General features: G+C 39.9%; 2 long non-coding RNA genes across 5 annotated transcripts; one reads left to right on the top strand and one right to left on the bottom strand.

Annotated features, from left to right (window-relative positions):
• Positions 1–23577: 23577 nt before the first annotated feature.
• On the bottom strand, positions 23578–109975 carry LOC124139483. 4 transcript variants are annotated; one of them, XR_006861790.2, is made up of 4 exons: positions 109350–109975; positions 62731–62810; positions 55911–55966; positions 23578–23773 (listed from the first exon to the last, which is right to left on the bottom strand). It is a non-coding gene; the product is annotated as an uncharacterized LOC124139483 (long non-coding RNA). The 4 variants fall into 4 exon arrangements; XR_007220661.1 differs by lacking the exon at positions 109350–109975 and adding an exon at positions 65648–65742; XR_007220662.1 differs by lacking the exon at positions 109350–109975 and adding an exon at positions 63686–64022.
• A 16494-nt stretch (positions 109976–126469) lies between these two features.
• On the top strand, positions 126470–127824 carry LOC125372357. The gene is made up of 3 exons (XR_007218091.1): positions 126470–126659; positions 127179–127359; positions 127753–127824. It is a non-coding gene; the product is annotated as an uncharacterized LOC125372357 (long non-coding RNA).
• The last annotated feature ends 16355 nt before the right edge of the window (positions 127825–144179 follow it).

A 144179-nucleotide genomic window follows, 5' to 3' on the forward strand; every position in this document is an offset into this window, starting at 1 on the left:
CTACATATCAATTAATTGAAATTTACCATCACATTTGTAATTCACTTGATCATAAATATTTTTGTATGATATTCTGTGATATTTCTAAGGCATTCGACAGGGTATGGCACAAAGGTATATTGCATAAACTTCAACAATATGGTATAACTGGTAAATTATTAGCTTGGTGTCGTAGTTATCTGTCAGCCTGTTGCCAAAGAGTATTTATTAATGGTAGTTTATCAAGTAAAACATTCACTAAAGCAGGTGTCCTACATGGCTCTGTACTGGGGCCGTTCCTATTTCTAGTTTACACAAATGATATTACTGATCAGCTTCAAAATATTACTAGGTTATTCGCCGACGATACTTCATCTACTGATATGGTAATTGAAGACAGACTAAATCAAGACCTTCTCTCTCTCTCTCTCCACCAGTGGGCAAGCACATGGCTTGTAAACTTTAATCCAAACAAGACAAAATACATGCTTTTTAGTCACAAACAGGTACAGGATTATCAAACTATTTGCTATGCTAACAGTGCCATTGAACATGTTGAAACCCACAAACATGGGGGGGGGGGGGGGGGCACGTTATCTCAAGATACGAAATGGACTGCACATGTTTCAATTATTGCTAGGTCAACAGCGAAAATGGTTTCATCTATGCGTAAACTTAAATATAAATAAAACAGATATAATCTGTAAAAAAATCTATCTGACATTTATAAGGTCTATTCTGGAATACTCGTCGGAAGTATTGAACAACTGTTCTGCTTATAACGAAAATGAACTTGAATTAATACACATTGGCGCTGCCAGAATTGTGACTGGCTTGACCAAATTTGCCTCGAGAGAAAGTTTATATTTCGAAACCGACTGGCTACCACTAAAAGAGAGACGAAAAATTAAAAAACTTACGACAGTGCACAAAATAATAATAAATGAATGTCCCTCATATCTAAAGGATTTGTTACCCCACAATAGATCAGCTGCTTCAAATTATAACCTACGTAACAAACAGAACATGACTGTACCTTTTGCCAGAACAAGTACATTTCAGAAATCATTTATAATAGACTCTTTAAAACAATGGAATTCACAAAATGAAAATATTAAAAATAGTATCTCTGTAGCTGAATTAAAAACTAAAATTTATTCAATTGTTATTAAATCTCCAAATTATTTCAATTATGGAAAGCGTCAAATTAATATTATCCACACAAGACTTAGACATAGATGTAGCAATCTAAATGATGATTTATTTAGGGTTAAATATTCTTAAATAAGACAATTTTTGTTTATCAACTTTAGGAATATAGGGACTCAGACAAATTTAGAAACAATTCTTTGTGGTAACAAAATTCTATCTGAAGAACAAAATAAGATAATTTTTAAATATGTCCATAAATTTATTGTAGAAACAAACAGATTTTAAATTGTATCCTAATACAACAAGAACTATAACAAGAATTATATTTCACGAGCTACTTTCAAACTATCTGGATTTTACAAGTGATTGGTACATATAATACATGGTTGTTTCAACACTCTGATTTTGATGTAAAACAATAGCATTTCCTGTAACTATCACAGCTTAGTTACATTCTAGATTTCCCGCCCTTCACATAAATTTAAAATGTCTATTACATGTAGTTTATTAACTGTGTAAATATATCATGTACCATTGTATACCAAAAATGTAAATTCATCATGTGTATATATGTAGATTTATGTGTGAGTGTATGTAGGTATATGTTCTGCACCACAGAATTCACATACCACAATGTAATGAAATGTATATAGGAGAAGGCCTCGTAAGTGTGTCACTTGTGCCTAATCCATTTGTTTTTTCGAAATAACATATGTTTAAATCAATACCACCGCTGGTAGTTGAATTTGTGAAAAATAGCAGGGCATTCAGCTGTGGGGGTATGGGTCAGTGGGTGATTGACGGTTTGTGCCAGCTGGGGTAGGAGACGACACACTTTCCAACTATGCTAAATATGAGTAGCCTAATATGACAGCAAGCAACAATGTTTCAGTTACAATGTTCGGGGTTCTATAAATGTGTATATGTCAACTTTCATACTTACCTGTGATCAAATTTGATCAAATTTGACGGATTTTGTAAGCCTGGAGGACAGCTCAGCTGATCAGTACTAACTGTTTATGTATTCTAACGCCAAAAAATAATCGCTGTTTGAAAATGATTTCTGTTTTCATTTTAAACAGGAATGTTTAATTATGACAAACACAAATGTCCACGGAACCTTATACTCGATATGAAATAATATATTTCGCATAACATATATTAAGAGGGCTAGTTTTATTCACGAACTATATTCTTTTCGCAAACCCCCTTTATACGGCGGTAGTAAAGGGGCGACAGGGAGAACTTAGCAATTTATCAGACACTGTTTTCGAAAAAATATATAAATTGCAAGTAATAAAAATAAAACATGTATATAATAAATAGAAAATTCAATGTGTTTTCCCAAATACCACTTTTAACTAATCGAGTGAAGTGGGGAGAGTCTAGTATTTTCACTCACGAGTGAAAATATTAGACTCTCCCCACTTCACTCGATGAGATAAAAGTGGTATTTGAGAAAACACATTAAATATCCTCTATATTTTTTATTCATTCCATGTATTATGTTATTAGTCATAACAAGTAGATGTAATAGTGCGAAGTGTCTCAATATCCTTATCAAATGTTGAGTTGTATAAATACCGCCAGGTTGCGCAATTTATTTTGAGAAACACTTCACACAACAGGACATATAGTTTTAAACCTTAAAACATTAAAACAGATTATATATTTTTTTTGTTACTTACACAGACCCCGGAGTACTTACTAGGCAGTTATGTATATTATAATATTTGGGATGGGATGGGTGCATTTTGTTCATTTAAGTGTGAAACACATACAAAAATTATCTTGAAAATATCAAGAAATTTGAAGGGTGCTGAAGGTATCTGGAAGGTTTCCGGAAGGTTTCCGGAAGGTATCCGGATGCAAATTTTCTTCATGTCTTGTTTCTGGTAAATAATGTTAGCCTGTGCATAACAGATAGCTGTTGTAATATTCTGTGTTACTTTAATGGTAAATATCCACCTAAAACATTTTTGGAGAAGACAATTGTTCAATTCCATATATTGTTCTTTTCAGATGTTTAGGGTATTTAATGAGCAAACATCAGTTCTCGTATAATGATATCCTTAAATTTCATGTCCAGACTTCCAGTTTGTACTGAGAAAAAGAAAAAATCATTGACAATGTGCTCACTTTGGGCCTTTGGTCCTAGTGAGATGATAATAAGACTATTTGTAACGGTACATGTACTTGTTATATCCAAAATGCTAACTTCATTGAAGTTTGCCTCACGCTAGTTTTATGGTACTACAGTGAGCTCTTCCTCAGTTACTGTGAATTCTTTTATTGAAAGAGATTGAGAGTTAATTTGACACTGGAGTTGTAACCACTGCTCATATATGTGTATTCAAATAATGTAACAACTACGTGCTTAATACTTCACAAATATCTCCAGAAATAGGCATTTTAGTTATAATTGCAGAAATACTTTTTGAATGACCCCTTCATTATTGCCTTGATCTTACACTTCCACCCTTCATGTGGTATCACTTTGCAGTGTGAAATTGACCTTCAATATCAGTGATAAATATTTCAAAAAAAATTCAAAGAGCTATCGTGAACATGTACCTGATCATGCCCTTCGTAATATCAAATACTAATATGTTATTGTGTGATGAATTTAACTGGATTATTGGTGACATGTGATATTATTATTCCATCAATTTCTTTCCTGGTTGGTCTATCCATGTCTACAAAATAAAATTAAAAAATTAAACAGGAGGACAGAACAATTCTTAATTTCAGGCTAGAGCTGTGGAAATCTAGACTTTCCTAATCATTGTAGCCTTGCGTTGGTCTCATGTTTTACTTTATTCTCTTGGGTCCACGTCACAGCTCATACCACACAATAACGAGACCAGTTTGCGCCTCACTACCACCATTTGTTAAACTATGTGAACATGAATTGGATTATACCGTTATTGAAAGTCAAGAATAACAGATCTCATAAAGTCCCTACCGGTAAATAAAGCAAGCGGTCCCGACAACCTGAATCACAGATCACTTAAATATATATCACTATCCATAGCCAATCATTTACGCTTGTTATTTTATTTGTCTCTTGAACATAGCACATTCCCATCACAGTGGAAACTTGCTACTGTAATGCCTTTGTACAAAAAAGGAGATAAATCCAACCCTTCCAACTACAGGTATATTTTCACTTGTTATCTTGTCTTGGGAAATTATTTGAAAGACTCATTTTTAAAAGAATGTATAATTACTTTCTGGAGAATAAGCTACTTTCCAAATATCAATCGGGATTCATGCCAAACAATTGTACTACATATCAATTAATTGAAATTTACCATCACATTTGTAATTCACTTGATCATAAATATTTTTGTATGATATTCTGTGATATTTCTAAGGCATTCGACAGGGTATGGCACAAAGGTATATTGCATAAACTTCAACAATATGGTATAACTGGTAAATTATTAGCTTGGTGTCGTAGTTATCTGTCAGCCTGTTGCCAAAGAGTATTTATTAATGGTAGTTTATCAAGTAAAACATTCACTAAAGCAGGTGTCCTACATGGCTCTGTACTGGGGCCGTTCCTATTTCTAGTTTACACAAATGATATTACTGATCAGCTTCAAAATATTACTAGGTTATTCGCCGACGATACTTCATCTACTGATATGGTAATTGAAGACAGACTAAATCAAGACCTTCTCTCTCTCTCTCCACCAGTGGGCAAGCACATGGCTTGTAAACTTTAATCCAAACAAGACAAAATACATGCTTTTTAGTCACAAACAGGTACAGGATTATCAAACTATTTGCTATGCTAACAGTGCCATTGAACATGTTACAAAATACATGCTTTTTAGTCACAAACAGGTACAGGATTATCAAACTATTTGCTATGCTAACAGTGCCATTGAACATGTTGAAACCCACAAACATGGGGGGGGGGGGGGGGGGGCACGTTATCTCAAGATACGAAATGGACTGCACATGTTTCAATTATTGCTAGGTCAACAGCGAAAATGGTTTCATCTATGCGTAAACTTAAATATAAATAAAACAGATATAATCTGTAAAAAAATCTATCTGACATTTATAAGGTCTATTCTGGAATACTCGTCGGAAGTATTGAACAACTGTTCTGCTTATAACGAAAATGAACTTGAATTAATACACATTGGCGCTGCCAGAATTGTGACTGGCTTGACCAAATTTGCCTCGAGAGAAAGTTTATATTTCGAAACCGACTGGCTACCACTAAAAGAGAGACGAAAAATTAAAAAACTTACGACAGTGCACAAAATAATAATAAATGAATGTCCCTCATATCTAAAGGATTTGTTACCCCACAATAGATCAGCTGCTTCAAATTATAACCTACGTAACAAACAGAACATGACTGTACCTTTTGCCAGAACAAGTACATTTCAGAAATCATTTATAATAGACTCTTTAAAACAATGGAATTCACAAAATGAAAATATTAAAAATAGTATCTCTGTAGCTGAATTAAAAACTAAAATTTATTCAATTGTTATTAAATCTCCAAATTATTTCAATTATGGAAAGCGTCAAATTAATATTATCCACACAAGACTTAGACATAGATGTAGCAATCTAAATGATGATTTATTTAGGGTTAAATATTCTTAAATAAGACAATTTTTGTTTATCAACTTTAGGTATATAGGGACTCAGACAAATTTAGAAACAATTCTTTGTGGTAACAAAATTCTATCTGAAGAACAAAATAAGATAATTTTTAAATATGTCCATAAATTTATTGTAGAAACAAACAGATTTTAAATTGTATCCTAATACAACAAGAACTATAACAAGAATTATATTTCACGAGCTACTTTCAAACTATCTGGATTTTACAAGTGATTGGTACATATAATACATGGTTGTTTCAACACTCTGATTTTGATGTAAAACAATAGCATTCCCTGTAACTATCACAGCTTAGTTACATTCTAGATTTCCCGCCCTTCACATAAATTTAAAATGTCTATTACATGTAGTTTATTAACTGTGTAAATATATCATGTACCATTGTATACCAAAAATGTAAATTCATCATGTGTATATATGTAGATTTATGTGTGAGTGTATGTAGGTATATGTTCTGCACCACAGAATTCACATACCACAATGTAATGAAATGTATATAGGAGAAGGCCTCGTAAGTGTGTCACTTGTGCCTAATCCATTTGTTTTTTCGAAATAACATATGTTTAAATCAATACCACCGCTGGTAGTTGAATTTGTGAAAAATAGCAGGGCATTCAGCTGTGGGGGTATGGGTCAGTGGGTGATTGACGGTTTGTGCCAGCTGGGGTAGGAGACGACACACTTTCCAACTATGCTAAATATGAGTAGCCTGGTTATCCTCGAACTCTAGCCAGTCCCAGATGTATTGAAAAAAACACAATTAATTCTCAACCTTATCTAATGCTAATTCAACAAGAGACACAGAGACACATAGTTGTTGATAGAGGCTACTTGTTATAATATGTTGCTGCTGAATATTCGAAACAGAGTGATTGAATTGGTACAACATATGTATACGGTTCCAATTTGATTGACTGCAGGGCTCCATTATGAAAACAAATTGTTTTAACGCCGCTCTCAGCAGCATTCCAGTGATATATGACGGCGGTCTGTTGTATATGAAATAAATGCAAATTGAATCTTGAATCTTGAAAGTTGCAGCTTTTCCGCAAATCAGTATAACATGCAGTATACAGTGTATTAACTGCAATATACTGTATACAACATGCAGTATACAGTGTGTCGCGAGCTCCGCGCTGGGCTGGAGCACACATTTCCTGACCCTCTCCCTTCTGCAAACACCTCATGGGGGGGGGGGGGGGGGGGGGGGGTGTAACGAGGTCACAGGTCAGGCGTGAACTCGTCAGTTGTCTAATACGGTCAAGAGTAAGATCTTCCGGACGATCACTGCACTAGAGGAATGTGGATTGTTGATGAGGTACAACGTGTTTGGAACTGGGAGTTGAACACTAAGCACTTAAAGAGAAGAGCTCACCATAAAACGTTATGGACTCGCGGACGGACATGTGTTTTCAATTCAAGACGTACATGTATCAAGTTGAACTTCTACAACAGATATAACTTGGTTACCGCTTCCTAACTGTAACATTAACTGAACTTTACGCCTTTTATACATATTTGTGATGGGGCGACAACGAGACATATTTTGACATTGAAAAATGTCGCGTTACGGCATTGTCGCCCTTTTGTAAAAATATAGAAAAAGATTATTCAAAGAGCGACAATGCGACAACGCGACAATGCGACAAATGGCCAAAATATCGCGTTGTCGAATTGTCGGGCTTTGGTTAATTTCGACCCGTTTTGCTTGTTTTTGTAAGGGCGTCAATGCGGCAATACGACAACGCGACAATGTCCCTTCCAAGATTCCATAGTGATCCGTGCAAATAAAACTGAGTTATGAAATAGAAGTTTAACATGCCAGTTAAAAGATAAAGTGTAAAAATGCGCTGATGAGTTCATCTGCATGCCGAGTCTATACGCTGTGATCAACAATAATGCTCTGAGCCAACACATTTAGTCAAATGTATGACATGTATTACCTGTAGGAACATATTGCTTATACTCGTCCATGTTTTTGACGGACAATATAATTTACATGCTCGGTAATAGTGAGGACGGGCATCATTGTGTGTTTCCGTGCTTTGTTCAGGTGAACAATTGACTTGTTCTTGCATGTGTTTGTGACGGGGGCCACCTGTATGGCAGAATACGCTCACCTTTCGCGAACACCCGTTGGATGGCCTGAACCACTTCGGATTTTTATCCCACATCAGTCTGATACACCGTGGTATAACTAAAATACTGTTCAAAGTGGTGTTTATGCGATCACCGTAGTGTGTTACTGCAACTGTCCAAATTTTGTGTGGTGATGTTATGTAATATGTAAAATAAAGCATATTCAATTATCCAATTGATTTGATTAGAATATACTTGCGTCAGTGTATTTTATTAACGCCCAAAACCGTATTTGTTAAACACATATAATAACAGATCATATACACGCATGGTGCCTTGACTTACTATTAGCTTTAATAGGCCATTCCGGAATAAAATAGTTCCCCCCAAAGCGAGGAACATCTGTTTTAGTTTGTTTACAAGAAATGTATTCAAAAAAATATCCTCATTAGATGAGAAGGTCTGTTAAGAACTACCTCAGTAAGTCAATCACAATGACAGAGCGTCGTAATACATTTACATCAAGTACAAAATGGCCGACACGATAAACGTGACGGGAGATATTTCCGAAGTTGTTAATTAACCTGTGGCGATTTCAAGCCTTTGTCATCACTGATCAATTGGCCGATCATTGAAAGGTGAGTGTAAAGATGTGTCAAATAGATACTAAGGTAAATTCATAGATTGCTGTAGATTGTCACTACGATAGTTTGGATTTTTGGTTTGTTTTTTTTCTCTAGGATGGGTATCCTTGAACGGGCATGCAACCAAACTCTATGACTTATCCCAGAGTATGCTAAGACGCTACGTTCAGGGTTTTCCCCAGGAATGTGGAAGTAGTCAGTGTTTACGTAATTTCAAGAATACAGTCACGTGATCAACGTCATGTGACCCACCTCTCGTCCTATGGAAAAGCCGTATATCGTGTAAACTTCACATTACAAAAATAGTTACTGTTATAACCATATGAAACACAACCCATTATCCGATAGAGGTAACTGTGCATAGCGGGGGGATATGTTATCTCAATAAACTTGGTAACATGGTTTGGTTTGACTTCTTGGCGCGTGTCTGAATTCCAGTCAATCTCGCTGCACTGCGCGCGACAGATACTAGAGCAAGGCATGCCAGAAATACGAAACCTAATGCTTCCGAAAGGAACCCTTGGGCATCACGTGCGTCGGGGGACCAGCGCCATCTGATTGACCGTTAACAGTTGTACAAGGCGGAGCAAAAAGCATCGTTTTTCCGTCCATTTTACGCTTGAAAAACTCGACGCTTTTCCGGACACTTTCTAGACGCTAACCAATTAATCAATTTTAATTAATTTTTAGTCGTTTTTCCGTCCAATGACCATATACGGGAAAAAACGACGTTTTCGTGTTTGCAGTGACCCAAGTTTGCTTCAATGTCACCGTGAGGCAAGCCTAGCTTGTTGTAGACAGTATCTGAGGTTCAGAAGACAAGACTATGGCAGTATACAGACGGGTCCAGTTTTCATCTTGACAACTCTGATGGTCGCGTAAAGGGTGCACAAGAGTCCAGGAGAACGTTTTAGCGACGCTTGCAGTACTCAACGTTGTCAATTTGGAGCTTGAAGCATAATAGTATGCAACTCATTGGAGAACACAACTCATCGTTGTTAATGGCAAACTGAATGGCGTACGCTACCGCAATGACAGCGTTCAATGTCGTAACGTCACCTTGCAGCAGGATTATGCCCGCCCACACGTTGCATGTGTTGTAACAGACTTTTTGAGGCAGCATAACATTTGCTGCATTGCCATATTCGGCTGTACATAGAACATGATATGAGAACGAGCGACGCCTACGACATGACCAGAACCAGCCGGTAACCCTAGCAAAGTTGGAACATTTGGAACAACATCCCCCAGCCTGTTTTCAATCATCTGGCGTCTTCAATGAATTTGTTATGATAAAACATTGATCACACGAATGACCAAATGTTACGTTCTTAGTTTCAATAACATAACATTTACACCACTTAAAATGAAGCAGTTACTTTTTCCCGTTAGTATACATCTGAGCAAAAACCAGTTAATCCAGCATTTCAATTAGGAGATAAGACCGTGTCTTGAAATTCGAGGTAGTCTAACTGAAGATTACACCGCAAATTATGTTCCCTCTTTCCCAGAAAAATTACTGCAGTATTAAATCGACGGCCCATAACGACGATCATTCTGTCCTCCTTTCACAGAACAAAATACTGCAGTATTAAATCGACGGTCCATAACGACGATCATTTTGCCCTCCTTTCACAGAAAAAAAACTGCCTTATTAAATCGACGTTCCATTACGACGATCATTCTGTCCTCCTTTCACAGAAAAAACTGCCGTATTAAATCGACGGTCCATCACGACGATCATTTTGCACTCCTTTCACAGAAAAAAACTGGCTTATTAAATCGACGGTCCATTACGACGATCATTCTGCCCTCCTTTCACAGAAAAAAAACTGCCGTATTAAATCGACGGTGCATAACGTCGATCATTCTGCCCTCCTTTCACAGAAAAAAACTGCCGTATTAAATCGACGGTCCATTACGACGATCAATTTGCACTCCTTTCACAGAAAAAAACTGCCGTATTAAATCGACGGTCCATTACGACGATCATTTTGCCCTCCTTTCACAGAAAAAAAACTGCCGTATTAAATCGACGGTCCATAACGACGATCATATGTTGCACAAACTCGAGACCGGGATGACCATAGAACGCTAAAGTGTAGCATTGATCAGTCCCCTAGGACTGCCACAGAAGTATTTGGCTTGTGCTTTTCTGGATTTAGGTACTGTTTCAGAGGCAACATTAAGCTGAGTTATTTTTGTGAAATATTTTTATCTTAATATTACGTTTGAAAAATATTTAAGATACAATTACAAGAAGAAGAGTTTGAGGCTATATTTTCATGACATCATTTTGATCACTTGACAACAATGAAATGAAAGAAGAGCTCGAGATTCTTTATATCCCTTTCCATACAGATCTATTTTGGTTTTTGTGGTGTTACCTAAATTGCGAAAAATGGTTATTGTAAGTAATAAACAAAGAACTAACCAAAAATAACATAATTAACAATATTGTGTGGTTATGAAACATATTTGTTTTGTGTAAGTGTATGAGGTGATGTCCGGTTTGAAATCGCTACAAATGTGACATCAGTAAATGACGACTAAGTAATGCATGCCATCGATCCCAATTGCATGGATCGTTGCTCATGATGCTAATCACTGGTTTTTCTGGTCCAGACTCGATTATTTACAGACCGCCGCCATACAGCGGGAATATTGCTGAGTGCGGCGTTAAATAAACCCAAAAACATGTATTGAAGATAATGTTTAATGGACAAATACAGTTATATTCACTTTGTCAGAATGTCACCCAATACTTTATTTCGATTGTTCGTGAAATAGGGTGAAAACCAAATACTGCCACGACACCGTACCTCAACTGGCCATGCAGTCAACAGGTTGAAATGTCAACTATTGATATTCAAATACTTTCTGCATAAATAAGGACAATCAAAAAGCTTTCACTAAAATCTAATGATTTGAGCAAGATACGATATCATACTGAGTGTCATGGCGCTGTTTAACATGACACAGTAATATTATTGTGATAATTAGGATGCGACAATGTACACCCAAAAGCATGCTCAAAATAACATTATTGTCATACTCAGTTGCCAGAGTATACAACCAAGCTGACTGTGCAGGAAGGTTAACAGTCACATTACCATCACATCCTACCGGGTACCCATTCACTGCTTGGTGAACAGAGACATATTTCGAACAAAGTCACTTGCCTGAGGAGAGACACCACATGTCCTTCAGTGTGGGGCAGGACCAAAGACCTGGAAACTATCAGTCAAGCTGCCGAACGCGGTCCTCCATGTAAATGCACATATGCACTTAAATACCCATTTCCCGGTATAACTTTTTCGATAATTTTGAAAATATAAGTTGGTTGGTTGTTGGTTGTTTAACGCCGCACTCAGCAATATTCCAGCTATATGACGGCGGTCTGTAAATAATCGAGTCTGGACCAGAAAATCCAGTGATTGATATCATGAACATCGATCCATGCAATTGGGATACGATGACATGCATCAACCAAGGCAGCGAGCCTGACCACCCGATACCGTTAGTCGCTTCTTACGACAAGCACAGTCGCCTTTACGACAAGCATGGGTTGATGAAGACCTGTAATACCTCGGATCTCCACGGGTCTGAAAATAGTCTTGTTTTGTTTTTGTTAATAACACAACCCGGTTGTGTTTGTTTGTGGAATTGCATATAAATTGTTATGGCTCGAGACGCAATATTTTGCCAAGAATATTCTTAATTATTTTACTTTTGAGTTTGTATCATTTTACTGAAATGGAATTTAGGTGCCATTTCGATATGCCAACGTTACAGCTCTCGCTCGTAAACATGAGATGGGTGGTCTCTTGACCATGCGGTTCAATAATCTCTGGACCCGTGAAGATCCGGGGTAGAATATGTCTTCAGCAACCCATGCTTGTCGTAATAGGCGACTATGCTTGTCGTAAAAGGATCGGGTGGCCAGGCTCGTTGACTTGGTTGATGCAGGTCATCGATCCCAATTGCGTGGATCGATGCTCATGATATTAATCGATTATTTACAGACCGCCGTCATATAGCTTGCATATTGCTGATTGCGGCGTAAAACAACCAACCAACCAACCATATTGTGAAAGGACAGTACTATCAGGACAACATACTGACACCCTTTGTTGTCCTATTTGCGAGGCGTGTTGGTCGACGTTTTGTCTTTCAGGACGACAACGCCCGTGCTCAACGTGCACGAATCATCTGTGCTCACATCCAGCAGCACAACATCCATAGAATGAGCCCATACCTTTCCCCAATTGAGCACGTCCGGGACATGACAGGACAGGGAAACGTGTGTGTTAACATCATAGGCCGCCGACTACGTTGGTTGAACTTGGCCAGGCGCTGCAAGAGGAGTGGCACAGGCTCCCCAAATCGCCATTGGAAAACTCATACGCAGTGTACCTCGTCGAGTTGATGAATGTTTGACAAATCGTGGCGGTATTCCGCAATACTGATCCAAAAACGTCAAGTTTGGAATTTCCCATCTTAACTCTGGCGTCCTTCAAGATCGTTGGCGGTCATAACATCTTCTGTCATATTTCACTACCGGTTGTAATGTGTTCCCAATTTGTTAATTATTTTAACTACCACTAGAAACTAAAATCTGTGACAACATTGGAAGTGATTTGCGTGTATCCCCTACTTAGGTTAAGAGTTTACTATGAACTTATTGTCACCAACATGGTCTATTACCACTTCTCTTTGTTACTTATTCAGCATTCCTTGCATGTACCTTGTTTATTGTTTGTTCCAAGTCCTCAGTACCATCTTGTCTAGTGTGTGTTGATAAAGGCGACTACATTTGCCAGCAGCATAGAAAAACATTTACTCATATCGCACCATATTGTCTTCTATACTTCGACGTAATAAGCAGTCAAGAACAGCAAACGGGATTTTCAATTATTAATACGAAAGTAATTATGTGATAAGCATTAGATATGATAAGTTCTCAAATAGTATAGTTTTCCTAAGATCAGTTTTGTGGCGCCATTCAACCTATTTTGGTCGTAAGAGGAGACTAAATGGATCGAGTGGTCAGGTTCGTTGACTTGGTTGATAACATGTCATCGTATCACGGCGGCGTGGATCGTTGTTCATAATATCAACCACAGGCTTGTCTGGTCCAGACTCGACTATAACCAGGCCGTCGTCATGTCGATGGAATATTGAGTGCTGCGTCAATCAACAAACAGAAGAGCGCGCGCAGGCACGCAGGCACGCACGCACGCACACACACACACGCACACACGCACACACGGACTGAAAACAATCTATGCCACTGAGAGGGCGTTAGCCTAGTGGTTAAAGCGTTGGGTTCGATTCCCCACATGGGTACAATGTGTCAAGCCTATTTTCCGGTTCCTCCTGACGTGATATTGATGGAATATTGCTAAAAGCGGCGTAAAACCATACTCACTCACTCACTCACTATGCCACTGGTCACGGTTTATCGATACGGAGGAACCAATTAAAGTTTCGTAGATGTGTAAAGCTAACACTTTCTACTCTGGTATTCGAAGGAGCGATAAGAAAACCCAACGTCGCATTGCATCGAACATATATCGACTTAACTATAGTTAGAGATGAACGACATGAAGAAACGCACCTACATGCGTGCGTATTATTCTGTATTTAGATATTTAAAAACGGGCGAAAGAAGGAAATCTGAATATTGCCTTGGGATCAATACATGTTGTATAAATGTTCGATATTTCATTCACTCATTGATGTTATTGCTTTTAACTGAGGGCATAAGACCAGATCTAGACGTAACCGACGAGATGAACGCCAGCAGATAACCCATTGAAATGTTGCGTTTCCTGGTTCCATGTTTGTTGGCGTATGACTTTCAGACGCTAATGAGATATGATATATTCGATATATGTGATATGTTGATTTGTTTAAGGTTATTTTCACTACGGCTGTGTGGTGACCTGGACGAGTGCTACCGGTATCGTATAGTAGCAATTGTCCTAGTGTTTCAATGTCCGAGGTGGTGGGTTAGCCCAGTGACTAAAGCGTTCGCTCGTCACATCAAAGGCTCGGGCTCGAATTCCCACATGAGTACAGTGCGTGAAGCCAATTTATTATGTTCCCTGTCGTGCTATTGCTGGAATATTTTAAAATTAAACTTCCTCACTGGGTGTCCTGGGGACAATGGATACTCGTTATCATTGTTCCTAATACACAATATCTCTGGTCAGTGTCCACGGAATATTATTCCTGACCAACCGCTGTCCGGGGTTAGTTTTCAACGTCCTATTTGTGTCACCGCTCCTTTATAAGATACTCACCGCCAAGAGAAACGCCTATACCACACATGTTGGTTAATACATGAAGACTTACTCATATACAAGAGATATTCAATTGGTTCGATGCACAAACGAACATACTGGTATGTTGTGTGAACCGATGCTTATGAACGCATCACATGTGACGTCATAGATACATGACTCGAGATGCACAATTTGTCTGGTGCAGGATTAGCGTGTAAAGTTTGCAAATCACACGCAGCATATCGTGATAAGAATAAAGACACTCTGTGGTGACACGTGACTGACTGTCAGTTTTGTCATTAAGTGGTCTACATTTAAAGAATTGTTTTTTTGTGTGTGTTTTTTTGTTTTGTTTTGTTTTTGTTGGGGGAGGGGGTGTAAGTTTATATTTTATTATATAAGCCCACGAACATTCACACGTTAAGACACAATATGAGGAAAATCTAGACGTTAGCAGTCACTACTATGTAACTATCGCCCTCATTACTTTGAAAGTGTGTGTTTTCGTGACCTGTGGACATTGACAGTTGCTCGTGCTTTAAACACCTGGTTTGCCTGGCCCGGCGTCGGTTTTTGACTATAATTGTTTATTGATTACATGTATTGAGTAAACTATAGTGTGATGTCACAGATGTTATAAGATGATATTGCTGACTGCTGAACCAAAAATCATCAACGGAACACGAATTATCTAAACATTTTACCCCCGCTTCGTTAAATATTGAATCTACTGGAATGCAGTATGTTTTATGCGCCACTGCCTCCTACTCTATCCACCGCGTGGACAGATGAAATATGGTCCAGACTCGGTTATTTAAAGGTTGCCGTATGGAAGCTTGAATACTGCTGACTGTGGCGTTAAACGAAACACCTCTTCAATCGGTAAAACTACAAAACAACCATGACATAATTAACGGTGGCGAAGTTTGCTGGGTAAATTGCTTTGTGTCTGTGCCAGTTAAGTTTAAGAATTGCCCAAGAAAACTTTGCAAAGTAACGAATTCATTTTTTTAATAAATCAACACCTCAGGCGTTTCACTTTCAAGTACCTGGTTTACGGATGCGCCAACCCAAATTTTAAAAAGAGTGTGGAATAAAATTAGCATTTTCAGAGATCTTTCTTCTCATCGAGTCTGTTATCTAGTTTAGGTAATGCAGACATACAAAGTAGAACGCAAATGTAGGACCCTAAGTAATTATATCCTCGACACTTTTACAAAACAAACTACTCCCTAATCTTTCTCTTTCGTCACCTGGCGGGCAATTGTGTCAGAAACCATTTAAAAAATGCGACTTTAAATTGTGTTTGTATATGTGGATCACCACCCTACGAGTGTAAAATAAGTTACTGAGGCGTACAGCATGACCTGCGTGCTATGTACATGTACATACATGCATGCGCGTATGTGTGAGATCATTTCATTTGATAAGAGAACAACATATGTGTTCTTTGTATACACTATTGTATGAATATATTTAAGAGATGTAACATTACTTTGGAATTATATTTTGCTTCCATAGAATGATACGTATCCAGTAGCCACTTTCAAAATGCGGTGTGTGTGCGTTTGTGTGCGTTTGTGCGCGTGTTCGTGATTTTTGCAGAAGTTAGGATAAAATGTTTTGTCCTTTTTTTACCATCCTAGATTGCAGGACCCTTGCCTGTCTTTAAAAATAGTTTCTAGTGTGCACAGTTTGAAACAAATACGTAATCTGTAAATCAAAATAGTCCTCACAATTATCATAATTAATGTTATTCAACCCAAACATCATGCTAGTCGTCATATTACAACCACCTGGTAGAGACCCGGATAACAATAGGTCAATTCTCAGCATTCCAGTGCTTGTTTTAAATGGCGATTAAATTGACCCGGACTAATTGTTTGTTTGTTGTTTAACGTCGCACTCAACAATATTCCAGCCATATGACGACGGTCTGTAAATAATCGAGTCTGCACTATCTGGATTGACATCATGAACATCGATCCACGCAATTGGGATACGATGACATGCATCAACCAAGTTAGGGTGCCTGACCACCCGATCCCGCCGGACTAACCTGGTACTGTGGGATTGTACAGCGCACCCAAACGGCGTTAAACGTTGCTCAGACCGCTAATGTCCACCTGATCAGTCAAACTCGGTAATGTAGAAATGCATTCTCGCTCTAAGTCAAATCGTACATTTGATCATGCTGTCAGTCAGACACTGTTGCCCTGGCCTCGACGCAACTGGTTAAAACAGTCGCCATACATCTGGAACATTACAACAGCATAACATTCACACAACATGTATTCATATCGCACTGTCTTCTATGCTTCGAGTGAGTGAGTTTGATTTTACGCCGCTCTAAGCAATATTCCAGCAATATCACGGCGGGGGACACCAGAAATGGGCTTCACACATTGTACCTATCTCGGGAATCGAACCCGTGTCCTCGGCGTGACGAGCGAAACGCTTTAACCACTAGGCTACCCGACCACCCATCTATGCTTGGAGGGGCGGTTGGGTAGCCTTGTGGTTAATACGTTCGCTCGTCACGGCCAAGGCCCCTGTTCGATTCCCACATGGGTACACTATGTGTAGCCCATTTCTGGCGTCCCCAGCCTTGATAGTGCTGGAATGTTGCTACAAGTGGCGTAATATATACTCTCTATACTTCAAGATAACAAAACGTCACGAACTGCAAATTTGATTTCCAATAATAAGGATTTATTCCTCAGCATCAATACAAAAATAATTCTATGAAAATCATCATATATAATAAGTTCACAAACAGAGAGTGTGTATATAATAATTATTTTCTTAAGATCAGTTTCCCGAAGCCATTGTATTGATACAAGAACACGCAATGTTACGCTTGTCAAACAATCACTTGAAAACCAAATTTGAAGACAAAGAAGTATGATAAGTACATATGTATACTTATATATGAAACACTCATAACACTAACAAACTAGTTCAAAATGTCAATAATGCCAAAATGATGAATACAATCACAGTTGATCATCAATTAACATATACAAAGGAAACAAGTTGAGATTCTTAGATTTCTTATTCGAACGCATTGTACTCTTGTAAACAACGGAGCGATTATAGGGACACACAACTTCCCAACGCATTGCATTGATTTCATAGTTGTTTTGAAAAAAGTGACTTTTGCAAGAAAAAATCAGCCCGTCTTTATACTCTTGGACAGTTGGATATTTAAGACATTCCACGTAATTTCAAAGTTTTGAAAGAAAACTTGTTATCCAGTGCCGTATTTCACAATTTATGGAAATGTTTGTAGATTTGTAAGTCTATATGATTGATAATATACATGTCACTCCCACCAGAGTAGAGGTTGGGATTGTTTACAAGTATCCTGAAAAGGCGTTACAGTGCCTGAAAAAATTAATGGACACGGTGTATTTTGTTTTGTTTTTTCATACCGTAAACTCGTATAACTCGGTCGCAAAAACACTTTTAAAAACCTTGACCCGCATTGTATTGAAAACAAAGATATCAGTCACATCTTGACCCACATTGTAATGGAAACAGAGAAATGAGTCAGTTTTTGACCCACATAAAAGATTCAGTTATTGCTTGACCCATGGTGTATTGAAAACGACAACTTGAGTCACAGTGATCAATTATGGGTAAGGTCAATTATGGGTAAGGTCAAACCTTGGATACAACGATCGGACACAGCTAAACATCGGCCGTTCGCAACCGTAAAGCAGGAGTGATTTTCACAAACGTTCAAGGGAATGTCAGATTTCTTCATGTAACAAAATGATTTATAATGTCATTCGTTATATCCAATGTTGAACATGGGTATACCATAAGACAAACTTAACAGATATACACACGTATATATATAATTAAATAATATATTTGATATACATCTTTCTGTTTACATTTCATACTAACAGTCATTCTCCCATGTGTAACTATGCAATAAATTCCAATTTGATGAAAAGAAATATTGTACATTATGTTGAATCTTACTTAATTATTAATTATTACTTGTTGTAGTTCTGCTTTTATCTATGTACTATCACATCAACATAATGTTATTAAACATAATCAGTTTGACAGGATCAGTTTCAATAAAAGCTCTATCATTATCTCTGCATTTCAAACATATTAGGCATAAGCTTTTAATTATGAAGTTTGTATAACGGTATAGCAAATACCGTTCATTGGGTCCTTTGTAATCGCATATTACAGTTGAACCTCGTTGTCTCGGAACTCCTTTGGACCAAACACAAAAGTTCGACTTATCCGATGCTCGGCACATCCGAATTTGCCATCATACACCAGAAAGTACCACGTCGAGTATGTTAGGTAAATAAAATTCATATAATAATAAATCTTAAAAAAACAAGCCTTTGTCATATCAACATTTATGCATCTATATGCATAATATTTTTACAAATTCTTACTTGTTCTAAGTTGTGCTTTGAGGTCAACTTATCATAGTAAATTTTAACTTATTTTTAAATCTTGGGACTATTGGTATGAATTTGACACATAAACTTCGAGTGACGATATGTCGGTGATACCCAGTTTTTTTTATGGTATCAGTCAATGTTTAGTTAATATAACCTATTCATTTTTGTCCGTGAAAACACCAATATGAACTTGGGAAAGAAAGTTTTATTTTAGAACATATTACCCGATATTTTTACTCAAACAAATATTAATGTTTTGATGGTTGGTTTTACATTATCTAATTCCTAAAGAGTTTTCATTAACTAAAGTGTTGTGCCTAAATATGTGCTTGTGATACTATGGTCCAAAACGAATAAACGAAATTAGATTATCTGATTAAACAAATATAGCATACACGTTTTTGGCCTACAATTCAACTCATTTGGCAGAGAGTGTGTGAGTACAAATGATCCAGCAATATTACGGCGGGAAACCCCAGAAATAGGCTTCACACACTGTATTCATGTGGGGAATCGAACTCGATTCTTTGGTGTGACGAGCGAACGCTTTAACCAATTGGCTACCCTACAACCCCTATTAGCAGACAATTGAATTTGATTGCAATGGTGTACAATTAATTATATAAATCGTATACAATATACCATAATCACACTGATGATAAAAGTTTGCTAAATTCTCGTCTTGTGTGTAACCCGCTATTGGCTTATGAAGCTTTCCCTCATTAAATGAGTCTGTGGGACGAAGCACAGACACGTTAGGATGAAAAGGCGTTACATCGGGTACCGTTTCTGCTTCAAACGTTGCCGTTATTGAAACAATGCATGAATGTATAGACAGATGAAGTGAAATGATTGAATTCACTTTTGATACAATAAATATTTCAAAACGTAACAAACATAATACTAGAATAAAAATAAGATTGGTATTACTAAAAACTTATTACTAATAATGTGCTGGTCGCTGGCCGCTAGCAGAAGGAACTGCACAGCAAAATTAGTACTTCACCCCAAAAAACACCAAATGAAAAATTAAATAAAGAAAAGTCAAATAAGCAAATATAAAATAAGAAAGGGCAGCCACTGTCACCAGAGTATCAGGCCAGTACATATCTTTACGTTGTGACAACTCACTGACCTTCCTTAAAATGTCTTTCTGACGCTGACCAAATTTTGCCAATTAAAGCTATTCTTCAAAGAGAAACGGTTGTTGTAATAGCTTGGTTACTCTTTGAATTTTGTGGTGTTAATCAATATGCGCAAAAAATAATGTCTTACTACAGGGCATTAAATATATTTCGTTGTGGCATCGAAAACAAGAAGGGTATTAAGCGTAATGTTAAGCTGAAGGGGCTCATACAAGACCTTGACAACTGAAGATATGTGGAACTTGTTTAGATACACTCGAGTAAAAAAGATAGTCATACTTCAAAAAGTCTTCCTTTTGCAGGGTTCAACGAATGAGTGAATGTTGTTAGTGCCACAAGTCAATGATATGCCATGTAGATCATGTTTGTCTGTAAATAATCGATTCTGGACTGGGCAAACCGGTGACTGATCGCATTGAGATCGATTCACGCCATCGGGTAACGATGACACGCAGTTTCAACCCGACCATACAATCTCTTCCCTTTCGAATATGATTTGCATCACTGATGTGAATTGAAAATAACTGGACATTTTACCATTACGTTCCAGGATGGCATTTCGACAAATAAAAACTAAAGATCGTATGCGGCAAGTGACTGAATCGTATATGACATTTACTCACACACGTCTTTTTACCCGCAAGTAAAATGTCGACATGGAAATCTTGATAAATTATCCAGGATTCGATTTTTACTACTTTATCAGACGAAGCCAGGCAAACAAGATATACGCTCTTCTCCCAACCAAGATCCCCCAGCACAACGATATAGTTACAAATATCACAGAAAACACAGATAGTGTGCAGCTATTTTACATAAGGCACTCTGATTCGTGTTGGAATGGATTATGTCAGCAATAATCGAACAGACAGTGAAGTACAAATGAGCACTATTAACAAACGAACGCAATGTCAACAAATAGACATCTTCATAATAATTGTTACTGACAATGACATAATTCAACCATTCATTTGGCAAAGAAATAACAAATTACATCCAAAACATAAATATGTTAAAATACGAATTTGAACATTTCGAAAAGAAATCCACAATGATTCTTCATAATAATTTGTACGCAGTAAAACAAGAGGTGGCGTCTTGAAGAAAAGCGTGACTATATGCTGAACAGCTGTACAACTGCTTTTATATTAATATGCAGACAGTCATCAATGTACCTTCAATCAGCATAAACGTGCCTCTGCGCAGTAAAACAGGAAAACTGCTTTTATACCAATATGAAGACAGTCATCAATGGACCTATAGGTCAGCATGAGTATACGCATCGTACGGATACCCTCCATTCATTCTGCTGACAACAAATGGGCAGCTTTGATACGAATAAGTGCACTTTAAATGTGAGGTTATGAATCAGTGAAATCAACAATATCTACACATATCTATTTTTGATTGTAAATGCTTCCACTGAGATTGTTCCCTACATGCTATTCATGCCGTGTGATGGATATGAATCAACACTCAAAAATCAAGACTACAAGCAGTCCCATTTCCAATAACAGTCAAAATTGGTATATTATATTTCTCCGAATGCATTAAAACAGTATTTGCAATAATACTTTTGCTGCAGTATCTTTCTTTGCTTTACAACGCTACATGTATGGCATTTAATTCAGATTGAAATGAAGACTGCCGCCAGTCAAAGAGAAAGAAAGTTATGACTCTTATAAACTATAAGAAACCGAAGAAAGAGAAATGAGTGTCAGAAAGTGTGTATTGGTTTGGGACAAAAGTACTATTAACTATTCACATATGAAATTGCAGTTGTGCAATATGTTACAAAACAGCTCTTGCACACTCGTACATATACTAGTTCAATCCACGCTATAACGTATAACGTGTTCATACTGATGGAATTGGCGAACATATAACAATGTAGAAGGTCATATTTTACAATAGATTGCATCACAAATTGCTTAAGTATACTCGAAAGTCTTGATACCGAAATAAGTAAATGGTTTTTTACTTCTTTGCCAAGCAATTATCAAGCATTGTCAACGTAATAAACGTGGCATGTCTAACAAAGTTTCCCTTCAATTATGTTCCTTTATTTTTCACGCAATCGTAATTTGAGCCCTTCTGTATTGATCATAATATATATTATGAAATCATAATACAAATTATTCCTTAAACAACATTCAAATAAAACCTTACTTTAAGAAGGTCTAATGTCATTGCTTTTTGATATGAGCATGAATATTGTATATTGTCATCCACGCTCACAGGCACAGCGTTTTCCATAAAAATCCGAAAGGATCCCTACAACTACTTACCTACAAGCATAGAAACAGGTGTTGTAAAGATTCAACCTTCACTGCAAGATGATTATACGTTCATATTGTACAAAATGGAACTCTTTGGTTTTTCAGTTATTGTCTTTGTCTCATCTCGCCCCGTCTTGAACTCGCCCCGTGCAGGTTGGGAACCTACATGGCTTTAAACTATGGGATATGGAGAATACCTCATACTATTTTGACAATCACATACCTGACAAATATGATAAATGTGTATAAAATATTAGAATTTATAAGAAAAGATGACACCTCGCCTGATCTGAAGGACTTCCTGTTATTTGCATTTGGAAGTTACACTGACGTCAGTGCGAAACGAAGATGTCTGATTGGTAGAAGATATTACGTGCTCACAATGCACTAGAGGGTGGTATATTCCTGGTGATTTTGACCAATGAGACGAGCTGGCGTATTAAAAGTATCACAGTTTCCTGATTTCGGGGTTCCAACCCAGATCTTGATTACGTGTTCCTGTTACCCCTAATGGAGGCACTTCTTGTAGGGAGACACAATAACGCTGGGGCACGCGGTTCAGTCAATTCGTAATACATCCTCCTTTGTGCAGGGGTCATCTCAGAAGTATCACTGCCGTATTTTATCAACTTTTTCACTGCTAGTGTATGCTTAGCATTCATTGCATAGTATACCGGGGTATGATTGCTTCCATCCCGTTTGTTCACAATTGCGCCATTTTGTAAAAGAATCTGTATAATGCTGATGTCCCCACGATGCGCTGCCAGATGCAATGGCGTACACCTGCTAGGCAACCCTTCAGGAGCACCCATTTCTAAATAGGCACACACTCCAGCTTTAAGGGCGAGTTTGACCAGTTTTTTTGCACTACGCATGACAAAGGCGTGGAACGGTGTCCATCCTTCAACTTGCGTTGAAAAGACGCGTTTGCAGTAGTCTCTGTCCTTCTTGAGAAAAAGTTTGGCTCTCTCAATAAGCTTCTCCTCATTGTTACGCAGCTGCCCAATAAAGGCGACAGCGTCTTTGTAGGCATCTGAAGCATGTTCCGACGTCGTCATCGGGGATAAGGCTTTCCCAACCATCGATATGGACAGCATGGAGTTCCTCTAATACCTGCAACAGTAACAACACATACACCATTCAGTCACATGTTCGTTCCTTTGTGAAACGTGTTGAAGTTTATTTTTTTTGCTGTTTAACGCCGCATTCAGCAATATTCCTGCTATATGACGGCAGTCTGTATATAATCGAGTCTGGACCAGACAACCCAGGGGTTGACATCATGAGCATTGATCTATGCAATTTGGATACGATGACACGCATCAACCAAGTCAGCGAATCTGACTACCCGATCCCGTTAGTATGGGTTATCAATCTGTGGCTGAAACATTTTATCAAACACACAAGGATGCAGCAATGTTTTACATATCTTGAAACAACACAATGAACCACGGAAAGGCCGTGCAGATTATGAAACAAGCTATTTCTTGTACTGATTTTTTTAGCATATTTCAGGTTTGGTCATTGTGAAGAATCATAACTGAAGACAGTTTTTTGTAATTGTCTTAGCAGAAACACACTATTAACGTCAATCTTTCCACGTACACCACGTTGATTCGCGCTGCTTCCTCCTTCCTGTCAAACGCTGTACATAACAAGACAAATGCACCACAGCACATTCAGTCCATCATCTTTGGGAACTGTCTTGGGCTAGGTTCAATATACCGTGTGCCCTCACCACTGCATGCTAATAAATGTATGCTGGTCGAGGTGTAGCTGGTATTATCTATCAATTTATGTCGTTACTTGCGGAATCAACTTTGAACTGCTCAACGTGATTTGACCCTACCTTCCCATGACGAAAATGACATGGTGTTACTTTTGTCATGGTAAAATTACTGTTGTGCCATCACCGGGCATCACAGCTCACATAACTGGAAAGTGTTGCATTTCCTTTTTCAATAGTGTATGCAGTGACACACGGAGGAACACATTGAAAATGAAGGAGGTCGAGAGTTGTTACTTCCGTAGTCCGCAATTCAACAGCTGTAGGCTATGGCGACCTGTTATGCATATTCAGGCTGAAGCGACGAAGAAATGACTGCATGTTACTATATGGATCCTCCAAATAAGAGACCCGTGCAGATCCGGGGTAGAATAGGTCTTCAGAAACCCATGCTTGTCGTAAAAAGCGACTATACTTGTCGTAAGAGGCGACTAACGGGATCGGATGGTCAGGCTCACTGACTTGGTTGATGCTTGTCATCGATCCCAATTGCGTGGATCGATGTTCATGATGTCAATCACTGGATTGTCTGGTCCAGACTCGATTATTTACAGACCGCCGTCATATAGCTGGAATATTGCTGACTGCGGCGTTAAACAACAAACAAACAACAAACAAACAACATCCCCACCCATCCCCAAATGAAGTTACAAAATCCCAACTGGACCCTTCACCCGATCACCTCACCCACAGAAATCAATATATGACCCCCACCCCCTTCACACCTAAAGTTTAAGAATGAGAAATGTGCCCCAGTTTACAAAATCATTGATCCGTCTGTCATTGAAAGATATTGGGACATACTGATATAATGGTTTTTTTCCATTGTCATATTGCAACACAAATGATATCGGATATACTGAGGTGTGGTTAGATTAACATACATTGAATCGTTCCATCGTGTATAGACAGAGTGTCATACTCATTGCTTGTTAATAGTAGTGTATTGCAATTTGATAAAAGGTGTGATACTTTCGACATTTATGAAGCATTAATGTGGCCTTATATTTATATTTGAACCCCTTTGAGAAAAGCAGCATTATTTTTCAAATACTACTCAATAAATGGGACGTGACACTATTCTTGCTGATTGATCACTCCAGTGAGGTAATGAATTGGGTTTAACGCCGTTTTGAATAGTACTTCAGTTACATCTGGAATTCGAACTCACGATCAGCGGATCCTGGGATGGTCAAGGGACGTAGTAAGCACTCGAAACAAAAGTGAGTGAGTGAATATGGTTTTACGCCGCTTTTAGCAATATCCCAGCAATATCACGGCGGGGAACACCAGAAATGGGCTTAACACATTGTACCCATGTCGGTAATCGAACCCGGGTCTTCGGCGTGACGAGCGAACGCTTTAACCACTAGGTTACCCGACCGCTCTCGGAACAAAAGCACATGACAAAACGTGTCAATGATTATATTATTACACAACCGGCATTACTTGTATATGTGTATGAGGAAATTTAACAGATAAACAGAATGAAAAATTAAACAATTACTTCCAAATTTCAAAATTGATATTACATTGTAATCTACAGTCAACTTATAGTAAGTAAGAATGACTGGAATCCACGATCACTACAAAAATAAGGTTGGAAGTAAGCACAATCGTACACTTACCAGCATATAGTATAAGGCAGTCAAAACGTGGTAGGCACAATTGGTATGAAAAGACTACACAGTTGCTCAACGTGTCCTGTATGGCACGAGAAAAGATCACGGAAGAAATGAACTCTACATGACATTGAATGCCCTGATATGGACGCGGGCAATGAAGGAAGTAGTAAATATAATAGCTATCGACAACAAACTGTCGCCTGAGATATCTTTCGGTTAACAACATTGCGAAATCTCGCGGCTAGGGGGCGTGGCTACCTCTCGGGTGATCTCTGCGTGAGTCAACCACGTGTGTTCCTTGACATTAGGCAAGCCGCGTTCATGGTCATGTGAATGCATACACGAGGAAAAGGCAGGTGTCATTTGCGTCTATGCATTAGGGCTGGGACGAGTCCAAATTTACTACCCGGATACCCGACCCCCTATTACCCGACCCTACCTGGATACACACTGAAGGTCTCAAGAGTAGGGAACAAAATGTCTGATTGGTAAAAACTTTTCTGCAGCCCTGGCTAAAACTATTCAGTTACATGTCTCAAACGATCAGACCATGCGTTCACTGATGTTGACTGAAGCTTTATTTTCACTCAAAAATATACAAGTCAAAATAAATGTGTGCATCGTCAGATAGATAGAGAGAGAGAGAGAGAGAGAGAGAGAGAGAGAGAGAGAGAGACAGATTTTAGTTTCAGTTTCTCACAAAGTGCGACGAATTACTTGTGTTTCCGTGTTTCGCTTCGAGCAGCAATCATAAATAGGTCACTTGCTGATATATCTATTCACTTCTATCCAAAACAACCCTCTAAATCATGCATAGTATCGGTCCGTGTTATTGGTAGTACATGTATTTTGATTAACATTGACGACAGACTTGGGGATTGTTGCATCCAGTGGATTAGGCAATGTTGAATTTAAATACAGGATGACTATCAGCGTATTGATATTTGTAAAACAGAATAAGAAATATTTCCCATTCCGCGACAAAACAACCTTGCACAACCGGCAACGACCCACGTCATCATCCACACTTCCTTATGTGGCGGAGAATCCAGTTCGGATCTATTGACGCTGTCCTTTGTTGGAATTTCGCGCTTGTCGCTTTAGCATGAAGGACAAAATTATAATAAAACGATCACGCGGACTTTCAACATATACATATAAAGTGACGTAGACAAGTATACCTACAAACACACCCATGACAATCATCCCGAAACAATTACGGGTAGCTTCAAATGGATTTCGAAACTTTCAAAGCTATATCATATTCGCGACCTCGGCCATAAAACACGAGTTGTCTGTGTTGACCTACATGAAGTCTGAATAGCTTGGTTCTACTCGCGTGAGTGTCAGTTACAGTCATAGCTGGTTGGCATGGGCAATATCTCCTGTCACCAGACTACGATCAAAACTGTCCTTATATTACAATATTTACACATACAAACACCGCTGTGTAGTGACAGTTACCTCTTGTGGGTACACATTGCGTCACAGACATTAAGAAGGGAGACAGTGTGACACGCGTAAATGTCCCGTGCTGTCATACACCCCGTTCACGCGCACCTCCATACATATGTGTGTTTATTACTTGCCCGTGAAGAGATCACCCGTTTAATAAACATACAGCTTTATTACACATTGTGTAATACCAAAACGCGTGCTTATGTACTCTCGGAACACGTTTCACGAACAAATATTGAAAGCTCTCAACATCCTTTGGCGTATTCAACGACATTGCGTGTAGTGTTGATAGATCACTGAGAGGAGCTTATGCACACGCGATGACCCCAGCAACCTTGTTGCTAGGCTGACGTCACATGGCATTGTTTCGCCGATGGATCTTGCAACAAAATTCCACAAATTACGTCATCGGGTATTGTGACGTTACTGAAAACTTTGAGATGCAAGGCCCGTTCCACAAGGCTATCGTATTGTAGCGCAACGACAGTCGTTAGTCTAAGTTAAAATATGTGAGATGCGATAGCCTTAGCCCTACGATAATTTTGTGAATTCTGTATGGTATGAAATTCATACGTTTCAACTTTTGACGTTTTTGAAGTTTTATTCTGTTAAACTCAATTGGACTATGTCGTGGATCGTGTCAGCCTATTCATACTCAACAGTATAATTAAAAAACGTTATAAATGGCAAGTAATAAATAAAATACTAAACTCGCTCCCGTGTAAAACCAATTTTATGAAACTCGTGAATAGTAAGGCTCGCTAAATACAATGTTTATTCCTAATGCAGGATATTTACCATCCCCAAACACACTCGCGTGATAACCTCTATATATTTGCATACGTGTGTAAAAATACACACGTGAGTTTAGTTGTCATGTGAACGCGTTTACACATGTGTGAATATTTACACCGGGAGCACATCTGCATCATGTCTGTAAATTTGCACTCAGTCTGTCTATTTATGTTGTAATGTGAACGTTTATGCCAACGTCAGAGGATTATCTAATTTATATATCTGTTGATTTGCCAACACCAAATAAATTGCAAGTTACCAACTTTTATGTGTTTTCTTTTGGTTTCAATGGGTCAAAACTTTGTGTACAAATTAAAGCAAACACATGTTGCTTCATGCGAAGATTTCGGTAAAGTAACTCTCTTCTCATTCAACGTTGATTGGTAAACATCCTATTTTATCTTAAAAGTGGTGAAAACACTCTTGAATATAAGTGCTTTACACCATTTACATACCTTAGTTGACTTTCATGTGAAGACATAGTGGATTTACACATACACACGTATGTATACATGTAGTTACACAGTTGTAAAACTACTTACGTGAGTAAATGTTGTGCATGTGAACGGGGTAATAGTCACTTAAGTGTCGTTTGTGGTCGTATGTCCACAACCTGCATTTAATTAAACAAAGTCATTAAAACTGTTGCTAGGAGACGCAATCAAGCGCTCAGAGTGAGCAAGGAACACTTTTCAAAGATACATATAGTGCCACTGTAGTTCAGCTGGATATGTTGTCAACAGTTTGAAATGTCAAGAAAGACAGCAGAAGTTTACAGAGCCAAGAAATCATTTTGAGAGAATTTAAGAGATTGGTTAAAAACAGCCAAAATTTTAAATATTGCGAAACATGAAACATGTGTTGAATCACACAACTAAATATAGGAGTAGCAATTTCATAAAATGTCATTACGTTTTGTATATTAACGGCAGACAATGGCCATTAATAGCTTGTTCAATATGACTGTTATAATTAAGTTTCAGCTTCATTGGTCCAATGGTTTCAGTTTCAGAGGAGTTAAAACACATCTGTGACGTCATTCTATTGTTTAAACGCTCCATTATTATTCAGGAATGGAGAGTTGCTTGTCAACTGTACATTATCTTGAAGCAGAATTTGAATTTTTCAAATATTTTCAACTACAGAAACTTTTGTCAAAGTGTAAAAGTAGGGATGAGTTTTAAGTAGGGGAATATCCTCGTAACTCTCCATTCCTGAAAAATAATGGGCCTCGGCCCCTGCGGGGCCTCTGCTCCATTATTTTTAAGAAATGGAGAGTTACTCGGACATTCCCCTCTACATAATGTTCACAGTTCCAGGAAATGCATTTTGGGAGAATTTAGTTAAAAGTAAAAATTCCTTGAAAAAAGTAAATGAATGTTGTTTTACAACGCAGCAATGTTCCTGCTACGTGACGCCTGTAAGTAGTTGAGTGTGGGCAAGGCAGACCGTCGTGGGAGTATGATGACACACACTATGTCACACCATTCAGTGTTACCACCAATACTCCGTGTCGGTTCTACCAACAACCATGCGGCAGTGGGGAACTCTTTGTCAACCAATAAATACACACATTTAATTATAACAACAAGCATGGAATAGTGAGGGACCATCCTGAATGATAAACAATAAACATTAAAGTCAACCCCGAGGTCCACACGCACATCCTTCATTACACCCAATGTAAGCCTTCGTCCTTCTGAATAGCAGCAGCAGAGTATGCGTTTGTCAATGACTAAAGTGATACCTCACTATCTGGAGACCATGTTTGTGTCCTTTTGTCTTTTGACAATAACATGATTTTAAAACAAAAACATTTAAAGTTCACCCAAAAAAACATCACGCAATTAAATTGTACATCCTGTGAAACGAATGAATTATTTAAAAACCTCATGAAATATTCCTGAAAGGTCCACATTAATGTTTACGGTATAATGCTCGACATGTGTTGACATTCCTCGGGAACATTTACATTTTTTACATGCTTTGCAATTAGCACATTGGGCAGAACACAGGCTCACAATACTTTAGGTTTACTCACAGAAAGAGGAAGCCGTAACATGCCGTTGATGTCCGAGTACGGATTGAGTTCGACATATCTAATGCTACTTGCCAACGTGGCGGAAATGACGACATGAATTATTCAACATATACCTACTTTATTTCTACGTTTGAACGGCAGACATACCGCTGTGCAACCTTGATGTATTGATTGTGGTAGTAATTAATGTATAAGGGATAGTTTTGTCTGTCCCGTCGGAGAAACCGCTTCAAACAGTATTCACTCACTGCATTGTGACAGTGATTCATAAACAGAGTCGTATGATATGATAGGAATTGTACTCTTAGCAGCGAATTCTTGTGATAATAAAACTATTCTTCTCGCTGGGTTAGAATGGGTCCCATGAACCTATGCTTGTGGAAAGATGTGATCAAATGCATCGAGTGGTCAGGCCCGGTGACTTGGTTGATTGCGTGTCATCGTACCCCGACGGCGTTGCTCGCTCACAACATCAATACGGTTGATTATTTACAGGCCGCCGTCAAACAGTACGAATACTGCTGAGTGCGGCGTTAAACATTAAACAAACGTCTGTTACATCACGGCGTGTCAGCGTGATGTGGGAGGAAAGTCCAAATTGGTGCAGGCCTTCGTATTGGTGAAACCCACGAGCACGGGTATGGTACAGACAAACCTACACACATAAGGAGAGCGAACTGGGAGTCGAACCCACGACCATAAGATTCTTTCACGCCAAAGGGGCGTACTCTGCTCAACGAATTGCGATTCCTTGGACCTTAGGAGCGGTCGGGTAGCCTAGTGGTTAAAGCGTTCGCTCGTCACAGCGAAGACCCGGGTTCGATTCCCGACATGGGTACAATGTGTGCAGCCCATTTGTGGTGTCCCCCGCCGTGATATTGCTGGAATATTGCTAAAAGCGGCGTAAAACAATACTCACTCACTCCTTGGACCTTAACCTTACATTCTTTATTTGCCATCAACATAATTCCACAAGGAGAGAGGTGGACTATACCATACATAGACGATAGTAATATTTGTAATATATTAAATAAATTTACCATATGTACGGATTAAAGTATTAGGATTAGTAAAAATATGTGTACGTGTCTCAACACGATTATAAATCTGTCAGCGTCTTCAGTGAAGTCCATCAATGTGTATTTCATACTTTTACGTCAAATGAAGTAGCTTATGAAAATATAAGACCTCACGTACTTTATAACAATGTACACATGCGTGTATGTGCTTTCCCGTGCCATGGTGTCACTGTTCGCATAACACTGACATACCACGAGATTAAACCGCATTAAAACATTACCCTATCATGTTTTATTATGCCTTCAATCTCATAAACACTTTTCATTTAATTCTACTTGATTTCTTGTGACTACTGTATTGATCTGATATGTGACATGTTCAACAGGACAGGATCACGCATCATCAATACTGTTAGTGAATTAAAGGACACCCCATCGTCTCCACAGTTGTCGCAGCTTTACGTATGTCACGTCGACCTTCATCAATATAAAGTATTCAGTAATAATAAGTAAGTCTTTGAAAGGCATACGCATAAGGAAGAGAATTTATGGATGTCAACTTCTTTATTATGAGGAACACAACGTTTCGGAGTATATGCTTACTCCTTCATCGGGTAAATGAATGCTATGAGGCAGAGAGCATACATATGTCTACATGTAAGAACAATAAAAGTAATAAGATAACAAAATGTGGAAACTTAATAATGGAAGCCAACAGATCATCAATAATAGATAATAAAATTTAAGTCCTGGCTTTCAGTTGTCCGTAACTATCAGCGCTTAATACTGTAAAGTGTTGGCTTCCATAGCCTATTGCTAATCACCTGTCAGCGCAAATTATATATTGGCTCCCTTTTGTTATGTTATTACTTTTGTTGCTTTAACATGTATTCTGAAACTCCGAAACGTTGTGTTCCCCACAATAAAGAAGTTGACATCCATAAATTCTCTTCTTTATTAATAAGTAATGATAATGATGATAACAGGCCACGTGTATAACGCAAAAAAACCGCATACGTTTGTCAAGGCACGTGAGGTAATCCTGCACATGCCATTATTAACTACAGTAATATGAAAGAAATGGGTGTTCTTTAACTTTTTGTGCAGTGTATTTACCAGTCACTATGACATTATGATCACTGTCAGTGACCCTTCTGATTGTAATCCTGTCAATACGCCCACCTTCAAATAACCTCGACATCCGCCACCTCGGGTTACAAAACACACGTGTGGCACAGGCAAAATGTCAAACGTTCTTTCCTCGACCAGGGGACAAGAAACATTTAAGCAAAGAACATTATTTAATCATACCTTCAGGAAATGCCAAGGTTCGCAAACGATTTACTACCTGAGTTACAAAAACGTCTCCATTTTCTGCATCACGTCATTAAACCGAAGTGATATGAAATTACATTTACAGGTGATCTACATTTATTTTTTGCGATATCGTGTTTTCCCCAAATATAGAAATGTTACATACAACTTTAATACTTACAGCATATACAGTATCACTGCGCATGTGTGAGTGAGTAGTGTTTTACGCTGCTTTTAGCAATATGCCAGCAATTTCACGGCGGGGGACACAAAAATGGGCTTCACACATTTTCCCATGTGGGGAATCGAATCCGGGTCCTCGGCGTGACGAGCGAACACTTTAACCACTAGGCTACACCACCACCGCCATTGCTCATGAAGGAATAGATCATTTATAGTAAAGACTTACAGATACAGCTACCCCAAGTTTAGATGATGGATAATGCGCAACGATAATAATAAACATGGGCCTTTGATCGAGTTATGTTACCTTTAGGGGAGGTTTATAACTCAGCTATTAAATCTGGCCATCACACGCGCATCGAAGGCTCAGATTCGACTATCAGGTTTCCCCAAAGTGGCAGTGCTGGGAAAAGCTCAAAGCTGCGCAAATACAGTCCTCACTCACTCACTTGCTCTAGTCAGCAAGATAAAAGTAGTTTCAATATTATTTGCATAAGTCTATTTTTCGGAGCCTTGTACCTGCAGGTTACGGTCGAGACGATTCCACGGCACGCGATCTTAAAAAAACCCGAGGATATCCGATAACACGCTAATACATATGGAAAACTAACGTATAATTTAAGGAGGCTGCATCGACATTAAAGATATATATATATATAAGCTAACGTGTGTAAGAGCTAGACGATATGGCTTCCTGTCAATACTTTCTGTACCTAAAGTTCATCTGCTCACGTGATGGTCAATTTGCCGAACGTCTCGTGTTTAAATAAAGATACCCTTGGGGTGATATCGGATGGTGTTATTGTTGGTGTGTTAAAGGTCTTTAGATTTGCCTTCAAGGCGTCCATACTCATACATTATCGCATCTGTTGAACAGTATTGATTTTGCACTCCTATGCTATTATCTTACTTTTTATTCATGTACGTTGTCTAAGAAACAAAAACGTGGTTCGTTTAAGATTATACATTATTATTTTTATTACTACTACTACTACTAGTAGTAGTAGTAGTAGTAGTAGTAGTAGTAGTAGTAGTAGTAGTAGTAGTAGTAGTAGTAGTAGTAGTATGTACAGATTAAAATAAAAAATGCAGCCAAGAGGGTTTGGGTGAAGCACAGTAAGGCTGGTTAGGCTCATCATCAGCTCAGGGCCCTTTCAGCGAATGGTACTTCTCACTCGTCGAATCCATCGAGAACTTTTCGGAGAATGTGAAGACTCCCCAACACTGAAGCCTTCTGCATTACTCAGATTGTCAGAAGGGCAGTAAACCCAGGTATTCTCCCAATGTCAGATTGGGAGGTACCACTCTTAAGGCATCGAGAACAATGAGGAGTCCGACAATTTGGTACTTGGAATGCAAGTGTGGCATGATTTTCCTGAATCTTGTTAATCATATTAATGTAAAAAGGGACAGAATATTCAATGATATAAATGATTTCACTGCATTTATCAAAAAGGACAAGATCAGGTTTGTTGGCCTGGATAGAATTTTGTATTCATTTTCCATGACGCAATCTACATTTTAACTGGGTCGTACTATGGATGGACCTCTTGATCAAAACCACAATCATGCCGAAGCCGGTAATAAAGTGGGATGTGATTGGTCCTCAGCAAACAGAAAAACCTTCTGTTTCACTTTTCAGGCCAGCCGACTTCATCCAGAGGAAGGACTCTGCATGGTTGCTTTCTTCTCAACACACTGCACATTAAATCGGTTGCAGTGGTCTGGGCCGATATGATATGGTATTTCGCTTGGTTGACATTCATATCTGTAGTGTCCAGAAGTACAGAACCATCAACAAAATCAATATTGACATTGATCCTTGGCTCGTTTAAGAAATCTGAGGAATGCCTTGTTACTTCATAAGAGGATCATCAGACAAATAAATGTGTGCAAAAGTTTACAATTCAAATCTATCTTAAAGAACCTTTAATCAAGCCACGCCCTTCCATTATAATAGGTAATATAAGCGATTGAGGGAACAGCGAAGGTTGTGGGATCTATTTTCTAACATGATTCTTCGTGTGAGGGTGTCAATACCCCGAATTTCTTGTTTCGTCCCCGATTATGTTTCTATGTTTGTCAGCACCAAACCCGTGCTCGTGGGTTTCACCGAAGTGGTAAACGTCTGAGACCTGCATCACTTAGGGCTTTCCACCCACATTAAGCGACCACGTCGTGATATAACTGGAATACTGTTAAAAGTGGCGTTAAACCCAACTCACTCACTCACTCACTCTTGTTTCGTCCAATCAACAACACAAAAAGAATACGAAAGGACGGGTACAGCATAAGTATTTGTGGTTTTGACTTTATTATTATTATTTTTTTTATGAGAGAACGAAATCGTTATTTCATTTCCAATTGATAATATCAAAGTTCTCTGTGTGGAATTTATAAAGACAATCTCTTCTTGATGATGACTTTTGGCTCTTCTTAGGTCCTCATTAACATTACCACTGTGAACTAAAAAACGCCATACATCCGTCCATAGCATCCATTGGTTAAAACATCGAGATGATCTCAAGTTACCAAACACACAACAAGATAAGAAAACTTCTAGTAGCCATCATCATCAAAAGAATACAAACAGCCATCAACAGAGAACACGGTTATTGTTATATTCATCCAGCCTACTATGACCTCGTCGCTTATATTACTTCACCTAACTGGCTTCCAATCAATCCCTACAAGTCCAATGTTTTCTGTTTTCAATGTTAATCACAACCTCATGCAACCTTACCCTACTCAATCTCCTCAGCTGTATCCATCACCATAACGATTGTATCACATCGTGTATAAGATTAATCACAGTTGTACTTCAACATTTTCGTATTATGTTACAAGGTCCTTTCCAAATTGAAAAGCAATGTCTAACCCAGAAATCGGTTCGTACATAACTCAATTCAGAATCTAAAAACGGCTTAAAACCAAATTCACTCACTACTCATGCACAATTACAATGTAATGATAATGTAGTCCTTTGATCTGATTACACCCAGTTGCCTTTATGTACGCTACAAGAAAATCTGTTCAAATTGAATCAACTGCAGTCGAACTGTAAACTCACTTAAGATTGTTGTTCCTTATTAGGTTGAACCAGTACACTGAGTTGTGTAATGTGTCAAAATGTGTAATTACTTTTCTTACCTACTAATCTAATTCTTTCAACTATTACTGTTAAGAATGATCTATACCATTTAAGAACACGTAATTCTTGACTTGTCACCATTATCCAAATGCCCTAATAGCGTAACCTATTAATAATAAAGTGATAGACTAATTTCAAAGCAATTAGCTTCTAAATACTTTTACAACGATTTTCACGAAACAACAAAGGACATCAGAAATAAAATGAAAATCAGTTCCTCGAGGGAGCAGAAGTTTATTTCTGGCAAACATGCAGCCATTTCCCCCTCGGTTTACTCTTAGGACAGGCTTCACGCATGGCGCGGCAATTGGAACCTCGATGTTTCAAGTTACAAATGAACGTACCTGTCCCTACTCCATCAACCCTTTACAAACGGATCTTTTGATGTTTAAGAGGTGGGGTGGGACTCACTCTAAACGTGCCACCTGGTCCCAGCTTCTGTCACTTGGATGTGTGAACAAAGTGCGTAGTAAAATATGAATTTTCCAGTGACACCCCAGCACACAACAAAACACAAGTTGAACCAAAACATCAACCAGAAACACCATCCCACACTAACCAACGTCCACGCCCAAACCGACCAACTTGACACAAGCCAACGTCCACGAACAAACCAACCAACTTGACACAAGCCAACGTCCGCGCCTAAACCAACACACTTGACACAAGCCAACGTCCGCGCCCAAACCAACAAACTTGACACAAGCCAACGTCCACAACCAAACCAACACACTTGACACAAGCCAACGTCCGCGCCCAAACCAACACACTTAACACAAGCCAACGTCCACGAACAAACCAACCAACTTGACACAAGCCAACGTCCGCGCCCAAACCAACAAACTTGACACAAGCCAACGTCCACGAACAAACCAACCAACTTGACACAAGCCAACGTCCGCGCCCAAACCAACAAACTTGACACAAGCCAACGTCCACGAACAAACCAACCAACTTGACACAAGCCAACGTCCGCGCCTAAACCAACACACTTGACACAAGCCAACGTCCGCGCCCAAACCAATAAACTTGACACAAGCCAACGTTCACAACCAAACCAACACACTTGACACAAGCCAACGTCCGCGCCCAAACCAACACACTTGACACAAGCCAACGTCCGCGCCCAAACCAACAAACTTGACACAAGCCAACGTCCACAACCAAACCAACACACTTGACACAAGCCAACGTCCGCGCCCAAACCAACACACTTGACACAAGCCAACGTCCGCGCCCAAACCAACAAACTTGACACAAGCCAACGTCCGCGCCCAAACCAACACACTTGACACAAGCCAACGTCCGCGCCCAAACCAACACACTTGACACAAGCCAACGTCCGCGCCCAAACCAACACACTTGGACTTCCACATGTACGCTTACATGCAGAAAACACGCAGCCAAACATTCCCTGATTACCATATATCCTGTTAGAACGGTATCGTTGCGAATAGTGATACAGACAGTTGAATTATTTATACCGTAAATATGGTAACCAGCACCAACATAATTTGTTTGATAATGACGACTCATCTACATCCGCCTTTGCAGATTGTCCAGCAGTGTACAGTATGTAACGTGAACGCCAGAGATTAACCAGTCGCGATTACCCAACAAACAAATTCCATTGGGTGTAAAAGGCAAAAAAGCGGAGAAAAGTATATGAATTGCTAAGTGAGTGTGAGTGAGTGAGTGAGTTGGGTTTAACGCCGCTTTTAACAGTATTCCAGTCATATCGCGGCGTGTCAGCTTAATGTGGGAGGAAAGCCCGAAGTGATGCAGGTCTCAGACGTTTACCACTTCGGTGAAACCCACGAGCACGGGTATGGTGCTGACAAACCTAGAAACATAATCGGGGCGAACCGGGATTCGAACCCACAATCATAGATTTCTGGCGTGCCCAAGGGACCCAACTCTGCACAGCGAATCGCGGCGCCTTAGACGACTGGGCCACCCGTGCCCCCTGCTAAGTGAACATCAGTGATGACACCAGGTGTTCGCGAAAAGGGCAAGCATGTCCTGCCCTGTCGCTAGCACCCGCCACTCACATAGTTTGCATAAGAAATATTTTGCCTGACACCACACAGCAATAAACACTGGTTACTTCTCCTTCATACAAAAATACAGTCTCCCCACCACTGTTGCTATGCCCAAAATGTCTCAATCCACCATTTGTCATGAGGCAGTCAACAATAGATAGTGAAATAATGACAATGTTTAGTTACAATAATTCTTACTATATCATGATCACTTTCATAAACTAGTTTATTTCTCACCTGCTTTCCATAACCATTCCAAATTACCAAAGTATAAAAATCGAAAAATCCTGTGCAACGTTCAAAGTCCAAAGAGTCTATACCCATCAACGCCCTCTGGAACTGTTTCACAACCCCTTATATAGAAATAATTAACCAGAGGGCTAAATACACAGATCTATAACATAAATGCCCTGCTTTGTTCGTCTATATGTGCTTCAATATTGACTGTGGTGGGTATGGAAGGGCTATTGATTAACTAATTCCAAATCAATCCCCTGAAAAGTGCTGACTCATGGTGTTCTGTTTTTATGCAACCTAATGGCCTATTTTCACCGTGTGATTTGAACATCGTTCCTATACAATCTCATTTCACGGAGTGCGACAAATCGAAGGTTTGTAGTTATATTACGGCGTATCAGTCAGTGGGATGAAAGTCCAAAGTGATCTACATGTAGGTCCTTTTGATGACGGGTATGGTGTTGATAAATGGAGGATCAGAATATAAACGAACCAACAATCAGCAGATCCTGGTCGACAAAGGGAGGCAAGTCTGCACTACTTTAACATTAAAGGCTTCAGTTTGTTTTAGGTTTTGCACCATCGTTAGTATTGCAACTGCAGCAGTATCACAGCAGGATCGCCAAAAAATAGCCTCGTGATTTATGCTTGAAATGTGTGGGGAATCGATGGTGTTTAGGTGGCAGTCGAGGGCAGGGGTAACTGGGGTGAAACCTCATAACAAGGGTAATGTTTGTTTGTTTATTGTTTGAATTAATGTTTGTTGCGTAACGCCGCATTATCCTGCTATATGACGGAGGGCTGGAAATACGAGTAATCGATTCTTGGCCAGAAACATCGATCAACGCAATTGGGATACGATGACATGCCTTAACCAAGTCAGCGAACCTGACCACCCGCTCCCCTTATTCGCCTCTTACGACAGCATGGGATGCTGAAGACAGTTCTGGTCCGGATCTTCACAGGTTACCGGGGTTATGTGACAAAGTAGATATGATTATACACATAGTCAACATCAACACTGACAACTAATCACCATTGTATCAGAGTTTTACCTCGACAGAATAGTTAAGGGCATCTTTATTACAAACAGATGGTTTATATCATTAATCGATGAGCGAGCCAGATTAGGAAGATTGTATGATATGGAGCACCACGACAGGCAAAACACACATGAGTGCGGGCATCCAATCACCAATGTTTTCGTATTTTCGACAGTCAGGCCCAACGGTCCCTGAAAGAGAGACTTATGCTACTCTATCGGATGATGTAAACTGGACTCCAATCTCAGACAACTTCATTTTAGCGCATCGCTACCTCTCTCGCCACTCGTGTAACGGAGACATACAGTCGGTCACATGACCGCAGTAACCATGACACAAAGTGTGCAGCGTGCATAGGATTTACTACTTGATTTCATTGTGGACTTCGGTCTCTTAGATATTGCTGAATAAACAAATATCCTATTTCAGCTTCTATTTGCACGCCACCATGTCGCGAAGTGGCCAGTAGGTTCCTGTGGAGCCCTTTAGGTATGTTTGCTTAGCAAGAACAATAATACATTTACACAACGCGACTTTCGAACTGTGTCTTGGGGGCTTGGGGCGGGAAGTGTTACGAGGGCATCGACCTATTAGGATTTATTTTGTTTGTTTTTTATCTGAATTTGTATCGAGATTAGATTTTTTCAGCTCCAGCTGCAAAACCAGATATCCTTTTATTTGAAATGATTTATTTTTTTAAAGAAAATCCCAGCAACCCGTATATCAAATGGCTGTGGCAAGTGGGACTAATGCATTTGATATAAAGTGACATATAGAGGTTATCACGCGAGTGTGTTTGGGGATGGTAATTTAAATATCCTGCATTAGGAATAAACATTGTATTAGGCGAGCCGTATACAACCCATCTATAATATATAATGCCATTCTTTAATTCTGCACTTGAAAATCGCTTTTCCCTCTCTCACAAACATTACCGAAACATTACGAGTTTTCCGGGAATGCGCGCATTAATATTTATTCCGTCACAGGGTAAGTGATGTGTCAGTCGTACAGTGGCAGTAGCCGATATAGTTTCAACTGAAATCTGTTTCTTATACAGTGGCGAAGCAACATATACGCAAAACAACAATTGTTTTTACGTGCCTTTCGCGGCAATCCATCGGTCTGTCCGCTAGAGTAACTGCCCTTTGTCAAAGGGAAGCTACTCTAACCCTAGTCTATGAGACGCCACGTCCACGTTCAGACGTTGTTGACAGTCGGCCTGTCTTGTCATAACGTTAAGAAGTGCAGTCAGATGTACACACAGCGACAAAATGAAACAAGGTAACACTTTAAACATATTTCAACATAATCCAACTATTTTAATTTGTGGAAAAGGTTTCAAGCCGCAGAGGTCTACAAGCACAGATGAAGCTACTGATCCCGCTTTGCTAGGCCTAGTGCCCTCGCAAAATTGTTTCGAAATTTATATCTCCAAAGGTGCCAAAACTTATAGAATGCCTCAGCTACGTCACAGTTAGACACTGGTTTTCAGTATATTAGACTGTTCTTTTGATAATGATAGCAAGTATCCCTGTAGTTTCTCCAGATTCCCGATGGTTAATTCTGACTCGATCGCCGAATGACAAGGGCGACGCCATGTTTGTTTATATACACTGAAAGTAGTCCCTACTTGACCTTTGATATTTGCATCTCTATCCGCATATGACCCCAACGGATATCGTTTTTATCCGTTGACTTTATCCTCGAGAGAAACCTACCCATTATATGATAAATATTATTCTGCGTGTATGCGTACGTACATGTGGAGTGCTTGGAATTTTGTTTCCTTTCACTGTTTCAGGACATTCAAAGAAGGAACCACACTAGATTGTTTAGGACATTCGGTGATAAAAACTTTTTCAAACCTGATGCAAAAGCATTTTTTCAAGTATTTCAAGGGAACAAAATAGTGTTTTTTTACCAAAAGAATATACCCTAGCGCCCCGCCTCCGACAGACAGAATGAGTCACATTACTTGATATGAAAAAACTGGCACCGAAAACAGAATGCAATGATAAACATGGACGATATTCGTTCGCCTTGTAACGTGACTAACTTCATTATCTGTGTTCCTTCCCTGCCGGTGCTCGCCTTCCATCCGCGCTTACATCGATATTAAGAAAAGGAAAATATGTCATCTTTTATACACTGCTTGTCTACAGGTTAATAATTCCATTTATCACTGACTACGTCTATCTCGATAACCATCCTTTCCATCCCCTGCAATTTCCAGCAAACCATTCATGGTATTATACATGTATCAACGATAACCAATCCGCGTACCTCAAAGAACCCCAAGCTATACAATTTGGATCTGAGTCCAACGAAACCTTAACGAGTGTATTGCAGAAAGCTATAACATCAACTGCACAACTCCCTGTATCAATTAAGTTCTGAGTGAAAAGAATGATTATTATTATGCAATTAGTTGTGAAGTGTCTTAAGTAAACGTTTACCAATTGGAAGCACATCTTATCAATCGATACTCAGACTAACATTCTGTGAAGTTCTAAGAAAACGATCAAGGTACTCATACCTCGGATCTTCCAGTTTCCCAATTAGACACTGCGATGGGAGTGTGATTACCGTAATTATATCCCATAAAGACTGACGGGGACATAAACCACGTGTGCACGTATAGACAGAACTCTAGAACACACACTTAACTAGCCTATATAGTTCTTCCGTAGCGTGTTTCCTGTAATCAAATTTCTTGTTTGTCCTACTTCTCTCCTAATTACTCTTCACTAGCTCTCTATACATCCAAAATATCCTCTACAAACACTCAAATGAACATATGGATAAAATGGAAATACATGTATTATGCTCATAAATAATAATAACGAAACAAACATTACAACCTATATTCAAGCCTCATTCGTTCATTCATTTATACAATCCATCTATACATAAATGGACACACGTTCACTCATTTATACAACCCATCCATCTATAAATATATGGACACACAAACACTCATTTATATCATCCATCTATACATAAATGGACACACGTTCAGTCATTTATACAATCGATACAGAAATGGACACATAAACACTAATTTATATAATCAATCCATCTATACATAAATGAAAGCACGTTCACTCGTTTATACAATCCATCCATCTATACATAAATGGACACACGTTCACGCATTTACACAATCCGTTCATCTATACATAAATGGACACACAACACTCTTTTATACAATCCATCCATGAATAAATGGACACACGTTCACTTATTTATTCAGTCCATCCATCTATACATAAAGGAACACATGTTCACTCATCTATACAATCCGTTTATCTATACATAAGGAGACACACGTTCAGTCATTTATACAATCCGTCCATCTATACATAAAGGAACACATGTTCACTCATTTATACAATCCATCCATCTATACATAAAGAGACATACGTTCACTCATTTATACAATCCGTCCATCTATACATAAAGGAACACATGTTCACTCATTTATACAATCCATCCATCTATACATAAGGAGACACACGTTCACTCATTTATACAATCCGTCCATCTATACATAAAGGAACACATGTTCACTCATTTATACAATCCATCCATCTATACATAAAGAGACATACGTTCACTCATTTATACAATCCATCCATCTATACATAAAGAGACACACGTTCACTCATTTATACAATCCGTTCATCTATACATAAAGGGACACACGTTCACTCATTTATACAATCCATCCATCTATACATAAAGAGACACACGTTCACTCATTTATACAATCCATCCATCTATACATAAAGAGACACACGTTCACTCATTTATACAATCCGTTCATCTATACATAAAGGGACACACGTTCGCTCATTTATACAATCCATCCATCTATACATAAAGAGACACACGTTCACTCATTTATACAATCCGTTCATCTATACATAAAGGGACACACGTTCACTCATTTATACAATCCATCCATCTATACATAAAGAGACACACGTTCACTCATTTATACAATCCGTTCATCTATACATAAAGGGACACACGTTCACTCATTTATACAATCCATCCATCTATACATAAAGAGACACACGTTCACTCATTTATACAATCCATCCATCTATACATAAAGGGACACACGTTCACTCATTTATACAATCCATCCATCTATACATAAAGAGACACACGTTCACTCATTTATACAATCCGTTCATCTATACATAAAGGGACACACGTTCACTCATTTATACAATCCATCCATCTATACATAAAGAGACACACGTTCACTCATTTATACAATCCATCCATCTATACATAAAGGGACACACGTTCACTCATTTATACAATCCATCCATCTATACATAAAGAGACACACGTTCACTCATTTATACAATCCATCCATCTATACATAAAGAGACACACGTTCACTCATTTATACAATCCATCCATCTATACATAAAGGGACACACGTTCACTCATTTATACAATCCATCCATCTATACATAAAGAGACACACGTTCACTCATTTATACAATCCGTTCATCTATACATAAAGGGACACACGTTCACTCATTTATACAATCCATCCATCTATACATAAAGAGACACACGTTCACTCATTTATACAATCCATCCATCTATACATAAAGAGACACACGTTCACTCATTTATACAATCCATCCATCTATACATAAAGGGACACACGTTCACTCATTTATACAATCCATCCATCTATACATAAAGAGACACACGTTCACTCATTTATACAATCCATCCATCTATACATAAAGAGACACACGTTCACTCATTTATACAATCCATCCATCTATACATAAAGGGACACACGTTCACTCATTTATACAATCCGTTCATCTATACATAAAGAGACACACATTCACTCATTTATACAATCCGTCCATCTATACATAAAGAGACACACGTTCACTCATTTATACAATCCGTTCATCTATACATAAAGAGACACACGTTCACTCATTTATACAATCCATCCATCTATACATAAAGAAACACACGTTCACTCATTTATACAATCCGTTCATCTATACATAAAGAGACACACATTCACTCATTTATACAATCCATCCATCTATACATAAAGAGACACACGTTCACTCATTTATACAATCCGTTCATCTATACATAAAGAGACACACGTTCACTCATTTATACAATCCATCCATCTTTACATAAAGAGACATACGTTCACTCATTTATACAATCCATCCATCTATACATAAAGAGACACACATTCACTCATTTATACAATCCATCCATCTATACATAAAGAGACATACGTTCACTCATTTATACAATCCATCCATCTATACATAAAGAGACACACATTCACTCATTTATACAATCCATCCATCTATACATAAAGAGACACACGTTCACTCATTTATACAATCCGTTCATCTATACATAAAGAGACACACGTTCACTCATTTATACAATCCATCCATCTATACATAAAGAGACATACGTTCACTCATTTATACAATCCATCCATCTATACATAAAGAGACACACGTTCACTCATTTATACAATCCATCCATCTATACATAAAGAGACACACGTTCACTCATTTATACAATCCGTTCATCTATACATAAAGAGACACACGTTCACTCATTTATACAATCCGTTCATCTATACATAAAGAGACACACATTCACTCATTTATACAATCCGTTCATCTATACATAAAGGGACACACGTTCACTCATTTATACAATCCGTTCATCTATACATAAAGAGACACACGTTCACTCATTTATACAATCCATCCATCTATACATAAAGAGACACACGTTCACTCATTTATACAATCCATCCATCTATACATAAAGAGACACACATTCACTCATTTATACAATCCATCCATCTATACATAAAGAGACACACGTTCACTCATTTATACAATCCGTTCATCTATACATAAAGAGACACACGTTCACTCATTTATACAATCCGTTCATCTATACATAAAGAGACACACGTTCACTCATTTATACAATCCATCCATCTATACATAAAGAGACACACATTCACTCATTTATACAATCCATCCATCTATACATAAAGAGACACACGTTCACTCATTTATACAATCCATCCATCTATACATAAAGAGACACACATTCACTCATTTATACAATCCATCCATCTATACATAAAGAGACACACGTTCACTCATTTATACAATCCGTTCATCTATACATAAAGAGACACACGTTCACTCATTTATACAATCCGTTCATCTATACATAAAGAGACACACATTCACTCATTTATACAATCCGTTCAACTATACATAAAGGGACACACGTTCACTCATTTATACAATCCGTTCATCTATACATAAAGAGACACACGTTCACTCATTTATACAATCCATCCATCTATACATAAAGAGACACACGTTCACTCATTTATACAATCCATCCATCTATACATAAAGAGACACACATTCACTCATTTATACAATCCATCCATCTATACATAAAGGGACACACGTTCACTCATTTATACAATCCGTTCATCTATACATAAAGAGACACACATTCACTCATTTATACAATCCATCCATCTATACATAAAGAGACACACGTTCACTCATTTATACAATCCGTTCATCTATACATAAAGGGACACACATTCACTCATCTATACATAAAGAGACACACATTCACTCATTTATACAATCCATCCATCTATACATAAAGAGACACACATTCACTCATCTATACATAAAGAGACACACATTCACTCATTTATACAATCCATCCATCTATACATAAAGAGACACACGTTCACTCATTTATACAATCCGTTCATCTATACATAAAGAGACACACGTTCACTCATTTATACAATCCGTTCATCTATACATAAAGAGACACACGTTCACTCATTTATACAATCCATCCATCTATACATAAAGAGACACACATTCACTCATTTATACAATCCATCCATCTATACATAAAGAGACACACGTTCACTCATTTATACAATCCATCCATCTATACATAAAGAGACACACATTCACTCATTTATACAATCCATCCATCTATACATAAAGAGACACACGTTCACTCATTTATACAATCCGTTCATCTATACATAAAGAGACACACGTTCACTCATTTATACAATCCGTTCATCTATACATAAAGAGACACACATTCACTCATTTATACAATCCGTTCATCTATACATAAAGGGACACACGTTCACTCATTTATACAATCCGTTCATCTATACATAAAGAGACACACGTTCACTCATTTATACAATCCATCCATCTATACATAAAGAGACACACGTTCACTCATTTATACAATCCATCCATCTATACATAAAGAGACACACATTCACTCATTTATACAATCCATCCATCTATACATAAAGGGACACACGTTCACTCATTTATACAATCCGTTCATCTATACATAAAGAGACACACATTCACTCATTTATACAATCCATCCATCTATACATAAAGAGACACACGTTCACTCATTTATACAATCCGTTCATCTATACATAAAGGGACACACATTCACTCATCTATACATAAAGAGACACACATTCACTCATTTATACAATCCATCCATCTATACATAAAGAGACACACATTCACTCATCTATACATAAAGAGACACACATTCACTCATTTATACAATCCATCCATTTATACATAAAGAGACACACATTCACTCATTTATACAATCCGTTCATCTATACATAAAGAGACACACATTCACTCATCTATACATAAAGAGACACACATTCACTCATTTATACAATCCATCCATCTATACATAAAGAGACACATGTTCAGTCATTTATACAATCCATCCGCCTGTACATTAAGGGACACACATGCACTCGTCCATCTGATGCATCAATCTTTAGAAAAGGACGCGTGCACTCATCCACCCAATCCATCCATCTCTACATGAAGGAAAAATGTAAAGTATTATAAACGAACACAGTTACCTCTGATTGTGCTCCCAGCAATGCCCAGCTTGTCATAGAGAAATGCCCATGAAGTACCATAAAGTAAGTAACCGGCAGTACCTTGGCACTTACATGAACATTCGAGCACAACCGAAGTGACAGCAGATTAGCGTGCCAACATTGATTGATTACATCGCCACAAATGAGCAGCTCAACGATTGAACACATGAGCTCGGGTATTCATTACGAAAATTATTAGAGTTACATAAATTTGATCACTAAATACAATACCCATTGATTTCAAGAATCCCGCATGTTAGATATAGATTATTCAAAAGCGCTGTAAAGCATTTCAAAGCACCTGATTTATTGGAGGGGTAGTATTTTATACATATTTAAACGAGGATGTGGCAATTGAGGCAAGGCACGTTATCACTCCTCGTATCACGTGTGTTGTGCGTAATTGAATCAACTGCCCAATCCACATATAACGCAAAGCGATTGCCCCATTCCCGGGAAACGCGACCCTCCTTTTACAAGAATAATAAATAATAGCCTTACTGTATTTATGGAAGAATATCATATGATTTCTTATAAACAGGATGGATTTCGAAAAAAGATTCTCTAAAATAGATAATCAGTTTATTCTTTATTCCTATCTCAAAAGGGAAAGTCAGAGAAACCATATTCATATTGTGCGTTTGGTTTTTTGAGGTGTTCGACAAAATAAAGAGAGTGGGGCTTTGGACCAAAATGCATAACAGCGTTAAAGGCAAAATATATGATCTATGACAACATTTACAAGTGTGTACAATAACATTAAATCATGTGTAATGGTTAATGGTAACATGTCCGAATTCATTGCTTAGCTGGCGTTAGACAAGGAGAAAGTATGTCACCACTCTTATTTGCTGAAAACCTAAATGATTTAGAACAATACATTAATGGTGAAAGTTGTTAGTGAATTAATTTGGATTTATTAGATTAACTAATTAATTTAAAGTAACGGGACTGTAATGACTGGAAACTAGATGTTAATATAGAAAAAATAGTCCTCGAAAATGATCTTTGATAATTGTGGTCTTACCTATATGTTTTATTCCCCTGATTATAATAACAAACTTAAGCGTACCAGTTATTCAATTTCAGTGAGAGAGTTGGATTTAACGCCGCTTTTAACAGTATTCCAAATATATCACGGCGTGTCAGGTTCATGTGGGAGGAAAGCCCGAAGTGATGCAGGTCTTAGACGTTTACGTCAACGGTTGTGTCTGCATAACGTCACCAATAGTGTCTGAATTACGTCAACAATGGCGTCTGAAATACGACATAAATGCTTTCTGAATTACGTCAACAGTAGTGTCTGAAGTACGTCAACACTTGTGTCTGAATAATGTCAACAAATGTGTCTGAATTACGTTAACAATGGTGTCTGAATTACGTCAACCATGCATATGCACATATGCTTCACTGCACCCTTCACAGATGAAACAACCAAGGGCACCTTGCTGACAAACCATATCAAATATTGAACGCTTTTGCCTCATCCTGTATTAAACTTGATTACACTCTGACACTACTTCACCAAAGCTGATAAATCCAATTAATCCTTAATCAGCTTTAGTACTTATCCTTCATGGAGATTGCGCAGCCACGGGGCAGCCAAAAGGAGGATAAACTTACTGGTACGACGCAATTATTGGCCGGTTCCAAACAATATGATGCTCAATTAGCGTACAAGACCCAGACACGAAGAACCAGTAGGCTTTTGAGACACGTGTCCGTTATATATACCATGCAGATTTCTGTTGCCGCGACTGATGCGGGGGGCACGGGTGGCCCAGTCGTCTAAGGCGCCGCGATTCGCTGTGCAGAGTTGCGTCCCTTGGGCACGCCAGAAACCTATGATTGTTGGTTCGAATCCCGGTTCGCCCCGATTATGTTTCTAGGTTTGTCAGCACCATACCCGTGCTCGTGGGTTTCACGGAAGTGGTAAACGTCTGAGACCTGCATCACTTCGGGCTTTCCTCCCACATGAAGCTGACACGCCGTGATATGACTGGAATAATGTTAAAAGGGCGTTAAACCCAACTCACTCCGCAACTGATGCTATATACACATATAAGAGCTATATAGTTCTAATTCCATCATCATAACAGTACATATTACAGTTTTGTGAAATGTAAAATGTTAACGTTAAGAACGACACTATTTCTCAACTTTTAAAAAATGTCTCCAAGATATCTCAATATGTTTATGTTTATGAAGAAATGAAACATAAACCAGGACAAAGTTACAACAGAGTAACTAGTTGACCGAAGAATAGGAACATGAGCAGAATGAATCCGCTCTGACGCATCCCCTAATCGTTTTGCCTCTCAATGTACAAGGCTCTGTACTCTCGAACGATTTATCATCTTCCCGAGGCAAGGGAGTTAACCGACTGTAAAAGTCCAGTTCCCAGGCTGGAAGTCCAGGCTGGAATTTCTGGGCTCGATCGGAGCGTCACCAGTGGCTATTTCGTGTAATGTCCAATCTATACTGAACAACAAAAAATCCTGTGACATTGAATAAGATTCAATGTAAAGTTATGTTTTTTTTTACAAAATCTGAAACAATATCGGTTTGTAACAGATAAAAGACTCCTGTAAGTGTTCAAATGATTTAATTTGCCATACTGACTTCAGAAAATGCGTGATTTCATTAAAAAAAACATGAACATGCCACAATGTCAATTTACAAATCAATAGCGTGTGTGTCCACCTCTGGTTGCGATAAAAGCAACACATCTTCGTCTCATGGAATGGACCAGGCGCCGCACAAAGTCCTGTGGGATATCAGTCCATATCTGCTGGAGCATGTTTCGAAGTTCCTGGAGTGTCTGTGGAACACGTGGTTGACGTCGAAGGCGCCGATCCATCTCATCCCACATGTGCTCGATTGGTGGGAGATCAGGGGAGCAAACCGGCCAGGGGATGACATTCACGTTGTTTTGTTGAATAGAACCTGAACAAGTCGAGCAATATGAGGCCGGGCGTTGTCATGTTGTCATGGCCTGGGCCATGACGACGCTAAAACGGTAGAACAACAGGGCGGATGATCTCGTCGCGGTAGAGCTGTCCATTCAGATTTCCCTCTACCACTATCAAACGGGTCCTCTGTAATCCTACCCCATACCATAACGCTGCCGCCCCCGAACCGATCTTCTTCCATGACACAATGATTGACGTAACGTTCACCTGGACGTCGGTACACTCGAATCCGTCCATCGCTGTGGCTGAGGTGAAAACGAGACTCGTCAGTGATTAGAACTTACTGCATGGCCGTCCAGCGTAGACGCTGTCTGCACCACTGTAGACGTGCTTGACGGTGGTTTCCTGTCAAAATGTGACGTCTGGCGACGATCCTTGCACATCTGAGGCGGCGACGTGCGGTTTGTGAAGATTTTCGTCGAAGGCCAGGGATGCTTCTTGCAGTCACTGTTGCTGGCTGGAATTGATTTCGTAGGTGTGTTGTTCGAAACCAGTTGTCTTGTCGATTATTGGTTACGCGTGGCCTGCCACTCCGAGTATGGTCTCTGACTGCATCCGTCTGTTGCCAACGTTGCCATAAACACCAAATGGTGTTTCTGTGGACATTAAATTGTCTTGCAACATCACGTTGACTCGATCCTGCTTCAAGCATACCAATGGCTCGCAGACGCTCATTTTCGGACAGGCGTGGCATTTCGTAATGTTGAATAATTGCGTAATTTTGTTGTTTTTTCTGAGTGGTTGTTGTCAGCACGATGCTAAACAATGCATATGGAATCCCGTGATTGCACATGTTTTTATACCCATTCTTGGGTAGCGAAATGCATGGGGCTTGCATAAAAGTTAATTTTTGCATGGAATGCATGCTTTTCTGTAGCAGTGGCGTTTTTGTGACTTGATTCCATACAGACTAACCAAACTATACTTGTTTGAAAAATACACTAAAATATTGGTGTCACGGGAACTTTTGTTGTTGAGTATATGTCCCTCCTATCGACCAATCAGATTCCACCTCTCATATCACTTGCATCAAACAAAATTGCGGCGCTTGTCCACATATATATGTGTGCGTGTATATATATAATCTCTCTCTAATTTCTCTCTCTCTCTCTTTATATATATGATCTATATTTTGATTGGACTATGAATAGGCTCGTTAGGCCAACCGAAGTATAACTCCATAATTCTAACTGAAATCACGTTCATATAAAGACAGGTGACAAAAATCTTGACTAATATCAGTCAGTCCATCAGATTCTGATTTTATCATGCGCATGTGTTTATGCATCACTATCAAATACCAGAAGTTCGCAGAAAGGTGAGGTTATCCTGCCCAAACGGTGGCTCTCGTCACAATAATGCAAAATTAAACCAAGTCAATTGTTGACCTGACTAAAACACGGGGCCTCATGACGCACGTCAAATGAGGAAAGTGCGTTGGGCATCCGTTTTGTCACTGTTGCGTCTCGTTTGGAAGTGTCCTCCACATGTTTACCATAAAACTTTTCAAAAGCTTTGCCGAGGCCTTGGATGTTGTAATCATGATTGCAACAATGCGTAACAAAAGGAAAAGTTGACATGTTGGAATGCGGCGTAAAACATAAACCCACTCATCCCTTAATGTGTCAATCCACGGTCAATTTCCAATAAAACAAAATCGTAATATACATAGAATGCCAATGTTTAGAGCGTTTTTGGCAAGTTATTTCAGCCACGAACTCCAAATCTACCTCGTCCCTTAGTCCGTCTTACAGACCCTGATACAAATATATCAAGTACAGCCAATGCAAGTCTATATCGTTTGGGAAGGATAGATTACTGCAGTACCAGGCTGAAAACGAAGAGTCTCAGGGGCTCCTATTTTTTTTAAGATAATTGAACTGGTTTTTTTCTGTACGATATGTTAATTTCAGAGACTAGATGTAAGTCTACCCCTCCCTTAAAGTTCACATTTTCGTCTTACAAGCCGAAACCAACGTCCTTGCTGGCAGTTTTATTACACCCTTCCCTACATGTACAGGTATGTTTCTTCTGAAATATATCATGTGAGAGGTGAGTATGTGGAACTGGAAAGTCAAGACATACCTTCTCGTTCATGAAACCTCAGACCCGTGCAGATGCGGGTTAAAAAAAAGGTTTTATCGGGATCGGGTGATCAGGCTCTCTGACCTGGTTGATGAATGTCATCTTTTCCTAACTGCGTGGATCAATGCTCATGATATCAGTTATTGGGTTGTCTGGTCCAGACTCGATTATTGACATATCGCCGTATTATAGCTGTAACATTGCTGACTGCGGCGTTAAACAACAACAACAAAAATCAAACAGTTATGAAACCTCACCACAGATAACCCATGTAAGGGGTAACAATTTAATCATTCTCATCTCAACAGAACCTATCTGTATTACATGATGTTGGATGTTGTGGTTAGCCATGTGGAAGATCGAAGCCGGTCTTCGGCGGGACTGGTGAACGGTTTAACCATTGGGCTGCCATTATTCGGCGGTCAAGATCGTTTCAGAATGTATGACCAGACAACTGAACGTTTCACTGAAAGGACATGGCTTTATGCCGCTTCTAGTGATATGGCCATGTCAATGAGGTGATGTTAAGTGGGGTTTAACGTCGCCTTCAAGACTATTGCCCTAATATCGCGACGTACATGCACACGTGTGTGTGTGTGTGTGTGTGTGTGTGTGTGTGTGTGTGTGTGTTGTGTGTGTTGTGTGTGTGTGTGTGTGTGTGTGTGTGTTGTGTGTGTGTCTGCCTGCTTGTACTAGTTCGGACAAATGCCGGTTTTATCGTGCCAGCCCACTGAGATACCATACCACAGGATTACCCCACTCAGACACAGTATACTGACTCCGAGCCGACAAGTCCTATTTAGCCCCTTAATGCCGAGCGCCATCTTTTAACGTCTTTTGGTATGACCAGGCCGGGGATCGAACCCCTGACCTTCCCTCTCAGGTTAGACGCTCTATCCACTAGACCCCGGAGGCGGTCAAATGCCAGTGACAATACTCTATACCCGCAGGTGCTCGGGACACCAGAATATGGGCTTTCGGGCCCAGCTTTTGGCCTGACGCTTTAACCACTCGACGACCCTGTCGACCCATTTTGCCAAAATTCGGTACGTAAATTGCAAATACAATTACCGGTACACAATTGGCTTGAGCCTCTTGAAACTTTACCAGAATGAGTAAACTACTGCCTACCATGCGTCTAAAATTCTGAATTCCGTGTACCACTGTGTAACAGGCCTCTGCCTGATCAACAAATGGTTTTGCCAACTTTTGTTCCATTCCGCCTGTGAAACGTCAAGCAAACTCTATTGGCGCCACAACCAATCCAAAGTGATGAGTTAACTGACCACAATGAACATGCGATATAGACCTTCGATCAAGGGCATTGTGTTACAAAATGAGGAACCATGGTATTTTCCTAACAGCCTATCAAATGTATTGAGAAATAGACCTGGTCTATCAATAGAATAACGTCATTTCCGGCCTGTTTCTCCTCGAAGTCCACGAGACCGGGTCACATGCAGTCATAACACGCAACCGGGGATTATGATTTAATCATGAGATAATGTCAGACAAATATTATTATCGGTGGCGTTAGGGAAAATCTGTCTGATACGTCGAGTGGCGAGATTAGCAAATGCCGACAGATTGCGGCGCTGCGGGGAGTTACCACCAGCACAGCTCCACGCACGGCAAGGGACATTTAGTCAAGAGTGAGTGAGTATGATTTTGCGCCGCTTTTAGCAATATTCCAGCAATATCACGGCGGGGGACACCAGAAATGGGCTTCACACATTGTACCCATGTCGGGAATCGAACCCGGGTCTTCGGCGTGACGAGCGAACGCTTTAACCACTAGGCTACCCGACCGCCCCTTTAAGTCAAGAACTTTGTAAATGACATCAGTGATAATAAGAACAACACTCCTTCAGTGATCATAAGATTCCATTGTACGATTCCGATTAAATCATAACCATGTGTTTATGAATCAATATCTAATATAATTATTAATTTATGAAAGGTTTTTTTTAAATTACACTCCACCATAAGCAACAGGATGTTGTCACGTGACAATGTCTAACCAAGTGTGCACACATCTTGAGTTTGCATAAACATCCAGAGTGACAGGTGACAAAACACAAGACTAGAGGAAAAAAGGGATGACTTCAACTTTCTTAATAGTCAACCTTCTCTTTATGCCCAGCAATATCCAGCAGCACAGATGATATGTTTTGAACGACAAAAAGACAACATCACAATCCACAGGTGATATGTTTAGAACTACAGTGAAGACCACATCTCAATCCACAGGTGATATGTTTAGAACGACCGTGAAGACCACATTACAGTGCACAGGTGATATGTTTAGAACTTTAATGCACACATGGACTACATCACAATGCACAGGGGATATGTTTAGAACTACAATGCACACATGGACTACATCGAAATGCACAGGTGATATGTTTAGAACTACAATGCACACATGGACTATATCACAATGCACAGGTGATATGTTTAGAACGACCGTGAAGACCACATCACAGTGCACAGGTGATATGTTTAGAACTATAATGCACACATGGACTACATCACAATGCACAGGTGATATGTTTAGAACTACAGTGCACACATGGACTACATCACAATGCACAGGTGATATGTTTAGAACTATAATGCACACATGGACTACATCACAATGCACAGGTGATATGTTTAGAACTACAATGCACACATGGACTACATCACAATGCACAGGTGATATGTTTAGAACTACAGTGCACACATGGACTACATCACAATGCACAGGTGATATGTTTAGAACGACAGTAGAGACCACATCACAGTGCACAGGTGATATGTTTAGAACTACAATGCACACATGGACTACGTCACAATGCACAGGTGATATGTTCAGAACTAAAATGCACACATGGACTACATCACAATGCACAGGTGATATGTTTAGAACGACAGTGAAGACCACATCACAATGCACGGGTGATATGTTTAGAACTACAATGCACACATGGACTACGTCACAATGCACAGGTGACAAGTTCAAACCCACAATACACATCACTGCACACATTTGCTGTGGAACTAGAATGAACCCCTCCGCCGGACGGAGGAGGCATCCTCTCAACACTACATGCCTGTTAGGAGGCTCTGCTCCTCGAACTGGTCCATTTGTGGTCTAGACATTGTCATCAGTGTGTAAAACAAAGACATGTTGTGTGAGTTAGGATCATAATTAACTGTTTGATTTTCTGTAAAAAAAATTAAGAGAGCGAACACAGTGGTGTCCCAACGACTTGAATTCAAAGCTAGGACGGCCCGCAAGGACTGCCCGAAGTTTTCCCCTTAAATTTAATATTCTGAAACGTCTTTACAAACAAGAAAGACGCTGTTTATGTCTTCATAATCTGAAGGCTCTTCCTAGCACTTGTTCTAATTATTGCCCTGTGATTGCACAATTCAGTCGCTGGGACTTTGTATGTTTGTCTGAAAACTGCACCCACCTGATAGTGGCGCTATCTGCCTGGCTGGTCGCTACGAGGCGTGCTTCACGAGTTCCCTGCAATAACAAACATAAAACTACTATTGCATCAACAAGTGTTGTTTACAACAACGATACGTGAACAAAACGCCACCTGCTTTAATACATAAACAAGCAAATGTATCCGGATGGTTCTATTGTCAATCATTTACACCCAAGTTGAAAACAGTCCGTACATAAAGGAAACTTTAAACTATTGATGTCGTGAACATTAATATTACACTGCTCCGACAGACAACGATAAAACCGATCTTGTTATACGCATACATATTTCCTCAATGACGGTACGGACAAAAGAATATCGTTCATAAGCTAAAAAAGAAAATCTTGAATATTAGGTTATAGAATAGTATGAAGGAGCAAGGATGCACATTTAACTCTTCATAACTCTTCAGGCGTGGCAGGTTAGAGTTGCAAATGAAACCTAAAACCCTAAAATTAATGTAAATGGATGCAGTCATCAGAGCATACCCAGAGGCCTCAGCCTGACTCGGCTTCCTGGTCCGAAGTTGTGTGAAAGACAGCACGTCGTAACGCTATCTGAAAAGTGCTGGGCAACCTGACACGCGTCCTTGAAGTATAAGGTCACCATAAGACACTGGTGGCGTGGCGCAGTTATCAGAGTGAGTACTTGCAGGTGAGCAAGGTGTGTAACGCCGCACTCAGCAATTTTCAAACTGTATGACGGCGGTCTGTACATAATCGAAGTTATTAATCCAGTTATTGCCTTCATGAGCATCAATCTACGCAATTGGGTCACGATGACATACATCAACCAAGTCAGGGAGCCAAACCACCCGATCTCATTAGTCGCTTCTTACGACAAGCATATTCGCCTTTTACGGCAGGCATGAGTTGCTGAAGACCTCTTCTACCACTTATCTTCACGGGTCTCACATACGTGGTTATCAGAACATTTTAAAGTAATCGTAAATTTATCACTGCCAATACTGTTTGTATGCACTACTACACAGGGACTGTAATATTTATGCTAATCTATCTCGATATTACATTGCAACAAAAAACAACAACTATAAATACAACGAAGTTGGATAGATCTAAAATGATAGCCGACTTTTTGTCAATAACAGATATCCGGAAATGACTCTTCGTTAATTAGAAGACGTGTTATTATTTTTTAAAATGACAAATAAATAACGAACATGAATTGTATTAGCAAACGATAGCATTGTGCAAAGTGGTTGTATAAGTGAGTAAGCAAGTGAGGCTTTATGTGGCCTTTAGCAATGGGCTTCACGCATTGTACCCATGTGGGGAATCGAATCCGGGGCTACGGCGTGAGGAGCGAACGCTTTAACCACAAGGCTACCCCACCGGGACAATTGTATAAATAACAAGAGTTTGCCGCTAACGTGGCTATATCCCCCGCCCCTGTTGCAGAATTCGTGACATAATTAAATCTTAACAAACCATAACCTTTTTTAACCGAGGTTTGGAACCTAAGTCCACTTGGTTGCCATGGAAACGTAAAAAATAAAAATTTCTAAAAATTTCTAAATAGCAAAAGGCACCAGTTCAGCATGTACCTGACAGACCTGCAAAGTTTCATGAAAAAATATTGAACGGTTTATGAGTTATGCTCCTAAAACGAACCCTACCCTCACAGAACCTAAGTCCTTCTTGTTGCCATGTAAACGTATAAAATAAAATTTTCTAAAATTTCTAAATAGCAAAAGGCACCAATTCAGCATGTACTTCACAGACCTGCAAAGTTTCAAGAAAAAATATTGAACGGTTCCTGAGTTATGCTCCGGAAACGAAACGTGACGGACGGACGTACGGACGGAACCCGTTTCTATATCCCCCGCCAACTTTGTTGGGCGGGGAATAATTACCCTGTCAAGGGAATCTATCGTATCGAGGAAGTTCGTCGTGTCAAGGAAGTACAACTTGATAATTTCAGTCTTCACTATTTCCCCTATATCATACTGCAGTATTTGTCGTATTTGATTGGCATTTACAAGTTGAAATCTTTATAGATAACAACATCTTTAATGTCTGTCAAGATGAAGGGGCAAGGAGTACACGTAGCCATGAAACGTCGTTACAAACAATAAATACGTTCTAGTACATAAAAGTTTCATATCTTCTGTACATATTTATCTTGTTCAGGTTTAGGAACATAGTGTCAGTATGATGTTTACGAACCGTATCGTGATAACTGTTGAAAATGTTGAGTGAGTGAGTTATGTTTACCGCCGCTTTTAACAGTATTCCAGTTATATCACGGCGTGTCAGCTTAATGTGGGAGGAAATCCCGAAGTGATGCAGGTCTCAGACGTTTACCACTTCGGTGAAAACCCACGAGCACGGGTATGGTGTTGACAAACCTAGAAACATAATCGGGGCGAACCGGGATTCGAACCCACAATCATAGGTTTCTGGCGTGCCCAAGGGACGCAACTATGCACAGCGAATTGCGGCGCCTTAGACGATTGGGCCACCCGTGCCCCCTGAAAGTGTTGAACAAACATACATATCAAGAGGGCTTGGCAGATGAATACAAAGTCATCACGGTATATATAGGGGATAATTGCAGAGCCGCATCTTCTTTGAAGTTTTCTGTATACTGTTTACGTTCTATGTCACGCAGTTTATAATGGAAATTATAATTAACAGCATAGGGGATGATAAACTAAACCCCCGTTAATCCTGAGCCTGTCAGTGAGGACACACACTTCTTCCTCTGGACAATTGCAGTTGGGAACATCAAAGGTACCATCTCCGTACCCATGATTCATTGATCCGGACAGTTTACCCAGAAACAAAGTGTCTTGAACAACAGGGTTTCACTGTGTAACTGTGTACGTTGATAGTGATAGAACAATGACAGAGAATAATTAAATATTATTGTGTGAAACGTCACTGACAAGAATTCTACCCTGCCCGTGACAATACAAAAATGTCTATAAGATACACAGAGATTGGATGGTGATCAGGTTGAAGACATTTCTTTTGAACATAAAGGGGAATTTGTACCATTTTCAAACCATTAGCAAGAAGGAAGTTGAAAGTACTATGACAGCCCATGTCACGACCAATTGTTTTGGAAAATATCTACAAGACACACATGAACCCATTTTTATATAAACCAATTCTTTGCGCAAATGTTTATAAAACATGAATAGGGGTATTCAAATATCGGGAAACTTATGAGTTGTAAAGATATAACAATTTCAACATTCCGTGTCATGCACGATGCACGCCTAGTTGGTAAACGTCTACGTGTATTTGAAATCATATTGAAAGTTAGTACTTCCTTCCAACAGGAGGAAAACAGAGGTCGTCTTCCATATGGCGGAATTACACATCCTCGTGTATTCACATTGTTGCGTCTTGGCGAGGTGCTAGTGAGTGGATTTAGGTCCTGTTAACCCTTTCACGAGTTGCAATACAACCGGAGAAGAGAAAACAATCACGACAACGAAGAAGCAAGCATTAAGTCCAACAGCCAGTAAAATCTAGAACATTTCAAGAGGGCCCAAAGTATTCCTGTCTCAGCTATATTTCGCTGTGACGTTTCGACTAACCAGTCATATATGTTGATATCTAATCAGGTCTTGGCTGCATGTTAAAATGCCATTAGTTATGGATATATCCAGTTCTAGCAATGCAGCTAAAGGTTGAGCATGGCTTTATTCACCTTTCACCATGGCCATATACAACTATTGTCTCAGTAAATCCCACCCTTGACCATCCTGCCAAATAACCAACACTCAGCAACGTAAAGAATTAGCTGAAATTTCAAGGAAGACTCCGTAAATAATCGTGTCTGGACCAGACAATCCAATGGTTGACATCATGAGCATCGATCTACGAAATTGGGATAAGATGACATGCATTAACCAAGTCAGCGACCCTGACCACCCGATCTCTTACTACAAGCATAGTCGCCTTTTACGCCAAGCATGGGTTCCTGAAGACCTTCTCTAACCCAGATCTTCACGGATAAATATCCCAGGGGTTTAGTCTGCACCTTACCTACCCAGGATACTGGTCTTCATAGTGATGTATACGTAGGTTCTTTACAGGAACTCGAATTCCGAGGTTTACCGACAATATGTCGGGTTACTAGCTCGAGACAAGGCGGGTGTCAATATCTAAACATATTTATGGCAAAGGTTATGTCGTGACCTTAACTTCTGGTCGTAAACGATGCATCGAGTCAGGGTGATGCGGGTAATGAAGCGTCACTGTATCTGATGATAAAACTGTATTCACGACTGTTCTTACCTTTCGAAACCTCCACTTTAAAGAAGAAATGAAACGTGGATATATTCTAAAACAGCCACACTGTTATCGCCACCTACAAACCTCCAGTTGTATTATGAGATAGTATTCAAAAACAATTGTATATATGTCGGTCAGTATTCACGAGCTTGACCTCGCACGTGCAGTTTCCCACACTGATTACTACACTCCGCTGCCTTGCTTGGCCATTCATAAACATATTGGGAGTTTTTGTCAAGGTATGGAAGGGTAGTCACATGACAACACAGTACACTTGGCAATCTACGACAAATTAGGATTAAATAAAAACGATCGTTTATGGATAAAAAGTAATGAAATATAAACACGGTAAATACTCCAACCCCACATATACAGCAATGTAATGGAAACACCAAACCTTTGGACAGAACGACAGTTTATAGGTATACAGAACTTTGTTTGTTTGTTTCTTGTTTAACTCCGCACTCCACAATATTTCAGCTATATGACGGCGGTCTGTAAATAATCGAGTCTGTACCAGACAATCCAGTGATTGACATTATGAGCATCGATCCACGCAATTGGGATCAATGACATGTAGAAACCAAGTCAGCGAGCCTGACCACCCGATCCCGTCAGTAGCCTCTTTCGGCAAGCATGGGTTGCTGACGACAAATTCTATCCCGGGGCTTCACCAATAACAAACAGAACAATTTCAGTACTTTTACATAATTATGCATATGAGGAACGAGACTTGTACATGGATTAATAGGTATATCCCGATCAAAGGTTCGGAGAGTTTATAATATTTAACCACTTTATCCTTTTCGTTTCATAACGTACTTCATATTCACGGTTTAAAATTTGCTGTGAACTTAAATTGATGTACAGTTTAAATTGGCATTAAACCAAACTCACTCGATGAACAAGTTGACGATAGTAATGGATCAGCTGACTGACTTTATCTGGAGTATAACACTGATAAAGGGCTCTTAAATTCTGTACCAATTATGCAAGACCTGCATCACACACACACACGCACGCACTCTCTCTCACACACACAGAGACTCGCTCACTCTCTCTTTCTCGCACACGCAGACATCAAACTAATGCGCTGTGATATAACTGAAATATTGTTCAAAGCGGCGTTAAACCCAACTCCTTAACCTTTGCATCATAACACATACAGTGAACATGAACAGTTGTGTAGGTAAAGCAGTGCATTGGTAAACAATGCATCCAGTAACGAGTGTCAAGTATATCTGAGAATGTCGCCTCCTTCAAACACTGAATTTCAAACTAATCTCGATGAGATCAATAATCGATTTTGCAAAGGCCAGGTTTACAAAACCTGCTTCAGAATGGACTTTGTACTTCTTAAGGAGGACGGTTAAGGTATGCAATATCATTTCCGTGGACTTTGGTAATCAGCGAAGACACGAATAAAACGTTCCGGAATTAGCAGGGAATCGATGGGTATATTTTTAGGTTTGATCTTACCTGGACACACACACACACACATAATGAATCGATTTCATACATGCCAGTCGCTATGTGGTTGAAAACGCTGGTGCAACGTTACATTTAACTCACTCACTGAAAGGCCAGATCAATGGTGTTTATGTCACAGAGAGCTGCACATGTAGGTTCACGCCGTCAGTTTTCTAAAACCAAACATTTGTGGAGCTACTTTAGCATTTCAACTACTGGCACCACCATTACATTTTGCGCTTTCCCATATGCTTCTTCGTAGTGACGGTGGGGTAGCCTAGTGGTTAAAGCGTTCGCTGATCACGTCGAAGGTCTTGGTTCGATTCCTCACATGGGACAATGTGTTATGCCCATTTCTGGTATTCGCGGCCGTGATTTTGCTGGAAAATTGCGACAACAAAAACGGCGTAAAACCATATTCACTCACTGCAAATGCCCATTTACGTGAACACATGTTCATTTTCTGAAAAATAGGAGAAATAAGATAATCCTGTTTGGATATGTTGCAACGGTGTTCCTTTGAATGTTCTTGTGGGGAAAAAGCCGTGTAATGAAGACATGAAACCTTCAGGGATAACAAGCTTTGAATATTTGGTAACGGCGTTTCTCAACACACAGCCCTGTAATATCAGTACAAACAATACGGAAGTAGTTATCCTAAAGCGTTTCAGATCAGTGATTATCCGGGTACAGAATAGGTCATCAGCAACCCATGCTTGCCGTAACAGGCAACTATGCTTGTCGTAAGAGGCGACTAACAGGATCGGGTGGTCATGCTCGCTGACTTGGTTGATGCATGTCGTCGTATCCCAATTTCGTGGATCGATGCTCATGATGTCAATCACTGGATTGTCTGGTCCAGACTCGATTATTTACAGACCGCCGTCATATAGCTGGAATATTGCTGAGTGCGGCGTTAAACAACAAACAAACAATTAAGCGTTTTATGTCTTTATCTTCTTACAAAGTAAAAGACGTCAAAGATATGATGGTTCCAAATGATATCAATTTCTGTACCATCAAATGAAAGTACATTTCAGAGGTAAATCAAACTTACTCACTCTTCGTGGTTACAGGTGATTTGGGTGGACCGGTCATCTAAGGTACCGCAGTTACTGTGTGTGAGCTGTGAGTTGTGTGTCTGTGGCGGATAAAGATGATTGAAAACATCGACGAAATTACAAATCATACGTTAGATTTTACTCAAAGTCCAGATCAATGGGTTTATGTCACAAACACAGCTGTAGATTAAGACTTTGCAACTCGACGCGACAGCGCCAAGAACCTGATATAAACTTTCCGTGGACTTTGGGCAAGCACAAGACAAGATTAAGCATTCCAGTGTTAGTCAGGGATCAATAGTTTACATTGGAGACATACATCCTGGCGACCCGTTGGAAGCAGCATATAGTATCCAGAACGTGACGCAGGACAGCAACAAACCGTAGCTCTCACACAAACGTGTACAGTCAAATGTAAGACAAATTTTAATCTATTTCTAAATTAAGGACGTTTTCTATTATAATAAAATAAATGCTTTCGTCGTATTTAGACAATAGGTAGTATTCATTTTAGTGACCATATTTGAAAATTTGCTTATGTTATGTTGTGTGTTAGTTATTAACGTTGCAGTAAGCAATTTTCCAGCTATACCAAGGCGGCGTGTAAATTAATAATGTAGTTTGTATAAAAAAAGTGGTCGATATTATGAGCAACATCCCATACCGTCGGGTACAACTAACCAAGCCTTGACCATCCGCTAATTTAAGTCTATTCTTACGACAACCACAGAGTATCTATTCTATCACGTAACGTCTGTGGGGATATTATCCGGGTACAGAATATTCATGTCAGAGCTTACGATACATTTTGAAATCAAATTCAGTAGTTAGTCAGTGAATCAGTGAGACTGTTCCACGCCGCTTCGAGGATTGCCGTCAGAATTCCAGTTAAACCACGGCGTGTCAGCTTAATGTGGGAGGAAAGCCCGAAGTGACGCGGGTCTCAGGTCTTTACCTCTTTGTTGAAGCCATCGAACACGGGAATGGTGCGGTCAAACCAAGAAACATAATCAGATCGAATTTGGAATTTGACCACGATCACATGTTTCCGGCATGCCTGAAGGACACCCCTCTGCAAAGAGAATGTGACACCTAAGACGACTTGGCCACCCGTGACTCCACGATGCGATGAGCCCATGATAGCTGAGGGCGCCTTCAATAAGTCACGACAGCACATGTGTTTAACACTACACCTACTACAGCGTACATGCTATTATTGTGAGTCTTTTGGTTGGTCGTTATGGCGCCACTGGTCTGCAAGCTTAACTATCGCTTGTTCTTTGTCAGTGCCGTGGCCGGCTGTGAGATCTTGGCTGAGAAGGTTTCCACTCCTTCCCTAGCTTTGTCTGTACGCATGTAGCGAAACCGCGTTAGACTTAAGAAGTCTTACTGTTAGAAACGTCTACACACATTGACATCCACAGGACATAACTCCGTACCAAATTAAAAATTTCGTTATTCCGGAAAGAGGCGCAGTCCGGATTATCGGGGTTTAAAGTATACTGAGTGAGTGAATGAGTGAGTTCGTTCCATCGATAGTATTAACTGTATCAGAAATCTATGGATACAGTGTCGAATTTGACACATTCCAGACTTGTTTATTCTGAACGTGTTAAGGATTTCTCTGTTAACAGAATTCAAAACAGAAACATTTCCAACTGGGTTAATATTTAGAATCTAAACACGGTTCTTACATTGTACGTGTCACAGATCCAGAGAAACATGTGATCAATAGCAATAGTGTGAGTCTCTCTCTCTCTCTCTCTCTCTCTCTCTCTCTCTCTCTCTCTCTCTCTCTCTCTCTCTCTCTCTCTCTCTCTCTCTCTCTCTCTCTCTGATGGCTGCCCCCACGAAAGCTGCCCCCACTTTCCGTTTTTGTCCATAACAGAGTTTTCTTACGATGTAAGAAAGTACATGTTTCATGATTAAAGAAGATATTAGAATGTGGAATTTTAAAATACTTCATGAATGGATGTCGATTGTAGATGTACAATTGAGTAGTGTAGCATGCGCTTTTTTAAACTGTCGATCACATGCGTAGCTTCCAGTAGTGACATACAGAAAAACATGATGAATGGTTTCAGCACATGATGGAAGTATGGGGCTAGAAACAACGTGACGACCCGGCTAAAACAGGCCTGCGCCATCATGTTGGTGCGTCAGATGGTCAGTATCGATATTTGTATCATTGCGTGGCATTGTACCCCCACGGCGTGGGGCTATGCTCATAACATCCATCACTGGTTTGTGTGGTTCAGATTCGGTGATTCACAAGCGGCCGTGGTATAGCTGCAAAACTGCTACATGCGGCGGTAAACAACATCCAATCACTTTCTTGGAACCTCGTTCGCTCAGGATTTGTAATGGGGTAAATTAATAAAGTATTAATTGGTAATTAGGCAGAAGTGGGGCCACGATGTAACACGCAAATGAACTGAGCTAGGTTACGATAACCTCGCCTCTATTTCAGTGATTGGTCTCATCAATGCAGTAAACCCTTTATGTAGCGTTTAACATAAGGTTTGATTTTGAATACAGGCTACATTTTAGCCAAGGTGTTACGCGGAAGAAACGCGTTCCAAAAGGTCGTGTTAAACTATATAGATCGCCCATATCGTACAGTGTGTAATGAGAATCAGAAATGTCACATAAGGTAATGAAAGGATCAATGGCGTTAAACACGTGTGAATAATTCATGCTGTAACGTGTGCAGCCTACTGCATTAGAAAAAAACGTTTGCAATAATCATTGTTGCTATATATGAGCAGTGTTTCATATTCGTCAATACATGTTTATAATCTCCACGCAAAATATAATTCAACCAATATTGATATGCACATCATTAAGACATTAAAAATATTTCGTTCTCAAAATGATTTGAGAGATAGTATTAATAACAAGATTTGATAGGACTTACAGTTTCCAACAAGGAACAGCTTATTGCCGCCAAGCGCAGGGTCGAACACGAATGAATGCACTTGACCACATTGAATTGGACTTCTTGGAAAATGCTACCTCGCGCGTTTACCAAGAATAGCAACAGGTTGCCGGTGACGGACCTTGAAAGGCGATACAATTGTCAATGTGGCAATAACTGAATGATCGTATCACGCATGTTCCCGTGATCATGCTCCATACTCGGGGAAAGTTGCATTATAGTATGCATGTGTGCATACATCAATAATAAGATAAACTGTCTGCATGACAATCATGATACAAGCTATATTAAACGAAACACGTAACCAACCATACAAACTATTTGTTTGATTGGCATTATAGAGGGTGGTGAGTAAGTAAGAAACGTACAACTTTATGGATCACAACTTCTGGTTTATTGTATGTAGCGACGTTTTCGATGTAGATTCTTACACCGTTATCAAGCAGCAGCCGTCAGTCAGACCAATGTCAGCGTGGCCAGGAGAAGGCTGACTATTGATCAGTCGTCAAGGGAAGCTGAAGACTCGTGCTAAAAAAACCACTTGCTCATGCTTGTTCTTATATAAGCTTACATGATCAGTATGTACACAACAGATAAAGACTCCCAATATTTGATTATCCCATGACTCCATGAGACTGTTCACAAAGAGGACCGACTATTTGATTTTTTATTTCTGGGGGAGGGGGGTCTAGGATTTTATCGAAAAAAAATACTGTCCCAGAAGATTATTGAAAGTAATTTTGATAAAATAATGTTCATAAAAAAATGCAACAAACATTACATTGTTGCAAGGTGTTTTTCTTCAAAAAGATAGTTATAGTTTTATTTTTTTTTAAATATCTAGGAACGCCGTGATATAACTGGAATAATGTTAAAAGCGGCGTTAAACCCAACTCGCTCACTCACTCATAGCTATAGCTGAAACATATGTAATCTCGACCCCAGGTCCCCACCAATATCAAAAGTTTTTTATTCCTGTTTAACCTATATCTGTTATCTCATGGGTAGATATCATTATTTTGAACACTCTGTAAACACCATTTCGAAAGGCCATTTCACCACGTCGTTAGGTGGTGAATGCCGTGTCCCTTTACCACTCAAAGCCATCAGGAATTCGATACCTCAAATCTACCCAAGGACCTAGATGTACAAACAAACCATTAAGAAAACAACTAATGTCCTTTTTGAAACGTGAACGAATGCACATCGACTCTATCTCCATGACAGACAACAAATGACAAACAACTCTGCACCACACTTAGAAAACGAAGTTAATGCGACCTGGATGACATTTGCAGATCTGGTTTTGAATTCAATATCGATAAAACCATCGTGGATAAAACCAACAAGCACTTTTGGGATATCAAACAAAAACATGTGTTGGTTTCAAGCTTGATAAGTACACAACAACATGCATGACAGTGAGGACGAAGGGCAACTTTTGGATCAGATTTGGAAACAGTTTTCAAGCTCGCACTGAGATGACGAAAACCATTAACTACCATATCGACCGAAGGCACAACGAAGTCATTTTCAATTTCAACCAATCAGTGTTAATGTTAAACCGTCATGACAATAAAGATATGAATATTCTTATCACTACCGCAATAAATAAATGAGATAACCAACCAAAATGAAAGACATAATAATTATTTAAAAACCTACAATCACGAATCAGTTGAGGTTCATAGGAGGAGTGAGTGAGTTAAAATGTAACGTCGGATCGGCATTATTTTAGCCATATAGCGACACGACTCTAGGATAGGATGATGATGAGGTGAGGTGAGGTGAAATTGGGTTTAACGTCGCGTCCATATTATTATTGCACTTATATAGCGACGTGCATGCAGGTGTGAGTGTGGCTGCTTATACTGATGGCGATTCATAGTGCTAGCTCACTGAGATACCATGCCGCAGTTTAACATGAATACCCCACTCAGACACAGTATACTGACTCCGAGCCGACCAGTCCTTGTTTTAGCCCCTTAATACTAAGCGCCCGGTAGGGTAACAAGTACCATCTTTTAACGTCTTTTGGTATGACGCGGCCGGGGATCGAACCCCTGACCTTCCGCTCTCCGGGCGGACGCTCTAGATCACGTAGGCAGCGAGGAGGGTGATGACATAACTTAATATACAATACGGGAGGCCCAGTCGTCCAAGCTGCCGCAAAGTTGCGTCTGAAAAGAACGACCCCCACATCAGAAAGATTGATCTACATATTAGAACTCGTCAAAGGGCTTAACACAGTCCTCGCATACAAGGCGACATCTGATTGGCTGCGTGATAACTATACTTCGGCTGCTGATATCGACTGTTTCAGCCGCAGATGCACAGGACAGCCTTGATCTAATTTCCGATGAAACCGACGAGCACGGATGTTGTCCTGACAAGCCTAGAAACATAATCAGGGCGAATACGAACCCACGATCTGGCACGCCAAAGGGACACAACTCTGCACAGCGAAGTTTGTCGCCTTAGGACCACTTAGGGACTCTGCCCTGTTTGACTTCGAACCAAACGGAGTCTTAGAAACACAAATATTCAGCATGCGTGTATTTATTATTCAAATTCTTATTTTCGATATATTTCATATCTGGGGCATGACGGTGATCAAATATACATATCCATAATTCATAGCTCGATCACATAAGGGGCTGTGGGATAGCCTAGTAGTTAAGTGTTCGCTCGTCACGTCGAAACTCGGGTTCGATTCCCCCATAGGTATTGTTATTGCTGGAATACTACTAAAATCGGTGCAAAAGCTCACCCGCTCTGTCAAACCAGTTATTTGGCTTGCTGTTTGAGTAAAGAAAACCTGCAATTGTAAACATGCTTAAAAGGTTTTGCACGGAGTACTTACATGAAACGTTACTCATCAACACGGTATCACGCACTTAAAATAAAGTTTGTTGTTGTTTAACGCCGAAATCAGGAATATTACAGCTATATGACGGAAGTCTATAAATAATCGAGTCTGGACCAGACAATCCAGTGATTGATATCAGGAGCATCCATCCTCGCAATTGGGATACGATGACATGCATCAACCAAGTCAGCGAGCCTGACCACCCGATCCCGTTAGTCGCCTTTTACGAAAAGCATATTAGCTTTTTAAGGCAAGCTTGGGTTGCTGAAGACCATTTCTACCCCTGATCTTCACTAGAATAAAATAAAGTTAAAATGTATTGTGTAGCACACGTGTGTTAGAGTAATGGAATACAGGATTTCACACTGAGACCAATTATGTCCTTATATAGCAACAAGGACAGTATTCCTTTGGCCGGCCATCATACTTTAAGAATCCCGGTGTATATGTGAATGTTTCATTATTCCATCCAAAACTGGAACAAAATGTATGCGTTGTTTATACTTCCTGGATTAATTTACAACAGACACAACGAACACACATATTACTATGTACAAATCAAATCAATGCTTTCTGCAAAGCAGGACAGTAATGTGGTACGAAGTCCACCGACTGCCTTCACATCAGACAACCGACTGAAAGGTTAAATGTACAGGCATCAATGTGAATGGCAAGTTTATGATCCCCGAAGGTTTTATCTCAAGAATGAGGACAATAAACTATGCCAGAACCGAATCATCCAAGATCCTCCAAACATTGCTTCAGTGTTTGTCTTCATGGTCATTCGGTATCCTTGACCTCTCAGCAGAAGAAGCTAAAGGACTACGGTTAGTTACGCTGGTGTAGACTGAGAGTCGTCATGCCTTTTATATGGACATTGCCAGGGGTATATAAATAGCTGGAAGAATGGAGATTGCAGTTCTGTGGTTCGGTGACTATTGCTTGTGATTTTATCCTTACGCAGTCGACTGTCGCCTTTGTCATCAACATTGATGGATGACTAAATTTAGCATAAACTGATCTTTCCAATCAGCCTCATTTTACGCTTGAAAACATGTTTATGGTTGATTAGTCGTCAAGCATTGTTGGCTCATCGATCCCTGGCCCCACATATCACATTCAGTAACAAAGTACTTCACAGATTGACTGGGATTGATTTGCCATGCCCTATTACTTCAACACTATTGTTCAGCCTCACGAAATTGATCTGGAAGTGAACATTGTCTCGCCCCCACACTGTTGTTTACTTCATCAATAACCTCCTCATAAAGGTCAACCTAACTACTTTATGCCCTGGCATTTTAACAAATATGTACATGGGAAGCGATGAAATTCACGTTTATATAGACAGCTTTAAAACTGAAAGTGGTAAATTTGACGTTTTTCTTTACAAGGAACATTAGCGAAACCCTTAATTTAATGTAAGTGTTGAAATGGCTGACAATTGGTATTTTTTATGGAACTTGTGCAATGGGAATATAACAACATCAAATGTGTTAAAGATATATGTCTAAAAAGCGAGAAGAGGAATTCGTTTCACCCTTCTGCAACAGCAATTACTATATTTAAGGACAGATGCATGACCAATTTGGAACATTTACCAAATGTCAACACCGTGCTTACTATTATCTCATCAGAGCTAAAATACACTTCTAAAATCATACTATGTCAAATGTTGTTTACTTTTCTCTGAGCTTGATATTCGTCTTAGTCACAAAATCATTAAACAAATAAATGCCTGTTGTCAGTCATATATATTTTGTCTTTGATTTCTACAACACTAGTTTAAAGTTTTCCCAACATTATATATTTGCAGTTCTAGGCCAAAAAGTTACATTTCGACAAGAACGAGCTGAATTCAAATTTTGGACACACACAACCAGACAAAATCAACAAAACAGAGCAAGTGAGTGATTTAAAATTTTACATCGCAATTTTACCGCCATATCGCGTGATCAAATTAATTATTATTACATAGTCAACAAAACAGAACTCCAAGAAAATTACAGCGAAAACGACAAATATCTGAACCATCGATTATGACAACGAGTACTCAATCTGTAACCGTTGACAACCAACTAACATAGATATGAGATACGTTGACCAGTTTCGACCGAAATATCTCGATGCCAAAAGAGACTCGGGGCGTGAACTGCACTGGCCATTACTCAGGCTTTCATCAGTGATTGATGCATTCAGAGACAAAAGTACTACTTCACAATCGCTGTGAGGTAGGTTGGCCGTCAGTATCACTAATTAATGACGCCTTTTAACTATGGGGCAAATCGTCTGTCAATACCAAGGAGAGTTAAACTAAAACTCAGTATGTGTGATTGATCAGGGTTCCTTAAATGACAGCGTATTCTTGGTAATGTAACTGAACGACTTCAATTGTCGTGGTTGGCCATGAATATTTGATCAAGACGAATTCGTCAGTTAATCAAGGAAATGTTCGAGCAATCTAGTTCGCCACCGTTTGTACAGCGTGTTTCATAATTTCGTTTTACGAACGTAAAAACTTGGTTTTGCACAATTTACCATTCGACCTATCTTGATCTGTAACTGTATCGATGTAAGCGCGTGTGGTCCAGTTATAGCCGATATTGCTGTGGTATTTCGCCGATCTGGTCCAGGGTTCCAATATGCGATTCAGATCATTGGTATGTCATATCATCGTGGTATTTCTGATCCGCGGTAAGTCATGCCATTGTGGTATGTCTGATCACTTGTATGTCATGACATTGTGGTATGTCTGATCACTGGTATGTCATGACATTGTGGTATGTCTGATCCTTGGTAAGTCATGACAGTGTGGTATGTCTGATCACTGGTATGTCATGACAGTGTGGTATGTCTGATCACTGGTATGTCATGACATTGTGGTATGTCTGATCCTCGGTAAGTCATGACAGTATGGTATGTCTGATCATTGGTATCTCATGACATTGTGGTATGTCTGATCACTGGTATGTCAGGATATTGTGGTTAGTCTGATCACTGGTATGACATTGTGGTAAGTCTGATCCTCGGTATGTCATGTCATTGCGGTTTGTCTGATCACTGGTATGACATTGTGGTATGTCTGATCCTCGGTATGTCATGACATTGTGGTATGTCTGATCATTGGGATGGCATGTCATTGTGGTATGTCTGATCATTGGTATGTCATTGTGGTATGGTTGTTTATTAGTATGGCATGTCATTGTGGTATGTCTGATCATTGGGATGGCATGTCATTGTGGTATGTCTGATCATTTTTATGTCATTGTGGTATGGTTGGTTATTGGTAAGTCATGTCATTGTGGTATTGATGGTTATTGGTATGTCATGTCATTGTGGTATGTCTGATCATTGGTATTGCATGTCATTGTGGTATGTCTGATCATAGAGGCATGTCGGGTCATTTGTATGTCTGATCATTGTGGTATGTCGGACCTTTTCAATGCACCTGGGTTTCACGCAACGTCTACCGGCCGCGGCACGTGTGCCTTTTCTCCACGTTAAGCTAACACGCTGTGACAAGCCATACCAGTCAGAGCAGCCTCCAATAAACTAACCACTGACAACCCACAAAGACAGATACAGGACACGGGGACTCCTGTAGACCAAAATACACCAAGAGAGGGGTGGGGGTGTTTGAGACTAATTTCAAACAAATTCTCAAAATACCTTATTTTGTAACAGGTCATGTAGCGTGTCTAGTGAACGATATTTTTGTTGTTTTTTTGTTGTTGTTTTTGTGTGTGTTTTGTTTGTTTGTTTTGTTTTGAATTTTGGTGTTTTGGGAATTGTTGTTTTTGTTGTTTGTTTTGTTTTGTTGGGGTTTTTTGGGGGGGTGATTATATTTTTTTCACAGAGAAAAATATTTCAGTCAAACAAAATACCGGAATGTCGATATCGGCCCCGTATCACAAAAGCTCTACTGGATGACAGTGTCTATACAATGGAGTAGTGTTTGGTCGTGTAAATTTACCTTCCATACCAAGATATCCTATTTCAACTTTCCCTACTTGTTACTGACTCTCAAGTGTCACTGTTACGGTGTCTAGCGCGGGTTTCCGTAGCATCTATGATATCTTTCTGTTTATATGACAGAGCAAAACACACTTAAGGCCACTACAAACTGAATATTTGTTCTTTCAAGCAGATTTCCCAAAGTGAGGATACAGAGGATACGATTATAAACAGCAACATTTACTGTTTTAAACATTTTAGTTTGATATGTTTTCCTTGGCAGATGGTTACATCTTATTAAGTTTCATGTACACATGATTACATCCTACTGTGGCAGGGCAAAGGAGGCCCAGTCGTCATGGGCGCCGAAATTCGCAGTGCAGAGTTGCGTCACTTTGGCACACCAGAAACCTGTGACCGTGGGTTCAAATTCCGATTCGCCCCGATGATGTTTCTGTGTTTGTCAGCACAATTTACATTAAGCTGACGCATCGTCTTGTAAGGGGAATATTGTTCAAAGCGACATTAAACCCAACTCACTCACTCACTCAATGTGACTGTGGTATCTCCTTTTACTACAGATTTCCCTCTCAAGTTAAGATCCATCTTAGCCAGGCGTGTAAAAAACACATAACTATAGAAACATGTTCAAGACGAGATAATCACTAAGCTGGGGAAACAGAACGAGGAGAAAAAATCATTTAAATTTGTAATGGCCCAATTAGGTGTAGAAAATACAAAATCTCGTGGAGACAATTTCGAGATAGGAAGTGTAACCAAGTCTATCCATAAAAGTATAATTTAAATGAGTCACATGAGGAAATTAATCACATCAACGTTCAATAGCGAATGGGTTATTACAGAGACAAAACAAGCACAACCTGAAACACGTTCGGCGGAAAGGAAATCAGGTCCCATCATGAAGACGTCACAACTACAACAATGCAGGCATGGCTTATCTTCTGTCACGTTAATCTTTACTCGTAATAACATTATGGCGGGAACTCACGTCCAGTCATGCTGGCATGAGATAGCAATCAAACTGTTGGTTATAGTTCTACTGCGTGCGTCAATTTGAAAGTTCAGTAGACAAATAAACGTTGATTGACATATCAATAAATTCAGACAAATGGGCACAAGTAGGCGACGGGCTGAAACTTGTCGGAGGTAACTACTTCACGTGAGAAATAACGCTGTAGAGAGAAGCCGGAAATCCTAATCCAGGGTACAGCTGTACCGCTGCTATTAGGACGTGGTCACATATTTGTTTCGAGGAAGGAATTTCTTCAAGTGTGCCCACTGTGGAGCAGGATGCGCTCAGTGTGTCGCGAACACATGGCATCATCACTATATGATAGGGATTCATCATGCTCATTATATAGTCGGAATAGTACAATAGCAAAGGATTTTTTTATGATTATGGAAATGTTACAGTATTTGTCGCTTTTATATGTTCTCATTCATTCGTTCGTCCGTTCGTCCATTCATTCATCCATCCATCTATTCGTTCGTTTGTCCATCCATACATTCATTTATCTATTCCGTCATTCATTCATTGTTTGTTTGTTTGATTGTTTACATCCAATTGCAAGCATGCATTAGGAGCTTAATCAAAACATACGGAATGCAACCAAGGGTAACAATGATCCCCACCAACCCACCCGAAGACATGGATCGCTGCTCTTGCTGAAAAGGCGGCCTCACACGGACAATATGTTTCCAAACACAGGTAATAACAGGAATGGTAAATCCTTTTGGATACGTGTTAACAGTGTTATTTCTTCACCTTCTGTGAATTAGGTATTAGCAATGTGCAGTGGACCGAATATTTCCAGCATGTGTTTCATGTTACTGATATACCTGTGGACAGGGACAATCTACATGCGGCAGAAACGTTTATGAACATCCATCATATCAAAGAGTGTAATTACTGTGATGATGCTGATCTCACGAGTGCCGATATATCTGAAGAAGAAGTATCATCAAATATACATAACTTGATATTTGGTAAATAGGCAGGACCGGGTCGAATTTTTCCTTAAATGATGAAATATTGGAGCACTTCAATCATACCAACCTTAACTATAATTTGTAAAAGGATTATGCATAGTGGTGTATTCCCTTACGAGTGGGCAAAGGGTATGTTAGTTCCTCTGCATAAGAATGATAATATAAATGATGTCAATAATTATAGAGGAATAATGCTGATGGATGTATTTGGTTGATGACAACAGTATTAAATGAACAACTCAGGAATGTTCCGGACGTTTATGACACAATTCCTGAGGCACAGGCCGGATTTCGAAGCGGATACAGTACAATTGACAATATATTTACTTTTCAGTGCTTAGCATAAACGTATCTCTCTATACGTAGCGGTAGATTTTATTGTTTGTTTGATGATTTCCGAAATTCGATCAACCGGAAGCTCTTGCGGTACTTAACAATGAAAAATGTAATACACGGTCGTTTATTGGTGCTTCTGGAGGATCTTTATTCAAAGATTCAGAGTGATGTCAGGACATCAAAAAACAACTCTATTTCAGATTATTTCGAATCGGCGTTCGACAGGGCTATATGTTCAGTCCCTTTCTGTTCACGATGTTTATCCTTTATTTACAGTCTGTGATAGAAATAAGTGATTTGGGATTTTTATATTGGAGACGAATTAATAGACATACTACTTTCACTATATGCAGATTATTTGTGTATGTTCGATGACACTGTAATAGGTCTGCAAAGAAAAATGATATTTTATCCTCAGAAGAAGTATCAATTTAAGAGATGGTGAACGATGTTTTTTTAATGATAAGCGTTTTAATATTAGTTCTTACCATAGTTATCTTGGTGTCCTGTTTTCAAATAGATTGTCCTGGTCTAAATGCATTGATGTCCTCACGATTAAAGCTTTGTTTGCTAATAAAAATCTGCAATTTCACTCAGAAAATATGAATGATGAAATACAGTGTTGTTATTGAAGAAGCTGGATGAATGTGGTAGAATTACTTGGGCAACTCTTGTTTACTCGACATTTATGGATTTGGCGTTACGTTTGGCAGGAGCAGAAAATTAGTGATGTTAGTTGTTTCCTACAGATGTTTAGACACCGTTTGTTGGATTGTAACTAACAGAGTATCCAGATGGAAATCTTCGAGTCTTGTAAATAAAGGTATTATTGGATATGGAATATTACGTTACAATTTTTCAGAAATAGAGACCAACGACGTATGCTGTGCCTGTTAAGATTAAGAGAATTGCCTCTACGGAGTAATCTGGGCAGAAGAGAGGATACTGTTTATTCACAACGCTTTTGTCGACTATGTAACAATGGTTCTATTGAGAACGGACTCAATTTTGTGTTTATCTGCCCGTTAAATCACGTGCCATCTACGCAGTATTGGATTGGTTGAAAGCGACTAATATATGGGTTTGACAACCATTCACACGTCAAAATCAAATTTGAAGACACTAAAATGTTGGCAAAATATTGGTGAGAATAGAGATCGACACCAGTTTGTCATAGTTTGTCATACTTTACAAGCAAGTTTACAAACTCTTTTCTCAATGTGTTCACACACATAATCTTGTGTTTGTACACATATATCGGCATTCGAAGCTACTTACATAAACAACATATTTGCCAGACGTTACATGTCATCATTATAAAACTGGAATGTTTTTACTGCGGCATCAAACAACATTCGCCGACTCATTGATTCGTGTAATAGGTCTGTTACCACATTGTATGTTCGACTTAAAACGATTGCCAATGGCATTATTCAAACCACTTCAAATAGATATAAACAGTCCTTGATCTTCCTTCCAAAGCAACAATCGGTACATTATAATGCACGCTAACTTGCATATTATTTTTAATTACAGAATAATAACATATCTCATTATTTTGGTGATATGGAATTTAATTAACATTTACTTTTATACACGTAAAACGTGTAGGATTGCAATTCAGATAATTACCTTGATGTCCCGCTAATATAAACCTCAAATTATGTTGTTCGTAATAAAATCAACGATTCTAGATAAACATGTTTCTTTTCATCTCTTTGATTTCAGATTTACAAAGCTTGTTGAAACGCACAATTTTAGATTTCTCAGACGTTATTGTGTTCACTGACAAAGCCATGAATTTACATGCCGTTGATGTGTTAAATTATCCGTAAGCTGTATGTAAATTCGTCGAAGTCACATTCTAGAACATAGCATCTTCCTTGATCCCTTGGTATTGTTACGTGACATCATTGTTCTGTGGTGTTATAACGTCACGCACAGCAACGTATTATCTGTTTTGTATGGCCTGGAGAGGCTCGTTGGGGCTGAAAGCGCTTACCTATAAATGGATTGATTTACTTTATCTGCATACTGCCTGAACGTTGGATTATATAAACTTCGCGTGCGTGCGTGCGTGCGTGCGTGCGTGCGTGCGTGTGTGTGCAGTGATATAATGACTCATTCTAAAGAATTTGCCTTGATTGTATGATTGCAAATAGTGTTTGCACACACAACATTATTCTCTGAGCCTGTCACCAACACACAACTGGTAATGAACTCATTCAAACATAGACGTAGCTAATTTGGTATTTTGAAGGACAGTTCTATATCTGGTGTATTGTATCATGATAAAAGACTAAAATCTGATACACAACAAGAGAGGACACGAGGGTAGGCGACAATGACGCAAGCTGAAGCGCGGAGTTTAGGATAGGGTATGTCTGGTAGTATATTGGACAGTCCTTGGTGGTATGGATCAGGTCCCTGGTAGAATAGGGCATGTCAATGGTCGTATCGGGACTGGCAATGGTATTTTGGGGGATGGCCCTGGCAGTAAAGGAAATATCAATGTCAAATAGGACATGTCAATGATGTCCCTGGTAAAATAGGTCATGTTAATGGTAGGATAGGGCATGCCAATGGTAGTATACGGCATGTCAATTGTAGTATACGGCATTTCAATTGTAGTATGGGGCATTTCAATGGTAGTATAGGGCATGTCAATTGTAGTATACGGCATTTCAATTGTAGTGTAGGGCATTTCAATTGTAGTATAGGGCATTTCAATTGTTGTATACGGCATTTCAATGGTAGGATAGGACATGTTATTGGTAGGATAGGACATGTTATTGGTAGGATAGGGCATGCCAATGGTAGTATTGGGCATGTCAATTTTAGTATAGGGCATTTCAATTGTAGTATAGGTCATTTCAGTGGTAGTATAGGGCATATCAATTGTAGAATAGGGCATGTCAATTGTAGTATAGGGAATTTCAATTGTAGTATAGGGCATATCAGTGGTAGTATAGGACATTTCAATTGTAGTGTAGGGCATGTCAATAGTAGTATAGGGCATGTCAATTGTAGTATAGGGCATTTCAATTGTAGAATAGGGCATGTTTTTGGTAGGATAGGGCAAGCCAATGGTAGCATAGGGCATGTCAATGGTAGGATAGGACATGTCCCTGGTAGCATAGGGCATGTTAATGGTAGGATAGGACATGTCAATGGTAGGATAGGGCATGTTAATGGTAGGATAGGGCATGTCAAGGGTAGGATAGGACATGTCCCTGGTAGTATAGGGCATGTCAATGGTAGCATAGGGCATGTTAATGGTAGGATAGGACATGTCAATGGTAGTACATGTCAATGGTAGGATAGGGCATGTTAATGGTAGGATAGGGCATGTCAAGGGTAGGATAGGACATGTCCCTGGTAGTATAGGGCATGTCAATGGTAGCATAGGGCATGTTAATGGTAGGATAGGACATGTCAATGGTAGTACATGTCAATGGTAGGATAGGGCATGTTAATGGTAGGATGGGGCATGTCAATGGTAGGATACGGAATGTGCCTGGTAGAATAGGGCATGTCAATGGTAGCATTGGGCATGAGGGTGTAGTGGCTGTCGCTGGTGGTATAGGCATGTTACCAGCAGTTCAGGAAAAGACGTGATGTTATTGCAGATCTGGAAAGGGCTGTATCTCAAGAAGTGGCCTTAGATATACTCAGACATATAATTAACATTTCTACAAATTCGTAAAATGGCCGTGTCTAACTCAACATCCTACATTTAAATCACCTTCTGTAACGCTCTAAGGTCACGTTATGTAACCATGTCCCGATATGTGAAGACAAGAGTGAAAACGCGCCACAAAGGCTTCTTGTGTCATAGTAGTTGTTTCCTGTCCATTACCAACGTCAGGATTACCAGATGGAATTTGTTAAAAGCTAATGTAAAACATACGTGCTACTGCCTTCCTTAAGAGGTGTATTTTCAGATAATAGGTTTCATTAAGGGCTATTCGCCCTGTCATTTTTCCAATCGCAATCTTTCAATAAGGATGGTGTGAGTACTTAACGTTAATAGAACAACCGAACAGAGATCGATATTTCAGGAATTCCGCGATACTGCGTCAGACATAATTAAGATTTCTCTGTCTAGATGTTTCATTAGCAGAGTCAAAGAGGACAGCGTTACTTTGATAGCGCAACGGACTCTGAGGAACCGATACCCGGATAAGAATATAATCGGTGACTATCGATTGCATATATGGGTTACTCGCCTCTCTGGGTGTGATGACTGATGTCGGCCAGTAGTGCTTGATTAACGCCTGATTAGATATTTATCATAAACTGTTTCTGTTTGACGCTGCACTCAGTGATATTCCAGCAATATGACGACGGTCTGTAAATAATCGAATCTGGACCAGACAATAAAGTGATTGACACTATGAGCATCGATCTACGCAAATAGGATACGATCACATGCGAACATGTCCACCCGATACCGTTAGTGGCCTCTTACGTGAGTGAGTGAGTATGGTTTTACGCCGCTTTTAGCAATATTCAAGCAATATCACAGAGAGGGACACCAGAAATGGGCTTCATACATAGTACCGATGTCGGGAATCGAACCCGGGTCTTCGGCGTGACAAACCACTAGGCTACCCGACCGCCCCTGGCCTCTTACGACAAGCATGGGTTTCTGACAACCAATTCTAATCAGGATCTTCACGGGTCGCATGTACGACATCTAAATTAAACAGGTAGACGGAAACTGGATTGCTGCTGTCCCGAGTCCAGAATTGATCGAAATTACATTTAGCATCCATGATGCATGAATGATATTTGCTAAATTGCCGAAATAACAATAATGTGAAATGATTATTCGGATGACAATGACAATGGTTTCGGAGTTCTAAATTCTGACATAATCAATTACGTCTTTGTAAGGACGTTAATGCCAATCTATAACGGTAAACCATTAGTAAGCCGGTATTATATTAACGAGCAAGACAATCTGTCGAGCTGCCTAAGAAAACTGATCCCTGTTTTCCTTACTGCATGATTCTCTCCTCGTATCAACACTGACCGTCCTGTACACTGTACTCAATATGTACATTTCGAGATAAGCACATTTACGCAACGGGCAGACTGCGAAAAGTCGATATGGAACTTCATTGTTTTCTGTTTCCCATGGTTACGCAGGCTACTTCCGTTGGAAATTCGATGTCATGAGGTTTTCTTTTTTAACCGTTTGAGATTAAATGACTTCGAACAAACCTGCACTCTATTAACATCCTAGATTTGGGCTCGAAAAAAATCCAAAAGCGGCCATGACCATTGGCACATATAATTGATGCATGATAATAACGAATATTTAGCATCAAATAGCAACATGGGATTGCACAAATACATCCTCATATTTCCAACATCACAGGGCGAGCTTTGTCGTAATAAAAGCACTGCCTCAGATTTGGGTCGTTATGACATAACGCCTGTCTCAATGTGGTCGGATTAATTGTGCATCGTTATCTCATTCTTCAGCATTGTCGTTCATGCCAGCAGCTACGTAAATCGTATTGGAAAATTCTCGACACAGTGTCACCTCTCTCATCCGTGTATTACCATCCGCGTGTTACAAACTGTCAGCAAATAATTTCTCGCTTCGTTTAACAAGACTGGTTAATACGGTGCAATTTAAACCAGATTTCATTCAATGAATGTAAATATATAATAGAGAGAGATATATTGGGGTTGTTTTAATGACGGTGGTCACCATAAGTAATGAGGGCGCTTTGATTTTTAAAAACATATGTTTCAGCCATTACTTCAAAACAAGATTTTTTTTCTGCGAAAGAGGGAGGCGTAAATTCTTTCACAAGACATTTCAGGACATTCCGCATGCTCAGCGAACAATTTTTGTGTGAGGAAAAACGACAAATTCGTTTTTCCTATTTTTGTCTTTGGAACAAACCCCATCCCCCAAGTCACATTACACAAATTCAAATGGTCGATCCCGGGGGTACTAACAGACCCGAAAGCAAAGGATATCTCACATCGTGTGTCTTCTTACATATCGCAATGTCGCAGATAAATCAAATTCAATTTCCACCATATATGAATCAGAATGAACAGAAATCCGGCGGGTATGATGACACACAACCCTTGTAAAAGTTGAATCCACTCGTTCCAAATTAGTCTGCTTTCACAACTGTTGCTAATATCCTGTCCTGTTCTGCAAGTCCTACCAATTTAATCGGCTTTCGCAAACGAGGGTTTATCCTGTCGTATTCTGAAAGTCGATCCACATACATTTAGGGGGACCTTTTCTGAATGCCCATAGGGATGGCGCGGTGCCACATTGAAGTGGTATGATTACACATGCGGAAATCATCCTGATCAATATGGTTATTACTTGATTCACGTTCGGTGTTGGGGTAATAACCTGAACAACATGTAATGCAGGAGACACGTGTATTCTGAAAGATTAGCAGACATAAATATCACCAATTAATTCAACACTGCTATGTGAAAATGTGTACCTACGAATGTATTACCGTCATCATCGGTGTTGGTTTGTTAACCCAAGTGGCACAATGGTGAGTGAGTATGGTTTTACGCCGCTTTTAGCTATATTCCAGCAATATCACGGCGGGGGACACCAGAAATGGGCTTCACACAATGCACCCATGTCGGGAATCGAACCCGGGTCTTCGGCGTGACGAGCGAACGCTTTAACCACAAGAATACCCGACCGCCCCATCAACCTGGAGACATTTCGAGACGTTTTGATACTTATCTCAATATTAGCGACGCAAACCTTTCCACACAAAAAAACACAAAAGAAAGCAGTGAGAAAGAAAGAGTTCACAGTGCTAATCCGGCTATACCATATACCAGCTCCCGAAAGGATTAACTAAATGACCTGATGCTTGATCAGGGCGTTTAGACTTGGGACCGTGGTCTAGTGGATAGAACATCTGCAACGGGAGCGAAAGGTTAGCAGTTCGACCAACTAGCTATGCCATACCAAAGAACGAAGATAGTACTTATTGATACCGTGCCTTGTGTTCTTTATAAAAAATGGTAGAGAAGACACGGAATCAGTATATATAATATGTCTGAATGAGATACCCATCATTTTAAACTGCGGCATGATATCTCAGTGGGTTAGCACTATAAAACCACCGTAGTCCGCACTAGAAGAAGTTGTCACACAGACACAGGTACGTCGCAAAATAAGTGCAAAATAAGTGCAATTATCTTAAACGCCAACTTAAACCCCATTCTACATCCTCTACAAAGTGCTGTATAAAGGCTTTGCCACATTCAGCTGCCGTATGTATGTCTATGTGGAACTTTTGCTATTCGTAGTACTAAGATCACTTTGTACAACTTGTATGGATCAAGTGTACAAGTACTGACCATGACTGTATCGGTCTTAGCAATGCTGGCCCGTTTAACGAAATGAATGGTTCTGTCACTCGTTTTCCATGGTACACAAATCACGACATATTCACGACATATCCACTACACTATAACCAGTGAAAACAAGGTAGTGTATTTCTTCATTTGAGTGAGTGAGTGAGTGAGTTGGGTTTTACGCCGCTTTTATTAATACTCCAGTAATATCCCAGTGGGGGACACCAGAAATGGGCACCTCCTTCCGAGACACCGCTAACACAAAATAATGTAATGTTTTTTAAGTAGCTACAGTCAGCATTATTACAACCGAATTGTGGCGGACTGCAAATACCCGAAAGGCGAACTAGCGGTTAGCTGAACAATGGTTAACGTTGCACGATAGCTCGCAATTGGCCAGGCCGCACGTTTCCGGTGGCTTTTTACGATAAGATGGGACACAGGGGACCACGAAACACACCACGAATCCACACATGTATTCTTTGAATCATTGTATTCTTTCGATCAATATTTATTAATATTAATGTGATATAATAAATTGCAAAGCCTGAATAATCACACATACAATTAACAAATTAGTATCGCTTAATCTTGTGGAAATTACATTTACATAGAAAATAATTAAACTATTAAGGAGAAAATGAAGAGCTATTAATCTAATACAATCAGAGAAGAGGACGAAGACTGGAAATCTAGCGATATTAATCGTAGAGTATTGATACAATTTATCAGCTGTCAAGCTTATCCCTGCCTGGGGGCACCTCATCTCGGCCCCATTGTGATGTTGATAACGGTTTCCTATTTGCAGCACTATTAGCTAGCATCCTACACTGTATGTCATTCCGGCGGCGATAAACTAGGTCAGTCTTAAGGATCTTTCGGAAGTAGGTCAAACCCGAGACCTTTTTTGTTTCATGTTTACAAAGCTGCAGCAAAACAAATTTAATACTGACAAGGGAAAGAAATGATACTAATTGGACTGGCGGCCTATTCACGAAGCTGTCTTAGCGCTACGATTTGCGTAAACGTGTCGTAGCGACAAACGTCCTAGCTGAGTCTATTCTTGAAGGTCAAGCGAATTCCCTTATGACGTCACGGGAAAACACCCGATTCTTTCATTCGTCACCACACGCCCCTTTCCGTAACCTTCAAGAAAGCTCGTCCCCCTATCGATGCATGTTATGTGCGAAAATACGACAAACCAATCAGAATGCGCGTATGACTTCACGTCTCATCAAAGAATCCCACAGGAATATTTTTTTATTTACATATGTCTTGCATCTAAAAATATACCCAAGACACAGTTAAATGTGTTCAATCATAACGTATAATTCCGCACATTCCGATGTGCTTTAAATTACATCTGAAATATATATAATATATGGGGAGATATATGTGAAGCATTACGCAACGAGTTGACAATTGTTTTATGTATGCCCGTTTGCGCTAAGACGGAACCCGGTCGCAAAAATGGCCATGAGAGGGGCACGAGTCGCTTTTCGGCGTGTCCCGGAATAACACGAGTTGGTCACGAATGCCGACTCTTTCTATTTCCGACAGAAGAGAGCTCCCTGTCTTAGCCGCGATAGCTGCCGTAGCTGGGACACGGCAACGAAAGTTAAATGCAGCTTCGAGAATAGCTCTTATGGAAGTCGTAGTTTTTGTCGTAAATCGCTAAGATTTGTCTTAGCTAAGACAGCTTCGTGAATAGGCCGCCTGGTTACTAATTCTAATAGATACAATTATTGTAAAAAAATTGGAAGAAAAAAGTTTCCATGGCACGCGAACATAATGTATGCTCTATACCGATCTTAGATATGGACTCGCCAAACGTACATTCGACGAGACGAATCCATTTCTGTCTGAGTGTACATTCAATCAAAATGTCCCTCAATCGTATGAGTAAATAGGTCACTCCAGAGGTAGGTAACTGGAGACGCTGTGGGGGAAGACGCTGTGGGGGAAGTCGTTGTGGTCGACGCTGGTCTAGAGACCTGCGTGTCGTTTACAAGCATGCATATATAAGTGTACATCGTTCTGGTACTGACATGGGTGTTGAAATACTCCGACACAGGTCATATCGGGCAGCATAACTAATTTCGACCTCTGGATGTATTTTGCTTTTGGTTGGTCAAAAAATGATATTATTTAGAACCATCATCATCTTAAAGTCGTGTATGGACATTTAGAAGTTGTAAGAGTGAGTGAGTTGGGTTTAACGCCGCTTTTAACAGTATTCAAATTATATCACGGCGTGTCAGCTTAAAGTGGGAGGAAAGCCCGAAGTGATGCAGGTCTCTGACGTTTACAGCTTCGGTGCAACCCACGAGCACGGGTATGGTGCTGACCTACCTAGAAACATAATCGGGGCGAACCGGGATTCGAACCCACAATCATAGGTTTCTGGCGTGCCCAAGGGACGCAATTCTGCACAGCGAATCGCGGCGCCTTAGATGACTGTGCCACCCGTGCCCCCTTACATGTAAGAATAAAGCGACACGAGGATAACAACTTCCGTATTGTTTGTAACGATGTTACAGGGCTATATGGTGAGAAACGCCGTTACCAAGGAAAAAAGGTTGTTATCCATGTCTTCACTGCTTTTTCCACAAGAACATTCAAAGGAATACCGTGGCAACAGGAAAATCCTGGCAAAAATACTGATAGAGAATTTTTCTATTTCTCCCACATTCCACAAAACGAGCAAGCGAAATATTTCACTTCAACTGGGTATTTGCAGTGATAGAGAAATGGGCTTCACACATTGTACCCATTTGAGGATGAGAACCCGGGCTTTCAGTGTGACGAGCGAATGCTTTTATCACTAGGCTACCCCACCGTCCACGCTCACTAAGTAGTTCACACTGTTCTCGTTACAAATGTAAGAAGAGAAAACACACAGGCACTTTCGTACTTAACATTCACGCGTGTCAAGGTTGTTGGTTAAAGGGGAACTATAACCTCAAGGTTAGACAATCCCAGCAAGTTTAGTCACAGTTACTAAAGCATCACTTTGTCTTTTACTTCAACTGTATGGTATATGTCAATTTACGAGTTTTGTCCATTGTTTGTTTGTTGTTTAACGCCGAAATCAGCAATATTCCAGTTACGGCGGTCTGGAAATAATCGAGTCTGGACCGGACAATCCAGTGTAAGATGTCATGAGCATCGATCTACGCAATTGGGATACGACGACATGCATCAACCATGTCAGCAAGTCTGACCACCCGATCACCCGATCGCCTCTTACGACATGCATAATCACCTTTTACGGCAAGCATGGTCACTGAAGACCTATTCTAACCTGGATCTTCACGGGTATTAATTTACAAGTTTTGCCCTCATAGTACAACGACGTCACATACTAATTATAAAATCTAGAGAGAGACGGGGAAGGAGCACCATGTCATGGGATTTGTGGGAGTTCAGTAAATATACTACGTCAACTCGAGAGAAGAACAAGTCTCGATTATCCTCCGAAACAGATTTCATTGGGCGTAAACGGTTAGGTGAAATGGGGTTTAAAGTCGCGTCCAAGATTATTGCCCTTATATAGCGACGTGCATGCACTACTAGCTGTTTGTTCTAGTCCGGACGATTTTATAGAGCAAGCCCACTGAGATACCATGACGCAGTTTAACGTTTAACATGAATACTCCGAGCCGACCAGTCCTTGTTTTAGACCTTTAATGCGGGCGCCAGGCAGGGTAACAATAAGTACCATATTTAAACGTCTTTTGGTATGACGCGGCCAGGAATCGAACACCGAACCTTCCGTTCTCCGGCGGGACGCTCTACCATTAGATCACGGAGGCGGACAAGGCACAAAGCGGTGAAAATTATATGAATTGTTCACTGAAAATAGTGATGACACTGGGTTTTCGCGAAAAGGGTCACGGTTACGGGTCATTGAGATGATCCATTTCAGCGGCATTAGACGGGTACAGGAACCAATAATCATTGGTTCGAATCCCGGTTCGCCCCGACTATGATTCTAGGTTCGTAAGTGGTAAATGTCTGAGATCACTTCACTTCGGGCTTTCCTCCCACACCAAGCTGACACGACGTGATATAACTGGAATACTGTGTAAAGCGGCGTTATACCCAACTCACTCACACACACTCACTACCGTAATACTATTCATAAATGTATTAATGATAAGTCGATACATATAATACACGTCCCTGAAAGAGCTTCACGTGATATTGCCAATTATGCGCAATGCAACACCTGTGTTTCAAAGGTCAATAGATATTAGACATGAATAATATCTATCATGTGAAACTAACTACCATTGTAAGAGCTGTTTATCACGACATTATTTGGCTTTGATGCTCTACAGGCTATAGTTAGGGGTCACACCGCGGCGTAATGTATTGTGTTTGATGTCGTTGCTGCACACGAAACAAATTGTGTCTTACAATACAGCCTTGAGCTCGGGGCAACATGTTGTCATTATGCGCAACATCTTTAGATACGAAAGGGTCCTAACGTCATTACCAGCCGTTTGTTGATGCGGAACAAGGTGTATATAACCAAGTATATGTATGTCATGTCTGTGAAATGTGTTTCGTTAGTTAGTTAGTTTAACACCTTGTAAACAAATCACGGCGTTGAAATAGGCACTTACATAGCTGTGATGTATCAGAAACGTTGTCCTTTGATGGGAATTGCTTGTTTCTGTCACTGTGTCTGTTCCAAGTTTCACAATGATTGAACACACCAGTGCCTATTAAGTGGTATTTGTTTATCTTTATGTACCCCCTCACAGTAAAAAGATCAGATTGCCAACAAAATTAAAGCGACGAGAAAAAAACACATTTGGGTTATTGATCATGGAAGACATTAAACAAAACCCCTGTATTATGACGTCACGGTGACTACGTATAAGGTATTATTAATTATGCATTGGTTATTAATAAATGAGGGGCGGGTGGGTAGCCTTATAGTTAAAACACTGAGTCGTCACACCGAAAACACGTGTTCCATTCCCCGAGTGAACAATTGACTTGACTTTGCATGTGTTTCGGACGGGTGTCACTGATTGGGCAGGGGGTGCTCATCCGGTATCATCACTAATATATAGCAATTCATGATCACATGCTTATGATATCGTCGGAATCAATGGACTACGCTTTCAGCAGAGATTGTTTATATAATAATTCTGGAAGTGGTTTTCTCGCGTATATTTATAATGGATAAAACCCAAGTTTTTACCAACGGAACTTACCATGCAAAGCTAAGCAGCTGCTAAACACGTACTATTAGGCAGAAGCTGTAAACCGTCAACTTTTCATGTGAGTGAGTTGGCTTTAACGCTGTTTTGAACAGTATTCTTTTTACAAATGTGGCTACTTGTACTAATCCGACTAAAGCTGGTTTTATGGTGCCAGCCCACAGAGATACCATGCCCCAGTTTAACATGGATACCCCAATCACACACAGTATACTGACTCCTAGCCGACCAATCCTTGTTTTATCCGCAAGGCAGGGTAACAATAAGTCCCATCTCTTAACGCCTTTTGGTATGAAGAGGCTGGGGATCGATCCACCGACCTTCCTCTCTCAGGACAGACGATGCCATATGAGGATATAAAGGATAGATACGCGATGAATTTAAAAGAACAATTATGAGCGAAGCGTGATTTGTTTCACAAAAACATTTTTTTATCATGACGTCATTTGTTCGAACATACGCTCGCAACTTGATGACGCCGTAAATTTGACGACGTTATTTCTAAGAGGGAAGTGTCTAGTGAGTTGTTCGCCAAAGATGTAGCTGAGCAGCACAGATAAACGCAATGGCCGAACGATCGCATCCAAAAGTGGGCGAGATATGACAATCGATATTGGGAGAAAAGGTACAGATAGTATAAGTGAAAATTGTGGGAAATACCAAACTTAACTCCCCTGTTCATATAATGAACTCGTCCGAAATTGCCGAGATCGCATAAGTGTATTCAGGGAGTAATCATCATTTAAATACGGATAAATATTTTAAAATCTTGTACATTTTATTAACATCCTTGAAGAGGCTGTTTATAACGTTGATATCTCATATAAGAAATAAACGACTCGTGGTCGTGGTTTATCGTAAATATATTAAAGATACGTGGAATCTCGGGATACAGGAACTTAAAGTAGGGGTTGTGCTTGACTTTTCTCCAGATGTATATTACGACGCGTCATCATCTTGGAGACAAGCACAGATGCAGGTCCTAGACGCTTGGTGAAACAGGTGATGCAGGGCCTAGACGAGCGATGGCATTGTGTCAACAAACCAAGAATTATAATCAGGGAGAATCTGCTATTTGTGCCATTTGTGCCCGAAACCATACATAGACGATATCTATACATAAACCATATCTACACAATCGCCTCCTTACTTGAGCATTGTGTACATGACGGGACGGAGCTCCTTTCTCCCTGGGGTCAGTCTGGTACAGATTAATAATACATAAACAGTCCACTGCCTCAAGCTACACCGCGTTAAGTGACCACACTGACCTTCAGATAGAACCACAGAAGTCAAGGATAAACTACACATAAAAGCAGTAACTATACCACTACAAATAACAACCTCACAAGGCTTCTGTCCCTTTGGGCGTTCCATACACTGTAAGATGGTCCCCCACAGTGCCCTTATGGCAGTGTTGTGGATCTTGGTCTCTATGAGTACAGTACATCGTCTTTATCACATCCTCTTGAAAGGCCAAGCCCTCAAAGATGTCATTAACCATGATATATATGGACGTATCTTTAAGTCTTGTACGGCAAACATTGCCTTGAGTCGCTATAGTCCCTTTACACCGTGTTCAGCTGTTATACAATGTACTAAGTACTTCATTGCCTCTGGTCAGTATTGACTTCTTTAGGTTTCGGCGATGGTTGCTTGGAGAGATCACAACGTACAAATCTTCACCACAAAACACAAGGGGCGAAAGGGCTTCAATTTTCGTCTATAATCGGGCAATGTTTTTGGTAACTGTGATGATATCATAGCTTGGTAATGCAAATTCACTCAGAAAAACGCATTAGAAGTAACGGGAAGGAATCTTAAGTCAAAACACTTTTGAATTTTAGCATTAAGTATTCACGGAGTGCAAATCATCCCCTTTCCTTCAAACTATCTCTTATAAAATAAAGTTTCCAAATACCACGTATCAAAATGAATAATGTATTGAGACCTTCGTGATTATTATAAACTGTTCAAAATGGAAATCGTTCTGCGGAATCTCACAAAGGGGAGACATGGGTGGTCCAGTCGCTTAAGGCGGCGTAATTCGCTGTGCAGTTGCGTCCCTTTGGCATGCCAGAATCCTCTGCGCATGATCACGTGTTAAGATTACTCAGCAACAAACTCGTGGTAAACGTCCAAGACGTGCATCACTTCGGGCTTCGTCCAATGGTGAATTATGTTCAAAGCGGCGTTAAACCGGGTTCACTCACTCATACATGTGTATCTTGATATGAATAAACAACTCAAATGCGCATGCGTTAAAACATAATGTCCCCTCGGCATGATGATACGATCGGTTCGCGATCTGTGATCGTAATGAAATTGGGCTCCTTTCGCAATGCGTTGAGGCCACATATGGATCTTGAAGGTGTCTCGGCTAGACGACCCGACTGCGATAATTTGTTGGTTTGTTTGTTGTTTAACGCTGCACTCAGCAATATTCCAGTTACATGACCGCGGTCTATAAATAATCGAGTCTGGACCCGACAATCCAGTCATTGACATCATGAGCATCGATCCAAACAATTGGGATACGATGACATGCATCAACCAAGTCAGCGAGCCAGACCACCCGATCCCGTTAGTCGACTCTTACGACAAGCATAGTCGCCTTTTACGGCAAGCATGGGTTGCGGAAGACCTATTCTACCCCGGATCGGATTGTGATAAAGGAATGGCGTGGATGTAATGCTGCAATTTCTCTTCTCAACACAGAACATCTTGTTCTGGGTCACCTTCAATAGTGTCTTTTTATTGATGTTACATTGATCGCGTATACCTTTGTGTGGAGTCAACACATTAAACACAATAAGCTTTTCCTCGTTAGAGCGTGTTCAGGTTGGGACCTGTTCCTGGCTATTTGAACACAAGCATCAGTTGCTGTGAACAAAAGAGCCTAGATGCGGACATTTTTTCACACCAAATAAAGTTTATCGTACGCATTTAAAAGTGGAAAATGTAATTAAAACGGGCGTTACTTCTCAATTTGAAAAGTCGAGTCGTAAAATTGAAAGAACGAGTTTGTCTCGGCGTGAATCGGCGGGAATGCAATTTGTGTTCTTCGGTTGTTAGATATGAAAAATGCGAACCCAAATAAACATCAGAGCTTCTTAAACACTTAATTAATCTTTATTATCGTATCCGATAATGAAAATACATATTTCAATCTAAAGACACTAATCTACATTAAGATACATACCTTTGAGTTAGCATCCGAAAGTCATTAGTGTGGGTATGGCCTAAAATGCCAATGTTAACGATAAACCTGATCAATACGAGTATGAACTCAAAACAAGCCAGGTGTGTAAGTCTTCTTATACCCAGTATGTCTTATCAGACCAGGAATAAACCTCATTCTTGAGAAATTGCAGAAAAATTTGATTACAAGTCATTTCCTTATAAATACGCCGCAAGGTATCTCCGTGGACCGTGTTGGGTTTGTATCGTCCACATATGTTCTTACTTCAACAACAAACCTTTGAACCTTTTGTCCGCTGGGTGGCGCAACATGTTACATCCGGGCATCGTGATCCAACATGGCTGTATAATTGTTTCCACCAGATGATTACTTCCAACCATGGGTAGTACTCTATGATCACACGGACGCAATTTACGATGCATTGAAATTACTTCACAGTGGCACGTTTCCACGTCTTTGTAAAGTCCCAGTTTTTAACCTATGGTTCCTGGTGGCAGCGTACCCTAGTGGCCAGGGCCAGATTGTACTACAACTTGGTTTACACCACAGCAGACTACAAAAAATGTTAATAACAGATAAAGAAAAGCATAAATAAATAAAATGGAAAAAAAATATGTAAACGCGCGCACTTAAAGTAGGAAAGAAAATGAAACAGTAGAATAAAAGAATACAGTAAACAACGGTTATAACGAACTCAAAGGGACCACTTATTTTAGTTCGTTATAACCGTTGTTCGTTATAAACATATATACAACATATGGACGGCAAATGGCCGGGACAAAAAAAACCTGTTCGTTATAGGCTCCAGTTCGTTATAAGAGTTTTCGTTATAAACGTATACTACTGTATATTATTGGATTAAACAACCAATCCAGACCAGACATATGTTTTTGTTTCTTTCCCTATTTCTCCAGATCCCACTTTTTTCTGCCTACTTAACATTTCGGGGAAATACAAATAAACTGAAATTAAAATTACAGCTTTTTTAAATAAATACCTTCGCCCAAAAGGCCTGAATCCATTACCTGTAGCCACTGTAGTTAAAAAATTCCGTTTTATATTAAGAGAAAACAACCCCCTGGTTATTTTCCTTTAACTCGGACAAGTTAATCTGTTTTTTCATAGCAGATTGATCATATATAAAGCTTGACCTTGTGATTTGAAACATGTAAGACATTAACATTGTTTGTGCATGGTAAACACTGAAAGTATTATTAGAAACTACGTTTATGAAATGTATGGGGGATTGTTATGAACAGCTGCTGCCAATGACATGTAGTCTATACCGACATAAACACAGCGTTGGTTTATATGTGTACTTGTATGCTGCCAACCTCGCATTGTTATTGCAACAGCTGGTTCATTAATGTAGTTGAATAGCACAGGGTTTTATTGTTGAAACGATGCGCGGAAATTCCCTATCTCTCGCTTTGATGTGTTTTATGTTTCATTGTCTCAAAGGATCTATTAATATCTGCGGATCACAAGTGAGAAAACAATAAAACCATTTCGCCAAGCAGAATCATACGTTTTCAAATAAGAGCGGGAAAAAAGATACTTCTTAACGAAGACTGCCAGGCTTCGAAAGTCATGTAACAATATTGGTCAACCAATCACATATCAGTGTTAACTCAATGTGATTTTAATAACGAAATAATTTACAGTTAGAAATTGTCCCCTCTCACCTTTCCGGAACAGGTATACCGCTAATCGCGGCCTTGGAAGTAATGGGAGGTAAGCGGCACTATTCCGTCTAACATTAGGCATTGCTTCATGTTGCAGTTATAACCAGTTATTTACATAGAGTAAGTATTACTTTCTTCCTTACAATTATGCCTGGTTAATGCCATTCTTCACCCTGGCATTGTGTATTATGGGAGGTAAGCAGATATATTTCGCTGTAACAAAACAGTAAAATTAATACATAAGCTAATAGGATCAGCAGCCTTGACTGCAGGTCACTACATAATAGAGTTGGCATAGCAAGCTACTGTATTGAAATACACGTAAACACATTGCACCACCTCACCCGGGTTGGTGCACAAGGACCAGTACAAATAATTACTTATCTTTATGCTATTAGTGACGCCTGTATACGCCAGAGGCCATCATTATGTCCATACGTAACGACGGTATACGACAGTTTCCTAACGACGGTAATTATTTCATATATACATGTATCCCGATATTCCTGAATTGATTTTATACGATATTTTTGTTTCACGTTTAACGCCATACTCAGCAAAGTCCATCTACGTGACGTTGGTCTGTAAATAATCGAGTCCGGACAAGAAAATCCAGTGAATGACATCATGAACATTGATCCACCTAATTGGGATACGATGCTCACTCCCCTATGCATGTGTATCTTGATATTAATAAACAACTCAAATGCGCATGCGTTAAAATATAATGTCCCCTTGGCATGATGATACGATCGGTTCGCGATCTGTGAGCGCAATGAAATTGGGTTTCTTTCGAAATGCGTTGAGGCCACATATGGATCGTGAAGGTGTCTCGGCTAGACGACCCGACTGCGATAATTTGTTAGTTTGTTTGTTTGTTGTTTAACGCCGCACTCAGCAATATTCCAGCTATATGACCGCTGTCTATAAATAATCGAGTCTGGACCAGACAATCCAGTGATTGACATCATGAGCATCGATCCAAACAATTGGGATACGATGACATGGATCAACCAAGTCAGCGAGCATAACCACCCGATCTCGTTAGTCGCCTCTTACGACAAGCATCGTTGCCTTTTACGGTAAGCTTGGGTTGCTGAAGACTTATTCTACCCCTAAAATCTACTGATTTGAACAAGATGCGCTGTCACCATACTGAGATACAATGCCGCAGTTGAGCATAAATATTCCACTCAGACACAGTAAAAACAATTTGCACATTTATATTGCGACAAATCCACACCCAAAAGCAAAGCGCAACAATATTACCCCGTCACGGGATCAGTGTCAACTCGATACTCATCGGGGTGTCGGGGGTGCACTAATCATCCAATTATCTCTGGCCATTATTCTAAACACACGTGCCCACACATTTGCATGATAAAACGGAATATGTCACACTTATTTCGTAAATGTCTGGATTCCCAAACAGCAGTGTTGACCTTAAACACCGTTGAGCATGACGCGAGTATATCTTCAAGTCGATAGTATATGCTACGTATTCTACGTATTATGCGAGCTACGTAAATATTTAAAAAAACCTGATACAGGCGAAGTGATCTTACATCGTAAGTTTCCAAGATTACACCTAGTATCTAACCATATTATTTGTCCCTTGGAGAGTTTGCACAACTAAAAGCGGCAAAACACCTTCCATAGTTAGAAGAAATCTCCATAATGCGAGTGTTTATGATACACTACCAAATTGTGATGATGCCATATGTTCGCCAAAAGGTGAGCGTGTCCTGTAGCACCGCTGACACCCGTCACAAACACATGCACAGGCAAACCACTTGTTCACCTGCACAAACACAGGAACTTATTGTAAAACATAGAAAATTGCAACAGACACCATGTTTGCCACCTGAAGCGTCAAATTTGGAAATGTCCTCCACATGTCTACCATAACACATTTTGGAAGCTTGGAAAACGTCACGGTCGCAAACGTTGGGACGCTTGTTTTGACTAATAGCTCACAAAAACGTCCCAAGCTGGAGATCGAGGCACGACGTTTTCGAACACCGGTTGCAATTGACAGGCAACATACCCTTGTTTCAGCATAATGTTGACATGAAACGGAAACGGGTTATTAATAAAGACGTTTAATACCTCTTGCTACACGTGGTACTAAGACCAGGGATCCTTTCCTCAAAGCAATCGTAGCGCTACGACAGTCGTAAGTCTATGTCAAAGTATAGTACTTACGATCACCTTAGCGCTACGATCGCTTTGTGGAACGGGTCCTTGATGTGAAATTAGTCACTGTGTATTTAATATATTTTTACATTTCACATACTTTTAGGGCAGTTGAAATCAAACGTACGTAAGCAGGATCCAAGCTTCGTTTACGACCATGCTGCAAAGATTACTTAGATCAACACCTACTAAAGATAAAGCATGTTTCTGGGAGCCCATGTCTTGATGATGAAGTATAATTGTAGGAACTACTTTCCCAGAACTTCTATTGAGCCCTTTTTATACTGAGCCTATGGTCGGATATGTATGGTGTGGGCATATGTGATGCCTTATTAATCTCAATGACATCTTTATGGATGCGTTCCCGGAATATGACCTTTCCGCAATGGCATAAAATATTCATGGTTTTACGAACGCCCAAACACTAATGCACGAGCCTAAAGTAGTGCTGATTTATGAGGATTCTGTGCTTGATTAAAGGATTTACTCTACACTATGGCCGTCTCTGTATTATACACCATACCAGGAAACTGTTCGATGCTTTTCTCTTGGTTCGTTTGTTGAATTTCATCTCACAATTTCACCAATTTGCAGATGATAAGCGAGGCATAATGACTTCAGATCACCCTACTTTCCAGATTAAAATTACTTCTGAAAGGATTGGAGAATCAGACTCAACAACGAGATCTGAATTCCTCATCCGATTGGTTATACTCAGCGTTCTGTCGCTACAAAGAACATAGACTAAGCAACAATTTGCTCTGTTCGCGTTAGGAGGGCGGTTGAGGAGCTAAGTGGATGAAGAGTTCGTTAGTCACACTGATGAGTCGGGTTCCATTCCCCACATGGGTATCATGTGAAGCCCATTTCTTGTGTCCCCGGCCGTGATATTACTGGACTATATCTAATAGGAGAGGATAACGGATTATCAGTAATCCGATTTCAGCTTGGCTTTCAAAGGGTAAGATTTGGTAAGACTATAAAAGCGGGTAAACACGCTCGTAAAACTAAGTTTGTTCAGGGATAAGTTTATAGTTGATGACTTGCTTGTGTTTGCTACAATAACAGTGGCAAGTCACAGACATAGCCAAACAAAAGGTTATTATGCGGAAACGCATTATCATCCATGCATTATGCATAGATCGCAGTCGTACCATCGTAATGCTATCCCGCAGTGAAATGTCTATTATATATGGGGACAGGGAATTGATCATCGATGTTGTTGAGGTATTCGTATTTGTGTCACTACTACGTGAAAACATAGCGTCGAAACAAAATGTAAGCAACAATACTGACACGTATTCTCATCATTATCCAAACTAGCATCATTGAACATCTGAGACCTACCAGATTATTACGATGATAATCATGATATCATCATAATAACTAAAACAATGTAACTACTACTCACACCCACCAACACCACCATGATGATCATCATACTTATGTACCAGCGGAAAGTAATTACAGGCTTTCACAATAGTACCCATAGAGAGGATCAAACACTGGTCCTCTTCGTGCCAGTGTCAACTATCCATTACACTACCCCCATCACACTGTAATGACAGTAATATGAGTGACTCATCATCTATAGTAGCATGCACTGGATATCCATGAAGTACCTGTAGTTCAGACCAGTCAATATCCTCAAGGCACGTTCAGCAATACAACTACTTTATTGCAACATATCGCACTGACAAAGGCGTTCACTTGTCATGATCTAGTCATCACAAATGGCCAAATGCTATTTAGTACGGCAGAAACACAACAGCTTATCATCATCACTCTTCCGAAACACCATATGTTAATTATTGAAGAGCTGGGGAATAATGGCTTCTGTCTTGCATCACCGGACCCGCAGTTAACTGACTATAAAAGTCCAGTTTCCACCCTTGCCGAACAAGGCTGGTATTATGGAGTTATATTTTGGATGGACTAACGAGTCTATGCATAGTCCAATCACAATAACGCAACGAAATCGAAATCCGGTTCGTAAATTGTCATGCAGATTTCGCTCGATTACATGATTTGCAAAGCATGTGCACCGCGAACTTGTTGTCAACAGATATTTTCCAAATCTTGCCATGTTTTTAATCAAGGTGATCACCTGATTAGATGCACTTCTTGATGTAAGACCCGTTTATCACAATACAGATCTTGATCGCCGATCAGATCGTCTTGACTGGGCGCCGCCATTTTGTTTGATACGAGAGGTAGTATCTGATTGGCCCCATATGAGAGGCATAGAAGGGACATAACGCGTAATAGCCACTGTTTTGCGCTACGATTGAGGCCAGGAATTCCAGCCTAGTTCGGGAAGGGTGGAAACTGGACTTTTAAAGTCAGTTAACTTCCTTGTCTCGGGAAGATGATCCGATTGCTGTGTATACATGTGAACATATATTTGTTGTTGGAGAACATACACTTTGTTTGTTTTTTTGTCTCACGCCGCAGTCATAAATATTCATCACACCGGGAGGTAAATAAGAAACGACGAGCAATCAATGGATGGCTTTAAGAACATTTTGATTCTGCAGTTAAATGTGAGTGAGTGAATGTTGTTTAATATTACAATCCACAATATTCCAACTATATGCTTGGCTGCCTGAACAAAATCTGGAACACAGGTGATCGATAGGTGAGCAACGATTCGGAGTACGATGACACGCAATCAACCAAATCGCCGAGCTTGACCACCCAATCGATCGCCTCAACAAGCTGTATTTCTTGGTACCTATTCCATCCCGGGTCTCACTCGTCAGACTTGCTATTCAGTCCATGCCACGAATTAAGTAAGTACAGAATCTGATAATACCCATGCTCATACGTCCTTGCAAATAAATGCTCGCTTGGTCTATAATAATATAAGGACGAATAATCAGTCTCACCAATTGGAAAATATAAGACACACTGTTGTCCATTGTTGACTGAAAACTAACATTTGAATAAAATGCATGTAATCTGCAAGTGAAAGGAGAGCAGTTTTTTTACATTATATTTGTGACAAACAAAACATTAAAACCATCAATTCGAAATAAATCCAAACAATACTGACCACTTATTAACTTACACACACCCATTTTGATTAGTATAACAACCTTACCATGCTAACAGACCAGTGTGTTCAGATCAATACTTGATGAAAAGATATATTCATATGGTTTTGATCGGAACACATTTCAAATGCATTCCTGATATTTGACGGATTGATTATTGAATAATGACATGATCAAGACAGTATACTAAAGTAAAGAAATGGTAAGGAAAGCTGGGCGGAGCTCTTCACATTACAAGATTCTTTAAAGCTTCATTATATATTCTATCATGGTCTTGCTGCATGCGTATTGATGCATCGATCCTCATCCCTGCATCCTCCCATAGACACATGAATGTGTACGATAGAACGTTCTACTGTGCTTATGAATTATTAAGACATACAGCACTGACAAAACACATTCAAATACGTTTTCACGAAGCGGTGATCTTGTAAACATGCTATAAAATGATGTTTCAGGTTTCAGGTTTCAGACACGTATTCCAGTTCAGAATACTTTGCATCTTTTAGTAAGAATAATAAAATGGTATAAAATTATAGATGAAGCCGTAATCAATATTATTAAACAATCAGTTGCATCCTTGGAAAAGTGTAGGGAATTATTACCATCAGTTAGGAAACGTGTTATTGGGAAAGATATCCACTGCACGCAAAATACATTTTCAAACTATGGTTGTACATATCACTATGGATTTTCATGGCTGAATAAGAACAACCCCATTAGTCGAAGGAGATTACATATACATCCATAGGTCCTTGTCTGATGAGATAGGTAGGTCCTTGTCTGATGAGATCAGTAGGTCCTTGTCTGATGAGATCGGTAGGCCCTTGTATGATGAGATCAGTAGGTCCATGTCTGATGAGATCAGTAGGTCCTTGTCTGATGAGATCAGTAGGTCCTTGTCTGATGAGATCGGTAGGCCCTTGTATGATGAGATCAGTAGGTCCATGTCTGATGAGATCGGTAGGTCCATGTCTGATGAGATCGGTAGGTCCTTGTCTGGTGAGATCGGTAGGTCCTTGTCTGATAAGATCGGTAGGTCCATGTCTGATGAGATCGGTAGGTCCATGTCTGATGAGATCAGTAGGTCCTTGTCTGATGAGATCAGTAGGTCCTTGTCTGATGAGATCGATAGGTTCATGTCTGATGAGATCAGTAGGTCCTTGTCTGATGAGATCGATAGGTTCATGTCTGATGAGATAAGTAGGTCCCTTTATGATAAGATCGGTAGGTCAATGTCTGATAAGATCGGTAGGTCGATGTCTGATGAGATCGGGAGATCCTTTTATGATCAGAGAGAGAGAGAGAGAGAGAGAGAGAGAGAGAGAGAGAGAGAGAGAGAGAGAGAGACACACACACACACGTGCATGCACGGTGCTACATAAGGCAATAACCTTGCACGTGACATTAAACCCCATTTCATTCAGAAAGTGAAATGTAAACATGAGACATGTATTATGAGACTGTTAACGCCCCATTCCCGATTGCTGTAAACACGGGACTAACATAGAAAAGTACATTCGGAAGACTGTTCACTAAAACATCTATTCATAATATATTGTTGATGCCAAAAGAAGAAGCTGCTATTTTTAGGTTACATGAAAAGTCTTGACGAACAGCATAATTTGAATGCATACCTGCTGTGCTCACATAACGACCACGCCACTTCCTGGTCCAGGGCGAGGTCTACTGGTTATTGCGCATCCTATTTCATCCTCTACAATCCCATTTGACTTTGGGCTCACATTTTAAGACGCACTACACAGACCTCACAATTATTGCCATTGTCTAAGCAATGCCATATTACGCCCCAGCGCATCTCGTCCCGAGTAAATGCATTACGGTATTGGTGATTTCACAGCTATAGTCCAGTAGGATCCAGACACTGCTAAATGAGGATGCTGACGAGTGCTTTGAATGAAACCGCTAAAATATACCACACAGAGTGAGTGGATGAGTTAGGATTTCAGTCCGCCTTTAGCAATAAGCTGGCAACATTACGACGGAGGAGACTAAGAATGGTCTTCACAAATTGTACCTTAGTGGGCAATGAAACTCGCGCTTTGGCGTGACGAGACGAGACAACGCTTATATAATAAAGGCCAAATTTAAGGAGCATACTGATTTTTTAAAATGACCAAAACAAAGTGCTTGTTTAATCCTTTTCAGGTGAAAGTAACTATGATTTTTTTTTCGTGTACAAGAACGACCTCGCTGAAAACATCAACCCATTCTGATCATGACCTTCGTGTCTTTTACCATCCACGCTAACGAATCTGCGAAATAATATATTGGAAGTAATAGCTTTTGCAATCACAGTCCAATGGAGATTAAATAGCATCCAATATACCACATCCTCGGAGGATCAACCGAGTAAAGATAATTAGATCCTAAGGTCTAAAGGTTCGCCGACGACAGGGGACAATCAATTGGTATTCAACAGCTCCAGTATCAGCAGCCGCAACTCCAACACGGTCATGAAAGATGCGGATACACTTGTAGTAACACGGGGTCATGGGGGACCCCGTTGGTTGGACAGATGCCGCCCGGGACACTTGCTGCTGTCACAATGTTGGTTAAATTGATATCGATTTCTTCAACATTTGTCTTGATTTGAAGACGCTTCGACACTTAAACAGTAGCGTGTGATGAAATATTTAGGTGTTCTTTGTTTGGGTCCCTTCTACTGTTTGCAGTTGGTATAATGTATAATCACTGGTATTAATTACCAATTGATAAACTGGGAATTGTGGCGTTGTTTTATAGCAATCTGTTGCAGATGTGCTACGTTGTTCTTGAGCAACTCCAAGACGGTGTACAATAGTTGGCCCGCGGGACAAGAACGCAACCTTCACCTATCAGTCAGGTATGCTGCGGGGCAATGTTTCACGAATTGACAGAAATCAATATGAAATAGCCTAAGTGAATGGTTAATTTACAACCATTCTTGTCAGCGGAATTTAAAATAAGCATACGACGAAAATCAATAGAATTACAACAAGCACAAGAGCAACATAGTACCGACATGCATGCTCGCACTTAAAGGTAATATTGGTAAAATCAATAACAATACACTAGTGGTTCACAAGAGGCTCAAATGATAGCAGCGAGTGAGAACAGAGTTTTGACCTACATAAGATAGCCCCGGACCACTTCTCTGCGGAAGTTGAACACGATCTACAACTCCGGGATTATAGATTATACACGATTGATTACATGTGATGATCCGGCATTGTCAGTAGGTCTTTCGGCTATAGAATTTGTGTGAGTGAATGAGTGCGCGCGTGCGCGTGTGTGTGTGATTGGGGAGAAACTAATCTTGCCTACTTGATGTTTCTTAATGTATGACTAAACTTCGATCGCACGTGCACTATGAAAGAATTGATATAGTATTACGCCGCTTTTACCAACATTCCAGCAATTATTGTATTATACATTTATATACCGCAGGTATCCAGGTGAGGTACTAGTACCTGCTCAAATGCGGTTTTATTTGTTCCCAAACCAGTGGATCCGTGTGCATTCCAGTTATCATTCTAAACTCCATGAGGATTATAAGCCCAAGCTGCCTACGGGCGCTAGAGGGTGTTTACTTCCACCTCACATATCAGGTACCTTTTCCCTGCTTAGTGAACAGAGGCACATTTGAACTAAATCACTTGCCCAGGGTCACCACGCGGTCTGGTCCTATACCATCGACGAGTGGCTTCTTTTGAGTGCACAGGGTGTCTGTACTGCACACTAGGGGTAGCAATATCACGGCGGGGGACACCAGAAATGGGCTTCACACATTGTACCCATGTTGGGAGTGGGGTGTTGTCTTCGGCGTGACAAGCCAAAGCTTTAACCACTCAGCTACCCCACCGTCCAGCTTGTGCAATGTGGACTTCAGACATACCAGTACAATGTCTGAAAATAACTGTTCTTGAATGTTAGTCCAGTAAATGATAATGTCGTGTTCTTTTATCCGTAAAACTGCTTCGATCATGTTAGTAAATTTGGTTCGAACTGGACACTGTGCTTCAGTGCGCTGGTATCGATTCGGGATCGAAGGTACACTGATCCAGCCAGGCGATAAACCTTTGTTTGTCGATCGATGCATCTTCCCGAGGCAAGGGAGTTAACTGACTATAAAAGTCCATTTTCGACCTTTGCCGAACTAGGATGGTATTATGGAGTTATTTTGGCTGGACTAACGAGTCTATGCATAGTCCAGTCACAATCACGCAACGAAATCGAAATCCGGTTCTAAACTGTCATGCAGATTTCGGTCGATTTCAGTATTTACAAAGCATGTGCACCACCAACTCGGTGTCAACAGACATTTTCCAAATCTTTCCATGTTTATAATCAAGGGGATCACGTGATTTGATGCACTTCGCGATGTATGGCCCGTTTTATCACAATATAGATTTTGATTATCAATCAGATCGTCTTGACTGAGCGCCGTCATTTTGTTTGAAGCAAATGCAAGTGATACGAGAGATGGAATCTGATTGTCCATAGTAGAGACATAGAAGGGACATAACTCGTAATAGCCACTGGTCGAGCCCAGGAATTACAGCCTTGTTCGGCAAGGGTGGAAACTGGACTTTTAAAGTCAGTTAACTCTCTTGCCTCGGGAAGATGCGATTGATACGGTCATATATACTGAGTCAAATTAAAAACTTCACATTTTTAAAAGTAATCCCATATATGATATACAACGGACAAATGTATCAGAGAAGGTAATTTTTAATCATTAATGTCCAAAGAAGGATTTTAATTAACGGTGGTAACCATAATTTGTTCCAAGCACCTACGGTATTCGGTAACAACATCAACAGTTTAAATCATAAGTCCCAAGCACGAGAATCTGATGGCACACAAGTTCAGTAGCGTGTATGGCCACCATGTGCGTTGACAACTGCCACACAACGCCTCCGCATGGACCTTGTGATGCTTTTGAACACATGATTGGGAAGACGACGCCATTGTTGCTGTAAAATGGTGCCAAGATCTTGCAAATTCTGTGGTTGGTTCTGGAGAGTGCGCAGACTTCTACCAAGAGCATCCCAGACGTGTTCGATGGGATTGAGGTCAGGAGACCTTGACGGCCAGTCCATGACGTTGACTCCCGCATTCTGAAGGAAATTCCTTGTCAAAATTGCTGTGTGGGGTCTGGCATTGTCGTATTGGAAGATCAAACCGGGTCCATGTGCTGCCATAAAAGGCAGAAGTTCTGGTGCCAGTACCTGGTCGCGGTAAGCAGCAGCGTTGAGGTTGCCACGGATGACAAGAAGCCTGGAACGTGCATTGCCACAGAAATCACCCCACACCATCACACTTCCGCCTCGAAATCTGTCAACTTCCTGTACACAGCACTGGGCGTAACGTTCATGACGGCGCCTTCACACCCTCGCCCTACCATCAGCAAATCGAAGATTAAGTCGGGATTCATCACTGAAGACGACTTGATTCCAATTCCTCTGAGTCCATCGTAAGTGTCGCTGTGCCCACAATTGACGTTGACGTCTGTGTAATTGAGTCAGAATCGGCCCGCAGTATGGCCGTCGTGCTTGAAGGTGAGCAGTTATCAGACGGTTTCGAACAGTTTGCGCACTACCCCTAAACGGTTCATTTCTGGTTGATGTAGCCGTCAAAAATCGGTTACGGAGGTGACGTAAGACAATCTGACGATCCTCTGCATGTGACGTCACACGTGGTCGACCTGGCCGAGGGCGATCAGCGGTGGTACCCGTTTGCTGTAGGCGCGTCTGTAAATCATAAACAGTCCGTCGACTACAACCCATCGTCCTTGCGACTTCAGCTACGGACGTTCCCGTCTGCAACATGCCGATGGCATGTTCACGTTGCACATTTGAAAGGCGTGGCATGACAAATGGCCGTAAAGACTTTTGCTTTCTTGTGTTTTTCTTTTTTTGTTAATGACTGCTAAAGTATGGCTGGAAACACGTGCGGTATTATGGCCACTTGACCAGTTGCACGTGAAAAACCACTTTTGCCACTATAGTGCTGTGCACATGATTTTGATCGATTCACCTGCACAGAAACGGGTGTTATCTGAAGACAATACGTGGCCATTACTGTTTATATACACAATAAGGGCCAACAATGATAACTGGTCAAAATGTTAAAATTTTAGGATTGTGAAGTTTTTAATTTGGTTCAGTATATCAATGAACATGTGTTATGGATGATCGTCTGTCCACTAATACCCAAAGCAATAACACCAAAAGTTTACAATAAGTTTTTTGGATAACAACTTCTGCATTATATGTGCACAACATCTCCAATGCCACTCAACCCCAAAAAGTACAAGAATTTGGACCTTACTAAGGAACTGTTATCCCAAATATAACACTGGTTGCATTTGACCACTTCTAAATGGAATTGTGTATTGAGAACAAGAAGTAGCCCTGAAACGTTGTGTACGTACAATGAAAAGGTTGTTATCCACAACATTCCTTGCAATGATAACTTGCAACTTCTAAACGCCTATGAATCCTCCTACACAGGTAAGAGTTCTACACGCCAGGAAACGTTTTATCGCAATCTCATTTCTTTGTAGACAGGGACAAATTTGCCGTGTCACGCCACACTTAGCAATGACGGTGATCTGTAAATAATTGAGTCTGGGCTAGCCAGTGATTGACATCATGAGCATCGATCCACGCAATGACATGCAGTCAACCAAATCACTTAACCTGACCACCCGATCCTTTTAGTCGCATATTACGACAAGCATCGGTTGCTGGCGACCTAAATGCTTACCCGGTATGGACTAAGGGCGGACGTGGGCGACAGGTAGACCTACATTGTATCTGTACCCAAACCAAAATTTCGCTGTGCAGAGTTACACCCCTTTGTTGTGCTTGTCGTGGGTTTGAATCCCAGATTCACCCACATTATAAATCTTGGTCCGTCAACACCGTACCCATGCGCTTGGGTTTCAGCAAAGTAGTAAACTTCTCCATCCCACAATACGCTGACACACTTTTATATTATTAAAATACAATTTTGTTGTGTTTTTCTTCCGTCCCTCCACATATGTGTTTCAGTCTAGTAATGGTGTCTGTAGTGTTACGCAAAACGAATTTTAGCAGCAAGTAGTAACACACTGGCAAATAAGTATGTCACAGATGTCTAATGAGCTCCACTGTTACATTGATGTTTCTGGCTCACCGTAGATTGGAAACAAAGCTAACATTAATAGCACGCTGTTTACTTCTCACAAGAAGACGTCATTAAGCCAGCCTAACCAGGCTGTACTGTTACAAATTGAATTTTTATCAATATGTCATTACTTGGCAGAGAACGTTTCAGACAATGCAATTAGGAACATGTCATCCATACTATTCGCCCAACTGGTAAGACCCGCCTGAGCTGGGCTCAGTTCATAAGATGAATCCTGATATACCCAGATACAGTGTACATGGACCCGTGAAGATTCCGGGGTAGAATAGATCTTCAGCAACCCATGCTTGCCGTAAAAGGTGACTATGCTTGTCGTAAAAGGCGACTAACGGGATCGGGTGGTCAGGCTCGCTGACTTGGTTGATGCATGTCATCGATCCCAATTGCGTGGATCGATTGTCATTATATTAATCGCTGGATTGTCTGGTCCAGACTCGATTATTTACAGACCGCCGTCATATAGCTGGAATATTGCTGAGTGCGGCGTAAACAACAAACCAACCAACCAACCAGTGAACATGAGGAGTTCTGATGGTACAGATGGTACGGTTATCCCTGTTCGTTTAATTATAATTTAATATTTTGTTTTACGCCCCACTTATCAATATTCCAGATATATGACGGCGACCTGTAAATAGTCGCGTCAGGACCAGACAATCCACTGATCTACGATCTACGCAATAGGGTGACGGATGCACGCAGCCAACCAAGTTGGTTGGTTGGTTTGTTGTCTGACGCCGCACTCAGCAATATTCCAGCTATATGACGGCGGTCTGTAAATAACTGAGTCTGGACCAGACAATCCAATGATTGACATCATGAGCATCGATCCTCGCAATGTGGGATCGATGACATGCATCGACCAAGTCAGCGAGCCTGACCACCCGATCCCGTTAGTCGCCTTTTACTACAGACATAGTCGCGTTTTACGGCAACCATGGATTGCTGAAGATCTATTCCACCCCGGATCTTCACAAGTCCAGCCAACCAAGTGACCAAGCCTGACCACCGGATCCGTTACGTCGCCCCTTACGACCAGTCTAGGCTCCTGGGGACCTATTCTAACCGGGGATCACCAGTTGGATCATTTTCTTATAAATAAGAATTCACTGCTGAAAGCAGAAATATTGTACGATTCAAGCCATATCGCACGCGTCTGTATATAATTCATTATCACTATCACTATGATACCAGGTGTTCGCGAAAAGGTGAGCGAATCTTGTGCGCTCATAGCCAAATAACAAATTGTGTATACCACCCATATAGATGTTGGAAAATATAAATAATTGAAATATGGGTAGTACTGTATATACATGTATATACCTTTTGCTGAAATGGAGGCAAGGGTTGCCCAGTCGTCTCGGATGCGGCAATTCGCTGTGCAGAGTTGCGCCCCTTAGGTGTGCCAGAAACCGGTGTTCGTGGGTGTGAATCTCAGATTCGCCCTGATTATGTTTCTAGGTATGTCAGCACCTTCCGCATGATCGTGTGTGTAACTAAAGTGGTAACGTCTAAGACCTGCATCATTTCGGGATTTCCTCCAACATCAATCTGACACACACGTAAGAGGTTACTAACGGGATCGGGTGATCAAGCTCGCTGACTTGGTTGATGCATGTCATCGTATCCCGGTTGCGTGGATGGATGCTCATGATGGCAATCACTGGATGTCTGTTCCAGACTAGATTATTTATAGACCGCCGTCATATAGATGGAATATTGAGTGCGGCGTAAAACAACAAACAAACAAACAAAAGATTAACAACATATGTACGTTGTATATTGTTGGCTATGCCCCCTTGGTTTCCCATGCTCATGAGACATGGCAAATTGCAGACAAATTAAGTGAAAGCCCAGATAAGGCTGACTTATTTCCGGCGGTAGTCTTTTCGTACGGAGAGAGACGACAGCTGCCGAAAGACAACGACTGGTGTTGTTATATTACACAACGCAAATTCTGCAATATGTCACCATGAATTTGCCAGCTCAGCGCCATTCGTATCGCCGCGAGGCACAACGTCGTCGTGAGGATTATCCAAGTTATCTCGTGGCATCTAGACAGTTTGGGTCATGGCGGGTGCACCGGTGAGAAATGGCGGAAATATTACACGACCAGAATATGCGCATGAGCGGCTGAATCACTGAGGGGGTATGCCGCGTTGGCTTTTTGAGCAATCTTACAGTCAACGTATATCATGGCGGTTACAAAACATAGCTTCACAGAAAGCAGCATTGTGGATTGAATTATTTAGCGAACTAACAGTTAATCACAATAAACCAATACACGTCTCATTTATGCTAAAAACATTTTATAAATATATTGATGTTTATTGCTCGTGTACAAGTTTACTTATTGACAATGAAAGGGTAAACATTAAATTCCCCTTGTATCGGGATTTTTTGACAATTGTAAACGTTTTTGTAGAAGGGCGAAGAGACTTCAATAGGATTTCAAGGGGTGGATTGGAAGATTTCTTAAGTGAGTAGTTTGTTCAGAAATATGCCCAAAATGAATATTTTTGGGGCAGTGGTAAAAAATGAATATATTTGTTTGTTGGATACAGATAGGGAAAAAATAGCTTGTTCAAAAAAACAATGACACCACAACCACCCTCCCCCCACACAACAAATGGATATGCTCCTTTACTATAATAAAGTAAATGGCCATGTACGCCTTAACCCCAATGTATATATCCTACACTTAATCACCAATGTGTACATACTGGATACTGGATGTGTATATTATTGATATGGAGAAGAAAGATACTCTCGTAAATATGTAAACGTGAAAGCGCCAGTCATAGATACCTTGTCGACAGATCAGCTATTCCTGTCTCTGCCCTCCGGCACTGGTAAGGCTTCCTGTAACTGACATTTTTACTCTAAACTAAGAATAAAACTATGACGTCATTCATTGGCCCCATATGGATAATCAAGAGGTTATTGTGATATGACTTGGGTAATATTTGGCCTGGGCAGGTGTAGGGTTTTCTTTAGTGGGTCGAATTGGTTCGGATTGTAAAGGTTTCATGTAGTCTGTACTCGGTTGAATGATTCTTTGTAAGAATTGTTTAAAGCGTAGGCTTAAAAAAACATGCCTGTCGGACAAGATCACTGAGAAGAAGACAGATAGATACGACTGGGCATGGAGTGATACGTTACGAAGGCTCAGTTTAACATGCCTGGATTCGGCTACTGTCGAGTCGAAAGGACATGAATTGATTCTGACATTATAAAACACCTAAACTGGCTCAAGGATATAGGTAAAAGCTCACAAGACGTGCAATTACACGAACCGGAACGATAACGCAGAGGGCTCTTCAAGACACGTGCGTTAACAGTAGCAATGCTGTAAGCTCTCAAAGACATTATAGTTAGCACTGTGTCCGTAATGGTGTCATTTTACGCTCTTTAAACAATGTATGTTAACGCTCACTGTATGTAAACGCTCACTGTTGCACCCGTGAAGATACGGGATAGAATAGGTCTCCAGCAACCCATGCTTGCCGTAAATGGCGACTATCCTTGTCGTAAAAGGCGACTAACGGGATCGGGTGGTCAGGCTCGCTGACTTGGTTGATGCACGATCATCGATCCCAAATGCGTGGATCGATGCTCATGATATCAATCACTGGATTGTCTGGTACAGACTCGATTATTTACAGACCGCCGTCATATAGCTGGAATATTGCTGAGTGCGGCGTTAAACAACAAACCAACCAAACCAACCAACGCTCACTGTTGCAATGATGACATTGAAAGCTATTCAAAAACGTATATGTCAGTATTAAATGTCGCAATGACATCGTCGCAGGCTCTTCAAAAAACGTATATTAACTCTTACTGTCGTAATGATATGATTAAGCTAGCGCTGGACTGCTAGATGCCGGTTCTCGTGTACAACTCCCATTTCAACATATCAGCCTTCTTTGTCAAGACATGCACTAGTGATTTTCCCATTACAAAATGATAATTGCACAACACTCTGCATGCCATATTTTATCAAAAAAAGTAATACCATGACACATTGGTTGATGTCGATGTGTAACATCCGCTTGATAATGAGGACAAAATACAATTTGCAGAAAAGAGATCATATTTTGAATTCGGCCACGAAACGAGGCGTTATCCAACAACAATGAAACATATAGCCCAGCACAGCTCGATATTGTTGAGACCAAGCCAGCGTGTCAACTCATGTGTTGTTTCCACGATTCAATCAACTAAGTGACCCATGCTGTGTATATGAGAATAAACAAGTATAAAGTTCAATAACCATAGCAATACGCACGAGCGATGTTGATATCACGTAAAACATGGAAACGAATCTGGAATACATATACGTACATAATTCTCAAGATCTGTATGTGATTTGACACACGTGCTTCACAAATAACATAGCCTAATATAACAGAAGGTTTAACATCAGGCAACAATTAAAAGCGTGTCGTATAACACTGAGACACACTCAACATGTACACACACCTGTGTACTGACGATTACATAAACATGAAGCATAGTTATTGATAAATATATGTGTATTATATTATACAACAATGTTAACATACCTGTATGATTTCATTCAGATTTCGAACGACGAAGGGCACAGGGTAACTGTTCCAAGAAAGTCTTTGCCTCGGATCCAGGTTATGACCTGTGAGCTTTATCACTCAGTTGACATCAGACAGGGCGTTTGCTTCCCCGAGTTATAAATTTCACTGTTTGCATTTGTCCTTCTTGGGCCTGTGTATATGGGCCGCGTCCTAAATTCTCACCGCAGAAAACAGATCCGATCGACCCCTCGTGCACACCCGACACACCTTTGCCTGGCCCGGGAAACGGAAGGGAATCACGCGACCACAAAAAAAGCCGGATACCCTTTTGGGTTATAACAATTTTAGAAACGCAGTCATGCATCAAATACTACCCTACACATATATATACACTACATGGCATAGTCGTAAACCACGGTGTAATGTTTACATGGGCTCCAAGACCACATCAGTTATCTCCCTTATGTACTAATACATACTTATCGCTTGTCTCCTTGTTCATTTAGGTTCTGCATCGGCCTCGGTCACCTGATATGACGTCATGAGATTTTACGTAGTCAAGAGCGCGGCTGTATATATGGGTCATTGTTACGCTTCGGGTGACCATGTCACGGACAAAACGAAATATCAGAAAAGGACCGGCGTTGCCTGTCAGAAGGAGTGTAGCGTGACCACCGCCAGTTGTCACGCGAGCAGACGACACTTGAGAGCAGCATGAATAGGGGTAGTCAACAGATGTTTATGTTGATTACAAATGGTATAGAATTTGCTCACATTGAGATTTGCTGCCGAGATCGTGTGTTTAAGAACTTCAATTGCTGGCGTGTGTTTTGCTTAGGTTGCACCAGTTTCTCAGTATATACGATACTTGGGAAATCAATAATTCATTGAGGTTGCGAGAAAGCAATATGTCTGAAATCGCGTGCAGTCTAAGGGAATCGCGATGTAATTCAAGTACCTTACCTCGGAAAAGAGAAATATAACCAATTGTGAAGGTTCAATTCAATCCGATAAGGCTGTACTAAAGATAATTATATTCTTTCTTCATAATGGTATCACTAATCTCATCTTGTGATGTAATCAGGTGGTATTTGTGTTCTGCCTATGATCGAAGATTTCCCTTCGTAAATCCATAATGAATGAAAAACTTACGTCAAACAAAGATGAGCCCTAAACTAAAACGTCAAGAGGAAAGAGCATTCCGAATGTTATTTTACGCCGTCACTTTACTTCAGCTGTATTACGGCGGGTCAGGGAAACCAGTGGTCGACATCATGAGCAGTGACCAAGGCCACCACCCCCCTACCCCCACCCCACCCCACCCCGAACATCGATCCACGCAATTGGGATACTATGACTTGCACCACCCGATCCCGTTAGTCGCCTCTTATGACAACCATAGTCGCCTTTTAGGGCAGGCATGGGTTGTTGAAGACCTATTCTACCCCGGATCTTCACGGGTATTCAACCTTTTGAAAACCACTGCGGATACAATGCAGCAGATAGGCCAACATATACAATCAGGCCCCGAAAATGTATCAGATATACTGAAATCATTCTATAAGGGAACCCTAGCCTATGAAGGAACTTTCGAGTCAGATACAGAATGGGATGCTAGAGCTGAAACGTGAATGAGAGTGGGTCGGGTGATAGAAATGAGAACAGGTTGATAGAGATGATAATGATATGATAGATCTGAGAATGGGATGCTGGAGCTGAGAAGGAGGCGAGTGGGTGTTAGAGATGAGAATGCGGTGACAGTGATAAGAATGGGATGGCAAAGATGAGAATGGGATGCTGGGTTGAGGAGGTGAGACTTGGATCCTAGAGCTAAAACTGGGATGCAAGAGTTGAGAATGGGAAGTTAGTGCTGAGAAGTGGATGAGAATTGAATGCTAGAGCTGAGAACGGGAAGTTAGTGCTGAGAAGTGGATGAGAATTGAATGCTAGAGCTGAGAATGGGAAGTTAGTGCTGAGAAGTGGATGAGAATTGAATGCTAGAGCTGAGAATGGGAACTTAGTGCTGAGAAGTGGATGAGAATTGAATGCTAGAGCTGAGAATGGGAACTTAGTGCTGAGAAGTGGATGAGAATTGAATGCTAGAGCTGAGAATGGGAACTTAGTGCTGAGAAGTGGATGAGAATTGAATGCTAGAGCTGAGAATGGGAACGTAGTGCTGAGAAGTGGATGAGAATTGAATGCTAGAGCTGAGAACGGGAAGTTAGTGCTGAGAAGTGAATGAGAATTGAATGCTAGAGCTGAGAATGGGAACTTAGTGCTGAGAAGTGGATGAGAATTGAATGCTGGAGCTGAGAATGGGAAGTTAGTGCTGAGAAGTGGATGAGAATTGAATGCTAGAGCTGAGAATGGGAACTTAATGCTGAGAAGTGGATGAGAATTGAATGCTGGAGCTGAGAATGGGAACTTAGTGCTGAGAAGTGGATGAGAATTGAATGCTAGGGCTGAGAATGGGAACTTAGTGCTGAGAAGTGGATGAGAATTGAATGCTAGAGCTGAGAACGGGAACTTAGTGCTGAGAAGTGGATGAGAATTGAATGCTGGAGCTGAGAATGGGAAGTTAGTGCTGAGAAGTGGATGAGAATTGAATGCTAGAGCTGAGAATGGGAACTTAGTGCTGAGAAGTGGATGAGAATTGAATGCTGGAGCTGAGAATGGGAAGTTAGTGCTGAGAAGTGGATGAGAATTGAATGCTAGAGCTGAGAATGGGAACTTAGTGCTGAGAAGTGGATGAGAATTGAATGCTGGAGCTGAGAATGGGAACTTAGTGCTGAGAAGTGGATGAGAATTGAATGCTAGAGCTGAGAATGGGAACTTAGTGCTGAGAAGTGGATGAGAATTGAATGCTAGGGCTGAGAATGGGAACTTAGTGCTGAGAAGTGGATGAGAATTGAATGCTAGAGCTGAGAACGGGAAGTTAGAGCTAAGGATTGGAAGAGGAGAATGGGACGCTGGAGCTGTGAAGTGGATGTGAATGGAGTTGGGTGATCGAACATTAAACATATGCTCTAGGGTCTATAAGAGAGACTGTATGGCCGGTTGTATAAGAACATTATCATCACTTTATAAGCTCCATCTACCAGTACCCCACATTATTCTGGCGCGCAGTGGTATAACTGAAATACAGATAAAAGCGTTAAATCCAACTAACTCATTGTGGTCTTTCCCGTGGGACAGGGAAACAGAATACAGATATGTAGGCACCTGACACCCTTTCTAGGTATCCAATTGCTATCCCCGTAGCTCTTTTGGATGAGAGTGGTCGGGGAAATTTGGATCAAACCGTTAGCTCGTCATGTTAAAGACCCCGGCACATGATGCGAAACCAATTCCTTATGTCTTCCCCAAGACTAACATCTAGTCTCTGAAATGAACTGTTTTACAGAAACAAAACCAGTTATTAAATTATAGTTATAAAATATAATTAAAAAGGAGCCAAAAACCTTTCTTCGTCCCGATACTGCAGTAATCTAGACTTGCCAAATAATATAAACTTGCATGGGATATCGGATATATTTGTCTCAGGGTCTGTATGACAGACTCGCCCTCCCCGTGAAACTGCTGGACCAAATGCGACGTACAATCACTCGCTAACTAAGTTATGCGGTTGAGGTAAGACAGTTACTGTGTTTAGTTGACACGTTTACAAGCTGATCAGAAACAAGGGCTTTAAGACAGATCGAGTAATGGAGCACCTTTCAATACCAAATGTCCTCAATAGCTCGTTGCCCCGTTCCCCAAAGTCCACTGTGACCACTACGTATACGTAGCCCCGATGTTGCTTGGTGGAGCGTGGCCCTGACATGACTCAACATGACTGTTCTTATTATAGCTGAATGGGACAGCGTACTTCCTGCTTGGTCCGTAGTCGACCGCGAGGACATCCGTCCTCATGCCTTTAGGTGACTGGCCCATACGGTATGCACGGAGAGCAAGAGTTGAAGTAGTCCTTTTGTCAAACTTATTTTTGAAAACAATATTTAGAAGAACATTAGGCCCAAAAATAGAATTATGTTTTTTGGCGTTTTGTTTCCCCTAAATGCCGCGAATTTCCCTTAACAAACCAATTTGCATGATTCACTAACAGTCGGTGCAACTTTCCCAATGCGTCCAGCCTCTATTTTCTGCTCTTTTTAGGGAAACAATTTGTATGTCGATTTTTTTCTGTTAAGGTTATGTGAGATTGTATATAATGAAATGTAATCTGCTCCAGTCTTGGGTGGCCCATTCCTCCAGGGCATCAATTGTAGAGTCTGTGTAGAGTTGCGTCCCTTAGGCGTGTCAGAACCCAACTGACGTCGGTACATGTCCTGTATTTGCTCTGATTACTATTCAGTAATAATTGTCTAATACCAGAGATCGTGGGTAAAACACACGGGGTAAAACACACGTGTACACTCGGCTTGTACCATTCCCTAGATAGCACCTTGGCCTTAACTGTAAACTTCATACCAACCGACCCCTCCACATATAGTTCGTGCAACATGACGGTCGATTTTCAGTCAGAAAGTATGATTAATAAAAATAGGTGTAAAATTACAACTTGATACATTTACATCCAGGCCAGACCGGGAAGATCCGGGATAGAATAAGTCTTCAGCAACCCATGCTTGCCGTAAAAAGCGACTATGCTTGTCGTAAGAGGCGACTAACGAGATCGGGTGGTCAGGCTCGCTGACTTGGTTGATGCATGGCATCGTATCCCAATTGCGTAGATCGATGCTCATGATGTCGATCACTGGATTGTCTGGAATATTGCTTAGTGCGGCGTTAAACAATAAACAAACAAACACCAAGGCCACGACTGCTGCCAGTGTATTGTGTAATATGAAAGTTACGTGAACAAGTGAAACTAGGGAACCAAGTTCTGGTATGGACCTATGAGATTGAGATGAGCCAAACTGGATGGTAAACGTCCTGCATCACTTCAGACTTTTCTCCCACATGCTCAAACCCAACTCACTCACATACTCAATGAAGTACAGGTCTTGTGTAGTTGGCGCCTGTTATATATCAGTCATGATGCGTTCCTTCTTCATAGGAGCGATGAAGCATGTGTGCAGTAAAACAGCGTGAACAATGGGCGGCGTATATCATACGGTGTATTGGGAAGTTATATTTAGTTTACGAATCATGCGGTTGAGTATGTATATGAATGAGTGACTGAGCAACATTAAACAATATTCCACCTATATCACGCCTCACTCCTTCCAAGAGTTCCGTGCGGCCTCTGTCACAGGCCAGCACGATTTTACGATTCGTCAGGTCTCACACAGTCCATTCAAGATATCATCTGTTTCATTTTTGACAAGTCTACACATATCGATAGACAAATGTCATAGAATGGTTAACTTTTATTAAGAAAATATCCTAAAACGTGGAAAACTATTTCCATGTTCGTAGTTATGTTTGTTTACATTGGTTGTACGGCTCCACGTGCAGTCATCGATGCCCAACGGAGAGCTAGCGATACGGCCACTTTGATGTATAATTGTATATTACCATGAACCTCACTGTCTTAATAGCATATCTATATAACTATGCAGAATAACATCAAAGGCTCACCGAGAGGCTTGCATTAGGCCAGTCTGTTCTGATTTCAGAATAAGCGCGTTTGTTTACAAACATGAGAAACGTCCGGTCACGTGATATGCAAATTAGCCTGTGGTAGTAGTGGATCCAAATCACCACAGAGCCGGAATGTAATACCACGCACGAGACACACAACCAACGGCCTTCACCTACTGCACCAACGTGGAGAATGGAACCCATCTTTTCGATGTGATGAGCAAGCGCTTTAACCAGGGTACAATCCAACGTAACAGGTGTTCACTTGATTAACTTGATATATTTACAAATACTGGTTTCAAAGAAATAAAGGTACTTTGACATTTGCGTCGATCCAAAATAGGCTTGGGTGATAAACAATATGGTTGTTTTGTAAGAATAACCACCCATGAACCTTTTATCTCTTTGCCAACACTTGAAATTAAGAACAGGACAGGTCCATATTAGGTTCCTATCAACAATGTCTTCTAATGAGTGAGTGAGTGATATTTCAGAAATATCACGACGCCATACGCAACATCTTCACACATTGTACAAATGTTTGGGAGCGAACCCAGGCTATCGCCGTTAACAATAACCTAAACCACTCGGCTACCCACCTCCTGTTCTCCACAGTGGTAAATGTGGGGATTCAGGGTCGGAATGAGTCCCCAGTACCCTTTTCTGGTTACATGTGCTGGGCCGCGGGGTAGCCTAATGGTTGAAGCGTTTTGCTCATCACACCGAAGATCCGGGTTCGATTCCCAACATGAGTACAGCGTGCGAAGCCTATTACTTTTGTCCCCGCTCAGATATTGCTGGAATATTGGTCAATAGCGGCGTAAACCATACTCACTCTTGTCGCAAAGTCGTCTTAATTAGATTGTGTTGTCGGGCTAACACTCATAAGAGCGAATTGATGGCTGTAAATAATCGAGTCCGATTCAGACAATCCAGTGATCGACATCAAGCGCATCGATCAAGGATCGTGCAGGATTAGCGAGTAAAGTTTGGAAGCATATCGTGATAAGGATAAAGACTCGCTATGGTGACACTTGACTGATTGTTAGTTTTGTCCCTAAGTGGAACACATTGGAAACATCTCTTCTTAACGTACATACTTCTCTATGTGTTGGGGCAGTGGGGGTAGCCTAATTCGCTCGCCACGCCGAAGACCCGGGTTCGATTCCCCACATGGCTACAATGTGTGAAGCCCATTTCTGGTGTCCCCCGTTGTAATATTGCTAAAAGCGGCGTAAAACCACACTCACTCACTCTCTCTATGTTTCCATGGGTCGCGGTTTTTTTTACAAACATAGTTTGCTGGAGACAACTTTTTTTCTATATTCTTACCCGGAATACCCAGAATACCCGGAATATCCACGTGTACATTTGTTTTGAACTATCATTGATTATGATGGGAATTTCAACTTGAGCCAGTTGAATTTCTCCCGTGCTTGCCGTAAAAGGCGACTATGCTTGTCGTAAGAGGCGACAAACGGGATCGGGTGGTCAGGCTCGCTGACTTGGTTGATGCATGTCATTGATCCCAATTGCGTTGATCAGTGCTAATGACATTAATCACTGGATTGTCTGGTCCAGACTCGATTTTTTACAGACCGCCGTCATATAGCTGGAATATTGCTAAGTGCGGCGTTAAACAACCAACCAACCAACCGTCCCTGTTAATCACCAGTCACCCCTTTTCCGAAACCGCCATTCGGCTTGTCCCCAAACGACACAGTTACCTTCGTTGCAAGTCTGCTAACCTCGAACAGCAGGCCGATCCACCAAATCATATCACCACATGCCATGGGGATAATGGCCATCATCAAGTGACGTAATCAGGACCAGATTAGATCAGACTAAAGTTTGAAAGTTTAATGCAAAATTATCTACAGCGCGACCTCCCGGAGACCCACTTGAACACGGCAGATCGATAATGAGCTGGAGGTCAGAGCCAGCTGACATTTTCCATGATCAGATGGGGCGACCCTCCTCGCCGTCAGCCCATTGGATGTGTAGTGTACATGGTAAGGCGAAGTGAATTGTCTGGAAGATAGAATTGTCAGCGGGTCACCTCTCAATTTGACACCGTATTTAAAGGATGTACTGGGTTCGTAGTTGAGATAGTGTCAACGTCTTAAAGATGTCATGCAATTGTTTGTTTTTTTAGATACCATCACCATCACCATCACCGACGTTATCATCGTTACATTTAATATATTATATGTTCAGGCGGTTACCAACGAGGCGCTTTGGAATCATTACGTCTTTTGTTTGTGGTGAAGATTGGTAGATGTTCTCATAAATATCTCCAGCTCATCATGAGTTAAATTAAGAATTACAAGACATGATTGGTTAAAAGGCACAACAGTTTTTCTTTTAGACACATCCCAAAGTTCCTAGACTTGGCATCTTCTCCTGGTCCATCAACTTTCGATTTTCTGACTTGGAAGACATTAAAATACACGATTTCACTATGAAAGTTTTGTAGAGACATGTACATGTCTTCAAGTGTACAGTAGAACACGGATATAACGGACCCTGATATTGCGAACAAACGGATAAAACGAACTGTTAAAAAATCCCCGATTTATCTCCAATATAATATCACATAAAATTTACGTATATAACGAACTTTCTACAGCGAACTAACGGATACAGCGAGATATATATATATGATATATACATCATATACATTACATGACTTGTAAGAGGACATCAGCTCGGTTGTTATCGTGTTTTAAGACATAGTCGTAAATTTATATTATTAGTGAAACGTTTTTGTCATGCAGATGTGCTTTTGCTTTCAATAAACTAAATCATAATGCCATTATTGATTTAGCACGATATGCGCGACAAATATTACATAGATTTCTCGCGAGAACTACATTTTATGTACGCTTCACTGGATGCTGTGTTAAGTCTTCAGACTCGGCAGTTACGAGTGGGTGAATAACTGAACGTTGTTTAAGAACAGTCAGAAATATTTTACCTATATGACTATGGCATGTAAATAATCGTGGCTGGGACAGGTAAACCGGTGACTGAAGGCATGAGCAGTGATCCACACACTATGACACGCAATGAGACAAGGCACCATTTGTTTGGCTCAACGATAAACGCGAGGTACTGGAAACCTACTCTCACCCGTATCTCCACATGGTGACGTCTCAACTTATGTTTTAGTGAGATAATTATCTTTCTGCAAAATGGTTTGTTTAAATGACATCTTACATTGACAGCATGACTGAATAACATCGATTTATTCTCTTGACAGGTATTATCATGTCTTTGACTGAAACATGTGCCTATCACTAGATAGGATTGATATTTAATTTACACCTTAATCCGTAAAACTGTTGCTGAGCCTTTATAGAGAGTTTATTTTGTGCATATATATAGGCAGCGTTTTGGTTGTTATAATAATATGTAGATTTTCAGAGGACTGAAATGCCATTCTGCAACTGTATTGCTTCTCGGCGATTGAAGGGATTGAACCCATATTCTGTTCTGTACTAGGCTGTATCCTAGTTGTCTGATACCCAACCTCCCCACCCCCATGTTTATATAATATTGTTTTTATAGCAATCAGCATCTTGTAGAGCAAACATATTTAAAACATCATTTACTGTATATGCACATTGATCACTGATGATCAACAACACAACACATAAAAATGTCAAGGTACATGACAGGAACAAACAGTTTAGCGTAGAATATTAGAACCGGATTGTTTGTCTTATAATATTATCTGATACAGATATAACCACTGATATCCCTGATGGTAAGTTTAACCTTTCAATATCATCTTCTTAAACATACCAACTCTTCCTCCTCATTTCACCTTTTAATCAGTGATTTTGTGGAAAAAAAAAATTTTAATATTTTTTTATTAAAATGATCGATTTGATCAAACAGATCAATCGTCGATTGCACAATCGGTTGAAAATGTGGTGAAAATGGTATGCGCGATTGATTTAAACGACTGGAGTAACAACAGCAAATATAGTAGGCATACATCTTGGAAGCACCTTGCTCTATATCCCCAGTGAAAACAGTATATTTGTCTGTCGCGTACATTTCAAGTACAATATTTGATAATGGCTTTTTGAAACTATAAATATGTATCAGAAATTATTTACATCCGGCCATTTTAACACTGGTCACAAGGTGTGATTGTGTCATTTACAGAATGCATTCAAACAGTGTTCCAGCATGCTCGTTTTCATGACATCAGTGTCTGGTGGCATTTTACTTTAAAATCATATTTAAACATGAGGGAATTTTGACAGATTCAATATTAAAGGTTATTTTTATATAAATAACATCATCACAGACTTACACATTTGCTAAGAACTCTTCAAAGTACTCACAAAGAACCATATTAGTCGTTGACCGTAACTCCAACACTTTAACATAGACTTACGGTATGCGTAGCGCTAAGGTGACCGTAACTCCCATACTTCCACATAGACTTACGGTAGTCGTAGCGCTAAGGAGACAGTAACTCCAATACTTCCACATAAACTTACGGTAGTCGTAGCGCTAAGGAGACAGTAACTTCCATATTTCCACATAGACTTACGGTAGTCGAAGCGCTAAGGTGACCGTAACTCCCATATTTCCACATAGACTTACGCGTAGTCGTAGCGCTAAGGTGACCGTAACTCCCATATTTCCACATAGACTTACGCGTAGTCGTAGCGCTAAGGTGACCGTAACTCCCATATTTCCACATAGACTTACGCGTAGTCGAAGCGCTAAGGTGACCGTAACTCCCATATTTCCACTTAGACTTACGGTAGTCGTAGCGCTAATGTGACCGTAACTCCCATACTTCAACATATACTTACTAAAAAATGGCCGCCAAAATTACTTTATCGTCAGCAACTGTCAAATTTTTGTTCACAATATCAGTATCATTTCAATTAAATATGACTTACAATAATTCCAAGTAATGTACAAATTTTAAAATTATTAACTTGAGCATGAAACAAATATAGCTGCCTGTCTTCGAAGTTTAAATTATTGGTTCAAGATAGTGAAAAGTTGACAGTTAACTGTCCATTCATGAGACTTATTGATTCGTGTGACTTCACTTTTGTTCTTACCGTGTATTATTGAGTTACATGTTTAATAACCCTATCAACATGAACTTATCTGTTATCGGGCATCTCCGGGTGATTCGCTCCCCACCTGCATCAAGTTTCTGTACCCAAGGCATCTCGACTTGAAAGTGAAACCGCCTATTGTGGGTTGTGTTTTGTCAGCGTTGATTGTGTATCAAAGAAAGACCCCCAAAGCGTGTTTTCGTGAACCTAATCCACTCGGGCGATCCACGACCTCGTGTATTATATTTTATGGATACACATTTTCGGTTTTTCTTCATGACATAATGCAATGTGTTTTAAATGCACCTGCCAGGACCTGGCGAGAATAGCCGCACTGCAGATTGAAGCGTGCGTAAAAGAATTACGTGCCGAATGACAGCAGCAGTGTGTGGTGATTTGCTTGTCAATACAATACAATACATACTCCCCGAGACTTCATTGTGACGTTGGGAAGCACGGGTGGCCCAGTCGTGTAAGGCGCCGCAATTCGCTGTGCAGAGTTGCGTCCCTTGGGTATGCCAGAAACCTATGATCGTGGGTTCAAATCCCGGTTCGCCCCGATTATGTTTCTAGGTTTGTCAGCACCATACCCCTGCTCGTGGGTTTCACCGAAGTGGTAAACGTCTGAGACCCAACATTAAACAAAACGTGTGGCGATGTACCATAAAGGCTTTTGATAATAAGAAGTCAGGCCAGAGAATTGTTGTATACCATGTCAGACAAATGACCACCTGTTGCATCTTGCAAAATTGACATTTTCCTGTAGCTAGTGTAAGCAATTACTTTAATTTAATAGAGTAGTTTTTTTAGAAACATGCAATGATCTCAATAATCTTATATAGAAACCCTGGCAGTCTGTACGTGAGGTGCGACCAAGCGCGGACGACGGAGAGGTGAGGTGAGGTGAGGTGAGGTGAGGTGAAATGGGGTGTAACGTCGCGTCCAAGATTATTGCGCTTATATAGCGACGTGCATGCACGTGTATGTGTGTGTGTGTGGCTGTTTGTACTAGTCCGGACTGATGCCGATTTATAGAGCTAGCACACTGAGATACCATGCCGCAGTTTAACACGAATACCCGACTCAGACACAGTAAACTTACTCCGAGCCGACCAGTCCTTGTTTAGCCCCTTAATGCCGAGCGCCAGACAGGGTAACAACAAGTACCATCTTTTAACGTCTTTTGGTATGAACCCCGGATCTTCCACTCCCCGGGCAGACGCTCTACCACTAGACCACGGCGGAGCTCTTGATGTACAGGAGGTTGTACTGGAAGAACTTACAGATCAATTGAAAGGGTTTTGGATGTAAGATCACGTTCCGCAGTTTCAGTCAAAAAGGTTTAAAGTATATAAATAACCAATCCACCTGTAATATGTGTTAAAGCAAAACGGTAACGGAGAGGACAAAGAGAACTCAATGAATGTATTTATTCAGAAGATAACACCAATACGTGTTTCAATAACATGTGACAAATATATGTTATTTGTTGATCAGCGTACACTTAAAGCGAAACAACCATAGGCAGAAGAAGAACTAGAACATCAAAAGAGACACAAAGCTAATAATATGAAGCCCTGAATATGAAGCAGATATGAAAACATAGTATAGCTCGGACAATTAGTGCGTAAATACTTTGCGTATTTTCCATATCACTTCCCACGCCTTGCATATGACAATGATATATTGAATAGTATTACAAATTTCAATGTATTACACGCCCGTAAATACATCACCCGTCTTATAAACATACAGTAGTATTTATTACACATTATGTAATACCAAAGCGCGTGCTTATGTACTGCGGGAACAAGTTTCACAATATTGAAAACTCCTATGTCATGGAGGAAAACAGTAATAGTTAGGGCCCTTAGGGGGATTTTGGGGCTGTTTGGTGCAGATTCTTGCAAAAGCACCAAATTTGGTACAGATCTTGGTTATACCATACTAATTCGATTTCTGCCGGGCCCCAAGAAGGGCGAGGTCCGGGGCCGCCATTTTGGCTAAAAACAAAATGGCCGCCACTAGGATTGGCGGTCGATCATATATCAATAACTATTTGGCCTAGAATCACATGTAATACCACTTTTTAGGGGTATTTTGGGCCAAGGAAACCGATTCTGATATTATTTCAATGATTTGAGGTCAATGTCAATCACCAAGGTCCATTAAAGGTCATCCAGCCGTCGCCACCTCACTGGCACAAATGCACGAAACAGGTCAAGTGCTTCATGCAACATATGTCTCGGAAAGGCTGGAAGAAACTTCAGTACCTGTGTTCGATATCATCAAGCGAAACAGCATGTTAACATTTGCCAACCGGCCTGATCTCAAGAAAACAGGCAAGCGAGATAACAGCACGCAGAAGCAAAACATGACCCTAGTCACACAGCTTTTTCTGTCACTGCAGTCGCGACCCGATGCCGATATCCGGGAATTCTTTCAGTTTGAAAATCAGCGAGAACCACCAAGCTTGGCAGATCGAGGATCACTAAGATCTGGAACAAAGTCAGATATTCTTCAATGTATCAATGTACCAACTGGCCGTGCAGATGCTGTCAAACAAGCAACGGTTGCTGTCCTTGATATGGCTGCAGTGATTCATCTAGTTCGTCCCACAAGAGCAAAGACGTTTAATGAGTATGTGTCATTCCACATCATTCCGTTCTTGAAGTCACAAGTTAACGGTACTAGTGTCCAACGCATTGATGCTGTATGGGATACATATCCAGAGGACAATAACCTGAAAGGTCTCACACAACAGCGACGTGGAAACGGCCCACGAACGAGAATTGGTGATGGCAAGTCTCCAGTCCCAAAGCGGGATTGGAATAGCGGTTTCCTGAAAAATGTTGCGAACAAAAAGGAATTGTTCTCTTTCATCAGCAGAGAGATATGTAAGATTGATGACATGGCCGGAGTAAATCTCATCACAACCCACTTTGAAACTGTCCTCACGAACACTAGCGACTCCGAAATCACCGGACTAACGCCATGCAACCATTCCGAGGCCGACACGCGAATCATATTACATCTCATGCATGCTGCTCAACAGGGGCACAAAATCGCTTTTGTGCGCACCGTTGACAGTGACATCGTCGTCCTCACCCTCAGATTCTTCGCCACCCTTGGTTTCTCAGAGCTCTGGGTTGGATTTGGAAGTGGAAAAAACTACCGTGACATTCCTATCCACCAGATCTCATCAGATCTAGGTATGTCTGCGTCCCTGGCATTACCACTGTTTCACAGCCTTACAGGATGTGATACAACATCACAATTCCTTGGATGTGGTAAGAAAACTGCATGGGCAGCCTGGAACAGCTGTCCAGAGCTGACCCAAACATTATTGGCTCTGGCAGCTGAACCTACGCTATTCAGTCTCGAGTCAGCACACATGAAGGTCATTGAACGATTCACCGTCTTGATGTATAGCAAGGGATGTGGAGTTGCTCGGGTTAATGACGCCAGGCATACACTATTCACCAGTGGGACCAAATCCCTAGAAAGTCTGCCACCGACCCAAGCCGCTCTATTACAACATGTTAAACGAGCACTTCTACAAGCATGCTTCTACTGGAGCCAGGCCAATCTGGCACAGCAGGATATCCCTGACTTCAGCGAATGGGGATGGCACAAGACTGATGGCAACTCATGGCATCCGCTGTGGACGACACTGAGTGATGCGTCAAATGCATGTGCAATCCTTTTACATTGTGGCTGCATAAAGGCATGCGCCGGACGATGTAAATGCTACCGTGCTGGAGTACGATGCACATCTCTTTGTAAATGCGAGGGAGGTTGCAATAATAATGTCGAGGGAAGTGACTAAACATAAGAGACAGATAAAAAAATAGGTTAATTCTCACCATTAAATGTATACAATGTACTCTGATAGTGTAATGTCTGAGAACTTAGTGTAATGTCTGATAAAAGGTTGTTAATAAACAAGTTGTTTATATCATTCTTTGTTTTGAAATTTGGTTGGGATATCGTTTAAAATGACTGATTTGTTTTCATGTACTGAATCTCACCCGGAAATGATCCTAAAATTGCCTCAAAAGTGACCTTGAGGGGTGGCCTTGCCCTTAAATCAGTGAAATAATACCAGAATTGAATTCACTGACCTCAATAACCTATAAAAAGTGGTATCACATATGAATCTAGGCCTTCTAGTTTTTGACCTATGACTGACCCTGATCCGGATGGCGGCCATTTTGGATTTAGCCAATATGGCCGCCCTTCATAACTCCCGCCATAAATACAAATGGCATTGTTACATCGACAGCTCGATAAATTTTAGTTCATTTTAAAGGGTAATGTGATCCAAAATGTCCCCTAAGCTCCCCATTACTAGGTTTTGACCCTGGTTGACCTTTAAGAAACCTTGGTGATTGACCTTGACCTCGAATCATTGAAATAATATCATAATTGGATTCCCTGACCCAAAATACCCCTAAAAAGTGGTATTACATGTGATTCTAGGCCGATTAGTTATTGACCAATGATCGACCGCCAATCATGGTGGCGGCCATTTTGTTTTTAGCCAAAATAGCGGCCCCGGACCTCGCCCTTCGTGGGGCCCGGCAGATATCGAATTAGTATGGTATAACCAACATCTGTACCAAATTTGGTGCTTTTGCAAGAATCTGCACCAAAATATCCCTAAGGGCCCCAACTATAAAGCAAAAGCAAGTTATGGCATTCGTAACTCGTGGTAGTGGCTATGAAAAGGCAAGTATAAGCCAATAATTTGTCATTCAATTGTCAAGTTTCAAGTTCGAATATGCCGAGACTCACTGTTGTCGATCAGAACATCGCCATAGGACGTATCCAAAGAGGGGAGTCTTCTGTTGCATGCCACTTCAACGTCCACCACAGCACCATTTGCCGCCTTTGTGACTGATACACATAGTTCAATTCTTTTGCAGACCGTCCGAGAACCGGCCGACCAAGAGTTACCACCCCTGCACAGGATCGCTACATTCGACTGTTCCACCTACGTCATCGCAATGCGACAGCTATGGAGACTGCAGGAAGCATCCCTGGTTTGAGGAGGATATCGGACCAGACTGTCAGGAACCATCTTCGCAAGGCTGGTATCCGACCAAGAAGACCAGGGGCGGTATTCATAAAAGAACTTAAGTCTGAAAAAAAACTTAAGTCTTGAAAAAAACTAAGTTTTTTACCTTTTCTGACTTAAGTTTTAAGATTTTACTTAAGTCATACTCATGAAGCGACTTAGGCTTAAGTTTTACCAATTTCTGACCTAATTCTTAAGACTGGGTAGGGGTAGGCGTCAGTAAACAAAATGGCTGCCGTACCGCTAGGTCGTCGTTCGTTTCATCAAAGAAGACAAAGTCTTGTTGAATACAACGATGAGGAGTTGATACGGCGATACCGTTTAGATGGAAATGGCATTAGGTACGTAGCTAATTTAATAGCAGCTGACGTGGAGCCTGCAACCAACCGTAACCACGCACTTGACGAGATACGAAAGACGCTGATCACATTAAGGTACTTTGCAACGGGAAAGTTTCAGTTGTGTAATGCAGATGATCAAGGTGTCACCCAGCCCACCATTTCCAGAGTTGTAAATCAGTGTATCACCAGTTTGTCATCTGAAAGGATTGTGAAACAGTTTGTCCGCTTCCCCATGCAACTCGGGGACATTAGGCGTCACCAAACAAACTTTTATCACATTGCGAACTTTCCCGGAGTTGTCGGGGTGATCGATGGAACCCACGTACAAATCCAGGCACCAACAGTAAACGAAAATGAATACGTAAACCGACATCACTATCATAGCATAAATACGCAGATCGCTTTTGACAGCGACGACAGAGTCATTGACGTTGTTGCTCGGTGGCCGGGATCGACACACGATTCACGCATGTTGACAAACAGCGGGCTCTACCAGCTTTCCCGAGCGCAATGTTCTCCCCATCGGATGTCACCTTCTCGGTGACAGTGGTTATCCCTGCAAGAAGTGGCTACTTACCCCTTTCCTAAGACCATTGCCGGGACCACAAACAAACTACAACAGGTATGTAAAGTTTCGTTTTACGTTTCCGAGCGTAATCAACAACTTAGAGTGATGTCCCTTGTATTTGCCTCGATTACATATTTGCCCCTCTTTCTTTCATAGAGCACAAAATATTTGGTCTGGATAATCGAAGCAATTACAAAAATTACAAAAACATTCTTAATAAAATACGGAATATTATTCACACCATAACCATGTGTTTTTATTTCAACATCTATTATTATGTCTTTGTTAGTTGTTCTAAATATACAAGTTATCATGTGCTGTTTTGGTAAACATGCTGAATATTTGTGGTAATTAGGAATATTTTTTTTAAACATTACCGGTATGAATTTCCTACATAATCCAAAGTGTAAATTATTGTTTTCCCATGATCAAAATTATTTCTTCAACAAGTGACATTTATCAATAAAAAGATAAATATATATTTCTTAAACCCTGTTGAAGATTAATGTTACAGGTTACACTCTGATATGTTATGTTATTTTCAGGTCACACAAAAGAACCAGGAGCACCGTTGAGAGGGCCATCAGTCAACTCAAACGCAGATTTCCTGTTCTCCATGGGGAAATCAGGTTAAAACCTGAGAAGGCTTGTAAGGTAAAAATTATGATCAACAAATGTTAATTTGTGTGCACTATTTATTTGCCACACAAATAAGTTCAACAGAACAAAAATGTAACAAGGCTAAATGACAATAAATATATAAAATAACAATTCCTAGAGAGGAAAGCAATGATTGAAAAAAGCAATAAGATTTTATTGAGTTACATAATTATTTCAAACATGGTTGTTTGAATTTATGTTAACAAATGCCATTGAGAATATGAAAAGAACAATGCAGTGGCTCACCATCTATTAAAGTTTGTACATGGACATGAACATGTTCAGATTGACTTGTATCTAAATCAAGTGAATATATATATACAGTTTTGTATTTAAGGCAATAACAGGGCAGTTGTAGATTGGTAATGACTAGGAGCAGATAAGGGAAATGATGGGGTTGTATGAACTTATTCGTTATTTACAGTAATATTTGTATGTTCAACTGAGGCCAGGTAAAAGCCTAAATGTTAAGTGTAATGATGTTAATTTATCATTAATGATTTCATATTTTAGGTGATAATAGCATGTGCTGTCCTACACAATATTTGCAAGGACAGAAATATCCCAGTTCCACCCACTGATGGGCATGATGGACTTGGCAGGCTTGATGGGAAGAATGGAGCTCAAGCAGTGACTGCTCCACCAGTAGCTGCACTCAGATACCGGGAGCACTTTGCCAATACCAACTTTCCATGTAAGATTATTTTATTTTAATTTCCAACATTTTCTCATAATAAATCCAATTTGTATCAGCAGTACATTCTTTGCAAAGTATCTTTAGTTTTTAATCATCTTTATTATCCCTCACCCTCTTAAATATACAATATTCTAAATGCAATGTAGTGAATGTACTATTTCTCAAAAATGTTCCACAATGGTCTTTCTACCAGAATCTGTTGTATCATAACATTGGGCTTACCGGTAGTATGTATTGTGACATTAAATATTCAAATATATAAATAATTCTTTAATGCCCAAACAACATGTATGATACTTTTAGCTAATTCAGTTTCGTGATTTTCAATTTAAGGTATTCCTTTTTCAAAGTGAGGCATTCAATTTCAAGCTTTAATTTTTGCTTCAACAGAGTTTCCACGGTTGGTGAAGTGAGGGACCCTGTGACATCTGGCTCCTTGGAATACATGTTGGCTCCTTCTGGTTGAGGATGTCGATCTGACATGGCTGTGTCATAAATCTCCCTGAAACAGAAAATATTAAAGTTTTAATTGTAATTTTCACATAAATGTTCTTTTCAATTTCAACAAGCCTGTTGTTTTGTGTTATTATAATGAGAACATTTACATTTATAATCATATCACAATTGTTTAAATAACAGTTGACTTAATTTGTGCACAATTGAGGTGTTGATATTATTAAAAAAATATACATTTATACTAAGTTTTCAAATAATAATTAGGTCCACAGCAAGTGGTTTTATAAGTTATTCATGGTGTAACATTTATACAAAATTTCATGTGATTACAGAACAGCAAGTTATACACACTGCAAACACGAAAACGTCTTTTTTTTCCGTATATGGTCATTGGACGGAAAAACGACTAAAAATTCATTAAAATTGATTAATTGGTCCGCGTCTAGAAAGTGTCCAGAAAAGGGTCGAGTTTTTCAAGCGTAAAATGGACGGAAAAACGATGCTTTTTGCTCCGCCTTGTACAACTGTTAACGGCCAATCAGATGGCGCTGGTCCCCCGACGCACGAGATGTCCAAGGCTTCCTTTCGGAAGCTTTAGGTTTCGTATTTCTGGCATGCCTTGCTCTAGTATCTGTCGCGCGCAGTGCAGCGAGATTTGCTGATAAGCCAGTTTTAGGATATGTAACATGTTAATGGAATTCAGACACGCGCCAAGAAGTCAAACCAAACAATGTTACTAAGTTTATTGTGGTAACGGCTATGTACAGTTACCCCTTTCGGATAATGGGTTGTGTTTCAGTTGGTTATAACAATAACTCATATTTAAATGTGAAGTTTACAAGATATACGACTTGGACGCGAGGTCGGTCACATGACGTTCTTCACGTGACTGTATTCTTGAAAAGGCGCAAACACTGACTACTTCCACATTCCTGGGGAAAACCCTTGGAATTTCCTGGTACGAATTCATACAGAAGCGTGGTTGCAAGCCCATTTAAGGATACCCTCGCTACAACCCATCCCAGAGAGAAAAAACACGAAAAAAAATCCAAACTGTCGCAGTGACAATTTACAGAAATCTATGAATTTACCTTAGTATCTATTTGACACATCTTCACAATCACCTTTCAATGATCGGCCAATTGATCAGTGATGTCAAAGGCTTGAAATAGCCACAGGTTAATTAACAACTTCGGAAATATCTCCCGTCACGTTTATCGTGTCGGCCATTTTGACGTATTGTACTTGATGTAAATGTATTACAACGCTCTGTCATTGTAATTGACTTACTGAGGTAATTCTGTAAAAGATCTTCTCATCCAATGAGGATATTGTTTGGAATATATTTCTTGTAAACATACTAAAACATATGTTCCTCGCTTTGGGGGGAACTATTTTATTCCGGGGTGGCCCATTAAATCTAGTAGTAAGTCAAGGCACCATGCGTGATCTGTTATTTTATGTGTTTAAATTACGATTTGGGGCGTTAATAAAATACACTGACGCAAGTATATTCTATTCAAATCAATTGGATAATTGAATATGCTTTCTTTTACATATTACATAACATCACTGCACAAAATATGAACAGTTGCAGTAACACACTACGGTAATCGCATTAAACATCTTTTTTAACTGTACAGTATTTCAGTATTTCAGTTATATCATGGTGTATCAGACTGATGTGGGATAAAAATCCGAAGTGGTTGAGGTCATCCAATGGGTGTTCGGGACAAGGTGAGCGTATCCTGCCACACAAGTGGCACCCGTCACAAACACATGCAAGGACAAGTCAATTGTTCACCTGAACAAAGCACGGAAACACACAATGATGCCCGTCCTCACTTTTACCGAGCATGTAAATTATTTTGTCCGTCAAAAACATGGACGAGTATAAACAATATCTTCATTCACGTAATACATGTCATACATTTGACAAAATGTGTATTGACTCGGAGCTTTATTGTTAATCACAGCGTATGCAGTTGAACTCATCACCCATCCCATTATTGATAACCCTTCTTGAAGATCTATGCAACACTCTATCTTTTATATTTAACTAGCATGTCAGACTTCTATTTCATAACTCAGTTTTATTTGCACGGATTACTGTGGAAGGGACATTGTCTCGTTGTCGCATTGACGCCTTTACAAAAACAAGCAAAACGTGTCAAAATTAACAAAAGCGCGACAATTGGCCATTTGTCGCATTGTCGCGTGTTCGCATTGTCGCTCTTTGAAAATCCTTTTCTTTATTTTACAAAAGGGCGACGATGCCGTAACGCGACATTTTCAAGGTCAAAATATGTCTCGTAGTCGCATTGTCGCCCCATCACAAATGTGTATAATTGGCGTAAAGTTCAGTTATTGTTACAGTTAGGAAGTTCAACCTGATAAATGTACGTCTTGAAATGAAAACACAAGTCCGTCCGCGAGTCCTTAACGTTTTATTGTGAGCTCTTCTCTAAAAGTGCTTAGTGTTCAACTCCCAGTTCCAAACACGTAGTACCTCCTCAATAATCCACATACCTCCAGTGCAGTGGTCTTCCGGAAGATCTTACTCTTGACCGTATTAGACAACTGACGAGTGCACGCCTGACCTGTGACCTCGTTGCAACCCTCGTGATGTGTTTGCCGAAGGGGAGAGGTGTAGGAAATGTGTGCTCCAGCCCAGCGCAGAGTTCGCGACACACGACATACTGAATGTTGTATACAGTATATTGCATTTGATATACTGTATACTGCATGTGATACTTATTTGCGGAAATTTAAAGATTCAAGATTCAATTTGCATATATTTCATATACAACAGACCGCCGTCATGTATCACTGGAATACTGCTGAGAGCGGCGTTAAAACAAATTGTTTTCATAATGGAGCGCTGCAGTCATTTAAAATAGAACCGTATACATATGTACATGTAGTACCAACTCACTCTATTTGTTTCGAATATTCAGCAGAAAATATATTATTTACCAGGTCTTTGGGAAAAGATATCAGATTTTTATAAGCAGCCACATAGGGATGATAAAGGACCCCTCGCTGATTAGGTTCTTCTTAAGAGCAGAGTTGGCCATGTTAGATGATATAACCAAAATCCGGCAGCTCCGGCGGGGGTCAAACTGGTCTTGTTAGTGTATGGTATGAGCTGTGACGTTGACCCAAGAGAATAAAGTAAAACATGAGATCAACTCAAGTCTATAATGATTGGGAAAGTCTAGATTTCCACAGCTCTAGCCTGAAATTAAGAATTGTTCTACGCTCCATTTTAATTGTATTGTTTTCATTTTGTAGACATGGATGGACCAACCAGGAAAGAAATTGATGGAATATTAACATCACATGTTACAACTGATCCAGTTAAATTCATCACACAATAATAAATTAGTATTTGACATTACGGCATTTGATTATTAGGGTATGATCATGTACATGTTCACTGTAGTAATGTACACACCAGTCAACTTGATTATAATTTTATCAAAGTGTAGCGCGGCATCAACGATTACTTTATGATATCCTCACTTGTCATCGATGTACTGACATCGAACAATGGACGGCAATTCGAAATTCTTATAAATAGCTTCAATAGGGACAGCGCCGGTGTCAGTACAATTTTCCTAGTTAAAATAAGTATCTACAAAATATAATCTGAAGCAGACAAGAACAATATTTTTTTATTAATGCTTACTTTCATGGATAGAATTAAGGCAATCTAGGCTTGCCAAATCGTTCTAGACTTAAGCTGGATTCCTTTTAAATTTATTCTGTATGGTCTGGGAGACGAACGGGCGTCAGTATCGCATGGAGAACTGGGGCAGCCTTAATCAGTGTAATCGGATATGTTGTGGAGTTTCGGTTTTGGGCTGTTTGCTGAATATATAGAATTGCTAGTTATGTATACTCTGTATTCTTTCGTCATGGTAGCATATATATTTTCTATGTTGCGTTTTGAATTATCCACAAATAATAAGAACTACAATGTAAACCTCTCTCTGGAGATATACAATAATACTACTGAAGGGCATATCTGAAAAATGGGACTTCTCGACAAATATTTCTTTCTTAAATACTACCCGTTACAGGCATTCTGATCATTATATCATACTTTGTACAGTTTAAAAGTCAAATAATGGCAAATTGTGTATCTTTCTACATTTTGAATTAATTATATTTTCTGAAATAAAACCTTAGCATCAGATAGTTATATACACGAATATGATCTATTCTATGATAAATGAATTATCAATTTCGTATTATGAATTAGATAAACAGAAATATGATAGTAAAACAAATTATTTTAATCTATTCTTGTGAGTAGGTAACGAGAGATCTAGACAACGCACTAACGTAGCCATTTATGAAAAATGAAATATTAAAAGTTTAGGGGTTTGAACATGCACATTGAATGACAGGGAAGAAAGCAACGCAATAATTAAATTATGAATCAAATTATGTTATAAATATAACAGAATATTTAGAAAATATAAGTTTAATTTCTCATTGTTGGAAGGTGTTTAATAATTATATAGATTTTGTTTGATTGTTTGTTGTTTAACACTGCACTCAGCAATATACCAGCTATATGACAGTGGTTCGTAAATAATCCAGTCTGGACCAAACAATTTAGTTATTATCATCAAGAGCACCGATCTACGCATTTGGGATACGATGACATGCATCAACCAAGTCAGCGAGCCAAGTCGCCTTCGTACAAGCATGGGTTGTTGAATGCCTATTCTAACCCGGATCTTCCAGGGTATTTTTTTAAATAATAAGGTACAATGAAATTCTGTAATGTCAATAATAAGTGTGTATAAGTAGATGGATAATTTGTCCATACACGCCAAGTAAATGGTATATGCATTAATTTAAATGCAAATGATTCAATGATGAGTTCTTTCACAAGTCCATATTTCAAGACATGTATTTGATATTCATAATAACTCCACAAAAGCTACACAATGACAACAAAACGGTACCAGCATCACAGATACCAATAATACATGAGATACATATAATTACTTTAAAGTTAAAACATGTATCTAAATAGAAAATTAGAAGGATACACTTCCGACATTTTTCGTATTTTGTTTTCGTTTGGAGAGAGAAGATGTGATTGGTATCTGATGGGTGCAAACAGGTGTTCCCTTCCGCCCAGGCCTTGCGGCAATGCTGTAGCCCAAAATGAAACAAGCCTTGTTCAACAGGTTCAGACTGAAATTTCCATCCCACTTGGGCTCCTTTTAAATTTAAATATAGTTTCTCGTGTCGATATGTGTCAGAAGAAATGAAATATTACAGCACTGGTGAATAGGTTATATGCGCATGTCAGCGTCGATCCTATAATATCCTTTTATGCAAAATACATATATACTGATGAATTAAGGTAGTAATACTACGCAAATATATGTCCAGATGCATACATCAGTATCATCTCGTGATCTTAATTCGTGCTTTGAGCCCTTTTTCTACCGGAGATTCTGGGGTGTTACATCACACCAGAAAGCCAGGTCCAAATTCAAGTCATAATTTCATGGTCCGTCTTGTATGTTGGAAACCAATATCGCAATATGGCTAAATATTGCTGAACGTGGTATTAACCCGATTACTCACATAATTATTCCACTTTCTACAGTCATCTACGAACACTATCTTTAAGGAGGTATATTTGTATCATCCAAATGTCCATACATATATGTCCACATTTATATGTATAAAGCAAGTCGTCCTGCACTCTTCCTTAAAAGATAAATGTTAAGTATTTCCTCTGTACAGATTTATATAATGTAATATTGTTTTAATTTAATGCTGATGCAGTAAACGTACCACAGACCTAATGCTAGAATAACATCTAATTTCTGAAATGAACATATTTAACAGAAAAAAACAGTTGTTTAAACAATAGTTATAAAATATAAGAACAAGGAGCCAAGAGCCAAATATTGGGCTGTGTTGAACATATTTGTTTCGGGGTCTTATGACAGACAAACCTGATGCCTTTAAGTATAAAGATAAGTAAGTATAGATGTTGTACATATTCAAATATGTTCGTGATTAACCAAACCTTGAAAAATATTGAAAGATGAGTGGTAACTATTTATGCCATTATTTCAAATTAGAATGAGAGCACATCAGGAAAGCATGGTACTTTAATATACGTATCTTGTTAACCCGATATTCTTTTTTAAGTAAGAGCAGCATGTATATCGAGAGTACAGGTTTGGTGCGTGACTTATCACACAGTACTTTCAGAAAGTGCGCATATTCTGTTTATCGGCAATAAATAACATAAGACGATTCATACGGGTAAATACGATTTACTTCAGAACTAGTATAGATTATTTAAGGTTAGGGGGAAATGTATGTAATTAACAGAACTTTGGCCGGGTTTGAAGGATTTGGGTCCTGGCTTGGGCTTTGTGTTGGACGTGTAGACGGCATTTCCAGGTTTTACGTATCAATGACAAAAATGATGTCAGATGCAATTCTCTGCCTTTTCGGGTGAACAATTGGCTTGCCTTTGGATGTGTTTGTGGCGGGTGCCACTAGTGGATCGGAATGAGCTCGCGTTTTTGCGAGCATCCAATGTCATCATTTATTATGATGAATCATGAAACATGCTCCTGATGTCGCAATGGTTCAGTTGGCGCTACTTTTGGCAAGGGTTTCTCATGATAATGGAAATGCTTATGTCGCTTTTGTTGACCGATAAACATGAAAAGATATAATGTTAGTGTATATGGTCATGTAATTAAGAAACAAACGACGAGTGGGAGTTGTTTATTGTACGATAAACAACGCCAGAGACATGTATATTTCTATATGAGATATCAACATTACGTACAGCCTCTTTGAGGGTGTTAAATTAGGGAAAAAAAATACACGCTTTACAATATTTACCCGTACTTAAATAATGATGTTTCCTTGAATAGAATCCGACAGCGGCCATGCTAGATAAATCCATTTTAGGATTTGAGTTTGGTCCCGCATATTCTTTCGTCAATTTTCTCGTCAATCATCTGTACCTTTTCTCCCAATACCAATTGTCATATCACTCTCACTTTCGGATTCTCCAGCAACATCGCGTAGCTATCTTATATCATCAAATGCCAATTTCTAATTGCTTTATCATGACGTATCCGTGTCATGTAGCAATAACATACACAAATATCGTTGACTTCGGCGTTGATTAGTGTCATGAAATATGATTATCCTCTTGTTGGCAATATTTCTGGTTGATAAATCTAACATATTCTTACTTTAAGAATAGCGACTATACATTATTATATCCCTCATCAGGTCTCTGTAACATTTGCAAAATGATACAAATATAAAAATACAACTGAACCTAAATCTAAAGTTTTAATATCCTTACGTTGCTGAGTGCAGCATTAAACAACAAACAAACAAAACATAATATCTTTAAGAATTATGTTAACAATTCCGATGCTAAAAATAATCTCACAATCTCCATACCTCTTTCTCTCTATGAAAACATAATAACTTTTTTTTAATAATCTGAAGGAATAATAATGGCAATACTATCATAATTATCATCATTATTTATGTTACTTATCCTCAAGTGAAGTAGTCCTCCACTATACATTCAGTGAAGAAGCCCATGAACATATGAACTATGTAACATACATTCATGGAAATTAGATGAACAGTTGAAGTTAGCAAATGATATTATTCGGTCGAACGTCTATCAGCCATCTATTCTATTCATGAAGAACATTTCACGTGGACCAACAGAGGGATTATGACTATCGACTTGCTAATTATTTTTTTATATTCATGCCAGGTCAAACGATCTATTGGCTTGATTTATTGTTATGGTATCCACAAAATAAGTAGGATCCGATTTTGTCCGTTTTTGTTGAAATAAAACTGAATTATATTTGCTGTTTACATATCAAAGTTTGCCAAATTGTTACAAAATGTTTGCCCACAGCAAGGGTACGTATCCCCAACATATTGTACTAGGCACAGTATCACTGGACTGAGGGAGGGCGGTATTCCTCCTTGTGGGTCACCTGCTTGGCAATATGGGACGGGAAATCTGCAGGGGTGAGGGCAGTTAAGTTGATGGTACAGACAAATAAGAGAGATCATTTTACAAATGTGAAACCTCAGTCCACAAAGGAAGAGGCGAAAGCTGAAACTTGGTGAGGTTTACAGAACAAAGGCAGTTATTTCTAGTTTCTTACTGACTCTCGAAGATACATTTAATAAAACAATTAATGCGTGTGTGTGTGTGTGTGTGTGTGTGTGTGTGTGTGTGTGTGTGTGTGTGTGTGTGTGTGTGTGTGTGTGTGTGAATTGTACACCATAAAAATGGCTACGTATGTAGTTGGGGTAGATATGTTAAATGCCCGGCCAGTATGACCTTTGAGTAACTACAGTTTCAGTCATTAAAATGCGTAAAACAGTATTTGAGTGAAAGAAAACACTATAAGTGAGTGAAACAAAAGACCTCAGTACAGGCACACCCAGTCCCCCAACTCCAAGTCTGCATGTATCAATACTCATACCTGCCACATCCTCAACCACTTAACTTACTCACACAATCATCTGAAAACATGTTTGCCAACCCTTGTATCACAACGCACGCACGCACGCACGCACGCACGCACGCACGCACACACACACACACACACATCACATTCTTCTTTCCCCACCATTATGCCCACGTCAGCCAGCATGGATCCATCCTCCCACCATTCCCCAACATCCATCGAACTATAACTATATCCGCCCTCATGTATCGGTATTCGTGCTTTCATACATACATACACCCCCTACCATTCCCCTACATCCATCGCAGTATAACTATGACTATAACCGCCTTCGTGCATCCGCACTTATGTTCACATTGCATTGCATATGCATCGAATTACACGGTTAAAATATCGTAAATATTTTACACCATGTAGATATTATATATCAGCAAACAGAGAGTATTATAACGCAATAGATTTCATTCGTTAAAACATCACAGAAAGAGGGACAGCCTGGAATTTTTCAATGGCATCTGAATGCACTAAGACGTTCAACTGGTCAGGAGGTGAGAGTTGCGGAAGATTACGGTAAACTTCAGTTACAGATCTCCATTACGAATATCTAAAGTATGAATAAAGATCACAGCTTGCTATGACGTGTACTTCATTCCTGCAGAATTAGCAATGTCCTTAGCTCTAAATTGTAAGTCTAAATGCTTATGTAGACAAGGACCCAAATGTATATAGGCATGACCATATTATATTCTACGCAAATATCACCACATTTAAAAACAAAGGGCATTAAGAACTGATACACACAAGGAAAAATATTTATAGATGTCAACTGAGGAACACTGCGTTTCGGAATATATACTTTCTCCTTCATCAGGTGAATATTATTAAATGCTATGAGGCAGAGAACATATATTTGTACCTGTAAGAACAACAAAAGTAAAAAGATAGCAAAGAAGGGAACGCAACAAGGGAAGCCAACAGATAACTGGCGCTGATTTACCCGCCTTCCGTTTGCCCATTGTCCATTTCCCATTACCAATCATTCATAAGTTAAGTTTTGGCTTTAATTTGTCCATTGATAATCAACCATCAACGTCTATTATCTCCACCCTAAAAATATGTAGTGTACTGAGAAAGTGGTATCCAAATATAATGTGTGTTGCTGTTGACCACTTTCTTAAAGGCATTGTTTGTTCAAAGCTTTCGGCCATAGAAGCCGTGCCATTTTTCTCTTGTCAGAGGAGTACACAAAGTATACGTCATCTGGACTAACATTTTTGGTTAGGTGGCCTGGTTAGATCGCCAACTTTGTGTTCTGGCGATTGGGTGCCCCACTCACAGTGTGGGTTCAAATCCCGGTCGGGACTCAACCCAAGAAAGTACGAGAATCTGTACTTTACTCAGAAAGTGTTATCCCATTTATAACATTTGTTGTCAAGAAAGCACAATAAATGTATATTCGGCTTTGGATGGGTAATGATATCACAGACATATACGGATATTGATGATGACTTGGAGGAGCTTCGTAACGCACGTCTTCTCAATTCAGGGATTGGTAAATCCAAATATGTGTGTGCGCGTGAGTGCGTGCGTGCGTGCGTGCGTGCGTGCGTGCGTAAATGTGGGCCTGTTGGATGTTACATAAAACATTCATCTTGAGCGGGATGGTAGTTCGAGTTGGATAAGCATGTTAACTATATGATCTTCTTTAGGCAGAGAATGCCGCGCATGAATGTATTGATGAAATTCCTAGGTACAAGGGGCCTTTTCGTCCCCAGGAATACCCACAGTGGAGACTTCAATGGGGAAAGGGTGTACACAATATGCTGTCTGGTAGATTGTGTGTCATCAGACCGGACAACGTTGGTCTTTGACTGATTGTGGCGTAAAACACACTTATTCATTTACTTATATCTGAAATTGAATGTTCATCTTAATTGTTATTGTTGAACATGTAATATATTTTTAAAGAAATAAAACAGTGACATAATAACTACAACATTATGTGAGCGCGAGTAGCTTTTTTAGAATGAGATGAATAAGTCTTATAAAGTGGTAAGCTTCTTCACAACCGTGTAACTATGAATTGACTTTATTGGGTAATCAAAAAAGAGAAAGGACATAAAATAGCCAAATTTCATACGATTTCACTTGTCCACCATCTTGGATGCAAGGCGAAAACATTTCAGCGCGTTTGAAGCCACTGAGAATGCCCCCTGCAGAGTTGGACGAACATTCTGCGGTGGCGCGGCTGAGTTGACTAGAGGCTATCAGCAGTATTTACTGTCCAGATGTGTGTGTGTGTGTGTGTGTGTGTGTGTGTGTGTGTGTGTGTGTGTGTGTGTGCGTGTGCATGCGTGCGTGCGTGTGTGTGTGTGCGTGCGTGCGTGCGTGCGTGGGGGGGGGGGGGGGGCGTGGGGGGGGGGGGAGATGGGGGGGATAGATGATAGATTTAGCAACAAGTAAGGTCATCTTGAGTGGGAGGGTATTCGCAGATGGATTAGCATATGAACTATGGTTCTCTTTAGGCAGAAAATGAGGATCCACGATGTTCGACCTGGTAGAAGTGTGTTATCAAACCTCACAGCATTGGTTTTTTGACTGACTGTAGCGTCAAAACAAACTCATTCATTTACTTGAACTGAATGTTCATCTTAATTGTTATGGGTAGTCACGGAGCCATGATCCAGAAAACAGGGTGTCATTAGATAGAAATAAACTAAGTAATAAAAGGATTACCAGAAAAACGGGGTTTTACACACAAGCCAATAAACTTCGCTCATTAACACCAGAGTAAGTCAGTACAAGATTGAAAACTGCCCCATAATTATGTATGACATGCTTGTCGGGTATTGCTATATACATATGTGAAAACACAGTTATTAAAATGAAGAGCAAAACTGATGAAAGTTACCAACAAACGTGTATAAGTGTTATATCGTCACTGCAAAAATAATGATTGTTTGTCTTTAGTATTAACATTCAAATACGTTATATCTGTATTAGCGATATTGTCTTCGTTCCACCGGTGATTCAATCGTTAGCCGTACTATCTCGTAGTATAATAAATTGAATTTCTGAAGACATCACGATACAGTTTTTACGATGCATCACGTCTGCACTAGCGCTTGATAACAGCCTTGTGTTTGGGTGTTTCAGTGGTTTAAATTGCTGCTCTTGATATTGTTGATTAAACTTTGATACTATGAACAATATAATGTTATGTGAGAGGTTGACTTTAGAACGGTAACATACTAATAGTATATAGGATGACATAAACAGAACAATGAGAAGTTCGTCCAGATTAGTGTATAGGCAACATTGAATAATTAAAATAATTACATTCAACAACTCCCCTTTTAAGTACATTTTCCTGACTTATAAGTAAAATGCAAGGACAATCGGCCGGAATACAATGTATAGTTCTTGTCCACTTCTATATGACTATATAGCATACAATAAGCTATCGGGTCCCGTTTAGATCGGTTTGGGTGGCAGCCTAGATAGCCATAGAATAGTTTCATCTTGGAATCTCCCATATCACTGGGGATCCTCTTCAATTTAAATGGAGTTACTCGTTACGATTCCGAACCTTCACGTGACTGTGTTTATGAATCATTGTCAAATAGTGGTGACATGAAATCGCGCATGCACAGAACGGAAAATTTGGTCAAGGCATTAAGTAATCCGCATGCGCAGAACGATTGATTTCAGTACTTCCGCTTAGCGCTTCGAGTGCAGCGTCAAACGCGGGCCTGTAATCTAACACACGAGGACTGACCAATGAAATCCGAGAAGTAGAAATACCGGTAGACGCTGTTGCTTGATTGACAATGTCAATCAAGAAAGGGAGGAGCTTAACGGTATCGTTCTCTCCCAGTGAATTCCGATGTCAAATAACGACGTTATTTGGACGGAAAAACGATGGTTTGAATACGTCCAAATAACGTCGTTTTTCCGTCCAATGACCATATACGGAAAAAAACGACGTTTTCGTGTTTACAGTGACATATTAGGATCCAGGGAAAATGCAAATACCAAATATTAGTAGTTTCAGTTAAAGCTTTTTAGATAGATGCTAGCCTAGCTAAGGTAACATGAACCTATCTCCCAGACATACTATTCAACAAGACAAAAGTTATGTATACATGGTTTTATAGATTCAAAGCTTTTAGATAAAAACTAGCCAAAGGTAACAAGATCCCATCTCCAAGACATAATATCTAATAAGACAAAAGATAGTGTTATAAATTGCCTTGAACTATTTTATTGAAGCAAATCTGTCATCACCTATACTAGAATAACATTCAGAAAATACTTCAATTTGGACTCATTAAGGATAAGCCATATACAAGCTCGTCTATAGTGATACCATAATCTCTTTCCAAGCACCCAGTATTTATGTCACAACAGAACCATGATAATTTTCTAACCCGAAAGGTATCTCATATCATTGATGAACCTGTCAGTAGGTGGCATCAGATCCAGCACCTGCAGCATTGTCGTGTCAATTGAACCTGGCACACCAGTTAGGGTCACGTTGTCCAGGCCTAAGATATCAATGACTGCATTGGTCACTGGGCTGATTGGTGCTGGTAATGGTCCACCTCCCGTATAAACATTTAATTACAAACTGTAATTTTTTATATCGTTTAAAATTTTATTATATATGTTCGTTATTGGAAGGGATAAGACAATGAAATTTCTAATCATCATCATTATCTAAATGTATTTTGGAAATAATATTCTTCATACAAAAATACACAGAACATTATGATTGATAATTGATCTATTGGTAATACCGTATTTATAATGACCATTGATAGAAGAGTTGTCATGCAATAACCCTGACTTGTATACAGTAGGTATGAAGGGAAGAAAAGTACTTGCCAGTTCCTTTTGTCAGTTTCCCAAATTCGGAGTACTTGTGTTTTGCCTGGCTTTTCACGTTCTTCCATTTTTTTCCACCTCTTCCTTTGTTCTCGGGTGTGAACCAGAGGAATTGAGGGTAGCTGTAATAACCTGTAGAGTTAAGGGAAAGTAGTAAGTGTCTTACAATTGTGGAAATATGAAGATAATAAGGGGCCAAACATTTTGTGAGGGTGCTGAGATTATATTAAAAAAGTAGTCTGATCCCAAATATATATAAAAAATATTTTTCTCAAGTTAATTTATTCAGCCGACAATTAAGATGTTAATATTTTGGATATCACTTCAAGATTTCATATTTAGCCCCAAGTCTGCTGCAAGGGCACTGTCAGTAAAAGAACTCAAATTGGAAATAACAAATGTCCCAGTTTATGATAGTAATAGAATATGTTATGGCTATAGCAGGGTGACTTAAATTCCACTGATAACAGGACCAATCACCAATAGTGATGATTTCATGCTCAGTGGTAGAATGTTGCATTAAATCTACATGCAGTGGTAAATCATGCATTTATAATCGCTTGATTGGCGTACTAATATATCTCGGATAAGTTAAATTAGTAGATGTTCACTGCTAAAATATAACTTTATAAAACTCATGTCTGGTGTAAATACTACATTTGTGTACAACGACTGCCTGAGTGACAGACAACGATAAGTGTCACTGTACCTGCCACGCCTCTTGACGCCTCGCCGATGTCACGCCCGGACCAAACTTTCCTTCCAACACATGTACATTTGCTTTCACTAGTTCCGTCAACAGTAAAACCTCCTCTTTCGTCCAGTTAGGCTTCCTCTTCTTCATATCTGCCTCTGACATGACGTTGGCAATGTGGACAAAGTTTCGCAGTGTGTGTCGTCTGCCGTAAATAGCAACCGGGAAATCCAACCGAAAAAGACGTTCACACCTTTTTTTTTAAAGAGTTCCACCGGAAGTCATACATTATACATCTCCATATAAGTAAAATATATAATGATATACGGTTTATGTATTACTTTACCTTTAACAAACAAACAGACAAAATACACACAAATATTTACTTAAAAACATTAATTATTAAAGGTTATAAAAAATATTTCTAGAAATTTCTATTTTGTCACATCGATGACGAGGAAAATATATATTTTCTATATTATTTTTGAAATTAATTTTAGGACCCAACCGACTAATTCCAGTCAAGAGATGTATACTTTCAATTGAAATACCTCACCAATACAATGGGGTCCTAACTGAATTTGAAGAATCAGCTAAACCATATGGCTGAGACATTGCCGATGTGACGTCAAAATAAATCGAAGTGTTAGTAATGTCACGTTGCAACAGGGAAATATTTTGGGGGAAACTATAATGTGAGGATATGTCCTCAAAGCAATCAAATTCTAATTGATCTCAGCTGTCCTATCATTTATTTATCAATGAATTGCAAAACAAATCAACAAACACCTTTTACTTAAAAAACTCAGTATTGAATGTAACGTTCAAGGCAACAATACTCCAACTCGCAGTCGTCTCGCCGGCAATTTGCCCACGTAATCGCCAGATGCCAGTTAGCGCTGTGCACAAGTAAATCCAGTCGAGATAATAGCCAATAAGAATTTTTTGCATCCGCGAAGTAAATGTCACCCATATTTCATTACTGTCAAATATGGAGTGTTGTTGCCCTTCAATGTTTGAAGAGTAATAATGGTATTCTTGGTGAAAAGTAACGAAACTAAAACTATCCTATCATTATGAACTGATTGCAGAACAATGTATCATCTTTTGCGACTGACTCCATAATCTAGTTACGAATGTTACTAGATGTTTGTAGAACAATTACGCTTTTACTGGATGAATAGTCACGAAACTATTACTCAAGAATACCAGCCATTTCATCAGAGACCATATAATAGAGGGACGGCCCTCTAGCCTATGCGCGAAACCATCAGTGCTACGGCTTGTACTGCGCAGCCTGTCCGGAAGCGAGCAGAAACGCGTTCACTGCAGTCATCGTTGTTGCCTTTTTTTCCCATGCAAAAGATATATTTCACAATACATAATTACACTCATATATTTCTTAACATTGTTAACATTACAACTGAGATTTGTTGGTGCCCTAAAGCATGTCGTTGTCACTGTATTTGATGACTGTGATCACGCTTTGTCTTTGTCCGAGAGAACAAAATGGCGCACATGTAAAATCGGCAAAAGTGCAGATTTTGATTTTCAATAACGGCCTCTAATTCGCAATGAAAGTCCTTGGTTACCTAGGTGTATAAAAAGGAGATATGTTAAAAATTGGCTTAGTGCCATTAACAAATTTAGGGCGGATCCGAAATTTCAGATTTTGACTCCAGAAATGGGACTAAATCTGAATTTTCCCGAAATAATTACACCACGACTCTTAATTTTCGCATGCTTTCAGACGAATGTGTTCCTATTATCGGTCCTGAATTTAATAGTTTTACATTCATCACGATTTCCCCTATGGCTTGGTACCAACGTTATTTAGATACGATCGGTAGTTTTTTTGGTATGATTTTTAGCGCAAGGCCATATTTTACGCCACATATTTTAGGTTAAATTACCATATAGCAGACGACATAACATGCATTTTGTCTGTGATTATCATCCGCATATATCCTGTGAAACATTCTACAAAGTGACTTATATTGTATGATATTAGAATTGTTTTTGTAAAACGCGTATTTTTTTTACCATTGCTTTCGCCATTTCTTCGTAAGTTTAACTTTGTTTCAGTTAGGCCTTATCACATATCGCGCATATACTACATACTACAATACTACATATTTGTTATCTTCTGTAGATTACTTTGTGTATTTACACAACAATGAAAACATCATACAAAAATAAAAATCCGTTACATGAAATATTTGTATAATAAAAAAATTATTTGCTTTGTAAATGCCAAG

The sequence above is a fragment of the Haliotis rufescens genome, unplaced genomic scaffold, assembly GCF_023055435.1.
Source record: "Haliotis rufescens isolate VD_foot unplaced genomic scaffold, xgHalRufe1.0.p SCAF_1, whole genome shotgun sequence".
Taxonomy (NCBI): domain Eukaryota; kingdom Metazoa; phylum Mollusca; class Gastropoda; order Lepetellida; family Haliotidae; genus Haliotis; species Haliotis rufescens.